This window comes from Podarcis melisellensis, assembly GCF_964234715.1.
Source record: "Podarcis melisellensis genome assembly, chromosome: 11".
Lineage (NCBI taxonomy): Eukaryota > Metazoa > Chordata > Lepidosauria > Squamata > Lacertidae > Podarcis > Podarcis melisellensis.
In genome coordinates, this window is record NC_138543.1 from 38974886 (window position 1) to 39096781 (window position 121896).

Genomic DNA, 121896 nt, shown 5'->3' on the forward strand with positions numbered 1-121896 from the left:
TCCTCTCTGCCCAGAACATTGGAGGCTATACACCACACCCCCTCAACAGTATTTATAGGAACTCAAACACTGAGATCCTGCTCTGTTCCAGTAACAAGAAGCCGAAAGCACCAGCCTGAAGATGACGAGTGAGACCTCGTCGAAACGTCGCCTAGACACCCCAACTTTTACACGGGAAGACACCCGAGGACACCAAAACCTGCATTCCTGTACCCGTGAAAATCTACGAAAGCAAATAACTATATATATAACTATATATATATATATATATATATATGCAGGTTTTGGTGTCCTCGGGTGTCTTCCCGTGTAAAAGTTGGGGTGTCTAGGCGACGTTTCGACGAGGTCTCACTCGTCATCTTCAGGCTGGTGCTTTCGGCTTCTTGTTACTTGTAACAAGCCTGAAGATGACGAGTGAGACCTCGTCGAAACGTCGCCTAGACACCCCAACTTTTACACGGGAAGACACCCGAGGACACCAAAACCTGCATTCCTGTACCCGTGAAAATCTACGAAAGCATATATATATATATATATATATATATATATATAAAAAACTATATATATATATATATATACTGTATACTGTACTGTATACTGCCTGTGCAGCTTTTCTGAATGCTATATGGAAAAGCACATGAATCTGACCTTTGGAGAGTTTGTAAGTAAACCATTTTAAACTTACCAAACATGTGGTCTTTTTGTATGCTAGGGAAGAGGGAAACTTTGGACGGAACTTGGAAGGGCATATTTTAAAGTTCTAGCAGCCTATATTTCCACACTTTACTCTGCTTCATATTTGGTGACTCTGTATCTCTGTTGGGGTTATTTCACCAAAGAGTACTTGGATCTTGGCATCCAGGAATTCTCCTTTTATACCTATTTTTTTTCTTCAAACCAACAAATGCTAGCTAGCTTATGGGACACAGGGCACCCACATAGCACCCACAGCCTTACATAAGAACAGCCCTGCTAGGTCAAACATCCTGATCTCCCAGTGGCCAGCCAGATGTTTGCAGAAAACACGCAAGCAGGACCCAAGTATCTGAAATAACACCTGCTTCCCTACAGGTGTTAAGATCAGCATGAGAGGTCCTCACAGTTGTTCCATTGCCCTCAGAAGCTTGAGGGCATAGCCTGGGAGAGGGCTTTTTTGGTGGTAGCCCCTAAGTTGCAGAACTCCCCACAGAGGTGCAGCTGGCAACTTCACTTTACAGCTTTCAGCAAATGCTGAAGATGCCCCTCTATACCCTGGCATATTTTAAGAGCCACCATGTTGTTGTTGTAAGTTGTTTTAAACTGTTTTTAGTGTTATATGTTACATTGTGGTAACCTGCTCTGAAGCCTTAGGGTGACGAGCAGGTAAAATTATTGTTAATAATAATAATAAGAGGAGGAGGAGGAGGAGGAGGAGGAGGAGGAGGAGTGGTTTGTAGTGGTTTGATTGTTGGACTAGGACCCGGGGAGCCAGAGTTCAAATCCCCACTAAGCCATGAATCTCACCTTGGGCTAGAAGCTTTCAATCCCATCCTAACCTACCTCACAGGATTGTGGGGGTTAAATGAAGAAGGAAAATTGTGTCTGCCACTTTGAGCTCCTTGGAGGAAGGGTGGTATATAAATGTTGATTGATGATGATGATATATCAAAGATTACCACCAATTAAAATAAGGTATTCACATCTTACCACCTTTTCCATAAGGAATTTATTAATTTATTTAACCATTTCCTACATTTCTATCCTACCTTTTGGCTCACTAGGAGCCCCTAAGGCAGCTAATAACAATATACATAAAGACAATTAAATCTGATCATTAAAATCCAATAAAAAGAATCATAAAACCGAAAGCGTAATAGATACAAGCCCAACAATAATATAACTTAGCAGGCTCCCAAATCAGTCAGCTAATCACCCCCCGCTGTTCTTGTAAACCAAAAGGTCTGACAGAATAGCAATCTTCTCGCCTGTTTCAAACCTCAGAGAGGCGGCTGCATCCTCTTTGTTTCCTAGCAGATTTCCACGAGAAACCTCTAGTGTCCTTCATCTGTGAATCCATGACAAACGTTTTGCTAAAATGCTACGAAGGAGAAAATGAAGATGGCGGCACCAGCAAGGGGGAAAAAAGTTGTTGAAATGCTTTTCCATCTGTATGTAGATACTGAGAAACAAGCATGAATCTTTTGTTACCATTAGCTAGCTTTTGCACGTGTTAGTAAGTTTGACAGTGCAAACTTATAAATTTCTACTCAGAGGTAAGTCCTATTGCATTCAGAGGCGCTTACTGCCAGGCAGGTTGGTACAGGATTGCTAAAATATTAGCCAGCAAAGAACTCTTTGCCATTTTCTTAAGGACAGTTCACATGATTACTTTTTATAAACTATGTACGTATGTAGTCTTATGTAGTCACCACTGGTACAAGTCAATATACAACATAAATCCTTGTACACATGATGTCCCAGTTTTATTTTGTTTTTCATCCTTCCAGATGCTTAATGGGTTTGAAAGGCAAGAGGAGCTTTGTAACATTCTACTCTTGGTAAGCAAATTCATGTATTTATTCATTTTTGTTTATTTAGAAAATATCTACACTGCTTAACTTTTTTTAAAAAATTGAGTTGTAGGCAATATAAATGAAAACATAATGTAAGAGCATGGCAAAAAATATATATCATTAAACGCATCATAAAAACAAACAGTAAAAAATACAGGAGGATTTTGAGAAGAGGTAATATTTGAAACAATAGGTGTACTGGTGCCTTTAAACCCCAAACCGTGTCTTTATCAATTTTTGATGAGTCAAATAAGGACTTAATATGTAAACCACATCATTTTTCTATTAGCAGCTGCTCGTTTGACCGTATCATGGTCAAAGAGTCCTCGGGTTTTTCTTTAAATATTTAGTTCTATGAGGAATGTTTATTCTTATTTCTGAGGAAGTGACATAAATTGAGGAGAACTCAGAGTGCCACTTAACCTATGAATTTTTCCCTATGAATGTGGTGCCCATTTGTTACATATATCCTGTACCAATGAGGGGCATGGCAATCCCAACGAAAAATGACTTTATTTGGTATTCATAACATTTGCTGTGTATTCTCTCTGCATCATGTGTGTTTTAGTCTCTTGAGAACGTACCGTTGCATGCCACCACAATCTCTGAACAGTGAGGGGCTCCAGGGATTGTTCAGTTTCCTTGGAATAAGGTCCTTTATGATATATCATGGGTAGGAAAACTAAGGCCTGGGGGCCAGATCCGGCCAAATCGCCTTCTAAATCCGTGTTGCGAACGGTCCGGGAATCAGCATGTTTTTACATGAGTAGAATGTGTGCTTTTATTTAAAATGCATCTTTGGGTTATTTGTGGGGCATAGGAATTTGTTCATTTCCCCCCAAAAAAATACAATCCGTGCCCTCACAAGGTCTGAGAGACAGTGGACTGGCCCCCTGCTGAAAAAGTTTGCTGACCCCTGTGATATATGACTTATTGGCACATATATACAACCTGAGCTTATGATAGCATTAACACCCCAGAATGTCTTGTTTCTCCTGTAGCCTCAGAAATCAAGCATGGCTCTCACTCTCTGGCTTCTGCCTCCTTCTGGCTTGTAGCCCACTCTCACACAACTCTGGCTATTGTCCTTCTCACCCACTTGCCCTCTGGCACAGAGCAGCTTCCTTTCTTATACTAATGACCCATACTTAGGGGCCATTATGGACCTTGCCTGGCTACTTCAGCAATGGAGTCCCCCAAGCTCACAGCAGTACAGTGGTACCTCGGGTTACAAACACTTTGGGTTACAGACTCCGCTAACCCAGAAGTAGTACCTTGGGTTAAGAACTTTACCTCAGGATGAGAACAGAAATTGCGCAGCAGTGGCACAAGGCCCCCATTAGCTAAAGTGGTACCTCAGGTTAAGAATGGTTTCAGGTTAAGAATGGACCTCTAGAACAAATTAAGTTCGTAACCAGTTCGTAACCACTGTACTCTATTTTATGAGGTAATGGCTGTAAACCCTGGTTTGGGGTGTGGGGTATTACTGGGGTTTTTATTTATTTTTTGTTTCCTATTGGACTGCTATTTTAACTTCACAATAAAGTCTTGAAATATTTTGAAAAAATACAGGAGAATCAGTCTTGTGTCTTATTTTCTGCCTTTCCAAAAAGTAAATTAAGCTAAAACGATATACCACACTCCAGCAATGTAATGTACATTGCTTTCAGTGGAACTGGTCTTATAAAATACCACAAATATGATGATAAATTATAATTAAATAGCAGATCTCATACAATGTCTGCCTTTAGACTATAGCATAGCATAGGAAAATAATATATATGTGAATCATAGGTCAGCATAATGGGGAGGGTCTTTATTATCATCCCTGCTGCCAAACTCTTTGGCTCCGTTTTTTAAGCTTCCGTGAACTTTGGCATTTATCATTTAAAACTGGAGGCAGTATTTCTGCATTTGAGGACTGAACATGACTGTAGTCTCTTGGCATCAAACAACAAAGAATGCCATTTTTCAAAAAAACAACAACCCCAGGTTCAACATTTGCCTCTGTGTGTATTTTATCTAAGTCCGAGTGTTTGCAGAGAGAGCAAAGTAAACCTTCCTTGGGGGATTATGTTGTTATTTGGCTTTATATTTCTCTCAGTGCTTCCAATAAATCATGAACTTCTTTGGAGATGTCAGAGAGCATCCCTTTTCCTCAACCTTATCAATAACATACACTGCTAAACTCCTTCCCACCCCCCACTTTTCACATACAATCTCACTCCAAAGAAACATCACGAATCACGTCTATGGTTAACACCTCATGCTGTATTTTTAGAGAGATGCATTAGGAATGTGTCATGTTGTTTTTCTTCCATCATCTTCCAGGACAAGAGGTTTCAGGGTTGAGAGTGATCACCCACTCAGGAGAGGTTATTCTTTGCTTCTCACCTTTGGCCCACACCACCTGGGATGTAAGAAAGGGTTCTGTTTGTTTTTTCATTTCACCCTTCATTCATCGCATGCAGCCATGTTTCTATTCACCTGCAGTTCCTCTTCTGCCAAAAACTTTGTTACTTGTCCACTGTGGTGAAACTACATATTTTATGCTATTCTACTCTGAAAGGAGATGCAATGCAAATGGGGAGTGGTATAATTTGCAGACTGAAAGCAACAACAGTGAATACCAATCATATTTGCTGGTTTGATTTCTGTTCCGGACATGGGACAGATAAGCTGACACCAGCAATTTCTGCTTCCATTTCTGTTTTCTTCAGAATTGTCTAGCATCCCTACTCAGCACTAGCCCAGACGCCTGACGTGTGAGAACAGATGCCCAAAGAGAAGAAGTAAGCAAGTCAGGAGATGACCATGGCATGAGCCAGAGTTGTAGTTAATAAAACGGGAAGGGCAGACTAGGATCACACTCTTGCCATACGTTTAAATCACAAGGCTCCCTCTGAAGAACCTTGGGCACTATAGTTCCTAAATTTGGGATATTGTCGATTTCTCCTGGTCTGGCGCATGTAATGTCTTTTGTTTTGTAGCTGTATAACACCCATCCTGAAAGACCTACATTGGCTCCCAGTATGTTTCCGAGCACAATTCAAAGTGTTGGTGCTGACCTTTAAAGCCCTAAACAGCCTCAGTACTGTATACCTGAAGGAGCGTCTCCACCCCCATTGTTCTGCCCAGACACTGGATCCAGCGCCGAGGGCCTTCTGGTGGTTCCCTCGCTGAGAAAAGCCAAGTTACAGGGAACCAGGCAGAGGGCCTTCTTGGTAGTGGCGCTCGCCCTGTGGAACGCCCTCCCATCAGATGTCAAGGAAATAAACAACTATCTGACTTTTAGAAGACATCTGAAGGCAGCCCTCTTTAGGGAAGTTTTTAAGGTTTGATCTTTTATTGTGTTTTAATATCATGTTGGAAGACACTGGGCTGGGTATAAGTAATCTATTATTATTATTATTATTATTATTATTATTATTATTGGCTATAAACATTATTTTAAATTTAAATATTATTTTTACAAAAATATAGTGTAAGGTGCTGGGTACTGTAGCTTCATCATAAGGAATAAACTAAAGTTCCCAGGATTTGTTGGCCATGTGCTTCAAATGTAGGGTTTGTACAGATTTGGTGATAGGCTGGATATGGGAAGCAAAGCAGGTTCACTAACAGGACAATGTGCTGGGGTAGGGAAGAGGGATGGAATTCCACTTAGGAAGCATTTTGCCAGAAGGGGCAATGCTTAGCAATTAGGGATGGACCATAGTTCTGTGGTGGAAGATGTTTTGCATGTTGAAAGTCCCTGGTTTTTCCACCCTGCCTCCCCACTTAAAAGGCTCATGTAGCAGGAGAGAGGAAAGACCTCTGTCTGAGACCCTGAGAAGCTTCTATCAGACAAAGCAGACAAATCTAGATGGTAAGGTAAAAGGTAAAGGACATCTGGATAGTTAAGTAAAGTCAAAGGGTTGCAGCACTCATCTCGCTTCAGGCCAAGGGAGCCAGTGTTTGTCCACAGACAGCTTTCTGAGTCATGTGGCCACCATGACTATACCACTTCTGGCACAACAGAACACCATGATGGAAACCAGAGCGCACGGAAATGCCATTTACCTTCCCACTGCAGTGGCACCTGTTTATCTACTGGCACTGGTATGCTTTCAAATTGCTAGGTTGGCAGGAGCTGGGACAGAGCAACGGAGCTCACTCTGTCAAGTGGATTCGAACCACCGACCTTCTGATCGGCAAGCCCAAGAGGCTCAGTGGTTTAGACCACAGCGCCACCCCTGATATAAGGCAGATTCCTGTAGGCTGGGCTTTTTTTCCCCAGCCAGAACTCACTGGAACTGAGTTCTAGCACCTCTCAAGGGGGCCCCATTACCATTACAAGAGAACAAGGGAGGTGTTCATTGTGAGTTCCAGCACCTCTTTTTCTAGAAAAATAGCACTGCCTGTAGGTATCCTCAGTATACTTCAGAGAAATCTGCGTGTTTGCAGAAGGAATCACATTTCCATGAACTGAATTCTCTACCATGTGAGATTTGCACCCAAACTGACAAGATAAAGTAGATACAATTGCCCTCACCTCATCAGGAGCCGATACCATTTGGCTAACATGGTGTGTGCTGCATTTTGCCTTTGCATATCTTAGTATGCGCTCCAGGAAAACAGTGCAGGTTGGAAGATGCTGAATAGATGCCTCAAATTGGCCCTGACCCACAATAAACCACTAGCGCAGTCATGCAATAAAAGACAGATTCTGGGCAGCGGCATCTGGAAAAGGAAGATGGACGTGCTTATTTAGGCTATAATTCTCCTGTGTTTTCATGCTACAGAAAAAGGGAAATGGCTTCTTGAGGCTTTGCCAAGGAGTTTCCACAAAAGATACTGCAGTATGTGCATGTCTGTGTGCGTGCACATGTATATATGCCTTCCAAGAGCCTTTTCTGCAGAAACACAATGGAAGTGACAGGCATTTTGAAATCTTGGAAGAAATATTTTGACAGAAGTTCAATACAGAAAACCTCAAGAGATTCATGATGTTGCCCTGGCCTAAATGACTGTATGTTCATTCAGTCTGCAAAAAGTACACAACTTAGTTGACCAATGATGCTTTAAAGAAATTAAACAAACCATCAACAAAAGTTATAACCTTCCAAAGTGGCAGGATTCCACCCCCACTCCCACCCCGTCTACTCCAATGATAGCCCCGACGTGTGACTCCTTTTTATTGTTATGGTTTTTAGGATGCAAATAGGAAGTGTGTGTTTAAGGCAACATGCAGTTTGGTTCTTAGTCTGCCATGGTCTAGGTTGCGTTGCCCTTGGAATAAAGTTTGATGTTTTGTTAAGGCTTTGGCATATCTGCCCAATTCCCAACTCTGAGAGCAGACTTTCTATGGGCGTCCCATTCCATAATGATAATTTGAGCATTTATACCCCACACATCTTACTGTGTTGCCCCAGCCACTCTGGGCAGCTTCCAAAATATATAAAAACATAACAAAACATTAAACATTAAAAAAAACCACCTTCCCTATACAGGATTCAGATGGCTCAGGGATCAAATAACTCCCTACCCTCCAACATTTTCCCAGTGAAAATAGGGACATCCTAAGGGAAAGTGGGACATTCCAGGATCAAATCAGAACCCGGGACAGCTTCGAAGAAGAAGAAGAAGAAGAAGAAGAAGAAGAAGAAGAAGAAGAAGAAGAAGAAGAAGAAGAACTCCCCCACAACAAACACTCTGTGAGGTGAGTGGGGCTGAGAGACTTCAAAGAAGTGTGACTGGCCCAAGGTCACCCAGCAGCTGCATGGGGAGGAGTGGAGATGTGAACCCGGTTCCCCAGATTACGAGACTACCGCTCTTAACCACTACACCACACTGGCTCTCAATCAGGGGTGTCCCTGGAAAATAGGGACACTTGGAGGGTCTGTCAGTATTGTCTACACAGAATTGCAGAGGCTCTGTAAGGTTCCAAGTAGGGGACATTCGCAGCCCTACCTGGAGACCCCAAGGATTGAACCTGGAACCTTCTGTATGCAAAGCAGATGTTTCCCCCACTGAATAATGTTCTCTCTTTGCAAGTACGTATGCCCCAATTTTCCATATGTGAACACTCAAAGCAGTTCAGAACGGAGTAAAAACAATGTCAACAGCCAAAATTACAGCAGCTCTTAAGACATTCTGTGTGCACAGTCCAGCAAAGAAAAGTCTCAACGGAGGTTATCATCCAACGTTAGACAAAGGAGCAGGAGAAAGGCAAGGTGGTGCAAGGGTTAAAAATACAAGCATCCTGAACAAATCCAGCAGCAAGATTGCAGTATTGGAGAGTAGAAGAGCGAGAAGGAAGAGGCTTTGTGACAAAGTGGAGTTTTTTAAAAGAGCAATTGGAAAGATGGGAGGGAAGTGAAACAACATAAGTGTTCTGGGAGAAAGTTGCAATTATAAAAAGGCACCAGGGGAGAAGAGGTGAAGTTGCTGAAGGCAGTAAGAGAGCTGGAAGTGAATTAAAGTTGATTGAGTTAAGAGTGGAGGCCAAGGTAGCAAAGAGGAGAGCGGACAGGGGGTTATTTACATGTCCAGTCTTCCCCATCCTAGAAGCTCAAGGCCTATAGCTGCCATTTTGGGAAAAAAGTTACACAGATCAGGTGAGGCAAGGCCATCCTGATATTTGAATGAAGGCGGTGGGAAGAATTTGGGAGAAACTTGACAAACATGAATGGCAGGGCAGAAATGGGATAATTTGTCCTCTCAGGGTCTAGGTTATGGCTGTGGTGGCAAAAGCAGCTCAGAGAGCTCATTGGGGCCACCACCCCTGTGTGCTCTCCACTAATCCAGTACTCCCCATTCTTGCTGCTGCCCTGCTCCAACCAATCCGCAGGGCTGATGCAGTCACATGCTACAGCTGAGGACCAGCAGTGCATCTCAAAGAATATGGGAGAAAGGCAGCATCTGTACTGCAGGACTAGTTAAATGTGGTCTAATCAGCTGACCCAAAGGCCCGCCAGGTGCCATCATGCCCTAACCTTAGAGTTTGCTTCCCACTCTGAACAATGTGTCTCTGGTGTGAGGACGTGGCTAGCTGCCTTTCCTCAGGGTCAGCTCCAGGTTTGAGAGGGCTCTTTGCAACATGCTCTTTGCAACATGCGGGGACCCGCATCTATGTCAGCAGGCTGCCTCCTATATGGGTGAGCCTTGGAGGGCTTACCTGGCAGTGAGCAGCAGCAGTCACCAGACTTTCAGTGGAAATAAATGATGCAGGACTTCATTGCTGGGAGACCCAGTTTAGGACCTCCCTCTTGCGCCTTAGAAGAGGCCTGCTAAATCAGACCAAGGAGTGCCTGAAGACAGGAGTGCCTGGTGTGCTCTGGTCCATGTGGTCACGAAGAGTCGGACACGACTAAACGACTAAACAACAACAGATCAGACCAAAGGTCTGTCCAGTCCATTTTCCCCATAGTGGCTAGCCATGGGGAGCATACAAGCATGAAATGGGTGAAATGGCATTCTCCTGCTTGCATTCCCCCACCCCCAAGCTGGTATTTAGAGGCTTCTGACAGTGGAGATATTTTACAGCGTTCATGGCTACAGCCATTCCTAATTGGAAGTGGATGTCCAGACTAGTCCTCTTTCCCTTTCTCTCTTTTCTCAGCCCTTTATATAGCATTCTTTAGGCAATTTTTATTTGTTTCCATTATTTATATTCCACCTTTGTATTGGTATGCTCAAGGTGGATAACAAAATAAAAATTTCATAAAGCAATTACAACAAATCAAGCAGAAATCTTCGCGTCTGGAAATCGGCAACAGCTTCCATCTACATTACGTGCAGCACTGTTTTATTATTTAAATTTTAATAGAGTTTTAACAATTTATAACATCAAACAGTTCCCCACCACCACCATCTTGACATCTCCCTTTCCGCCCCACCTTAAGTATAAACTATTTAACAAGGAAGAAAATTACTATCATTTACATATGTCAACGCAAATCAAGGGGGGAAACCCTTGAAAAGGTCTAGAGAAAGTCTTGGCAAACCCTATGAAACCAACAAATTAGGCATGCTCTTTTTCCGCCTGATCCAATAGGCTCCTACTCCAGAATTGCTGAGTTGGAAGGGATCCCCGACAGTCATCTAGTCCAACCCCTGCAATGCAGGAATCTCAACTAAAGCATCCCTGACCGAAAGCAATCCAACCTCTGCTTAAAAACCTCCACCACCTTCCAAGGGATTCTGTTCCACTGTCAAATGGCTCTTATTGCATGACCAGGCGGCAACAGCCCCAGCCCCCAGGGATCATAAGGAAGGAATAAAGACTCTGACAACGTTATATGGAATTAAAACTAGGCCACAACTTTATTAAACTTCCGAATGTAGGAAGACCTTGGCTTAGACCTTGGGCATGTATCCCTCCCAGCCCCCCAGCCGGGGGGAACTGGGGATCATCAGGGTAAATGGGATATGGGGGTGCTCTGCGAGACGTAAGCGTAGCAGGCAGCCTAGCCCATATCCCCACAGGCAGGGTAGTTTACTGACGACCTTTCAGTGTATGGCCAGTGACACCCACTGGCCATACAGTGGGGGACCCTGGAATCGCCGCCGCAGGAGGGTGTCACCACTTCACACACACACACACACACACCCCATTATAAGGAAGAAAACACTAAAGGATTCCACCCAAGGCCATAACCGCCAAAGTTGTGATGAATTGCTACGGGGAAGACAAAACCTGCCAATGCAGGGAAATTTCTTCCCAGTCCTTCAACAGCAACCAGTAATAGACCATAGCAGCACCTGCTAAACAGGAAGAAAAAAGTTAACCTGCAAACTAAGGGAGGGTAGGGAGGGTAAATCTCCAGAGCCAACTGCCTGGCTATTGTCAGCTCCACCCCCTATTTATAAATGGGGCTGGTCCCACGTCCCACCTCCTAGCAATGAAACTTGACTACTGAGGCTGGGCGTGAACCTCCAAAAATTAACACTGAGAGGCAGGCCAGTCCCTGTTTGCCAGTAAGTCCCTGGGAACTGTAGCACCGCGTGCAATCCCGCAAAGGGCACCCACAATGTAAAGTGTGAGTGCTCACTATCAGAAAGTTCTTCCTAATGTGCAGGATAGGCAACAAATTTTCTTTCAGATGTTGTGGACTACAACTCCCCAGAGCCTCAGGCAGCATGGCCAAAGGTCGGGAATGGTGGGAGTTGTAAGCCACAACATGCAGAGTGTATCATGTTAGCTACCCCTGTGTCATGAGCCAGGAGTCGGCTTCACCTGCTGAGCAGCAGCCTGAAGGAGCAGAAGGCAAAATGACTCCACCTGCTGCTGATCAGCCTTCTTGCTCCTGATGAGAACCAGATGGCTCCAGCTTTCAGAAGCAGGGTTGCTAGCCTCAGTCAGATGCTGGAAACAACATTTGTCATTTCTGGCCAGACCTTGTTGCTTTTTTGCTTCTTGGGACCCTGGACCTTCGGCTTTCTTGACCCCCCGGATCATCTGACTACATGAACTGAGATACTCCTGGCCTTTAGGACTGGACTGAACCTTGTATAAGGACTTTGCCTCCAGGCAAGTATCCCCCTGAGACTAGGCTGGTTGGCTGGCTTCTCTCTCCACTGAGCTCTGCCATGGTTGGCAGCACAGTACTATGACACCCTGCTCTATATTATTATTATTATTATTATTATTATTATTATTATTATTATTAATAATAATAATAATTAATTATTATTAATTTATACCCCAGCCATCTGGCTGGGTTTCCCCATCCAATCTGGGCAGCTTCCAACAAAATATTAAAAATACATTAATACCCAGTGAAGAGAATGTTCTGTCACATGTGTTGGACTCAAGATGGTGGCTATGAAGTCCTCAGCTGCTCGCACCAGCTGGGATGTGTATGCAACTTAGTGTTGATGTTAAAGTCCCCTGGGATCAACAGGGTTCAACACCAAGACCCCTTTCATCAGGTAGGAAGACTAGATGAAACGCCTACGGTATATTTCCTGAGACCCCCAACACCAGGTTCAACAAAATAGTACAATAAATCGGGACTGAAAGAGGAGCTTTGTGGCCACAATGTCTTCTTCTGGAGCCCGTGCATGTGTGCTAAGGTATAGCTTGGCTTAGTGTTGTGTGCAGATTTGGTTAATGTGCAACTGTGGTTGCAAGGCCTTAAGCAGGGTTTCTAGCCTGCATGGAACAATGCCTGCTGACCACTATGTGGCTACTCAGTGAAATAAGCACATAAAGTCTGAAGAGTTGGGTGCAATAATCTGTTCCAGGCCACTTTGGTTGTACATTGTAGCTACTACCAGACAGCAGAGGGTGGGGTTGCGGTGGGAAGTGCTGTTCAATCCAGCCTGGAGATCTTTAATGATTCTGATGAGTCATTGTTGTGTATTAGCTGAGTCAGTGAAAATATTCCCTTGGTTGCTCACAATTTCTGAATAATTGGTCAAAGGGCAATAATAATATGAGGATTAGTCAAAGGGTAAGCTCTAATGTGCAAACAGATCAAACTGAAGCTAGAGTTGTACTGTGGATAAAGGTTTCAGGTTTGCCTAGAAGAATCCTGAGTTCGATTAATTATACTCTGAGCCGCAAAGCTCATTGGATGACTTTGGGGTAGGCACAATCTCTCAGACTACCTCAGAGTTGTTTTAAGGATAAAAGGGGGAATACAGTACCATGTATGTCACCCTGAGTACCTTGGAGGAAGCACGTGGTAATAATGTGGATAATAATTTTTACAGCTAATCTGGTAGCTGTTATGGTGAGTAACTACTTCTCAGGGTAATTTAAGATACGTAGATCCTCTGATAGGTGGAGAATGACACTGCCCAAAACATAAAAACAGTTTTGCTAATTTTAATTACTCCTTTGTTCAATTTCCCATCCTTTTCTTGTTAGATTGTAAACCAAAACGGGGATTTCCCCCCCATTTTTTGTATTGCACAAAAGATGCACACGACACTTTACAAACAAACAACTATTATTCTTGGTGCAGCAGCTGTAAGAGGGCCACACTGTGTGTCCTGAAATTGCTACCAAGCCTTCAGTATTGATGAAAATACCTTTTGGCCTCTTTGCCACATATTTTAAGTTCATAATCTTCACTTCTCCCAAGAATAAGGCACCAACTCTCTCTGTGCTTATTAATTTTACATGGCACTTTGAGACAAGTTAATAATAAGATCTAAGTCAGTTGGGGAACTGTTTGCATAGATGAGAAACCAAGTGTTAATAGCTCAACCTTGCAGGAAAAGGCAACGTTTACCCATCTATGACCAAAAAAAAAAAAAATTGCAACCAAATATTCCCCTGCTTTCTCTGAAATGCAATTCTAATACAAGGGAACTCAATAATGTATGATAGAGTTAATAATTACAGAGCAAGAAACACATGAACAGCAAACAACAACAGTAATATATAACTGAGCATTAAATGGCAGCAGCACCGTAGCATGGGTTGTCAGCACCCGGGGCAAGGCAAGTAATTTGCACCCCCTAACCCGTGGATTTGCGCCCCCTAACCCTAACCCCCAGATGTTGCGCCCGGTGCGGCCAGCCCCCCCTGCACCCCCCACGCTACGCCACTGAATGGCAGTCAAGGCAATATCACTAACAAAATGTAGGAGAGGGAGGGGCATTTGTGGCTCAACCAATAGCATGGGCAATAGCCTAAGGACCCTTTCAGATGTTGTTTTAATTGTGCATACAATGTGATTTGTGCTCATGATGATATTGGGGTGTTCATATGTGATCCCACTTTCAATACTGTTTGTGCCTGGAAGATTGTGAATAAGATTCAGTTGCCAGTGGGGTCCGCTTCTATACATGGAATGAAAGGGGGGAGGAGAGTATTACCTTGTCCTTTACCTCAGGCAACACAATGTCTTGGGCTGGCCCTGCAACAGGGAGGTTGGACCATTGGATCAGCCTGTCTCAATGGCAACTGTCTCACTCAAGAACACCTTACAACTCCAAGGCTCACATTCGCTCGCAGTGCTTAATTTGTACCTAGGAACAGAAAACAACATTGCCAAAAACTGCTGAGGGAATCGGAGTGTAGAATTGTTCGCAATGAATAATTTATCCAAAAAAATCTAACCTCTTTTAATGAATTAGCCAGTTGATTCCCATTTCTCAATAACTCACCTGGGGGCATCATTATACCTATAGCCGCTTCGAGACAAGATTCTCGAAGGTAGAGTTTGGGCTGGAAAGATTGCATCCCATCTACAGAGGCAATGCACCTTCAGCAAGAGCCTACAGGAATGGGGCTGGGAGGCCACAGGGATTCCCGTCCCCCCCAGGCCAGAGTAATCAAAGGCTGTATCCTGATTTATTTTCAGTGCAATATTTCCTGACATGTTGGCTTATTTGTGATAGCGCACCCTCTCTTATGCCTACTGCTGATTAGTCTTCACATCAGTTTTTGCCAGATGCTGATGGAACAATCTCCTTAGCACTACCTTGAATTCCACCTTTAGTTTCCCCTTCCTTTCCCGTTTCCCCTTCCTTTCCCCTTAGATACCTGTTTATTTACTTTGTAAACCTGGGTAGGTGGGATTATGGTAAACAAAGGCTGTATGGAGTACAGAACCTTACTTTCAGGTGCTTGAGAAATGTTGTTGTTATTCTGCTTCATCTTCAGATGTCTCAGGTTCCATAATTTAGCAACGCACTATGTTTACTGTGGAACTGGGCTTAGCAACAGCCCTGTCAGACTGCTCTCCCTAAAGTGCCATTAACGTTCATCGACGTTATTAAGCATCTTGGGTGTGGAGCCCCAGAAACTTACACAACATGAGCTAAGGCTATTTCCTTTTAAATAGAAACCCTCCCAAGTCCTTACCACACCCGATGCCATGACATCAAAACGGAAGTATCTGACCCTAGTACCCGACCCCAGCCAGAGCTCAAGTGATCTTAATGCCAATGACCTTTCCTATCCTGGATTGCAGCCATGGGATCTCATTCATTCCCCATCTTTCTTCCAAGGAGCTCAAGGGAGCATATATTGTTCCCCAATTTTCTCCTCACAATAATCCTGTGGGGTAAGCCGGGTTAGAGATAGTGACCAGCTCCCAGTTCCCCATCCAACTCCATGACTGAACTGGCATATGAACTGGGATAAGTCTCCCCTAGCCCTCCTCTGCCACTATACCATTCTGATTGAAATTGTTCACCAGATATCCCTCCTGGTCAAGGTCAGTGGAATCTGAAAAATACCCAACCTGGTTTGCTTTCAATCTATAGGACCTTGAGAACAAGGTTTCAGTTTTTATTTCCAAGACCAAACCTAGTTTAGAGGCAAAAATAAAATAAAAATGTATTACATTAAATAAAAATAGACACAGCATTCTGGGATGGGCAGGGCCCAGCAGCATAATGGGGACGCAAAGAGCAGTGAAGAATATGTCCGCACTGCCCAGGATGGGCATGCTCCCAAGGGGGATGGGGCACGGACGGTGCCCTCCCAGGCACGGGATAGCCACTCGGGTGCACAGAGTGGGGGCAGAGCGAACAGCCCATGGGGGTGGAGCAAGCCACTGATGGCGGACATTCAGCGCACCACCCGCAACTGCCAAATGTCACCCCCTTCAGCAAAGACACCTGGGGCGGTCCGCCCCCACCGTGCCCCCATTCCTCTGCCCCTTGATGCAAATTAGCCATTCCCTAGTAATTCAGGTTGCTCACTGGATGAGCAGGGAGCAAAATAAAATCCCTCTTCCTCAACCAGATCTGTATGAGAGTGGACTTGTGTGCCTTGTAGGTGTGCATGCAAAAATGTTCACGAGTGAACATGGGGTGGACACACCCACTTTTGGACACACCCACTACTAGCATATACACACACAAACACACCAGGTGTTGACAGAAGATGATTGTGCCAGCCTTTGGGCCAGAAAAGCTTAGCAACTCCATTTTTGAATAACGTTCCACAATGCGGAAACCTTTAAGCATTGTAGAAAGCATTTGCAGAATGCAGAAAATCTCTTTGTCATGTGTGATCCTTCTCTCTTGCATTAACTATGGCTGGCCATCAGAATGAGGGACAGTGGGAGAACTTGTATTGAATGATAACGCTATCTTTTTTCCTAGGTTTTCATTCACCCAGGAACTAAAGAGGCTTCTGTAGTGTGTATGGATGGCCAAGACAATGTGCACTTAAATGAGCATCAATTTTTTATTCTTATTTTATGGATGGTGGTTTCACATACCCTAGACTGCTGCGGGGGAGTCTGGAAAGAAACAGTTTGACAATTCAAATGTAGACAGCAAATGGGACTGAGATCTGAGTTTTCGCAGCTAGCTAGCAGTGAGGTGCCTGGGGTGCAAGACATCTTGTGGCATCCTGCTCCCTCCTGCTCACATAGTAGGAACACTGGGAAAACTCAATATTTGCAAATTTCAGGAGAAGCTGACCAGAACTTGTACCTCCTAAAATAATATGCAGATTGGAACTTGGTTACCTGTCATTTCCCAAATGTTCGAGCCCAGTTCTTGGCTCAAAAATGCATGTTTTGAGAGAATGTACATTTAAAAATACATATTTAAATGCCAATCTTCTGTTGGTTTTTATTTTATTTTTTAATTGCAGATTGAAGCAGAAACAGGACAGGATAGACATATGGGTAAGCACGTGTGGAAATGACACACACCAGAAATAAATTGCTTCACCCTTCCCTACTCGTGAGCTCATAAATAAACAGTTACGACACTCAGACACCACCACTCTTTTCTTCCATTGAAACTGACCCTGCAAAAAGGCTTACTCATTGAACCTTGTGCTGCTCTAGGAAATGAGAAGCATCACATGCTATTTTCTCTCCTCAACCATTACTCTGCTTATATATGGGCACTTTCTGCAGTGTTAATACTAATAGGGGGACACTTACAGGCCACTGAAGACTAGAATGGCATGACGAAGTGAAGTGACACACTTCACTAGAGGCACCAACAGCACATAGATCTTTTTAAAGCCTCGGTGGGATTCATTATTGTAGCGCCTTGTTCACATCAGCATATTTTAAAGACGTGTCATCTTTTACATTATAGGCCTCTGTCTTTCAGTGTTTGCTAATTTGAGTGGCAAAAGATATTGTGCCAACATTCACAGATTCAAGTCATTAAAAAGAAAAGTGTTTCTGAAACGAGACAAAAGAACAATGTGATGTTATTGTCTTCGTGACAGACAAACCTTTCAAAACAAAGAAACAGTGGATATGTCCATATTTTCTGTGTGTGTGTGTGTGTGTGTGTGTGTGTGTGTGTGTGTGTGATGTGTAAACTTCCAGGTCCAATTCCTAACATCTTCAGCTGACTTGAACGGCTTTCCAATATGGATGCTGCCAGTCCATTAATTTATTTGGAGCATTTCTTCCCCGCCCTTGAGCGAAAGAGGCTCCCAGAGCAGCAAACACCAAGAGCAGATGTGAGTCAAAGTACCATCCCACCCATCCGCCCTGGAGGTTTCCTAGCCATGGATCTGGAGCTTGGTGTAGGTAGTATGTTGATGACATTCAGCAATATTCCTCTTTTGCATCTGAGATGGGGAGGCTGTTCAGGTCCCCTTGGCCCAATGCCTGGATGCAGTGGGAGGAAGGAGGGGCAGGGGACCAATAAACTGAAGCTAAATCCTGACAAGATGGAGGTCCAGTGGGATCTGGAAATCAAGTGAGTTGTTTTTCTGGACAGCGTGGTACTCTCCCTGAGGGGTGGGTTGTTTTTTTGGGGGGGGGGTAGGATGCTCATTGGAGGGCTAAATGCCTGCAGTTGCTAGGAACACAGATCCTCCAAGTCTCCCTATTTTCCAGGGACAGTCCCAGATTTACAGAAGCCGTCCTGGTATTTTATTTGATCCCAGAATGTCCCGCTTTTCCTTAGGATGCCCCTATTTTTGTCAGAGAAATGTTGGAAGGTAGGGAAGAAGAAGAAGAGAAGTTTGGATTTATCACTACCCTAAGGAGTCTCAAAGCGGCTAACATACTCCTTTCCCTTCCTCCCCCACAACAAACACTCTGTGAGGTGAGTGAGGCTGAGAGACTTCAGAGAAGTGTGACTAGCCCAAGGTCACCCAGCAGCTGCATGTGGAGGAGCGGAGAATCGAACCCGGTTCACCAGATTACGAGTCCACCACTCTGAACCACTACACCACACTAGCTGAAACCCCCCAAACTGTGGAGAAACGTAACTATACAACCATTAGAAGACATCTGAAGGCAGCCCTGTATAGGGAAGGGTTTTTTTAATGTTTTATCATGTTTTATATATGTCACAAGCTGCCCAGAGTGGCTGGGGCAACTCAGTCATATGAGTGAGATATAAATGAATAACGTTGCTGGTTTTCTTGTTGTTAAATAGGATGTCCCTATTTTCATCAGAGAAATGTTGGAGGGTATGGGGCTGCCTTTTATGAGTTTCATTTGGCACAGGAACTATGATGGGGTTGGAGTTACCACCAAAAAAGGGCCCCTTCCCTTTTGAGCACCCTCCGGATTGAAAGGGCACACCATACTGCAGATATCAACACTGCACAGATATCAATATTGGGTGCATAAAAGCTGACTCCTTTGGGGATAGAAATGGTCCAATGTGACTTATTTTTAGGTTGAGATGGAAAAGGGCAGGGAATTTGTTCGGTTTGCCTTTAATGCAAACCTACCTAATTCGCACTTCTTGATACAACATGCAAAAACAGTTATCCTTCAAGATTTCCACTTCTCCAAATTATGCAGTTCCCCTAACCGAATAAAAATGGCTCCAGTAGGGGAAAGTGTGCATTAAAATGCATATATTGGGGAAAATAGCATGGAAATAAGTTTAATAGTGTGAAATGCTTGGAGAAATGTCAACATTCGGCAAAATTCCATACGAAACAGTGGTGTGTGTTGAAATTTTTCAGAGGGGAACACATAGCTAGCTTGAGAGGGTAATTGGAGCGGGGTGTGTGGGTGTGTGATGTCGTACACATGAACATCTCACATCCCTCCCTAAGCTGGGTAGAAGCTTCTTGGGCCTTGAGAAGGAGGTGCCAGGCCTCTGACAGAATGCTGGAGCCCTGCTGCCTACTTCCCTAAGCCAGGCAGGCCTTGGGAAGGCTGTGGAAAGGCTCTTGGACCCTTCAGGGGACTAGCCTAGACCCCTGGTCTACTGACTGCACCCCACTGGTACAAAAATGTTTATCTTATGAGATTCGCAAACCTGTGGAAATGTGCCATGCTGAACTTGATATTAGAAAAATGAGAGATTGGAAGAATTGGCGGGGGGGGGGGGAGTTTGCAGCAGGCATTCAAAAGTTGTCATAGAAGCAAACAAACCTCACTACAGCCAACTATAGACAACCAAACACACCCTGAGCCCCCCCCCCATTCCTTCTCACTACCAAGGAAATGTAATAAGCAAATAGAAAGTGAACCCTATCCAGTTGACACTAACACAAATCCCCTCATCTACACTATATAAAAGAATATGTTTCACCACACCACCCCTCCTCTCCTCACAGGGGAGCCAACTTGGGCCCTAGGTTATGGGTGCCCAGCATGTGTGACATCATGATGTCATGACGTCATGCGCGGCCCCTGGCCTTGGAATGCATGTCTGAGGTCTCACAAGGCCTCAGTTGCTTTCTGAGGCCTTCCAAGACCTCAGAACCATGACTTCTTCTTGGTAGCTCTGGAAGTCAGGTTCCAAGGTCTCAGAAGGCCTCAGAAAGCATCTCTGAGGCATCTTTGAGATGCTCTCTGAGGCCTTGCGAGACCTCGGAAGTTGCGTGAGGCCCCTGCGGTGTGGGTGCTGAGCACCCACAACAAAAATTTTGTGAGTGCTCAGGCACTGAGCCCCCCATACTTGGCGCCCCTGTCTCCCCTCTCTTCTTCCCCGACCTTACTGTATACAACACTAATGTCTCATATCAAATGTAACTGATCTGTAGAAAAGACTTTACAACCTGAAAGAAGGGACAATGCACATACTTTCGTAAACCAAGAAAATCTTTAATATTTTTATTATTAAGAAAGTTGTTATAGAAGGTTACAGGTTAACCACCTAGAGTGAGAGAAGCCGCTGTCCAGGAAGCATTGCCATGACTTTGAATCAGCTTTGTGCACCTTCAGTGACATCACCATGTAAGCAATGACAATATGACACTTCTACTGGAATGAGAAAACGCAATTTAGAGAAACAGCCAACCTGCCGCCACAGCCCCCCCCCCACTTTTGCTGAAATTTAGACAAGAGGCCTTCCTGTTTATTTCCTTTTCCCCCAGAAGTTGCTTTTCATATTCCATGTTCTATAGTTGTTATGCAAAACACAATATGTAAAGCAACTTCTGGGGGCAGGGGGGCGGGGAGGAAATAAAAAGCAAGTGTGCTTGTCTAAATTCCAGAAAATGCTTTACATGTTGTTGCTTTCAGACATTTATTAGAATGCATGGCTGCAACATAAATATTTCATCTCCCTCTGACTAGATATCAGTCGCATTGCTATAGAATAGAACGAAACACTAAAAGCACAAATATTGCAAACACCTTTAAAAGGTTTCTGTTTTCTAGGTGAGGTTTCTGTTTGACAGCCAAACAATTCATACAACCAAAGCTTGGGATTCTTGCAATGTGTTCTGCAAGAGCAGACTGCCTTTGTAAGCAGCTTTGATTGTTATATAGAAAAGTAGGGTGGAAATTCCACCAAACAGAGAGAGAGGGAGAGCAAGGAAAACAGCCTTACCACTCTGTGGCTCCTTCTGCATTAAGTGGGAGATAGCACTCAAACATAATTATGCATGAGTGCTGGTTATCGCATGAAGGGGTTAAGACCACAGAGCTGTGTTCCTAGACTCAGTTAGGTCACACCCCTTCACCTCCAGTGAGGAAGGAAGTGAAGCGGCTTCTCTTCCTTTCCTCACTTTCTCTTTGCTTCAGGTAATCAACCAGGAAGGACATGTCTGAGCTTGCTCCAGCTTGAAGCTAACTTTCTGTATTTTGTACCCAAAAGTATTCTACATGTATTCTACCTGTTGCGTGGAACAACGCATGAATCAGACCTTCGGATTTTGTAAGTAAATCATTTTAAAGTTACTTAACAGTGTTCATTATAAGCACAATAAGCTGACTAAACAGGATGTGAAAAGGGGTCTCAAAACCTATATTCCCATGCTATACTGCTGCTTAACTTTGTGACTGTTTAAAACTTTGATGGGGGCTCTCTCCCACACTGTTGACTCATGTTAAGCTTGTGGTCTACTAAGAACCATTGATCCTTTTTACATGTGTTACTGGCAAGCCAGGTGTTCTCCATCCTGTATTTGTGCAGCTGGTTCTTCCTTGCCTAAGTCTTCCTCACATTTGTCCCTATTCAAATTCATTTTGTTGGTTTGGGCCCAGTTCTCCAGTCTGTCAAGGTCATCTGTCTTCTGCGACATTAGATACCCCTCCCATTTTGGTGGCTCCTGCAAATCTCGTGAGCATCCCTTCAATTCCTTCGTCCAAGACATTGAACAACAACAGGCCCAAGACAGAACCCTGTGGCACCCCACGTGTCACTTTTCCCCCAGGATGACGAGGAACCATTTGGGTTTGGTGAGGCAGCAGTTTTGAGTGGAGGAGTGACATGGGGGAGGTGGGATTTAACATTTTTCCTATTGGTCATTTCACCAGTCAGTATCCCATTCCCAAGTTGCTTTCCCTCTCACCTGTGTAGGGGGGGATACGACCTGGGGGACATTTTGAGTGGAAAAATGGTTGGCTGGGGAAGGGTTAAGCACTATCATCCTGTGCCATCAGCAGGCCTCCCCCGAGGCTCCTTTTTATTAAAAACAAATTAACAATTGGGGATAATGTCTAGTTTGCCCCTTAGAAAGAAAAGCAAGGCTCATTTATGTAGGTAGGCTTTTAGCGTCTGTGCAGTAATTATAAATTGATGCCTGTAATTGTTCTTGCTGCTCGGTGGATTATGCTGCTTATTTCTTTGGTTTAAATAATTCAATATTTTAAATTATGCCTGTAATTTTCCAAGAACCACCGGACAGCGGGATATAAAGGTAACTTTACTTTGAGTGGAAACAGAGACATCTCTATCTGAGAATGTCCAAATGTCTGAAATACAGTATTATGAGCTGGGCTGTATGTGTGGAAGGAAGGAGGAAGAGAGGGAGAAGAGGAAATGCCTTGCAAAAGCTATATAAAATCTGCACACTGTATGAATTCTGCAAATCAAGTGAATTTTAATATTTTTCTTACTTTGCATACAGTAATTTATTCTGATTTTTCTGTCATTAGTGTAACAAAGTGATACATGCAGTACTGAAATCTCATTGTCAATTTTACTCAGTCCTCCTCAGGTTCAGGAGATTTCATCAGGTATTAGCCATACACTTTTCCTGAGAATAAATAGGACTAGAAATGGTTGGGGGTTTTTTTAAGTACCCCCCCCTCTTAAGATTCTCAAGGAGATGGATTCTGTGCCCAATATCACATTCAGTAGATTTCTGCACCCCTGAAGAAATATGCTGATAAGCGTAAATGTTGCTTACCAGCAACAAAGTTCCTGTTGATTTCTCTTACTGAGTGCTCTACAGTTACCAAGCATGTGCTGAGAAACATACCCAAATCTGCAATCCTCAAATCCACAATCTGCAGCCTGATCAGCTTCCCAAACTTCTCTTTTTACGATGGCTGCTTGCAAAGCGTAACGGATGTTGAGCAACTATTGCTGTGCCATTGCCAGTAACTAATAAGGGTTCTCACAGGATGGAGGTAGCTGACAGAAGAGCAAATGTGCTGACAAATTAAGAAATCCAAATTCTTAGCCGATGGCAACAAAATCAACGTTCTCTTGGCTCAGGCAGGAGATGCGCAAACGGTCGCCCTAATGCAGGAGCGTGGTTTAATATAATTCAAATATGCAATGGGAGAGGGCAGAAGCTGATGGAATTCAGGGATGTCTGACAGCATCTTAACACTATCAGATCAGCTGTGATGGGAAGGCATGTGAGCGGACTGTGCAGATCAGGAGCGCATATGCAAAAATCCAACCTTTTGAGTGTGCTTGGCACAAAACTGCATTATACAAATTGGAGAACATGGCCAACCTGTGGCCAGCCAGATGCATGTGGGAAACTGACAAGGAGGACCCAAGCGCTCTCCCTACCTGTGGCTTCCACAAACATTACTGCCTCTAGCCATGGAGGTCTAGCATAGTCATAAAGGCCATTGACAGCTTGAGTGATTTATTTTGTTACCCTTGTCTCTCTTGTTCCTCTTCTCTCCCTTCTTCCTTCCCTTCGTCATCACCTTCCTTTTGCCAAAATGTACATTTAAGCTCCCCAGATCAGGAAACTTCTCACTTTTGCAACCCTACAAAAAACTGGTGATGGCACACACACAAAAACAACAACCCATAATGCTCAAAATACACAGTCCTAACACAGAGAAAACACAAGCAGGCAGGCAGTGATCAAAGAGAAAGGAACAGAGGAAACCTGATGGAATTATTATATATACTATTTGCAAACATAATGCTTCCTGGGGGGAAATAATAAATATCAAACTTGTATCTGCACACTTGCAAACATTTCTCCTTTCCTATGTAGGAAAATAGAGAATGAAGGAAGGAGGGGAGGGCGTTCAAAAATAGAATTGGTATTAAAGACCACCCATTACAAAAACAACTTTTCAAACTACATCTGTCTGACTCTAGAAAACAGAGGTGCCCCCTCTGAAATAATAGTCAAGGAAATTGCCTGAGGATGCTGTGAGTTATAGCCTTCTGGCGAAGGCTGGTTTACATATTGTGGCCTCTCCCAAAGACTTATGAGAATTGTGCTTCTACAAAAGGGGTAAGAATCCTTTGTCAGAAAACAGTAGCGCCAAGTAACGATTGTATGAAGAGGTTGCCTTTTCTTATAGCTATATCTCACCTTTTTCCAACATGGAAACCAAGGTGTTGCACATAGCCTGCATCCAACTAAATTATGCTCAGATTATGCCCACTAAAACTCATGAACCGAAGTCAGTCTTGGGTCTGCTCTGAGTAGGACTTACCGTACATTGCATACATGTGCTTTCCAGGGGGTCACCTGGCTTTACTTCATCAAGGCAGAAGTCTCATGTGCCTTCAGACCCAAAATAGCTGGCCTTAGAGGTACAGGGTTACCTCAGTATCTAATGCTATGTGAAAGTAGTTGGAAGTTTTCCGCACATCTTCAGTATTGGCAAACTAAAAACTAGAGATCAGCCTTCTCCAACTTGGTGCCCTTCAAATGCTATCAAATGACTCCTGTTACAGATAGGTAGCCGTGTTGGTCTGCCATAGTCAAAACAAAACAAAATTCTTTCCAGTAGCACCTTAAAGACCAACTAAGTTAGTTCTTGGTATGAGCTTTCGTGTGCATGCACACGTCTTCATGCAAATGACTCCTATTATCCCTAACCTTGCTGGCTGGGACTGATGGGAATTGTACAACAGTTTCTAGAGGGCCCAGGTTGGAGAAGACTACCATAGATCATAGAATTGTAGAGTTGGAAGGGAAGCCAAGGGAACAAGCGTTTATGTAACTAAAGACTACACACAAACCACCCATCTAAAGCACATTTCAACAGCCTCCTGCCCTGAATCCTGAGAGCTGTAGTTGACTTTTGACAGAGCTAAAATTCCCAGCACCCTTAACAAACTGCAGTTTCCAGGATTCTTTTTTTGGAAAAGGAGGAAACACGCTTTAAATGGATGGTACATACACAGCCTAAGCCAGACAACAGGATCCTGGCAAGGAGGAAAAGGTGGGACATCATGAAAATATTTCGCCAGATGATGAGCAAAGCTGCAAAGTCCCATTTACCAGTTTAATTGGAACCAAGAGGAAGAGCCTTCCCTGGGCTGGTGACAAAGTGGCAATACTTTGGACCGGGGGCCAAGTTACACATTTCTGAACACAGGGCAGCCTGTGGTGGCATTACAGCTGCATGAGCTAGGCCTGACAGGCCAGCTCTGAAGTCAGAGATATTTATGGATCAGAGTCTCTTTGGTGATGCAAAGTATAAAATGTTGTCATATCAACAAGGGTGGGGATGACAGAGCATCAGTGTGGAACAGAAGGGCTCTGGCAGCCATTCCACAGAAACAAGTTCCTGTCTAGCAGAGTTCCTTTTTTCTTGCTGCAGCTGTTGAAATACCAAGCAGAGAAATCTCCTGGGCTATCGAAGCACTCCCCTGTCCCAGCTTCTAAAGACGACTCGTGCTTTCCTCCAAGCTGCTTTCCTCCAGTCAAGACGCGTTGTCATCAGGAGATCAGTGGGAGACATTTGGCATTGCAACCTGCTCAAAACATTGGCTGGCAAGAAAGAAATCTATGGATTTTTATTACGATGAGCCGCTCCTTCCTCTCCATGGACAAAGGTATTCAGATCATAGAATCATAGAATTGGAAGGCAACACAAGTAATCTAGTCTAACCCCTTGCAATGCAAGAATCTTTTGCCCAGCGTGGGGCTTGAACCCACAATCCAGAGATTAAGCGTCTCATGCTCTACCAGCTGAGCTATCCCACATCAATAAACTTTGCTGAATCGTTTATGTCCTTTGAGCTATGAGGAGATTCCTCTTGACAGCTGTGGTAGGCAAGCCCTGGTAGGATTTGCTGCCTGCAAAACCTCGGGAAAATTAAATTCCAAACGATGACTGAGGTTCGGAATGGGCTGAAGTATTCTCTCCTGTGTAAATGAAACCCATTCCGTCTCATGCATGCAGACAGGAGAGACAGACAGATGCACATACATGCACTGGATAGACAGACCCTATTAAGGAAAGGCAATTGTTTCACATAATGTTTCCCTAAGATGTCATCAAAATATGAATGAGGCTTGTGCATTGTCACACTTACTTTAAGCTTCTAGCGCTTTTAGAGGAGACATTCCATTGTTCAAAAACCTCTCTGGTTTAGTGCAATCCACAGGACACTCAATAGGAAGAAAGCCCCTTGATGCAGTAGACCTCACTGCCTAGAATTGCTTCGTTAGCATTCTTCTGCCATGTTTACCTTTATTAATTCTGCAGTTTAGCATGAAAACATATGCATAAAGAAGGGAGGAAAAGCACTAGCATAGCAGCGATGAGGAATCCCTAGCCCTCCAGTTGTTGCAGGACTACAACTGCGATCTTAGTAGCCCTGCTGGCTGGGGCTGCTGGGAGTAGAAATCCCTCATCGGACTTTCCAGAATATGAATCTTGAGTTTGCTATGTGGTTTTCACAAGGGAGACGGTAAAACCCCAAACATAAACAACTTGTCACCTGGAACAGCTTCTCTGTGGGCTGATTTACACTGCAGTCTTCACCTTCAGAAGCACCCAGGGAACGTAACTAGGCTGCATTAATGCAGAGGCCTTTTTTGTAATAATAATAATAATAATAAATTTATTATTTATACCCCACCCATGTGGCTTGGTTTCCCCAGCCACTCTGGGCAGCTCTCAACAGAATAATAATAATAATAATAATAATAATAATAATAATAATAATAATAAAGTGACAAAACATCGAGCATTAAAAACTTCCCTATACAGGGCTGCCTTAAGGTGCTTATTTCCTTGACATCTGATGGGAGGGCATTATACAGGACAGGCGCCACCACAGAGAAGGCCCTCTGCCTGGTTCCCTGTAACCTCACTTCTCGCAGTGAGGGAACTGCCAGAAGGCCCTCGGAGCTGAACCTCAGTGTCTGGGCTGAAGAAGCCAAAAGCCAACACCTCGGAAGTAGGGGCTGCTGCTGAGTTAATGGATGGGCAGGTCTCACATGGAGATGACACTTATGAGAGCTTTTGTCTCCACGCTGGGTTTCTATACATGCCCACCATGAACTGAGCACTTCTAATATTGTTAGCATCTCTCTTGCCTCTTGGTCCAGGGGCAGCCATTGGTATTTAAACTCAGTGCAAAAATGACTAGAGGAACTTGGGTTGTTTCCCAGTAACCAATGAAGGCTTCGTCCCAGTCATAAGCAAGTTTCAGCACCAACTTCCCTCTCATGCAACAGATATCAAAAAGGAGTCCAAAATCAACTTTCAAAAAACTAATTTTAATCAAAACAAAAAAAAATTGTTGATCATTAACAAGTTTATAAAACAGTGATTTAGTTACATAAATAAATTGATATCAGTGTATCAAATCTTAATTACTTTCAACTTCATGAGCATGTTTACATGGGGTGATGAAATACAACCTTTTCCCCCTAGTATAATAAATAAAATGGAGAGCATGAAACAAGTCCCCCCCCCCCTCTAAACAAACAAACAAAATCTACAAACATACTTCTAGCATGTTCTCTAACAAAGGGAACAAGAGACACGGGACAACTTTTGCACCAAAATGTTAAAAAAAACAATGCTTTAAAAAGCACAAGGGTACAGAACCATCAGCTAAAATAAAGGACACTATACTGTAACCAAAGTTGGTAATAACAGTAATAATAATATAATGAACAGTTTGGTAGTTAGATCTCCAGTTTGGTTATTTTAAAGCATTAAGACAAGGCAAGATAGAAGGCTGCTTTCTTTTGAAGTAATTCTAGAAGAAATAAAAAATATTTTTTGAAAAAACAAACAAACTGAAAAGTAGAACAGTCATACCTACACAACTTTCTGTCCTGCACAAAGTCAAATACCTATGCAGAATATATTTATATATATATATAATATATATGTTATTTGTGCACAAAGGTTAGCTTATTATTAGCTCACTGCAAAGGTGTAATGTATGATGTCAATTGTTTTGGAAAACATTGTAGGTAGCCACAGGCAAACTTCTACCTCACAGTTGCCACTTGTGAACTAACCACAGTGGGTATGAACCACATGGGAAACTGGCCATTTGCAGCGTCCAGCCGTGTGGCAAGGCAATTTTTAGGGCACAACTCTTTTTCCCCTGTTGCCAGCAGTTTTTAAAGAAATGTCACCTTACCAATGGCCAGGTGCTACACGTGGCCAGGTTTCGTGCACACCTTGATAAGTTTACAAGTAGCGGCAATGTAGGGGCGACGTTATCTGTAGCCATCCTCTGTGTGAAAAAGGGATATTTAAGTTTTCTAGGCTAGGAGGCACAAACCCCAAATCTGGCATACTGTATGTATTCTTAATGCTAAGGCTTGCTGCTCTGGCTGTGTTGTCCCCTCTTGACTAGAGTACCTGTTACAAGCACGCAAGTGTGGATACATACATATGTATATATGCATACACTCGCCTGTATAAATATATATATATGTATAAAATTCTCCCCAATTTCCATCCAACAATTCAATCCAAAAAGGTGGCTCTGCATAGATGCCCAGCATATTCAGTTCATCACCTGAGCCAGCCCTGAAGCTGGGCGCACTTTAGTCTTTTCCAATACGTTTCCTTGTTTGTTTAAAAACCAAGCTACTGCAGCTTCAAGTATTTTGCATTATAGGTTTTTTTTTCTTTTTTCTTTATAAATTAGTTAATGTTATATTTTATTCTCAATATTCCGACATATAGTATAATATATATATATATACAGTACAATAAATGCTCTCATTCTTTTTAATTTTATTTTCCAGATAAATCCCTGAGAATGTATGTTGACAGTCGCTAAGTTTCCACATGCACAAGCATCGTGTGCCATGCTTCTGGATGAACAAGCACTGCAAAGCCACGTGGGTCAGCCTTTGAAACTATTTAGTTATTTGTGTGGTTGGGTTGGTTGGTTCATTTAAATAAGCTGAAATGTCAGGATGAGTTACAAAGGAGTAAAGCTGGAGCCATTCGAGGTACTTATCACAGGATGGAGGTGTTTGTTTGGTTTTGTATTTTTTTTAAAGCCATTGCAATATATTTCTCTTTTTTTTGTTTTGAGGCTGTGAACATATACAGAAAGAACAGGAGAGCTCTGTGGGCTTTTGCCACTTAACAACATATACTCAGTGTAAACCAAACTTTTTATTTTTTTTTAAGCCTCTCAATCTCTCATACGAAAACAGAAAAGGAAAGGGGAAGAGAGAGGAAAAAAAACGACACACAAACTTTCACAACGTGACAATTTAGTTTTGCAAACTCAGTATATAACTATACACATATAATACCGGTGTGGCTCTGTTTTAAGTTAAAAAGGATACAAAGGCAGGCTCAAGTAAAAACATACCACCCTCCCAATGTTCCCCCCCCCACAACCCAACCCACCCCCCATTCACACACGTTTTTATTGTCAACCAAACCGTTCGCGAACCAACATCATCAGTTTCTTTTTGCCTTTGTAAATTTGTTTCAGGTTGTCAATGAACTGTGTAAACTGAATGTGTCCGTCGTGAGCCATTAAGAAGGTCTCTCGGGCCTTGCTCAGGAACTCTATGAACTCGCTGTAATGCCGAGGACTGATGTGCGTGAGCCGGGAATGCGTGGTGTTAATGTACGCTCCGATGGTGGCATCCAGGAGTTGCCTTAGTGGCGCTTTGTCCAATGACATCAGCTTGCCCGAGTTCCTCCTTCCGTGGAGCCCCACCATTCCGGGAGTGGTCAAAGTACACCGACGCAAGATGTCCGACAGTACCGTTGCACATTTGACACTTTTGACCACCAGAGGTATGATCGCCGCCAGCTCGTTCTTCCCGAGGGAGTGGCTAAGTGCACAGGCCCACAAAACGTCGTTAATGGCAGGGTGTGTGTCCTGATTGTAACTCAGGTTGAGATGCGTCATGGCCAACGTGGCCAGCTTGTAGGCCCGCATAGGGTAGCCGCGATGCTCCATGTACCGCGCTATAGTGAAGAGCTGCGTGTAGCTCATGCCGGTTGCAGCAGCGTCGAGGACAATTTGGTAAGCCGTCTCAAAAGCTATGTGATCCTTCTCGCACAAGGTCAGCGCAGAGAGGGCGCAGTTCTGAGGGTCCTTCATGGCACACTGAAGAGCAAGCGTCCTAGCACTGCTGGCAAGCTTCTCCTGCTGGTGGCAGTCCAGATGCAGGCGAACTATAGTGCTGTTGGACATCACCGTGGTTGCAACAATGCTAGTCGCTTCGGTCGGAGTGAAAAGTGTAAACCAGCTTTGCATGATGCTATCCAGTGCATAAACACCTGTGAGGCACAGAAGGAAATGTTTGTCACCAAATATGGCAGACCCGAATACGTATCTAGAAAGAACGAACCTGTGACCGGGGGGGGGGGGCCTTGTCTGTAACACTCGGTAGAAGAGCCCACCAATGTCCGTGTTGGTGGACTGAGCATTCCTAATAAAATGGAAGAAGAGACCCAACCTATCACAGCCTATGAGCAACTTCGGTTCTTATTACAGTGGTACCTCAAGGTTAAGAACTTAATTCGTTCTGGAGGTCCGTTCTTAACCTGAAACTGTTCTTAACCTGAAGCACCATTTTAGCTAAAGGAGCCTCCCGCTGCCGCCATGCCACTGGAGCACGATTTCTGTTCTCATCCTGAAGCAAAGTTCTTAACACGAGGTACTATTTCTGGGTTAGCGAAGTCTGTAACCTGTAGCGTATGTAACCTGAGATACCACTGTACTTTAGCCTGCACACCTCATTTGGAAGCAGGAGTGCCAACTTGAATAAAAAATGGGGGGGCAGGTATGCCCCACTCCACATAATTGATCACATGATGTGGTGCATACACACCATTTGAATGGCAATGCCCATCAACTTTGGAGGGCTGAAGACCCCTTGGTCCCTATCTTTGGAAGCGATGAAAACTAGATTGAGAATCCCAATGATACGGCTCCAATAAAGATTAGCATACCAAGACAACACATTGTGTGAACAAACTGCCCCCCCCAAGCTTGAGTGTGTGTGTGGCCCATTCCCAAAATGTCCCAACACTCAATGTATTTCCCTCTTAAAGAACTAACACCCCCTTCCATGGAAAAAAAAAGGAAGTCAAAACTGAACTGGATATAACCCCAGCAGGAAAATAGAAATCTCTGTCCTTAAAGGCAACATCTTCATCTAGAGTCACTACCAGCCTTCCGATCTGAAATGTGCAGGTTTCTTTAGTACCCTTTTGTTGCTCTTGCGAGGGCGAACAATGACTGATGGGCTTCATAAATTGAAGCTTATAGGCAGCTTGAGTGCCTCATTATTACACAAAGTAATTTGCACACATCTGTGCGCTCATCTAACCACACCCAGAGGTCCTTATTTTGCTCAGTTGGGCCCTGCTGTACTATAATGCATGCATACACATACCCCCTCCTTACCCAACGCTAGGCACTGAGGCCATCCACTCAATGCCAGGCCTTCATTTACATAAACAAACATGTCCCTCATTTACAAACTTCCTAGAGTCTCAGAGGTGATCTTTGCTTGACATTACAGCTTCCTTATGGAAGCTATACATATATATGCTAATGTAAAGCGGAATAAAAAAGCAATTTGCTTGCCAATAGTTAACTGAGCAAAACACACTTGCCCTCTAATATCTAGAACTCAATCTAGGTTTCAATTAACTTGGCCAAGACAAACATGCTATTAAAAAAGAGAAAGAGAGAGGATGCAAATTTGCTGATAGCATCGCTTGATAGGAGAGCAAAGAATAGTAAACTCAACAGACACAGGGAAAATGCAATCCTGACCACTAAGTGTTGCAGTGATGTAGAAAATCTGCTTGGGGAACAGCACCCATCTTCATAAAACCAGAAACAGAATACAGATTGGGTTTTCCTTTCCCGTTTCTCAGAAAGCAATGGCACTCTACACTCCTGCACAAGTCTGTTGGTGGCCAAATTCGAAAGCTGCAAACCATAAAGCAGCCGTGAGTAGCAGATAAAACTAGGAATACAGCCAAAGGTTTGGACAAATCAGTTTATGATTTTAGAAGACACACTGAAAGCAGAGAGAAAAAGAGAGGCAAGCATGATCAATGTGGCATTTAAGAGAACATGCAGCTCTCTAAAAATTTAATTTGAATAACTTTGTAGAGAACTTTATTGTTCTTGTGAATGCACAACCTTTGGAACACTACTGGCATTTCATAATTTGCTCCAAGTTTGGGAGATTGTGAGGGGAGTGCCTTTCTCCTGCCTCCTTGGCACAATTCATATAAGGGAACACTTTTCAGCTTCTATCCTTATATAAATTCCTGCAAAGGAGGTTCCCAATCTTTTATTTGGGGACATAGCAAGTAAGGTTAAGCTACTTCCTTCAGGTGGCTGCATTCCTCTGTCTGTTTGGGATCGCCTCCATGGATCTCAGGCTCTCTTGCTGAGGACAATTTAAGTTTTGTACTCTCAGTTCATGTCAGTGTGGCATTATGGCACAGAGACAGGTAAATAATAATAAAAAAAAGATACATATTTGATGTAGAAGTACCCAGGTTCTTCCTAGAAGAGCAGCATATAGAGACCATCTTGGCTGTGAGTCCTGGAAGACCTGCTCCCTGCCTTGCATGCCTTGTGCCATCTGGTCTAGGAGGGCAGGGCCTAGACTGACTCCAGCTACAAAAGGTAAGGGTGCTGAACAGGTTCCTGGGTTTGGGGTATTGTCGTGGTTGTTATTGATATTTTTTCTATCTTATGATTTATGTGGAAATAGTTCAATTTGGTTGTGCATTTCATAATGTTTTATATATTGTTTTGTTATGTCTGTAATTATGTGGGTTGTGGGTTTTTTTGCACGGTCTTAACTTTGGAAAGGCAACATACAAATAAAATGCTTGATTGGCTGATTACACCATTTCACAGTGCTAGTTAAATCAGAATTCACCAGAGACCAATGGCACCACTTACCTACTTCTGTTGCACATGTTACTAACCACCTCACCATCTCCCGCCGCCTCCAATTCAAGGTTGACAAAGTCATGCGCATCACCTGTTCACAAAAAAGATGGGCATTTTAGAGAGACTAAAACTGTAGCATAGAGTTGTCACAATGCAATAAAAATGAGAATACGCATTGCTTAGAAATTAGTCAAAGGGGGCACTTTGGAGTCTCTCCATCAGCTCTGCCACAAGAAAGAGAAGCATTTCTTACACATCTTAAGTGTTTGAGAGAGGAAAACATTACATCCAGAAAGCAGCTTCTCTGGGCTACAGGCTCCCTGACTTCCCCAGGCTAACCCACTTGTAATCTAATAACGTGGAAATTCTGGATTTCCCCCAGAAACTCCAACTGCTATGATGCCAAAGGTAAGTAAGGAACAGGGAGGATTCCCAGTCTTCCTCTCCATATCCCCAAGCTGAACTAGGGTGAGCAGATCCTTGGACATTTTGGAACCAATTCCCTGGTAATCTGCTTTTCTCCCAGTGTGCCGGGAGATCCAAACTATTTTGGAGATATGCAAGCAGTTACGCATCTAAAGATAAATATCATAACCTTAAATAGCAGTAGTTCTTACCTTTTTCAATATCGCAGACTGCTGCTCTACTTTGCCTATTCTTTGCAATCCACCATTTTATGGTTACTGTGTGGAAAGCTTCCAAAGAACTGAATACTCTCTGTGTTCCAATGCAGCTGGACTACATACTCTTAACATAATTGTTTCTTGGATTGTCAGCTGAGATAGTAGCATCCACACAAATTGAGCAAAATCTACCTACTACCTAGTAATATTTAATATACTCCCTCACTCTATGGCTTTGCATTCAGTGCAGCTGCACCATGAGCAGAGCATTAAGTGGTATTTTGCCACCATTTCTTCAGAAGAGTTAGGCAGCATTTTGGTCTATTTTATGTGTGCCTCACACAGTGTAGACTACAGTTCAAGAATCACTGCATTAGAGCACTGATGTAACAAAGGCAAGGTGTCCATTAGGGCCTAGACGATATATCTCCCAGGACCAGTATGTGGGGGCAGACTGCGATGACAGCGTCACTCAGCGGCATATTGCTGGTGAAACCGTCACCGCTCAAGTCCCTCTGCCTCCATCATCCTGCATGCAGAGGGAGAAATAAACTAACTGGGAGCTGGAGGCAGTGGAACTCACGTGGCGGCAGCTTCACCAGCTATATAAGGTAAAGGGATCCCTGACCATTAGGTCCAGTCGTGGCCGACTCTGGGGTTGCGGCGCTCATCTCGCTTTATTGGCCGAGGGAGGCGGCGTACAGCTTCCGGGTCATGTGGCCAGCATGACTAAGCCGCTTCTGGCAAACCAGAGGAGCGCACGGAAATGCCGTTTACCTTCCCGCCGGAGCAGTACCTATTTATCTACTTGCACTTTGACATGCTTTCAGACTGCTAGGTTGGCAGGAGCAGGGACCGAGCAACTGGAGCTCACCCCGTCCCGGGGATTTGAACTGCCGACCTTCTGATCGGTCCTAGGCTCTGTGGTTTAACCCACAGCGCCACCCGCGTCCCTTTTCACCAGCTATATACTACTGGTGAAACAGCCATTGCACTCTGCCTTGGCAGAGGGAGAATCAAGCTGAATCAGTGAGGTGCCTATACAGCTTGTTCCTTCCTCTGCTTCTTTAAACTGCTTGGCTGAGGAGCATGCAGCTGTCCTTGCCTCAGCCAAGCAGTTTTACGGAGCCAGCGGTGGGATGGGGGCTCTGTTTAAGTGAACGCAAGTAGGAGTGAGATTGGGGCCGCTCAGCTGGGGAGCATGAAGCTTCCACTTCCCGCCTGGCTGCCTTCTCTGGGAGGGTATGTGGAGCCCACCCTCCTGGTGGAAGGCAGCCAGGCGGTGTAGGGGCTCTTTGATGCTGCTGGCGGCCCCTCTCTGCAAGGCGTGGAAAGGGTGGGCTTTGCACCCTGCACCTGTTGGATTTCGTCTGGGAGGGTGAGCTGTGTCCTTCTTCCTGGGGTGAACAAGCCCCCCACCAGAGGAAAGAGACAGCGCACCTGCACAAGCGAAGGTGAAGGCAGTCCAATTCACAAAGCCTGACAGGTTCTGTGTGCTTGGCTACTGTTGCTTGGTCCATCTGCGGGAAGTGGGGGGCAAGCAGGCAAGGTTGCTCACCTCCCCCCCCCCACACCAGCAAAGGCAGAAGGAGCTTGGGCAAGGAGCCCCAAGTCCTTACAGCTCCAGCACAGGGGAATCAGGGCTGGCTCCACTAGGGGCAGCTCTCCCACCCCCAGCAGAGCCTGGTCAAGGGGCCTCGGGACTCACGCAACTGGGTGCAGGAGCCATTTCACACACACACCCCGTCTTAGCAGCAGGCTGGGGCCAGCTGTATTGGCCATAGCCCATGAGGCGCTGGGGTGAAACTGCCTCAACTCCCACAATGAGAGCTGCGGCAGCTTCACGCAGCATCTCGCTGGCTGGGGCCAACACAGTTTTTTTCTACAACGTGCTATATTGCCAAACCGCAGTGTGTGGCTGGCGATACACCATGATGCTGAAAACCAGCCTTAGTGTCATTACTTCTGAGGGTTGAGGGTTTCAGATGTCTAGTTCTAGGACTGGATCAGAGCACATTTCAAAAGCAGCCACACAATTTATACATGCTGTGTCTGTCAGCCTGTGTGCTTCTTTAATACCAAGAATACAAGGTAAATCATACAACTTGTAACAGCAGGGCACTTTTTTTTTAAGCCAGCTAAGTGAAAAAGTAATAAAGATTTTCTATTTAATTCCCTTTGCCATGCCATCTGGTATAGCAAAAGAACAAGAAGAGCTCACCGACCATGGATGAGTAGGAAAAGTTCGTTATAAACTGGTTGTGCCAAGAAGACATGTTCAAAATTGATCCAAGGTTTTATAGTATCTTACTGAAGCATTAAAACAGCATTAAGAAGAAAAATACCTGAAGACCCAGCTCCAGAGAGACTTTCAAAAGAGTGATATCTGGCAGACTGTCCATAAGCGTTGCTATTTTAAATGCATCCTGGGCAAGCTTGAAGATGTGCGATGAGGAGTGAATGTTTTTCTGGATAGATTCTAACACTGTTTCAAGCCTTCGGACATCACCTGGAAGGTCAGCCAAAAATATATATGCATGAACACAAGCAGTGACAGAAATATTGCAATGTTTCACACAGACAGTGTCATCAATATGCATCTGATGTGGTTATCTCCATACCATCTGAAGCAGATGCAAGTTGTGATGGTGCTGAACCAGTGCCTGGAGGTGGCAGTGGACTAGATGAGAGCTTACAAACTGGAGCTAAATCCTTAGGAAATGGAGCTGCGGTTGGTAGACACTACTCATGTCCAAGAAACTTCCATCTGGCCTGCTTTAGGTCAAGCCGCACTCCCCCTGAAGAAGCAGGTGCGTAGTTTGGAGCCGCTCTTCGTTTCATCTGTGTCACTGGAGGCCCACATGGTTTCAGTGACAAGGTGTGTCAATTTGCAGCTCCATCGAGTTCACCGGCATAGGTTGACCACACAGTTTTGCAGCCTCTGGCAACTGCTCGTCAATGTGTTCTGTGTAGGGTTATATTTGAAAATGGTCTGGAATTTGCAGGTGTGTGCAGAGTGCTGCTACTAGAGCATTGGTTGGTTCTTAGCTGTGCAGCAATATAACACCTGTCTTGCAGGATCGACATTAGCTGCTTATACATTACTGGGCTCAGTTGAAAGGTGCTGATGTTAACATGCAAAGCCCGGAATGACTTGGGACCTAGGTACGTTGATGCAAAGTTTCTATCCACAGCAGTCTTCCTATGTTTTGAGACAGTAGAGGGGGCCATTTTTTTAATCCCACCAGCAACTGTTGCTCACTGTGTATGGATAGGGGCAGTGCCTTCTCAGCAGTTATATCCCTGGTGTGGATCTCTCTTCCCTTAGACAGCTACATCACTGAACACACTTGTTTACAGAGGCTTAGAGAGGACTTGGTTAAGCCAGCTCTGCTTTTTACTGCGGTACTGTTGCTGTCGTTGTTTATTATATTTTATTTCTTTCAAATGCTGCATATTTTTACTGATCTATTATCTATCTACAAACAATGGAAATAAATATTTCAAAGACTTCCTTTGTGAACAGATACTAAACCCAACATTCTAGATCCATGTTTTCCATTTCTATAGGAATTCATCTATGTACCAAAATAAATCTGCTGCACACACATGAGCTGGACATGCCACATGGACAGCAAGTGATGTGCTTGTGTACATTTTATTTAGTACTGCTTCGGCTACTTAGCGTGGCTCACTGCGGATATATATGCTACACTTCCTCTTCCTCACTCTTCTGCTTCAGCAGAGCCAAGAGATCAAAAGCTTTTGCTTCCATACACAATTAACTGCATTTGAACCCTAAACTGTTGTTACTTGGTTAGTCTTAACTATATTTAAGGAAACACATCAATTTCGTGAGTCATGGTTTTGAGACTAGTTTGTTTCTCTAAACCTTAGTTAAGATTAACCACACTTTGTCAGAGTTTGAATACAATGATCAACCATGGGTTAGTTAAACAGGGAAGTGGGAGCTTCCAATCTCCCCGCTTCCAACTGCACCAGAGGACGAGAAGGGAAAGGGGAGCTCATTCATGTAATAAGGGACTGTCTAGCTTTTTGGAAAAAAACCATTGTGGGCACCACAGACACACTGCAATCAAGTACAACACAACTTATTCTATAGTCTGCCACAGAATGCTTCTTTCAAGTCTAATTTGAGGAGAGAGAAGAAACCCTGGGAGCACCAGGAAAGGTCCATGCAGACATTATGTATACCCATTAGCACCACATTGGTGAACAAGACCAATATAAACTCATGTATATAGTCAACTAAAAATAGATATCTGCTTAATTGCCAGCACTGTACCTTTGGCTGCAGTTAGCATAGTTGATGCCAACTCACACTGCTGAGATTCAATGTGACTTAGAGTGAACCACCGGGGGTACCGATTTGGAACAACTGATGCAATGTGATGTGGACGAGACATATCTCCTGATGGAGCTGTGGATTCCAATACTAGTAATCTGTAAACAGGAAACACACATACGTGGATAATTAAATTATAGTCATGAGAAAAGTTGTGCCTTCTACAGAAATGCTGCAATATGTAGACAAAGGTCTGGTTAGTTTCTCATTACAAGATTAAGGCTGCATTGAGCTTCAGGCTCATACACTGTGCCCCTCCTCCTCCATACACAACAGGGGGAGGTTGAAAGCTCTTGTCTTTGAAGGGAGTGCAGTTCCTTGTGGCAACCGTTGTTTGCAAAGTTTAAACAAAAACAGTTCCCTTCAGTTCAGCTATCACACAGATCTGTGGGCAGTTCAAAGGCAAAAGCTTTTGATCCCCTCCTCTTGCATGCGAAGGAGGAGAGCATGTGAGCTCAAAGCTTGTTATCGTAAGGACAAACTGTGGTTTGGTGTTATGTCTCAACAAGGTCATAGGCAAAATGGCCTCGCTTGTCGCACTAAACCATAGTTAATGGTTTGCTGTGAATGCAGAACTTGTTCCTGCTTTGCTCCTTCCCTAGTGCAAGCAACAAGCCACGATCCCTGGCTTAATCATTATATCCAAGCCAGGGATCATAGTTTGTTTCACTCAAACAAGAACAAACCCTAGCTATGGCTTATGGTGTGGTGCAAACTCAGCCTTTGAGGGCAGGGAGGAGACTGTTTCTCCTAATTAAGAAAACTAGAACTTAAATAAGAATTTCTCCATGCTTTGGACTTTTAGCATCTGTGTTTCAAAATTAAGTTTCAAAAATGGTGGGGGGGGGACATTTTTTTCTCCTGATATGACTTTCCTCACCTTTATGTTTTTAGTGGGAAAATGGGACATTCTAGTAATGGTTTGGTATCTGCCAATTTAGCAGACAGCCGTTTAACTATCTGCAAACTAGTGAACATCATTTTAGAAGCTATTCCGGTGACAGCAGTTTCTCTTGCAAAGAAAAAACCTCTGCCTAACATAATGCAAAGAAGTGAATATGAAGCAAACCTACACATAGTGGTTGGAAAAGGTTACAATAGCTTTAACAAGAAATAGTTGCCCTAAGCTGATAAGTTATTTCTCTTCCTACTACAGACCTATTATTAGAAGGGTCTACACTGTAATTTACTTGAATGAAAATAGCTGGCTTTTTTTTTTCATGAACTCCCTAGCATGATGATTCAGAGCAGCCTCAGCCTTTCAAAGGTCAAAGAAGTACTGAAGGACAGTTGGAAAAGGAATGTCAACAAGCAGAATTCTGTGTGAACATGTGCATCTGTGGGATTTTATCTTCAACATCATCATTTGGAATGGCCCTCTGAATCAGGACAGCCCTCTGAAGAATTAGTATCACCACTACTGCTTCACAGTTAAATGGTGCCCTCCGGCTTCTACAGATGCTGGCATCACTCAGTTTTATGTGGTTCCACGGATTCTACAGCCATTTTCCTGCTTCTACTTGTGCAAAAGGCTCCACCAGATTTTGCACAAGAAGAAGGCTGTCTTTAGATTTTTTTTCCCACCTTTTATTGCATAACTTTATAGCCTGAGGTGCAAAACAGCCCTCCCTTGAGCAGAAGACACCATTCATGTATGCAAGCACAGCTTTGCAGCCTGGTTTACAAAGCGTCTGGTGGTATTCCTCTCTCTTGATAACAATCATAAGCAGAATAATTTATGTGTAATAGTTTTTAAAACTACAAAACATATCATACAAAATGAAAGCAAAATTATGCAAGTCTTGATTAATTTGCACCATGCGTATACGTTTTCATAATGCTTGCTTCTCTTGGTGCAGAATCCAATTCATATGATTTTTAATTTTCAGTTTTTGAAAAAATTAAGTTCTTGAAATGCAGAGGATAGTCGTACCTTGGTTGTCAAACAGAATCCATTCCGGAAGTCCATTTGACTTCCAAAAACATTCAACAACAAGGCACAGCTTCCAATTGGCTGCAGGAGCTTCCTGCACTTAATCGGAAGCTGCGCAAGCCCCGCCGGACGTTCGGCTTCCAAAGAACGTTCGCAAACCGGAACATTCACTTCCGGGTTTGCGGTGTTTGGGAGCCAAAACATTCGAGTCGCAAGGCATTCGGGATCCAAGGTGCGACTGTACTCTCCCCCAAGCTTGCAATGGACATATTCCAGAGTTGTAGCATACTTTGTTCATATTACAGGCTGTGTTACTGTCTCATGTTGCCTTAGCTCTAATAGAAAATTTTGTGGGTCTAACAGAAGAGTCTCTCTTTGGTAGACCAGATGGGTCCCATTTCCACCCTGCTCTTAGTGTGTGTCACAGTTGTATTCCCAAAGGGCTTCCTTTGAGATATATAAACTCACAGCCACCCCAAGGAGTAAGTTCAACACTCCCTTGGGACAGGCCTAACGCCCTAGAACTGAAAGCAAAAAGGAGACTATCAGCTATTTTAATGCTGTGACACAGCTCATTTAATTCCAATTTTCTATCCAGGAGTGCCCAAGGATGGCTGGTAATGAAACAGACAAAAGAACTGGGCTGACCATGCAGCAGCATAGCTCTAACATGAACATTATCCTCTCCTTACCCCACCCTCACCAGCTCTGAGAGAACAGGAAGGGTTGCCCATTAAGCAGCCCTGAAAGACAGACTAAACAGATTAGAGCCCTGGGATTTACTACCAACAATGATAAACACAACTGAGTACTTCAGAATGCACAGAGCTGCAAGGAGGAAACTTTGCCATTGTTTTCCAAGTCAGTCTGTGTTTGCAAGACAGCTGCTCATACTCGAAAAGGTGAAGAGCTACCAAGGCAATTCGCCCCAGTGCTATTTATTACAACATCAAAAAGCCCAGGACTGGGGCTTTTGGTGTCAAGCACAGCAGATATCTTTTTTTAGAAAGATGAAAATCAGGGTTATCTCTTGAATTTTTACTGCTGGGAATTTCATTTTTGGAGCAGGGGAGAGGATTAAAGCAACTGAACTGCTTGTATCAGAAGGTTAAAAAACAGAAGTTAGAGAACATTTTCAAATAACTCATGCTATGCAATGTGTGAGTTAATTGGGTGCTAACCAGTGTTCAAACCCACCTGTTCCTTAAATCAGTCTTGCGGTTCTTGTTCATTCACTCACTCATTAGATTTCCCATCCTATAGCCAGGGTTACTCAAAAACTAGATCCAAGACAAGTGCAGAAACACTTGCATTGAAAGTATAGGCTTCAACAACCTACTACAAACACACAGATAAATCAAACACATTGTGTACATCCTCTATCAGGATTGCTATCCTTAAAGGAGGAAGTTGTTTGCCAGCCTTCTTAAAAGTCAAAGGAGCTTACCTGGTGAGCCCCTTTAGAGATGGGAGTTCCACAACACAGGGTGCCACTACAGAAAAGGCATTGCTCCTTGTCACCATCCTTTTTACCCCCGAAAAGAACAGGTGTGTGGAGCAAGGCCTTCCCTCATGACTTTATGGATGAAGGGAGCTCATACCGTTGACCGGGTTTATGCTTCTTTTCTAAATGAGGTTTAAAGACACGTACCGCATTGCTCTCAGTGCAGTTTTGTATGCTAGTTCAGCATCATGAGGTAGGAGAGAGGTGAAAAGATACTTGGCAAATGTGTGCATTGGAACACTCTCTCGATGGATGATTTCACCTAGACCGCTATAGGGTCCAGCTATGAGGGAAGGGATTTGGGAAAGGAAAAAACAACAACAGAAAGTCTTATAAATAGTGCTGTAGTTTGATTGTACATAAAATCGAAAGTGCTAAAAGTTATCTAGAAATATTGTAATAATCCTTGCCAAAAAAAAAAAGCACTCACAGTGAAGAGAAATAAGCTCTCTGGTGAGGGGTCCTCTAAGAAATGTGCAGTACTAAAAGAAAATGGTGGTGATAAATATATCTTATTGAAGCAAATAAGGTGGCCTGGCTATAGCTTTCCTTCTTGGATTCAAAGAGCCCAGAACACTTCATTTGTTCACTTTTCATTCATTGGTATAGAAGCTATTCCGTGTTTTCTTTAACGTTAAGCTGACTTGTTATGAAAATTGCTCCTGCAGTTTAAAGTGGCAAAAATGCAGGGAGTTAGCTGACTAAGAAGCATTTCTGCCATGCACGTCAAGCCAAGGTATCTGAATCACCACCCTCACTACCCTTGGGTGTAGTCAAATAATGAAACATATGTGTCTAAACAGGGAGAGGACAGGAGTGTGCGCATGTGCTCACACACTTGCATGTGGTGGGCGGGTGCATGTAACATTGCAAAAGGTTCCTGACCTTTCCTCAGACCCCGTGTTATTTGCGACTGAGGTATGTGGGCTGTAGCACTGGGGCAAGTGGCTGCACCTCTTGCTACAAGGGGGGAGGCAGCCATAGTTCAATGGCAAAGCACAAACTCTGCATGAAAAAGGTCCCAGGTTTAATTTGAGAAACTCTGGGAAACCTTGGGAGAGCAGCTGCCAAGTCAGTGTACTTAGCTGGACAGGCCATTTGCCTGATTCAGTAGAAGGCAGCTTCCTATACTTTAAAAGGGCAGCAGAGGTTGTCAGCTTAAGAACTACATTCTATGAAAACAGTGAAGTGTAGAGAATTGGAAGCACCCGCTCAAATCAAGCTGAAACTAGATGAATCCATCCTTTAAGGAAACACCCCCCAACCAAAAAAACCACACTGACAAAAGGCTCCAAAGTAATGCTGTAAAAAAGTGCTTTTAAAAAGGCACACACTTGTTCTTTAAAGATTCCCTAATGCTAATATATAACATCATTTTGACACTAACAGAAAACCCGTAATGTTTTCTCTCATTTTTCCAGAAGGGCCAGATTGAACACACTTCTAAAGAAAACAATGACATCTACAACTTTCACTACTTTTAAACAGACCCACCCACCCACAAATCCCACAGTGTCCATAGTGCCAGCTTCTTCTTCTTACATTCTTTAGCTGTTAATTACATTAAGATTACAACCACCAAATAGGAACTTCGCTTGTCACGAGCATGGGCCTTGGCTGAACTGCACTGCTAAGAAAGATGTTCTGGGCATCATGATTGGCAGGTAGCCTCTGCCAATCCAGCTTGAGACCAGCCCTATTCTCTTGCTCTGTCTAAGCAATGGAAAACTTGTGCTTTGGATTATCGTGTGCATGTCTTGTGCATCCTTTAGACTTCTTCTAAAGGATGATAAAAACACATCACTGTATTTCTTTCCCTTGTGTTTTAGTGATTTACAGTGTGACACTGGCAAGAAAACGTCTTTGTTGCAAAGTTTCAGGCACAAGTATCAGAGTGTGATTTCTGATGTAGGACAAAAATCATACTTTTACATGCGAAGCTACTTTCGGTTCCCACCAAGCTCACAGTATGAAATTCCTCATAAGCAATCTAAATTGGGCCAGTGGAATGAGTGTCTAGGGCAAGTTTAATTTCACACATTTATAATGTTTCGCTAGAAAGTGGTGGTGTCATTATGAACTTCAGTTTCCTTACATGCTAGCCCAAACTAACTGGGGGTGTGGGGAGATACTTTTAATTCAGATAATGCATAAACAAGACCCTTCCACTTCCACATCAATGCGATGTTTAAGTATAGTATGGGGGTTGTGTTGGGTGTCTGATGGAAGATCTATAAACAACCATTAGATTCCTAAGAACCTGATAATTACCAGATAAGCCAACTCCCAGAGGAGTACCTGGTCTTTTTATTAGAAACTGCTGAAAGAAGTGGTTAGCATCGATAGTCAACTACCTTCTAATAGGAAGACTGCTTGCTTCTGGAAAATCTTCACCAGCGTGTCATCCAGTTCGATTTCCTGTAGCTTGGAAATTAACTGTTCCTCATTCCGACAAACTTTCTCTTGTGCATACAAGCCATCAGGCATTATTCGCTGCTGCCCCAGTCCTATCAATGCCACTTCCACAGCCAGCGTCAAATAAGATTCTCCTTCTTCTAAGAATTTGTGGGCAGGCAAGTGATAGTACTCCAAAGATTTGTACTGGCCCATATTCTCTAGAGTGGGGGAAAAAAAACATCAAGTCACTCAATAGTTTACTTGTGGTTACACACCTTATTTGTGCCTGTCCTCCTGCATCGTTTGCAAGCCTCCCACAAATTTTCACAAAGGCAGCCACCCTCACAAGGTAACCTTGGGCATGCCACTCTCTTAGCCTGAGTACCCCCTATCTACAATATGGCCAATAGCACTGACTACCTCATAGGGTTGTGCACACATGTCAAGCACACTTGAAAACACTAAGCAAAAGTATTGTAAATAATGCCAATGCCAACACTACTAGCAGTAATAAGGCACTTACTTTGCAGGCAGAATGTCCAAAGTTCAAACTCTGGCATCTCCAATTTTAAAGGAAAAGACCTTTGTCCTGGGAGCTGATGCCAGTCAGGGTAAACAGTAGGCTAGATAGGCCAATAGTCTGCCCTGGTAGAAGGCAGCTTCATATATTCCGACAGTAGGGCAAGAATACTATTTTGTATGCACACATGCAAACTACGTCCCTCCCTCTTAAGCACTGTCAACACCCCTATTCAGCAAATGTTTAAGTTATGGTGTTTTGCAAGCATGGTTGCAAATAATAGGTCTAAAGCAAAGTTAAAATCACAGCATGCTTAAAAATACATCAAGTTGACCCATGATCAGATTTTACCTGTGAAGTCTGAGAACACATGGAAGCTCTCATCATCAACCCTGCAGGCCTCCATAAGGCTGCTGAAAAGGGTGCCAATTGGGTCCAATGGGTGCCCAACCCAGCCTTCCAGGTTAGTTATAGAGGTAACACCTTTGTGGAGAAGTTCTACATTAGAAAAATAAATACATGCAGCCTTAGCGGTCATACAGTACTTTTAGTAGGCAAAAAGCTTGCATTTCCCCCCTCATCCTTCTGATTTTTCAGACATGGAAACTGTAGCTAGCAACAGCATATGCACCATCAGTGACCGCAGATAAACTGGATTTTGAACCCAAATACTGTATCTTATAACAGAACACATTATCCAGAAGGCCCATGGCCGTTTTTCATTCAGGGAGATGCATCAATGCCAACTGCAGAAGAATACTGACCAAACACAGCTTTGCTTAACACAGAATACCACTTTGTTCTGCCCACCCCGCCCCTGCTTACCAATAAACAGAAATACAAAGCCAGTTCTACCGTGCATCAATTAGAACAAAGCAATTTCTCACTGCCTATCATAGCAAGCCCTAGATCACGACTGCCTACCATACTGTCTATGCAAGACTCCTTGATTATAAGCTATCCAAACTCTCTTTAGAGTCACTGCTGAAGGATTTATAAACAGGAAGCACACTTGTGGTATGCACAGAAGAGATATCTATTTTAGTTTCCTTGCTGGGGAAAACAAGGAGCACTATTTTAACTAAGCTAATCCTGTGGAACTGGGAAAAACAACAACCCAGGCATGTGTCACATGACAACTCTTAAAAGATCTACCTTTCAAGTCGGCTAGATTTGCCTTATTTGCAAAATGTAAAAGGTAAACAGATCCCCTGTTGACAGACAGGGTCCACTGTCAGGGGCAGCTATGCCGAGGCCCACGGGCTGGTTAGTAGAGGGCTTATTGCCAAGTAGAGATGCTGGGCAAAGAAGAAGCCCAAAACTACTGCTGTTCTCTGTAGAGCTGAAAGGTACATGCGTCATCAGGATGCAGGAGATTCTTCAGGTGCCCTTTCCATCAGACAGAGAGGCCTTCATACACTCATTTCGTCCATTCTAACACTATGCAGCTTCTGAAGAACCTGCAACCTCCCATTTCCCAATAAGGAAGGGTGATCAACTACAGTGCCTGTATTTGGCCTCAGAGAGATGAGTTATGAGTGGAAGCAAGAGGAGGGTGCCTAGAATAATGGAAGGAAGCCCTGCAAATAAGTTGTCCAGTGCAGGCAGCTCCTGTGTAATGCTTGTGCAAAACCCTATTTGTGTATACTTTGTCATGTTCTCCAGCTCCTACCAGGTAAACACAATTTACTACAGTCATGGAACTACAGATATATAAGCAGTTAAGACACACACCCAAATTCCTTTCCAATGACTTCACTACCCCAATAGAATAAAATCCGGATTGCAATTGTACGAATACTTTCCCCACCTATGTACACTTCCTTTGCAGTTTGGGGCAAATCAAATACTAACTTTTGTAAGTGAAATTGACTGAAAGGTTACTTGGACACATGCCAAATGCTACTGTCCGTGTCAGGAGTTCAAGGTAATTTCAATGTTTCAGGAAAAAACAAAGGGCAACTTCAGAGAAATGCCCCCCCCCCAAAAAAAACACATTTTCATTATTTCCTGGGCCTTCATAGTGTTAGGAGCTGGGGGGAGGTGCTGTATGCCTGAACCCCCTTCTAATTCCTGAATCCAGCAACCAAGCAACAGTTTGCGGTTTGACAGCAACCCTTATTTCTAGGAATACAGCGGAACCTCGGGTTGCGAACGTGATCTGTGTGGGAGGCACGTTCGCAGCCCGCAGCGTTTGCAACCCACAGCGCCGCTTCTGCGCACATGCAGGTCATGATTTGGTGTCTCTGCGCTTCCGCGAGCGCCGAAACCCAGAAGTAACCTGTTCCGGTACTTCTGGGTTCGGAAATCACATAACCTGAAGCGTCTCTAACCCGAGGTACCACTGTAATGACTAGACCCATCCAACACTGCACTAGTTAACTGAACACATCTTTTTCAGACATTTACAAAGCAGTCGCCCCAGATTTATCTCCAGGCTTACATGTAAACTGATGCTCTTCCCATTCTAGAGCCAGTGCAGAGAGAGTCCAAGGTTGGGAGAGTAGAAAATAGTACGGTCCAAATTATTCTGCCGCTTTAGAGGCCATATTGGTTGCTTGCTTTACGAATATATTTCTACAACATTCCTTGCTTTGAATTTAGGTATTCAAAAGATGTGGCGTCGGTGGGAGTAGGAAGAACCTAAAAGCTCTAAGCCAGCATTATGGCTCTTTTACAGAGAGGCACAAACACTGCCATAGCCCTATAGAGCCCTTGGCAACAGTGGCGTAGCATGGGGGGGTGCAGGGGGGGCCGGCCGCAACATCTGGGGGTTAGGATTAGGGGGCGCAAATCCACGGGTTAGGGGGCGCAAATCCACGGGTTAGGGGGTGCAAATTACTTGCCTTGCCCCGGGTGCTGACAACCCACGCTACGCCACTGCTTGGCAATGAACCACCTCCCATTGCCCGCTACAGTCAACCACTGCACAGCCGCAGTCTTTTACTTCTAAGCAGAAATTCCTTGCACTTGGCCCCATTCCAACCTTCCTCTCCCCAGGCTGCAACCTTTTGACATCATCTTGCCCACATTTACCTTTCTTCTGGAACCGGAACATTTCCTGCTGTTTCTGCTGCTGCCTCCTTAGAGTATTGACAATAGCTATTGCTAGCCGCAGTGCTTCCCTTGGATAGCCATGAGATCTTAGTGCATCCACCCTCGCGCAGGCTGTAGGCACATGTTCTGAACAGAGAGAAAGGGGGAAGCATTTATTAAAGAGCACATCCGTGTCTGCAGCAACCCCCATCCCGGGGGAGCATTCAGAAGGGTTTTTTTTTTTGTTTTGTTAAAGAATCTAAGAAAACAGTACTTTAAAAAGGGAAGGGAAGAAAAGACCGTTTGAAGGGAAGCTCTGTTGCTATTGCCAGACCTTTCATCCCTCTCCCCGTCCCCCAAAAACAGTGCCATAGAAATGGAACAAAGCATCAACTCATGGAAGCCTCTTTCCGGCTGAGCCACTTACCATGCCAGAGGGGCCACCCGTGAGAGTCAAAGAGTGAGTTTTCAGCATCATCATGGTAACAGTAGTTGGTGTACAGGTCACTTCTGATAATGTGCTGCAAGTGGCTGTCCTGCCAATGGAGATCGCACGCCTCAATGGCTCGGGTGAACACCGTCCGGTGAGACCTGTTTGATGAATCTGTCAGGCCCACGAGTTCAAACAGAATCAGTTTCATGCCTCCATATGGGTGACACCCAACTCACACCCCACTCTCTCCTCCTCCAATACAATCAATACATGCTTCCTAACAAGCAGAGTTTCAGGTTTACCCTACACAAGCTATTTCTTTTTCAAAACAAGCACACAGGATTCTATTAAAGTTAATACGCACCGGACGGGGCCAAAACTCATCCTGTCCTAAAGCTGTATATGTACACAAAGTATATTGAACATTTGTGCGTGTGCAGAAACAATTACAGAAATGCCTAAGAAATTCCTGGGTGGTTTGTCAATATGTACACCATGGAAATACAGCTTTGAATTGACAGAAATGAGGCTTAGATACACTGCTTTCTATTGTATGTTGCAAAATTAAACAGTGGATTCAACAGAACCACTTTGAGCCATAAAAATTGGAGAAAAAACTGCACTATGCTTCCAAGCAGAAGAAGAGACACTTGAACCCTTGGCTGCATAGTGTGTGTGTATTGCAACCAATATAATAAAAATTGCTCTCATACTTTTACATATATCTGTTCACTAAGAAAAAAATATTACATTGGTTGTGTGTATAGAACATATGCAGGGTTCTACAATAATTCTAATGAGACACGGGCACAGAAAAAAGGGTGTGTGCATGTGTCCCATTTTATTAATGCATTTAATTTCCATACAAACACACAAACAGATTAGCAAAAAGCAAACAATGGTATCAACTGTAATTCCACATGGGATCAGCTGATTAGAAACAGAGTTCCATACAGTTGTGTAACATGGTACGGCCCCTGCCAATGTTTTAGAAAAGACATCCTTGTGTAATGCCTGCTGGGGGGTGTCACACAAGAGGTAGAGTCAGCAAGGTAGATGAAACTCTGTATGAAAGACCTGAGAAGCAACATGTTATAGCAAGTTACTTCTTGTTATAGCAAGAGCACTGAATGCTCTCATGTAATATGGCCCTTGGAGGTATTGGGCTGTCAGGAGACACACACTGCTGTGCTACTACAACCCCACCGCAAGTGCAATCTTACCCAATGCATCTCCAAGCATTGTGTTCATGCTGAATGGGAAGCTAATTTATTTTAAATAAAAATAAATTATGCCAGCAGCAAAGATTGCCACAGAGCAAATCTCTCCCAGAAGCACTCACAAAACTAGGAAGATGCTCTCACATGTGGTAATGGAGAGCAACAGACGCAAGCAGTCAACAAGCTATGTGTCAACACATAGCTCTAGTGGAAGACACTGAAATGAGAACTTGCACTTAAAGAGTATAGGTCCATACAGAAGAAACAGAAGAGATTTGGATTGGAACCTATGACAGGAACCAAGTCCGCTCTCCTTCCCCGGGGGGCAGTGTTGTGGGAGGGCATCCGGGACCTCCCAGTGACCCAGTGGGAGGGCAGAGGGATGCCGCTTGGGTCATGGGGACTCCCAGCCGCGTCTCGGCACATCCGGGGGCATGGCCACTTGCTGTTTAAACTCCAGCACGGCCATGGGGTGTCCTCCTTTCGCCTCCTCGTTGGATCAGCTATTTCTGCGCTTTTGGTGTTTCAGAGACTTCCTGAGCTGGAGTGTTCCAGTTGGTGAGATCGTTGCATTTGGGGAGTCGGACAGTTAAGTTTTGGGATGATTTGGCGAGGTGTGTGTGCTTGAGCGCTGCCCTTTCCTGCAACATGTCAGCATCGTGAGTCTACAAATGTGGGTGACGCAAAGGAAATATTCAAATTTAGGCTATCTAAGCCCTTCACATTATCTAGGAAAAAGCTGTACTTTGCTCCTAGATCCCTCTCACCACCTTCAAGAACCTTTTTGACAGCAGCTACAGCGCAGCTTGAGAAGGCTAGAATATTTACGGGAGGTGAAAGATGCCACAAACCTTTTGCTGGGAGACTGTTTGGCTGAATGAATATTCCATGATTCACCTCTCCCTAGGTGATGTCACCTACCCTAGTGGAGACAAATGAGTGTGGTAGGGTCAGCTACCTGGGAGGTGAGAGCTGGGAGGACACACCCTTTTCTGTATGTGACAGAAGTTTAAAATATATCTGTGAGAGAGGATTCTGTACTTATCTCTTCTATCTTTTCTCTGTACTTTTATTCCTTTTCTTTTTTCTTATTTTGTGTGATTAGTTTGTCTTTTATTGTGAAAACTGTTAATAAAGCTTTATCAAAATAAAAATAAACATGCAGCCCGTAATTGCCCAACTCTAGCACAGAGCCTGTAGACTCGTTTTTCCCACCAGCAGTGGCACCACAATCCTCAGCCACAAATATGAACAAAACGATGGACTAAGGTTGCTGCATGATGGTCCAGGCAGAGAGTCTAAATTGCATTTCATGTGTCTCAGAGAGTAAATTAAGTCAGGGCTCACCTTGGATTGCATTTGCACCCTGAGGCAAAGCATTGGTTAGACTGGGCAGGTCATTTCCATGGTTCCCATCTTCCCAGGGACAAACATCAACACTGTTCCATTTCTTCAGCTGTTTCAGCCAACTGGCCTTTTGTTCCACCTTGCAATGAGGATTTAAGACTATGCACATCCAAAGAGCACCTATTAAATGACACAGAAAATGCAGTGGGGCCAGTTACCTTAAATTTTAGGGAAAGCATAGCAAGCTTTATATGGATGCCAAAGGTACGCGGCAAAACCACATTAGCCAATCTGCCACCTCAGTGTCACAAGCACATGCACGATGCTGTTCCAGTCTCTTAAAGGCAACATGACAAAAATAATTGTATGAAAACTAACAACAAACTCACATTGAAATGCCAATTTTTTGGGGGGGAGGGAGACACAAAACAGCAATCTCTCTCTCAAGACTTGCTGAAAAGCAAGTCAACTTCCCACATAAAATTTTAAATGTATATATTCGGGAAGTGTGACAATACTAAGTTTCCAACCTACACAAATATCAACTTAAACCTGTTCATTTATATTCATTAACAAAAATTAAACACTGCTTACTCAACAGAAGACCTCTAAGTAATTCATCAAGAACAATCTGAAATATTATTTATTTATTTACCCACACACACACACCAGCTAATAAATAAATAAAAACAAGTTAACACAAAACTTTAAATACAAATAAAATCTGCAATTTTCAAACAATTATTCAAAATAAAAGTACATGCAAAAACTGAGTGCCTGGGTAGACTCGCTGAAACAATTTAATCTATATGCTAATGCAAATCCAAATCTTCTGCTGCCCGCACTTGCATAGCCAAAACTACACCACCCAGAAAGAAGTTATTAGCAGACATGAGGTAACCCTAAGGTTCACATAAGTACAAAATAAATCTTTAGAAAAAATTCTAAAGGAGATAAACCTTGAAACCAGCCTAATAAAATAAAATAAAATAAAATAAATGTTATTATTTCTGCCCCATACACTCTGGGCAACTTCCAACAAATATAAAAGCATAATAAAACATCAAACATGAAAGATTTCCCTATACTGGGCTGCCTTTAGGTGTCTTCTAAAAGTTGTGTATTTCTTTATCTCCTTGACATCTGAATGGAGGGCATTCCATGGGGTGGGAGCCACTACCGAAAAGGCCCTCTTCTTGGTTCCCTGTAACTTCACTTCTTGCACTGAGGGAACTGCCATAATAACTCAATGACACAGGAAGGAGGTTGTGAGACAAAGTGTTCAGGTGCTTGCCTGAACACAGGAAGCTGAATTTGTTGGGTGGGATGGGGAGGAAGTACACCTGCAAGCCCTGCCCCACCCGCTCAATCCCCTTCTTTACGTTCAGCATCCGATTTCTACTTGTGTCCCCTTCAATGCAAGCAGAACCCTCTTCAGCGTGACTGGAGGTCATGATGAACCAGGATCTCCAATCAGAAAAGGCTTTCTACTCGCATTCAAGCAGAAAATCCCCCCTGAAATGATGTTCAGCACAGGGATGGTTGGGCAGGGTGACACCGGCAAGGACATTGAAGACCTGCCCATGGATTCAGCAAATGCCCAACACATCTTGAGTGGGGAACAGCTTTCAACCACTTGGGAGGGGCAATGGAATCACATGATTTGAAAGGGAGGAGGAAGGAAACACAGACCGTGTACACACACACACACACACAGGTACCTCGGGTTAAGTACTTAATTCGTTCCGGAGGTCTGTACTTAACCTGAAACTGTTCTTAACCTGAAGCACCACTTTAGCTAATGGGGCCTCCTGCTGCTGCCACGCTGCCGGAGCATGATTTCTGTTCTTATCCTGAAGCAAAGTTCTTAACCTGAAGCACTATTTCTGGGTTAGCGGAGTCTGTAACCTGAAGCGTATGTAATCCGAGGTACCACTGTATGTATGTGTGTGTGTGTGTGTGTGTGTGTGTGTATATATATATATATATATATATATATATATATATATATATGCTGAATAAATCATCTCATTGTTTGGGTAGGTCATTCCATGGATCACACTAAGAATTGCCAGTAGACAAGGATGAAATCCCAGACTGCAATGTACCTGGGACTGAGCAGCACGATTTCTATTTTCTTGCGCCAAAGGGGGAAAAGGCCCCAAATGGAGGGGGAAAACCCATCAGACGTCCAAGAGGACTAAGCATACTGGCAGGGACAGGAGAGCAGAATGGAGGGGGCAGAAGGGGAACAGAAGCACTGCACACTAACATTTTGTTGTGGAATCTTTCCCATCCTTATCTTTATTCTGCTTTAGCACCACAAGCTGGGCTACTCTTCTTTATGACATGAGGGGAGAATTCCCAGTTCCATTTTTACTTTTAGCAGTAGTGGTTGCCCTTTCTTTCCAAGAATAGAAAGAGGCTTCGTAATTATTCCTGCAATTATGCACGAGAAACTCTCCTTCGTAAGAATTTACAGATCTAATTTTCTGCTGACATTTAACTCTGAACCAATGAAGAAGCTACGTCCCTGACACTGCATGCCAGGAGAGGCATGAATAAATCACGAACTGCCAGAACATTTTTAAATATAAAGATACTGCTTTTAAAATCAGCTGTCTTATTGCTGTTGCAGACTCCTGACAAGCAGAGTGAAGACATCTACAAGTACTATTTAGCAACACTTCATTTGTTCATCAAGGAAGAGTTTTTACACACTTCGAAGACCTGCAGAATTTGCTAAAAATGAATGACAGCCTTTCAGAGAGGGAGATGCAGCAGCCAAATGTGACTAACAAAGAATGCAAATGTGTGTCTGCAACAAAGGTTGCTATATTATGCTGATCCTCAAAAGCAATTCAGGTCCAAAGGGAGGTGGTACAGTATATTCTCAACATTGTGAAGGGATGCTAGCAGCTTGTAACATCCTTCTTTATATGCTTTAGGTTACAAAATGTACACCTTGTGCTTCCCACAATATGTGTTAAGCTTAGATCAAGCATAGGCAAATTCTGGCCCTGTTTGGGACTACAATTCCCATCATCCCTAGCTAACAGGACCAGTGGTCATGGATGATGGGAACTGTAGTTCCAAACATCTGGAGGGCCGGAGTTTGCCTATGCCTGGCTTAGATGTTTGCCAAGCAGGGAGATTCCCTGCCTCTTAGTAGACTTGAACCTCTGAGCACCATTTGTCCAAGACATGGTGTATTAAATCATTTTTAAACACCCTCCATGATTCTAAGAGGCCTTGCCAGAGTCACTAGGATGCCAAGTCAGGAAGTACCCAGGAGTAAGGCAGGGGATTAACATACACACAACACAGAGGAATTCAGAAACATCAAAATCTACTTTGTTCACAGTAGCCAGTCCCAAGAGACATATTAAGTTTGAAGTAGTTCTTTTGAAATCTGGCTATAGTAGTGCATTCTACCAATTTAAAGATCATTCGGTTCTTGGGAGCTGGTGGGCATCTGATAACAGCATTGCAATAGTGGAGAGAAAGCACAATCAGCTCATAGGTTCCATGTACTCTCACTCAACTAATGATAATTAGCAATCAACCCCAATGCCGCAGTCATTTCCAGTGAGGGGGTCTCTCCCCCTCTCCAATTGACTAATTTCTGATTTTGCTGGGAATTTGACAGGATCTGAGTCCAGTCTCCAAGCACTCCTTTTGGGTTTTCTTTTTAAAAGTTTATTGTTTTCATATAATCATGAACCACAAAACATGCAACTTGGTGAACAGTTTTTTACATAAAACCTCGTCCTCCCCACTCACACACAACCACAAATTTGAAGGAAAAACATCAGCCTTAGGTAACATACGTATTAGTTGAGCGTATTCCTCCAAAATCCCCTCTTTTCAAAGCTGTTCTCAATTTCAAAACTGCCAGATCCATTACAGTAAAATCAGAAGCCCAGAATTTTGTCCCCAGTTTGAATTTGGGGATACAAGGTCTTTGAAGGTAGATGTCTAGATTTTGCCCCTTACCAGCAATGCAACTCAACCTACTATGAAATTTTCCCAGCAGAGAGGCGAACACACATAAACCAATATGTAAATTTCATATTTCCCTGAAGATAATTGGAAGACGCATCATGCTGCGACTGCAATTTGGTATTAATTCCACACAAGGCAAAGGGTATTAAAACTGTCACATCTTAGTGAGGTATTGTCAGTTCTAGTTCCACAATCATCCTCTTGACCTGAATAAGAGGTGGCTCCGCCGTATCAGACCTCTAGCTCCAACACAGACATTACAAAGACCTTTCAGACAGTGTTTTATCATCCATCAGGTAAAAGAAGAAGAACGAGATGAGAGACTGAAGTTTCTCCTTGCATCAGTATTTAACCTAATAAATACAAGGTGGCATTATTAAAGTGCTAAGTTATACTAATGGTAGGCGCTACTAACTGCTTCTCAGCATGCAGCAGCCTCATAAGGAACCAAGGAAGCACACAGACAATTGCTCATTTGAGATTAATACTTGCTTCCTACAAATCTGGTGAAACTTCAATTGTTAAAAAAAGGGGGGAGAGAGTGCACGAGTGAGATGACATTTTTGTAAATGGATGCCCTGTCTTTCCATCCAAGGGCAGCCAAGGATATGAACTACGTAGAATCAAAACGACATTCATATCAAGAGTCCTAGACAAAAACACATGCTTAATAACAAACAAACCAATGCCAGACAGCAGATAAAATACCATATAAAATTAAGTATTTATTTTTTTTAAAAAAAACAACCCTGCTGTAACCTTGAAAAAGGTAGTGAAGGGACATTAAAGAGGGCACAGCATGGTTAAATCACTGGGAAGTAATGATATAACCTTGGCACAGCTCAGTGTTTGAAACTCCGATTGTTCTAGGCACATTTTGCAACAGGGAATTTCATTAGTGTGAGCAGTTTCTGAGCTCTGGGCACAGTACTGCACCTAAGATTTCAGATTAAAACTACAGAGTGGAAGGAAAGGAGGAGTCCTTTCTTCCTCCCCACTTCCAGCTACTCTCTGAAGACTGGAGAAGAGACCCTCTTAAGAATATTGGGAGGGGGCAGGGGAAGGACTAGACCATGTGAAAAATGAACCTAATATTTCAGCTGTAGTTAATTCATTTTCAACTTTGTATTCTTGTTATTAAAAAAGTAAGCCTAGACACACACGTTGTTGCACCCATAACCTAGGTGTAAGGCGCCATTTAGCTTCTCGCTTTCATATCTCAGTTTCTAACACTGGCACAGCTACTCCAATCCATAAGTACCAAGAAGGCTGGTTTATAAATCGGTGGGCAGGGAGAAGCGTTATTGCTGTGCAACATGGAACATGAGCTAGTCAACGTGCATCCTGTGATTTCAGCACAAAAGTAGAAAAAGCACAGAAAACATGGGGTGGAAAAATCGGCTTGCTGTTTATTTTTAAATGCCTAGCCCTTATGGCTGCAAAAGTATGTTTGACAACCCTAGTGGACAATGGCTGGTGAAATCTCAGAATCCCAACAGGAAGCTAAATAAAGTTTCCAGTGGTCTGAGTGGCAGTGCTTAAATTACTCACACACACTGCATAATTCAGTCAAGTCAGACTTTAGTTTTTCTTGAAGCAGAAAAGTTTGTTTTTGTAGGAATACAGGAAGCTGCCTTATACTGAACCAGACCCACAGGAGAACCTGGGAGGGGGAGTGCAAATCTTCTCAAGATTCATAACAATAATAATTTCCTTATTTACACTCCGCCCACCAGGCTCAGTTTCCCCAGCCACTCTGGGAGGCTTCCAGCACAATGAAAACATAATAGAAGGTCAAACATTAAAAACTTCCAGATACAGAATGAGAATCTACTAGGCCTGTGGATCTTTGTGATCCACCATGCCAAATCCAGCCCATCAGTTGCATGGTGGCTCAACAGAGACTCAATAAGTCCCCTGGATTTGCTGCCTGCATAAGGGAGAGCGGCTGTCAGGCACCTTGAAGGTCACTGTAAGTGGCTGTGTTAGTTAGGCTTCACATTTGTGGAGGCCTGAAATATACACTCAGCTATTTGCAACAGGAGTTCAGCCAACCAGATTACCAGACCCGTAAACTTAGACCTTGTTTAACTACCCGTTATAAGCCCTATTCAGACTTCCTTCACACGGAGGCAAGACACATGGAAGTGGGCAGCAGCTATAATGCTGGCTCTGCTTCCTCCCACAAGGGGGGAAAAAATCTGAAAGCAGGAGCAGAAAACCAACCATAAAACTGCAAAAAAAAAAAAAAAGCATTAACAGCAGGCAAAGAAGTGGAAAAGATACCAGGTGCTTGAAGTGATATTTGTTTCTGGCCCAACATGTTTTGGAACAAATCCTTCATCGGGGGCATATTTCCAGCAGCAATTCTCACCAAATGCACATAGTTTGCTGCTGCTGCTTCTTTTTTGCCTGCCCTCTTTGCATATGCACTTTTAACGTGATGTTTACAAAGGAAGACAGGAACTACTGGCTTACATAAGTGGAGATCCCATGCAATGAGAGGTCCCAACTGCATGAAATGCCTACATGTGTGGAGTTGTAGGCAAGCATGCAGCCCTTTGCAGATGTCTCTACGCTCAGGATGTCAAATAGCCAGTGGTATGGTCTCACTTCACCTTCCCGACATATTCCGTCTCTTCCTGGGGAAGCCCCCAATAGGGTTAGAGAGGTTATCTTCTCTAAACCATAAAAGGAGGGCCCACACAGAAGCCTCAGTTTCTCACCTATAACACGGGGCGAAAACAAAGTGTTGAAGCGCTTGGAAGATTAACAGATTATTCAGTTTTAAGGATTTGTAGGGTACAGAACATCCCAGATGCTTCCCTTATAAAATAAGTACAAGGATCAAGAGTCCATATATGCAATACTTGTGTTGTGCATTAAACAATACACTGCCACACATCAGAAGCTTTTGATGATAAGTATATCCAGTGAATACATGTGAGCCCACATGTTACTGGGATATGCAAATACGGTAGGTTTTATGCTAATATTTCACTATGCAATACTAACTTTCCTCTCTTGACAGTGTTATGTCTTCAATGAAACTCACCAGGATTAACTATAACAAAAGCTTACAAGACAGTGTCAACCCTTGATTTCAAACTGGTTCGGAGAGTCATGTCTTCACTGACACCCAAACAGTAATACTGCACCATAGCTCTGACAAAAAACTGGGGTGGGGTGGGGTGAAGAAGTATGCAAGTTTGTGACCCTGGTTTCTTAATGGCTTACTAGCAATGTTGCAGCTGAAACAGATCAGATTTATATATTTCAGACTAAGAAAGTATTACCAAACAAACAAGATGCATGCTAAAAAAAAATTCCTTCCAGTAGCACCTTAGAGACCAACTAAGTTACTGGTATGAGCTTTCGTGTGCATGCACACTTCTTCAGATACTTGGACTTCCATTTCATGCAGCTCAACGTGGTGCCTTCCATAGTTCTAGTTACAGGTAGGTAGCCGTGTCGAAACAAAATAAAAAAAATTCCTTCCAGTAGCACCTTAGAGACCAACTAAGTTTGTTACTGGTATGAGCTTTCATGTGCATGCACACCTCTTCATATACATGCTGTTATCACAGTTTCACTAGAAGACAAGGCAGGCTGTTGAATCACCATGCAAGGTATCTTTCGATCTAACCTAACCACCAAACCCTCCCTCCCATAAAAAGCAAGTGCCCCCAACTGCTATCAAAATAAGCTCTGTCCATTCAATCTAATGTCTACCAGAAGTCACAGGCCCCACTGGAGAACAATCTAATTAAACCAGTGCCATCATGAACAAAGAATACACACTCAGCATGTCTCTGCTGCACTTTCCATGGTAAATCTTGTGAATTTGAGCATGCGCTATTGAGGCGGTGGCTATTTTTATTCATAAACATACACCCTCAGTGGAATCTGGTTTTCCGACAGAGCACTCAGTGAAGAACTTGCAATGGCTGCTTTGGTTCTTGGAGTACAGGATGCTTCCTTTTGCTCTAATTCATTCTATTACTGAATTAAACTTTGATGTATTGGTCTTGACAAGTGCTTCATGCTGATTGTATTGTGTATGATAGTATAATCACTCCCCATGCATTTCACACTAGCTGGCTGATTAATGCAATAGATTACCTGCAGCACTGATGGCAAGGGGGAATTATGGCCCTTCTGCAAGCTACATTCTGTACATGGTGGTGTAGGGTGGGTGTAACAAAGGAACACAGCACAGAGGCTTCCTTAAAGCTCTGCTTCCATTCAAAGAAGGATTTACATCTCAAGGTTGGTTTCGATGTCAACAGAGAAAGGGGGCTAGTCGCAGTATTTTAGGCACAGCTCTGCCAATAACCCCACATCTCTATATAACATAGATTGAATACAAATTCCTGTCTCCATGTTCACTTCCACCAAACGCAACATGCCACACTTATACTTCTAGTGCAAGGAATACTTCTTGTAGAACTGCTCTGATCACTTGGCAACTGATGTGGCAAACCTAGGGATGTGATGCTCCAGGTGAAGCTGTTTTCCAAATCAAGTCAATATTATTGCCATCTAAGTCTTGCCAGGGACACAGGTGGCGCTGTGGGTTAAACCACAGAGCCTAGGACTTGCCAATCAGAAGGTCAGCGGTTCGAATCCCCACGGCGGGGTGAGCTCCCGTTGCTCGGTCCCTGCTCCTGCCAACCTAGCAGTTCGAAAGCACGTCAAAGTGCAAGTAGATAAATAGGTACCGCTGTGGTGGGAAGGTAAACGGTGTTTCTGTGCGCTGCTCTGGTTCGCCAGAAGCAGCTTCGTCATGCTGGCCACATGACCCGGAAGCTGTACGCTGGCTCCCTCGGCCAATAAAGCAAGATGAGCGCCACAACCCCAGAGTCGGTCACGACTGGACCTAATGGTCAGGGGTCCCTTTACCTTTAAGTCTTGCCCAGAAGGTCACACTCATAAAATTACTAGTGCTAGGTGAAGACTACAAGCAAACTCACGCATAGCAATCCAAATCCCCAATCTGTGGTGCTAAGGAGACAGAGGTGCATCTCCACCTGGGCCCACTGGCAGGAGAGCTCTGATTTTGTGGAGCTCCTTAAAGTACCTGTCCAAATTGCAGGAAGGTGGAAGCTACTGCTGTTGGCATCACGGGTGGCAACCAGCAAAACACCCCTCTGAATGGAAATGTGGAGCAAGGAAGGTCTCTGGCTAAGCTAAGGAACTTAAAGGGGTAGAAAAGAATTTCCAGTATGTTTCCACTCTAGGTCCTGACCAGACCTACCTAGCTTCAGCAAGGCTCCTTCCAGGACCTCTACAATGAAAAGAGCCAAAATACATATCACACACACAACCACCCGCCCTGTAACAACTTCCTAAAATATTTAAATTAGGTGTGGAAAGTCTTCAGGTGTTTCTGGTGAAGAGTAAGTAGATGCTACCAAGTTTCAGTTTCTATTGCTCTGCATCAGTATAACCAGCGAAAAGTACTGTATGTTTATTTCCATGTCTTGTAAACTGGTTAGGTTAAAAAAAGAAAATCATTCTGAATAATTTCTCCCACTTGCCAAGATTAAATGGGGACTATTTTGGAAGTGCAATTAAATGCCATTTAAGTACACAAATACACATGAGAGGTGCTCCAAAAGTTTGATTGTGCAGTACAGTTTGATGCTCTCAGTCCTTTGGACTATTTTAATCTCATCTTTAAGTTTTCATAATATGCATTTAGTACCGGTAACACCACCACTTATGACGTGCTCTGGTTTGGAATACCAAGCTATACAGCATGCTTAAAATATGAACCTGCATTATAACAAAATACCATCTGGTAAGGAATCAGCTGAAGTCTTGCTAGACAAGACACATGTGCTGGAGGCCCCTTTCACATGCTATGTGTGCAAGTACGTACAACAATATTCCCACCACTCATTTAGGTTTTATCAATTGCAACATGTTACTTTCCCAAGGCAGACATGGGGTACTGACAAGTTGCTCCAAGGTTTTCAGTAATATTTGTGTCTTCCTCTGAAGCAGGTGTTGGCTTGCTTCAGACTATACTGGAAACCCCTGTTTCCCCTCATGTGAATGTAACGTGGCCAGCCTTAGGCTTGTGCACTCATCTCCTCTCCTGCTCCCTCATGTGTGAGAGGAACAGACTGAAGGCCTTTGCTTTTGAATGGCAGTTCTTCATCAGAACACACCACAGTTTTGAATCTGAGCATAACCAGGAAGAGTAAAACCAGGATCACAATATACCATAATTCCAAGTTTGGATGCAAACTGTGGTCACTAGTTTAGAAGTCAAAGCTTTTGGACTGCTCCCATGTGAAGTGAGAGGGGTGACTGCATGAGGCTTGACAAAATACATCCAACAATATTAACTTTTCCCAATATAATAATAATAATAAACAATAATTTTATTATTATTTGTACCCCGCCGATCTGACTCGGTTGCCCCAGTCACTCTGGGCAGCTTCCAGCATAAGATTTTAGGAAAGTGTTTCTTTCTGCAGGAACTCCAAGAGAACTGAAGAACTGAGGCAGCAACTCCCACAGGATATCAGCAATGTCTCCTATATTTAACGGGGAAAATCAATGAGCAATTGCTGCAAGGAGAATGCCAATCTGATGGAACACTGATTTGAGAACACTGCTGAGCAGTAAAAATAAAATAAACTACTTGTGAAACTTGGGGAAACTGTGGTTATTTTGTAGCATAAAAGGCCAAAACTCAACCAAGTGAATAACGGCAAAGGAAAGCTAAGAATCTTTCACAAACTAGTTTATAATTCATTTCTGCCTCAGATAAGCATAGGCATGCTCTGAACATCTCTCAGTCATTCATTACAACAGCCATTTGATTCTGGATCCATACTTTTATTTTTTAAAAGCTTTTCTTGTTGATACACATGTCCAAGAGGAGGGGGAGAATAAAATGTTTGTTTTGAAATACAATACTTGTGTGATGCTTCCTCACTCTTAAAATAAGAGGAAGGCTAGAAGAGATAATGAAAATCAGAGATCACACACACACATAAATATCTGATCCTGTAATCTAAGTGTTGACAAGTTGTTGGGCTCCATCACTCCACCAAGCATAGATATTCCTCTTACAGATTCTTCTGCTTGACTGCTCTCAACAGATAAAGCATCAGAGATTTAATTTAACAGTTTCAGCTTTATTAAGCTGTCACAAGAGCAGCCCCACTTTGATAACAGTAGCTCCACCAATTATGGCTTGGTTTAGGGTTGACAAGTATAATGATTTATCCGTGGCACATGAGAAGCAATAAAAGATTGTTCTGCATTACAACTTTTTTCAAAAAAAAAATGTGGACACTTTTTTTCATTTAATTTGTCACTTAGCTTTTGCTAAGAGGACATTTAAATTGCCATTAAAAGGCAAATGGGGCTTTTAGTTTAAAAACGTAACACCCCCCCCCCCCAATATTTAAATGATCGGTAATAGTGCAGCGTTCAAGTGGGGAGCGCTTTTGTCTCTCGGCGGATCTCGATGGCAACTTGTGACATTTGTATTCAGGCCCTGTATTATCCATGTGGCTAAAGGGCTTCCAATTTCATATCACAGCCAGGAGCCTGCAGAAAACATCAATTAACTTGCAGATCCCATTTGCTGACAAAACTCAGCCTCTTCTCTGTGTCTAGCATCTGACAGTCCTCAGCATTTAATTCCAAAGCACAGCCCTGCAGCAATGTGATCCATACGCAGGGGTGCAAAGTCAAATCTCTCCCAACCCCCAAATAAACAAAATGTTTTTCATTTGGTCAGCCCAAAAACTACTCAGCCCTAATTTTCTGACAAATGACTATTAGAGTTGTTGCAAATTTCAAGCTCCAGAGATGCAGTGAAAGGTCCCATACTCCACCCCCACCCCGGGAAGGGGAGAGACTGACCAGCTAACAGCCAGAAACAGGCACTAGAAAATAAGTAACATGCACACCACCCCTAATTCCCCCACTTTCGGGAAAAGAGTGATTCAGAATAGACCAAGTATAAAAAGAGGGACGCAGGTGGCGCTGTGGGTTAAACCACTGAGCCTAGGGCTTACCGATCGGAAGGTCAGCGGTTCGAATCCCCGTGACAGGGTGAGCTCCCGTTGCTCAGTCCCTGCTCCTGCCAACCTAGCAGTTCGGAAGCACGTCAAAGTGCAAGTAGATAAATAGGTACCGCTCCGGCGGCCACATGACCCGGAAGCTGTACGCCGGCTCTCTCGGCCAATAAAGCGAGATGAGTGCCGCAACCCCAGAGTCGGTCACGACTGGACCCAATGGTCAGGGGTCCCTTTACCTTTAAAAAGAGTTATCACTTCTTGATATTTTGGCTTCTTGCCAACTGACAGGTTGGCAATATGAGCTCAGTCTGCTTGCTCCAGTACAGTGGTACCTCGGGTTACATACGCTTCAGGTTACATACGCTTCAGGTTACAGACTCCGCTAACCCAGAAATAGTGCTTCAGGTTAAGAACTTTGCTTCAGGATGAGAACAGAAATCGGGCTCCGGCAGCGCGGCGGCAGCAGGAGGCCTCATTAGCTAAAGTAGTGCTTCAAGTTAAGAACAGTTTCAGGTTAAGAACGGACCTCCGGAATGAATTAAGTACTTAACCCGAGGTACCACTGTATAAGGATAGTTGTATAAACTGCTTTCCAAAACCATGTTCAGTCACAGCGTGGTCTTAAAAATATTTAGTTGGCACAGTGACTACATACACCAGGCAAAATCCTGCAAACAGTAAACTTACTGTTAAAACTCTGAATCAATCCTAATTGAATCTTAGGTGTGAACAACTACGGTATTTGTAATTACAGATGTGGTCAAATGTTTGCTTTGTAAGGGAGAGCTGACCCATATCACAGTCTATTGTGTAAATGTGTGATGTCAATTCTGGAAAATGTGGATTTCAAAATAATCACCACCACTTCCCCTTGGTTAGTTTTCGCTTGTTTGATGCATCTTTCAAATGTAAATGAACATCTCTTGCAAAACAAGGACACTTTCCCTTATCTTAATGGGCCATCCTGTCAGCTAGACCTTTTTGGCCTTAGAAAGGATCCTAACTGGGGAAGTCCTTTGTAGTCACTATTAGCATATTAAGTGAAGTGTAGTAGTCAAAGGAAGTACTGTCTGCTTCCCCACCTGAATTTGGGATTCTTGCTAGTGTTGGGTAGATCTCAATTAGCATCTAAAGTTAGCTCAGCCTTCCAGAAAAGTTCTAGAAAGGAAATCCCTCTTTTTAAAAAGCATCCTCATTAAAAGGTAGCTTGCTCCAGATTAGGGGGGAAAAACATTAGCCGAGGAATTTCTTTCCATCTGTCAGCTGAAGATATACTTCTCAAAGCCAAAGTTAAGACTCTAGTTTTGGCCTGTGAACCATACAGGTATGAGCCTGGTTATAGATGTAAACTTTCCTTTTTGCTGTCTGGAAGACACCAAAGAGCATTGACAATTTTAGCAATCTGTACTTATCACAACGAAAACTTTTGTTTTAAAAAGCTGGAGGGTGATATATGTAGTGGGTTCAGGGAGAAGGGTGGGAAGGCTTTAGAAGTGCCTAGAGTAATCAGATCTTTTCCAAGGAGAAGCCCTCCTCAGGAACTCTTCTGAGGGCAGCTGTCACTTTGAAGCCGGATAGTCTAACATCTAGGAACTGGTGGCAGCTAAATTGAACTGAGGCACAGCCTGGAAGAGTAACTTTTAATGGAATGCACATGTCCTTGTGCAAGAGGGGTTAAGTAAACCTTCTCAGATGAGCCTTTCCATTGCACTGGCTCACAAACAGGATAACTAAAATATAATCGATGCACTCTCTCTCTCTATATATATAGATATATATAATCAGCAAAACAAACAAACTTCTGCAAACTTCCTACTGAATTTAAGGAAAGTTTGTGCTAGCTTTTCCAAATCTGATTGGAAAATCACTTGTAGCTTAATGGTGAACTTTGGACACAATGGAGATGTAAAAGATTTGGATTAACATAAAAGATGCAAGAGGAAATTATTAACCAGGGTAAGGGGAGAAGTCCAAGAGATTCCTTGGAATCTTGTTTTTATGTTGTATGTTTGATATATGGCTAAAATTTTAATCTGAAAAACCAAAGTATTATTATTATTATTATTATTATTATTATTATTAAGCTTTTTCCAAATCTGACTTGCTTCCAAACTGGGCTAAAGAAGAATTAGTTAACATTGGATGAATACTTCATTTGCCACCTGGTCTTCTCCTTACCTCTGGGTTGCTATTGGCAATGTTTAGTGGGATTTCAAGCTGCGGGTTCACTTCAGCCCTTGAGGTATGTGTGATCAGTGCACTCTGCCACCCTAGTAACTGAAACAGGCTCCCCCCTTCCCCGCCCCGCATGCACTTACTGCATGGACTTGAATTGACAATTTCAAATTCAGGGGTAACAGGCAATTTTATGGGAGGACTAGCCCTATACTAAATTATTAAAACTGTGTTTGCTTAGGCTTTGATTAAGTGTGCATTACTCAGCTGAGCATCTAGGACTGCTGTGGGAAAACTGTAGCTGGCCAGTGGGCTGGATCCTGACATCCCCCAAGCCCCTGTGGCCACTCTGATAGAAGTCATGGACTGGTTGAATGCAGAGGAATGGTGGGAGGAACCAGCTGGGGAACCTGCAAGGGAAGAAGGCTCAGAGTCCAACACTGTGTTTCTTCAGTTTTTGGAAAATGAGAAACACACTGACCAAACAACCTTTATCGCTTAAGGACAGACACTTCAACTGACCCTGGCACAACCTTTCTTTTCAGATGGGAATGTAAACCACATAATAAGGGAACAGCTATATTGAGGGCTGTGTATCTGGACAACTATTTTGAGGATTGCATTTACAGATTTGAGAGATGATTTTGGGCATGATTACATTAAATTAATATACAGATTGTCCAACTGAGCTTTGTCGCACTCATACCCAGGCCCTTACCAGCTTCAGGCAATTCTGCCACATAGGACACAGAAGGAAGGAGAAACATAGCTGGCTATCATCTGCTACTGGCCAGAGCTTCAGACCCCAAGTGACCTCATGTAGTTATAAACTAACACTAGAGATAAGATGGAAGTCCACAACACAACTGGAGCAGTACTCCCAGCACAAACTGAAACAGCCCTATTTGGTAGAAGTGGAGCCAGCGCAGAATGGTATGTTCTACTCCTAACCTACACAAGCAGTCCAGAAGGCCACCGTGGTTGATGGCACTGAAAACCATCAAGAGAATCCAATAGGATTCCCTACTATTCTACAAGTGTGGCCTGTTCAGGGCGATCAGAGTAATTTCTATCCTGAAACTAGGTTTGAAATGGATTTAGATTATCAGTTTCATCCAAATATGCCTGCTTATAGCCATATTTACCAAAAATAAGTTTGCGAGAAGACATTTCTTTGATAGATTGCTCTGCCGCCTCCTTCAAAGCGGTAGTGAAGGGCTCATATTAACCAGCACAGAATCCAATAGCCTCTCCTGCCAAACTTACATTAGGCAGGATGGGCATGGGTCAAATGAGCAAGCAGTAATGTCAACAGCTCCAAACACTTGATCCACATCATGAGGCGTCAACAACTGAAATTCATCCAATAAATCTGAAGAGGAGGCGCTGGACATTTCTGCTCTAATTCCTGCTACTAAAGTGGAATGCAAGAAAGAATGATTTGAGTTATTTGATCTACAAAGCACTCTGCAAAACTGTTCCCAGCCCACCACTGAAGGTTCTAAAGCCCCATAAAAACACACATTATACTGGAGCAATGCCTTCACCACTCTCCAGCAGACATTTTTGGAACGCGCTCTCAGTGAGGGCAGAGAAAGATCACTGTCATAGCACAAGCCTTCAAACTGGCCCCAATCCATGTTCAGTCAAGACTGGCCATTTATCCAGTACTTACTGATTTTATTTCATAAAATGTATACACCGCTTGATTGTAAAACCAAACAAACAAACCCTCAAAGCAGTTTGCACATTTGTACTCTAAGAGATGACTCTTTGCCCTCACTTCCCTGTATACATGTGGGCTCCGGAAAGAAGAGCCATTGTGTAAACTCCCCAAGTTCACTATTCAAAGAGCTTCAAAACAACAGTTTGCAGGGTTTGCTGAATTATCTCCTGGGGCTAGCGTAAAACCATCCAGATCAATTTGCCTTTGAAAGTCTACTAACACTGAGGAGGTTACAGGGATATATGCTCTAACCTTAGCAAGGTAAGTAATCTGTTCTAAGCAAAGTCGTTAGAGGCTTCCTCATACATGGATTCTCCTATTTTGTCTATTGCAGAACACAACATCCACATGGGGGACACAGCCATGGTTGCTATGAAATCCTGAGCAAGGCTTGCAAAGGTGACCCCAGAGTGACGCTGAAGCCCCCAAAGTCCTCAGTACCACACTTTCAGCTTCAAGTGTGACCATGCAAAATGGATTGCAGAAAGGAGATTGAACCCTTATAGACCACAGCAACCCTCTCCCCTCCACTAACTACCCTACAACTGAAAATATCCAGCTGTCAGCTAGCTACCGGGTCCAAACAGCTCTCCCTTCTCATCCAGCCAGATCCCTATAACATGCACAGGGTCATTATTAAATATAGTTCGTCCAGAAGAATGCTGATGGAATGCGTCGCAAGGATTCCCTTACTGATTGCTTGTCTACGCGGAAGATAAACTGAAATAGCTGCAGCTTGCAATTCACACCTCTGGACCTTTCAGTGTTATATTCATTTCATACCGAGCAATGTAAAAATATAGCACCCCTATTCCAAAATACATGACGCACCAAAATAACACTAGGTGTGAATTACAACAGTGGCAGTTATTTTAGTTCCAGTTTCCATTAAGGTAGATTAAGATACTCACAGCATATGGGCCCTTCTTTTTTAAAAAAATAAAAATAAAATAAATACAGGCAGATTCCCAGCTTTGCATTCTTTTGATTTTCCAGCAGACGATCATACTTGTCCTGGGACAAACTTCAGTATGAAGTTCAGCTGCTATTACCAGCTGAAGCCAACAAGTACTACTATACTCTTCATTCCAAAGATCATTTGTGCAAACTCAGCAGCTCTTAAATACACAAGGCCAGAGAGAGTTTGATTAAGGCGCTGAGCAAGTGGTCCAATTTGGAAAATGAACCACCACCACCCAGATCACTTAACGGCGTTTTCATCTTCCTGCCTTCCAACTACCCCTCAAACCTAAGCATGGCACAAAAATGAGCCACATTATATTAAACAGCCCATGTAAACATACCCGCTTGACTAAACTGTGAACTCAGGGACCTGGGTGTACACTATACCATCTGTCAAGCTTAAACAGAGGGCCACACAATTTTCCGCACCAAACGAAAACTGATTACTGAAGCAGTATGTCCTTTCATAGACATTTCAGAATTGAGAGATAGGCAGACCTAAGCACAAAGGTAAACATTTACTATTAATAGCCCGCAAACCTAGCTTTTGTTAATACAATGGATTACTTATTACCTAGGAAGTGTTTATATTCCAGCTCTTACTATTAAACATGTCATGTAGTAGTTATTTTTGGCTGAATGTCCTTGGGTTTAGCAAAAACGCACCACTTTTGCCCATGAAAACAAAGTGCCCAGGCTGCCATATTTCCCAAAGGTTGGCAGTTATTCCAGGCTCCTTTAACAAGAGCCAACACCTCTTAACACACAGTGTTTCCTTCACTTCAAAATCTGCTAGAGAGTTGCTTTTACCTAGTTCATCCCAGAGCTGCCTATACTTGTCTGTCATTGCAGTTCCCTGTTGCCTCCAGAGTGACAGGCGAGGGTCAGCCATGAACTGTTCCGTTATCAATGTCAACATCCGAGCACCGTTCGAATCTCTCATCTTTAACATCTCTCGAACCTAGGATAGAAAATATCAAAGCAACAGAAACAAAATAATAGGTTAGGTGCCCAAAATAAAACATGCTATCCTCTGAAAATGGAAAAAAGAGGGGAGGGAGAAATTGGAAGCAAATCACAAAGAGTAAAATGGAGAACTAATGAAGATAAATGTCACTGGAAGTATGAGTTTAGTTATGGAACAGCAGATACTGTTGATTTGTAGCAACTGAGAGGAAAAGTTGTAATCCAACTTAGAAGTATGCAATGTACTGGAAAGTAGGCAAATATAAAAGGCAACTTCGAGTGTTGAAAATATAAGGAGCTACTTTCTTATATCTCATACTGAGATAGGGGGAATTGTGTTCTCTTACGGAGTTTTCAATGTGATCATCCTCTAGATTCAAAGTTTTGACTCTCAAATTACACAAAAAGAAGGCCAATGACAGGGAAATGAATTTGTTTTTAACATGATAGCAGCATACCTAACATTACTGGAAATGAACAAAATATGCCAAATGTGGAAGGAATACAATATTCATATACAGTGTCACATCAAATACAGAATTAATACACATGGAAGGGGAATAGATAGATGGTACTAATAAGCTGCACTGATGAATGTGCAGAATACAAAAAACTCCTCACATTAAAGTATGAACATTCATGCTTAAATTCACATACAAACTAATTTTTCTTTGTGCAATTATGCTACCTAGATAGTAATGCATGAGCAAATGTACACAGAATCATAGAATGAGCAAATGTACATAGAATAATAGAATAGCAGAGTTGGAAGGGATCCCAAGAGTCATCTAATCAAACCCCCTGCAATGAAGGAATCTGAATTGAAGCATCAATAACAGATGGCCAGCCAACCTCTGCTTAAAAACCTCCAAGGAAAGAGAGTCTACCACCTCTCATGGGAGTCTATTCCACTGTCAAACAGCTCTTCCTGTCAGAAAGTTCTTCCTGATGTTTAGTCAGAATCTTCTTTCTTGTAACTTGAAGCCATTGGTTTGGGTCCTGGCCTCCAGAGAAGAAGGGGGAAAAAGCTTGCTCCTTCTTACATGTGACAGCCCTTTAGATATTTGAAGATGACTATCATTTCTCCTCTCAGTCTCCTCTTTTCCAGGCTAAACATACCTCAACTGCTCCTAGTTTGGACTGCAATATGTATTTTAATATGAAAAAGTACAGGAAATTAATCCTCATAATACTGGGAGGAAATTTGTGCTTTTTCATGCCATCTCAAAGGTACTATGCATTGGAAGAATCATTCTTTGAGACACATAATCGACACATCTTGTCCTCTTACAGCTTAAGTGCATCAGTGTCCCAAGTTTCCTTATGACATACTGGGAAAAGAACACACTTGTGTGTTGTGTTGTGTTGTGTTGTGTTGTGTTGTGTTGTGTTGTGTTTTATACTCCCTACCCTCTCCTCCCACATTTGTCCTTTGGGTTCTGTATATTTTAACATCCATTTCAAATACTGGGTTGAAGGAGAAATAGGTGTCTTTGCAGGCTTCTGTCAGTCTGTTCAGTGTGAGGCAAGGCACACACTGATCTGGGACAGGTCTGCTGCCTCCACTCTGTCTTGACATTACATTATTCTAACACCAGCAACCTGCAGCTTTAACTGCCTCTGCCCCAGTTCCATGCAAAGAATTGAGCTTAATTTCAGGCTCCTACTTGGCTCTTGACTCCTGACTTCAACATCCCAGTCTGGACTGAGTCAACTATGCCAGCCTTTCAAGCAGATAACAAGTGTTCTAATTTTCTACTGTTAGTTTCTACTTGTGCCACATTTCTAAACCTTAGTGCAGAAAAAAATACGATGTTCCTGTATAAACCTGTTAATAAAAGCATGGAACAGCATGCAAATGTCTGTTAAGATGGCCACCAAAGACTTGTCCCTCCAGCTGTCACACTTAGGCTGTTGGCAACACAGTGACCTGGGGGGGGAGAACTCCCATCTTACTTAGCCCAGCTCAAAACCTTCCCATTACCTGGAGAGTGAGAGCTAGCATGGGTTGGCCTGGACTATCATCTTCAACACCAACTACCTCAAACATCCAGAACAAAAAAAAAAAAAAAAAGCCAGTCTCGTAAATGATTCTGCTTTCATACTAAAACTTCTCACTTGAATGTACTAATTCTTCAGTGCAAGCTCAAAACATGTGGAAAGTCATGAGTCAGGCTTCAAAGCTGCAAGCTTCTAAAAAAATATTTGTGGGGTGCACTGCATGTCTTTCTTTGAGTCCTAAAAACACATCACAGCGACATTTTCCTAGCAACAAAGAGCGTTGGATTTATTTTTGAAAGCCCTTATATTCCCCCTTTAGCAGTTGGGGGCTTTACATATACTGACACCAAAACCACTGGTAGCCTGAAAAACAACTGATTTTAAGTCACATTGACTTGCACTCCTCCACAGGAGACCACTTAGTAGTAATACCAAACAGTGTTCCAATAAGCAAACAGGGACATCATTAAGGAAGAAGCAAGCCAATTGAAAGGGCTTACTTGAAAACAGGCGGTGTGTGGATGGAGCATTCATGACAGCCACAAATATTCCTTCCTACCTACCTTTGCAAAAAGCAAATTGAGTTGCTTCCCTGATCCATGGTATCCACCCTGGGAGAGGAAGAGTTTAACCTGTTCCTGGACTTGCTCTTCATCTAGATGCCAGCAGTTTTCATCATCTATGCTAGCACCAGCTGTTGGATCAGGAGCACCTACAATCACAACAGAAAAATTTTACATATATATACACAGAGAGAGAGAGAGACAGAGACAGAGAGGGAAAGAAAGGAGTGGTATTATTCTTGGTGCATGGGGATCAAGCTGTTCCCATTCAAAATATAGTGAAGTTATGAATGATTTCTTATTATAATCTCTGTTGTGGTTGCAGTCCTGGGTGCTGAATTCTAGCTACTGCCCCTATACAATCAGGCCACTGTACACAGACATAGTGACTTTTAACACACCAAGTGACTGGAGAGGCGTGTTTAAAAGAAAAAGAAAATCAGCCTGCCTGCATACAACCTCAGAACACAGAGCCAATGTTTTAAAAAGGTGAACACATCCAACAGCCTGAAATAGAACAACTGTACAGGGTCACTGCTTGAGTACATGCTTTGCAGGTTCAGCCTCCAGAATCTCAGCTCAAAAGTCTTTCAAGTCTAAGAAAGGGCTATGCCCGAGATCTTAGAGAGCCAGTGGTATGACTCTGTATAAGATCACCACCTTATATTTGTTATGCTTGATATGGATTAACAGCTGGGATACTGGCAAACACTGAATAGCCAGAGAAAACATGCATAGTCTCTTTTCTTAGTTAAAATGGATTTGCAAGTTAAAGGGTCTTTTCACAGCCAGTAATCACCCTCATTAAGCACACACTTGGACAAAGAGCCTTTCATAGTATTGATCTGACATTGGACACACCATTTATATGGATACACCTCTCACCAACATTTTATGTAGCCATATTTATAGTCCCCTTTTCCCCAAGGACCTTCCCCCTTTTCAATCTCAATTTTTTTAGTGCTTTAAAAAACCTTTTGTACTGTTCTTGTTCTTTTCTGGTTTTAAACCTGGATTTATCCTGCTGCTAATTTTATTCTGTTTTTGATTTTACGCTTACATTTTATTGCCTTTTTTAGCATAAATCTATAATACTGTAATCAAAACACTATGCGTTATTCTTCCCCATGTATCCTCACAACCAACCTACAAGAGGCTGAGAATTGCCCAAGGCCACCCAATGAGTGGTATGGCCAAGTGGGGATTTCAACATGGATCCCTCTGGCCTTAGTCCAAACAACACTCTCTACCTCACAGGCCAAAAGCCACATTCAAGTGTAAGCTACTAGTACCAACTTTTTAAAAACAAACAAACAAAAACCTGGATATTTTAAGCACAGTGTTCCAACCATTTGCACAACATATCTGTCGTAATTTGGCAGACAACTGTTGCACTCGCTTCGAAACTCACAGAAGAGCTTCAAAGGCCAGATGTCACCAGAAACACTAAGAGGACCAAACTAGGCTTTCTCCAAATGACGTAGTTAGCACCCATTTCAAACACGGTAACAATTCCTGCTTAAGGTTTTATAGAAAGTGTTCCCAATTAACTGCCTTCAGAATCAAACAAGCACATCTAAAGGCATAAACAAACTTGTTTAAAAATTTTCTCCCCTTTTGTGGCATTGGAAGGGACGCGGGTGGCGCTGTGGGTTAAACCACAGAGCCTAGGACTTGCTGATCAGAAGGTCAGCGGTTCGAATCCCTGCGACGGGGTGAGCTCCCGTTGCTCGGTCCCTGCTCCTGCCAGCCTAGCAGTTCGAAAGCATGTGAAAGTGCAAGTAGATAAATAGGTACCACTCCAGCAGGAAGGTAAACGGTGTTTCCGTGCGCTGCTCTGGTTCTCCAGAAGCGGCTTAGTCATGCTGGCCACATGACCCGGAAGCTGTATGCCAGCTCCCTTGGCCAATAAAGCGAGATGAGCGCCACTACTTCAGACCTGGACCTAATGGTCAGGGGTCCCTTTTCCTTTAATTAACCACCTTCAGAATCAAACAAGCACATCTAAAGGCATAAACAAACTTGTTTAAAAGTTCTCTCCCCTTTTGTGGCATTTTGAGACATTTTTAATGCATGCCATCAGTATATACTTGATGCAACTTGAAAGTTGTCCAAAAAAAAATTCTTTAAGGGAAGCCATGGTAACAAGGCACTATAACACCAGAGACTGATACTACTTTGCAAATAGTTGAAAACAAGTAATTGCTCCAGTACAAGTGTGGATAAACAGCAGCAAAATATGTATGTGACAGCAAGCTGTGCTCTTGCACAGTTGTCATAAAATACTTAGAACTATAGGACTAGATACGGCAATCATCATGTTGGCACAATACCAAAGATATTAAATTGTTGTGCTGGTTTCCTGTACCACATTCTAAGAGGCTCATATTGGCACATGTGGATTCCATACATCTCCCATTGAACACACTCACCTGGCCAGGAACCAAGAAATGCTTAGCTTTGGGCAGGAACCGCATCATGTATCTTCATAATGTTGCCTGAGATTATGCTGCAGTAACTTGCAAGTGTATGGAACCAGTGTGTGGAAGATAGGCAATTTATAAAGATGCCATTGGATTGTTAAGAAATCTTTGTACTGGAAACTGGTTTTTCTAGAAAAAAACATTGTATGTTCACAAGTATTTTGCAAGATGACCTCAGAGGTTCCTCCCAAGTCTATTACTCTATACTGTATTGAAAACGCTAGGCTGAAGGCTCATTCACAAAACTTGTTCTTGGTAAACAAACAAACACTAAGTCTTCAGAGAAATAACACATTTGAAGCGATTTGCACCATATTATAGCTGGGGGGTTAAGGGGAAAATATGATACAATGTCTACTATTTTACATCAAGGATCCAGCTAGGCTAGCATTCTGAGTCAAACCATGGCCAGCCCACATGCCTCCAAGAAGCCAGAGATAGCTGAGATGCTGTCAACATCCTTAAAGGTTTCATCTACATACTTCTCTGATTTTCTCAGCTTTGCCATCTTAGCCTCAAAGGAACAAACAAATATTCCCCAAGAGCTAACAGCTCAGTGCACCAAGCACACACCCATGACTTCTGCCCTGGAGACAGTCAGTCATAATATGTGACATATTATGGAAAACACCAATTATTCCTTCCACACCCTTGCTGATTTTCTAGCTTCTAGACTCGTGTCTTCAAAATGTCATGTGTGTGTTTTTATAAAGCTGAGCACTGTGTTGAGGAGTTGGTTTTCAAGCTCACTGTGGCGACTTGCCTAAAGCCACCTAGTGAGTTAATGAGATTTAACTTCCTAATTCACAATGCATATCATGTATTTAATTTGTTTTTTATTAAATTATTTTTAAACCCAACTCTCAATGTACATTGCCTTCACAAGGCAGTGTACAGAAATAATAGTTAATCAAAGTGTAGCAATGAATCAAAACCAGTTTTATAAAATTTAGTCTTGGGTGCTGTAATACACTGGCTCTAAGATGCCTTCCAGTGAAGTTGTGGTGATTCAACTAGTCCAATTAGGATGCACCATAAGATATATATATGAGATTCAGCCATTAAAACAACAACAACACCTATTTTTTCTTATTATTTTTGCCTACCTTTTGCTAGTCATTTTTTCACAACCATATTCCACAGTTTCAAAGACTATTTCAACTACTGCAACTTACCTATTAAGTATCTTGAACAACACACATTCTCTCAGGCTAAGGCCATCCGAAATGTCTCATTCTGAACTCAAGTTGGTGCTTGAAACTGTTAACTCCTAAGCACCAGCTCAGGCCTCCACCATCACATGCCCTCCAGATGTTTTGCACTACAGTTCCATCAGCTCCATTCAAGACAGGTTGGGAAAGGCTGCACTAATTAATTTGAGGCTGAGGGGTCCAAAACTGTGGTGGTATGACTCTGTGGACATTTCCAGCGCCTAACATTACATGGTTGATACCGGTATCATGAACATGGGCAGCTGGTAACTGCATAACTGAATGGGCATGGTATCCCCTATGGAGTTGTACCTTTCTGGTAACTACAGGGCAGGGGAGGGGAAGAATTGGGTAATCAGAGTTGCAAATACCACACAACATTTTCAGCAAGAAAATAAAGATGTGCTGAGTTTTTCTAGTCAGTATTCTATAAATGTCCCAGGACAAAGTTTATGATAGAACAATTAAAACTGTTGAAAGCATCCTGGTGGCATTCTAAAGATAAACTGTAAGAAAAAAACCTAATGAAAAACATGTGACATTTAAGTCTTCCCAGGGCCAGTTTGACCAGTGTTGTTTTTGTTTTTAAAATACCACAACAAGAGAATTATTTGCCTGATCTACCAATTTGAATGTGGCCAAGCTGTGCTTTAAAATCCAGGTTCACAGGTAGGACTTCATTGTTTCAACCCTTTTCTGCAAAGGAGCTAAGGCGCAGAATCGGAACAGCTCTGGTCAGTGTAGCCATCTTATCAGCTGCATGACTGACATTCATGACTGATGTTCAAATAATTCCAACAGCTGCAACCAAACAAGTTCTGTATACCTCTTTGGGGACAAAGTTCACTAAGAAAATCTACTGCCACAAGTCAACTATTATGTAGTTTTCAGATGAGGGATGGGTATCACAATCAAGACAGTACAGCTCACTGTATTAAAGGCTGAAACAGACTTTTCCTCATACTTTTTACTTCAGTACTGACTAGTTTTTGTCAAGCTTAGTTATAAAAACTAAAAGAATGACACATATGGAAACGGAAGAGGCCCAACGTATCTAGACACAGCACTACAACACATTCAAAACTTGTTTCTTCCATAAAATCTTCAGTACCTCTCTGTAAACACCTCCATAAAGAGACTGAAAGCCATCTCAGGAGTGTATGGCAGTGGGACACGACTTGAAACTGCCTTTCTATGGTAGCAGCTCAGTGCTCCATGGGGCAGGCTATTTGTGTGCACCATGTAAACAACACCGTTTTCTACACGCCCTTTATAGGACATATTCATATATACAAAATAATTAAAATAATTAAAATGAGGGGGATGAGTTGCTGGGTGAGAGGAGTCAGAACTCAAGATGGCTGAAAAGCCAACTTCCCCACCTCGCAGATGCCTGGAACAACATAAACATTTTTCAGAATAAACCCCTTGCCTTGGTAAGTAACACCCAGTTAGCTTCTACAAAATACGCCTCACTTTTCAACCCCAATATGACTCCTTTCCATATATTGCCACTCCAAATTCCTTTGGCACCACTGCTACTGCACCCCAAAGGATCCTTCCTTCCCACAGATGACAATTCTCCACCATATAAACCCTACTGTAACATAACCCTTAAAAATATGCCAAAACAGCTGTCTCATTCATTCCTGGTACCTTAAACAAGTGTTGTCATTCAACATCCATTGCACACCACCAACCACTCTACACCCTTCCCTCTTGGGTGTAAAAAGCAAGTGATACACAAGGCTCATGTTCAAATCCCTACGCTGCCTTATGCATCACATACTCCTTGACACACGAGCTGCTAATTTATAGGGAACAATGGGAGATACTGGTGCTGAACAACCCTGTGCTATCCATTGCTGAGTTATATTTTCTTCTATGTATATTAGCTCTAGCTCCAAGTAAAACTGAGTGACGCAAAAGGTCCTGTGATCCCCACACTGAGGACTCCAGGCGCCTATATTTTGGACAGTCCTGGTACAAAAAAACTTCTAAGGTGTGTTTACACAGTCATCATTGTGAACTTATTTCATTGTTATGTTGCTTATTAATAAGACATTCCTAAGATGAAGATGCAGATTTAGGCAAAAACCCTGTGTCTTCTCAGCCTCACGTGTGTCATGTTGTGGATCCTGGTATCCCTGAAAATTGTTCAACGTCTAACATTTAGCTGCCAAACATTCTGTTTCTTTACCCAGGTATTTGAACAGATTTTACTGATTTAATTGTGAAAGTTTTCACCTGCTTTAAAGTTTCATTTACTGTCTTAATTGAGGAGGGTGGGGTTTTTTTGTATTTGTTCCATGCTATACACTGCCTGAAATCTGGTATATCAATGTTTCCAAATAAAATCCTTCCTGTGTTATTTATGTGACTAACTACCATTGTTAGTTTTTGACACTATAGTTGCTCAAGAACTATCATAGGATGCCTATAAAACCATATGAAGTTGCAATCACCTGCAACCTTTGGAACATGGTTGGGTCAAGTATTGCTCTCCATCCAGGCATGTCACAGTATGGCATTAGACACTACTGAAGTTTTCAGAGTACTGCTTCCCCACACAATATGTACTTAAGCAGCTACAGAAGCCACCCTTTGTTTTGTCCTGTTCCTGACAATTCCATATCTGCTTGGACCTCAAGCAACTGAACGTATTGTATTCTCTCCCAGTATTAGCTGGGCCTATTATGATCATCCTTCCGCAAAGTATGTGTCACGTTTCTTACTAGCTGTTTTCAGTCAAGTCTTTCACTGCATTGCCTAAAGTAGTCCAAGGTGAAATGTGTATTTTATTGCTGTAACTGCACTTGCAGGTGAATCCATAAAGTCCAGTATATCACCACAGATAGAAGAATATCAGTAAGCCTGTACGCTGTACAGGAAGCTAACTCACCATGAACTTGATTGATCTCTGAATTCTGAGAAAGGATTTCATCTGCTAATTTCTGAGCAGTTGGCAAAACTTCTGTATGGTGCACTGTGATCAAATACTGTACAAACTTTTGTAGTTGGTCTCTGTTCATTTGAAAGAGAGTCTCTGAAATGGGAAGATGCAGTTTGACCTGATCTGGCTTGCGAATCCGGTACAAAGAAAGTGCCACGACGTGGGCACAGTAAAATATGTCTTTGTTTCCACAGCTACAGGTCACTGAGGTAATCTTGCAACGATCAAAGCTGATAGCTACATTGCAAACAGTTTCTGGCTCCGATTGCATTGCAGGCTCCGTCACTGTGCCACTCAGGTGGAAACCTGTTCATTGAAGAAACAAAAGAATAAAAAAGGACAATTCAGTCAAGTGTCTATGATTGCTATTTTAAGTGAGAAAAGTACTGTAGTTCATCAACAAGTATAGAGACAGTCTTAGACAGCAACTGTGGTCTTCGGCAGCAGCCACTAAAAGTCACCCAAAGGAACAGTGTGCATATAAATAGCTTCGTACACACAAAGTGGTCATTGTGGTAGAAAATGACTACAGAAAAAAACAGGAAACAGACTGAACAGGCCAGTGCGCTAAGCCTCCATTACTTTAGAACTCTCATGGCAGTACATTTTCCAGCTCCACAGACAGCAAACACTAGTTAGAACCTTCCATCAGTGGAATCTGGCAAGACTTAACTGGTTTAAGTAAGAAGAAGAAAAAGAGTTCACATGAATGTCAAAACAATATTCAGTGGTTCTGTAGGGGTTACTCAGTTAATTCTATACTGTTCATCTGTATTTGTTTCACAGCCTGATAATGAGAATACACCTTCACAGGAAGAAATAACCATTTCTAGATCACTGATGAGTTTACCCATGTGTGCAGACCTAGAAATACCACGAACACTTAATCTTAGTTATGCAGTGCTCTTAAGTGAAGAATGCACATGAGTGAAATGGCCATTATGCATATACATATTTTTCCCTTGTGTAAATGTGTATGCAGCCAAAAGAGGTAGGGTGCAGTTAGCAGAACATTCTTTTGCCGTAACATTTACTCCTAATAGGCCTACACAAACTTTAACATGGGCCTTCAAGTACCACATACGCCTACTGCAACTTCAGCACAGACTTTGGAGGAGGAGAAGAAAAGCCAAGCTACACCATCATAACCATGGCAAAACACTTTTGTGAGCATGTATATGTCACTGAGGAAAGTTGCATGACATAATGCTCCCCTATGCAGAAGAGGATCCCTTGCACTCAGAAAACTTGCATGCGAGGTAGGAAAGCGTATCCTACCGTTCTGTGCTGTGCTAAATTTATCATATAGACTTAGTTGTGGGGGAAGCATTTAAATATGTGATACCTTGCCTGCAATGCAAAGTAATACAATCCAGGAAAGGATCTACAGTGCACTTTTACTGCACATTTAATCCACTTTTGAAATGTCCTCTGTCCACAAAGGTCGACTGTAGATTTGTCCTAGCCTGTAGTTATGTATTAAAAACTATTTCAAATAAAACCAGTCACAGTACCAACACGACTCTTGTACCAACGATTAGATAAGTAGTATCAAAGATTAAATAAAGGGTATCAATTTTGCATGTCCAAAGCATTGTGAAACAAAAGATTGATGTGAGTAACTTCAGGTGTGTCTTGTTAGCAAATGAATGTTAATGAAGTGAAAGGCAAGACAAACCAAAACGGAAAGGGAAGAGAAATAAAGCACTGAGCTATGATTCATGAATTCCTTTTGGAGTGACACAGGTTCTCTACCTGCCCATAGGAATCCAATCCATTTCCCACATAATTTTCAATTAGTAATCTCTTCCTGACCATAAAAGACATTCAATTAATTTTATTTATTCATAAAATGTATATACTGCTTGAATGTATTTTTTAAAAAAACCCTCAAATTGATTTACAAATAAGATAAAACAGTCTCACTTAAAAAGATGTTATGAAAAAGTAGAGCTGAGTGTCATCAGCATACTGATGGCACCTCATCGCAAAACACCTGATGACCACTCCCAGCGGCTTCATGGAGGTATTAAATGTGGCACCTCATAACGTAGCCACCAGGGGGGCAAAAACACTCCCCCAATGCTACTGCCTCTGAAGGGAGAATCAGAACCACTGTAATACAGTGCCCCCAATTCCTACTCCCCAGAAATGGTCCAGGAGGATACCATGGTCAATGGTATGAAAAGTCAATGAGAGACTGTCTTCATAGGGAAAAAACTAGAAGCCTTACCCAGCAATAATGTTTAGGCAATAAACTCCCCCCCCCCATTGGAATGTACTCACTATTTTTAAAAAAGCTTCTACAGCAATGCAAAGTTTTGATATCAACTCAGTGGCTTGGTAGAACATGAGACTCTTAATCTCAGGGTTGTGGATTCAAGCCCCATGTTGGGCAAAAGATTCCTGCATTGCAGGCATTTGGACTAGATGACCCTAGTGGTCCCTTCCAGTTCTGATTCTATGATCTTGAGTTTCCCCTCCACAAAAGGAGGGGCTCCGTCTGTTCACAGAAGGGTCTTTGATCCAGCAGAGACTCTTAATGGTGGAGGTGATTTGTGCTGATTAACTCTTTCCCCTGCAGCATTCCACAGCCCTCCCATCTGGAGATTTTCAGGGAGGGAAGAGGAGGGGCAAGGAGAAATCAGTGGCCTTTTCTATAAGTGGAAGCATCCCACAACTCCTCCTCTCTAACTATGAGGATGTTGCATTGCTCTATTTGAATTATGGTGCTGGAGGGGACTCTTGTGAGTCCCACGGACTGCAAGAAGATCAAACCTCTCCATTCTGAAGGAAATCAGCCCTGAGTGCTCACTGGAAGGACAGATCCTGAAGCTGAGGCTCCAATACTTTGGCCACCTCATGAGAAGAGAAGACTCCCTGGAAAAGACCCTGATGTTGGGAAAGATGGAGGGCACAAGGAAAAGGGGATGACAGAGGACAAGATGGTTGGACAGTGTTCTCAAAGCTACCAGCAGGAGTTTGACCAAACTGCGGGAGGCAGTGGAAGACAGGAGTGCCTGGTGTGCTCTGGTCCATGGGGTCACAAAGAGTCAGGCACGACTAAATGATTAAACAACAACAATACAGTACTGAAACACAGGTACAGGGTTCATACAAACCCAAAGAACACCTGTGGCCTCTCTTGATTAGAGTATGGCTTGTAGCAACTACGAAGCAGCTCTAGTACTGAAATGATTAAGCAAGAGAAGAAGGAACACAAACACATTTAGCCAACTTGAGACTTGCTATACATGCTGTTAGCAATTTTCATATGGAGGTTTTTCTCTCTTCTGGATGTTATCCTTCTTTCTTCGGTATAATTTTACTTTTTACTGTAACCTCGTATAGTTTCCAGTCAAGACAGCAATAAAAGGCCACAGAAAACCGCAGCAGCGAACACTTCCAAGATGAGGAGCAGGGATGGTCACACGACACCAACCTCAAAATTCCAGCTGTCTGGAAAGACCAAGGCTCCCAGTCAAGTGCCTAACATTGTGGTCAGGCAACCCTGAACTAGGCTCTCTCTGAAGGGGCACAAGGGCTGACTGACACCCCACAAACTAGGAACAAGCATGACAATGGCTAGACATCCAGTCACAGAGGAAACAAGTGATAATGTCCAAGGTTAAAGTAAGATTTGTTTGAGACAGAACTTCCTGTTCTCATTATCACCAGCTGCATCTTTAACCAAGTTCAGAATACAAAGCCAAGTGATAAAGTTTTTGACAGAACTCCATAACATTTTGCTAGTCCCCTGTTATTCTCAACTTCCACCTAATCAGTTTTCATGTCAAGTAGCTGCTATATTCCACAAACCTAGCCATCAGCTGAAAAAGCCAGTACAGTAGTACCTCTGGTTATGAACTTAATTCGTTCCGGAGGTCCGTTCTTAACCTGAAACCATTCTTAACCTGAGGTACCACTTTAGCTAATGGGGCTTCCCACTGCCTCCACGCCACCAGCACACGATTTCTGTTCTCATCCTGAGGTAAAATTCTTAACCCGAGATACTACTTCCAGGTTAGCTGAGTGTGTAACCCGAAGTGTTTGTAACCCGAGGTGTTTGTAACCTGAGGTACCACTGTAGTATGCACAGCAAGAATTCAGCTCATCTCCCTTCAATGTTAAACCTGTGCTGGATGACTAAACATTGGTCAGAACATTGGGTCCTTCCAGCTCAGTATTGTCTACACCGCCTGACAGGGGAAATACCGTACTCAGTCCCACCAGGAGATGCAGAGGATTCAACAAGGGACCTTCTGCATGCAAAGCAGATGCTCTACCACTGAGCTACAGCCCTTCCCCATAAGGATCTGTAGATCTCAAGACACAAATATGCACAGCTCAGTGCAATTCCATGATGCTTTAACTGAGATTTCTGCATTGCAGGGTGTTGGACTAGATGATCCTCAGGGTCCCTTCCATCTCTACAATTCTATGATTCTATAAATGAGGACATCACACTAAATCCAATGTTCTCTAACTGCCTTGCCACATCACTACGCACACTGAGCTCCTCAGAGGGGTGTGTTGTTTCCAATAGGCAAAACTAAAAACTTTACTGGCAGGAACTTGCCAAACCAAGTCACCGAGTTCTCAGCTGCCACACATAAACCACCCATAATATCAGTTTAGAGACAAAAAGACAGACAAGTATGATGTAGAGAGAAATGTTCAGCCACCTCACTAAGTCAATACATGTTAAAACAAACCTAAAATAACCCATTCTTTTTACCCTTCCATTCACTTTTAAAACTTATATCTTTTGTTTCTATTCTCAAAGATTGCTTCCTGTTCAATATTTTTCAGCTACGGTAAAGCAATGTTAAATATTTGTCTCCATGCAGAGGAATTAATGTTTGTTCCAAAATAATATTACTCTCCCTACAGCACCTTGGCCTTTACTTTACTCCAATCAAAGCCTACACACAGAAAGTGAAGGGCAACACTAGTGACTTCTGAAGAACTATATTCATGTAACGAATTTCATAAGGAGCATTATGTCATGTGAGCTTCTACCTGCAGCCTTGCATCATAGAGCCCAGACATAGGTTTGCCACCTCAGTGAGAATGAGGCCACAGTCCAACAAAGATTTGTAGGTTTAGGTTACTACAATACTTTATCTTGTCTTTCCTGTTTATGTAGTAGAAAGCTGTCTTTTCTGATAAGACAAGAGCCTCAAAACACTTCCTCTGTTTTCTTCTTCCAGAATCACCATTTGGTTGCAAAATCACAACAGATGCTGTAACAACTACTTTACCCTCTAAGAAGGGGAGTGGGGAGAGTGTTGAAATGCTTATATTTGAGTCTACAAATTTCATGCTATTATTACATAATTTAGGTTTTAAGCATGGTTAGCGGGTCAGGTATCTAGTTATTCACAAACTATTTTCACAAAAAGAAGGGGAGAGGTATCTCTGCTCATATACCTCTTGGAAATTTGAGGTCTCCTCAACAGATGGGCATTCATGTGACAGTGATTGGACAGCAGCCTGCAGTTGTCACTGGAGGAGGAGAGAGAAAACTGGTCCATTCTCCAATGCAAATTCCTCAGCAGATCTCCTCACAACCCCCCTCCCTCCATTATTCAGAAACCAATGCCTGCCTGTTCCTCTTATTGCAACATGAACAAATGTCTGCCTGTCCATTTGTAGCAATAAATGAAATTTAACACAAAGTAACAGATGAGCAATCCTCTTTATAAATTAACCCTCCCTTACCCACCCACCCCCAAAGTATCCTTGGATTTGCTTCCATTAAAAGCACATCTAAGCACATCCTGCTGACTTTGGTTGCCAGAACACTCCCCCAACTCCTCTTCTCCCTCCAGTCTCTTGTGGACTATAGAGCATAAATTAGCTATTCATTACATGTGAAGGAGTCACAGATAGAGCTGCACCCTGCTGAGGAAGACTGCTATTTTACATGTCAATTTCCCAACGAAAGCATCTGCTTCTTTCCTAATATGTATATTTAAAGCTGCCGCACAACGTGCAGATTATATGCTGTTCGTTGCCTACTTGTTTGGATATCATGAACTCCTAAGTAACATTACTCAAAATTATTCCCTTTGAGGCCTCCATTTCTAAGCCTTGTTTGTAACATACCCTTTATGTCCCCAAACTTGTGTCCTTTAAAGGTTGTAGTCAAAATAATTTGGATGCGGGACAATTTTTGGCTCACAACTGCTTATGCACTAATACAGTGGTACCTTGGTTTATGACCATAATCCGTTCCAGAGGTCCGTTCGTAAACCAAAACAGGTCGTAACCCAAGGCCAATAGGGCCTCCAATTCGCCAATAGGGCCTCCAAAAAAAAAGGGGGGGGTTGTAATCCAAAAAATTTGTTCATAATCCAAAAAACAAAACAAAAAACCCCCGGGTCATAATCCAAAAAAAAGTTCGCAAACCAGGACGCGCACTTCCGTGTTTGAATTGCTTGTAATCCAAAATGGTCGTAAACTAGGCTATTCGCAAATCAAGGTACCACTGTATTAGTATCTTGTGCATTTTTTTTTTAAAAAAAATCACCTTATAGAACCAGCCATTACTCATTTCAAATGCATGACAAACACAGAACTTTTCCACAACGACCATATGAAAATCCTGGTACAAAAGCATAAGGCGATGTAACAAACCAATCGCCCAACCGCAAGGCAAAAGAACTCTGTAACCACCAAGTGAACCGAAGCACCAATGCTTTTACAGAGAGAGAGAGAGAGAGAGAGAGAGGAGGAGACTAAAACCTGGAGAACAAATTTTTGTATTATTGGTTTCATTCCCGCCTGCATCATGCCGGTAGGAAACTGAAGCAGGATTAAACCCCAGAAATGATTGGTAAATTACCCCATGCAAAGCAGCTGAGGGAGTGGGGAAAGAGTGATGCGTAGAACTGCCAGGGGGAAATGTGCTCAGTCTATTACAAACACATCTTTACAGCTCGGAAAGGCTGAAGCGCAGATACCCGCCCACTTCTCTACTTCATCAGCCTCTCCCAATGCACCTTTCTCTGGAGATGGGGAGGGCATGTAATGACCAATTCAGCCCTCAGCTATATACCACAACTGTTTTGAGTAGGCAAAGAGCTGGCAAGGAATTTCCAGATAAGGCATGTTCAGGTGTTATTAAATGACAGATACAATTCTCAGCCCACAAACTGGAATAACTAGTTCACCAGTTGTACCAGTGCTTTATGCTGGTGAAACTAGTAAGGCTGCCTGCCTCCTTCAAAAGGACAACATGAAAGTCTGTTCATTAAGCCAGAACGATTTAAAATACAGCCCTAACAGTTGCTTACTCTATACATGCGCGCGCACGCACACACACACAACTACGCCTGGAGTAATTATCTTGATTTTGAGCAAAATCACATCTGTTTGTGTGCAAGTAAATACAGCCCGACAGCAATTTGGTTCATCTATCAGAAAGAATCAACTGCAAGCTTAATAAGCATTATTTGCATTCTGTACAATGGTGTATTTGTTCTTTCAAGCTATTACAGTGATAATTTGAACGCATGTACTGTGTACTAAATTTAAGGTGCTCAAAGCCATAAAGCACAATGTATTCCAATTGGATCATTCTAAGCCCAGATCATTTAATGTCAAACATTACTGCATCTAGTTACGGAGCTGTTTACCAAAGCAGCAGCTACGCTGACTTTTCTGCAGCAGCTATACCCAACATTTTAAATGGCTTCATTTCATTCAGCTAATGCTCCTCAAGAGGGGGAAAAACAGTGTTTAAGTAGTCTGAAGAGTTTTCAGTTTATATTGAATTGGGGGGGGCATAAAATGTTACACTTGTGCTCAGCAGAATTACACTTACATGAGAAAGGAGAGGTGATTTTTCACTGATTTTGCTGGAGGGCCCATACCCCTCAAAAAGTTGCTGCAGAGGACTACAGGGGATGGGGGAGGGAATCACTAAAAATAAATCTCTCCTATTCCTCCAACAGAAACTTCTGATAGTTCACTGTTGTCCGTACATGGAATCCCAACTCTAGATCCAACAAAATACATTGCAACTCCTGCACTGCAGGAAATTAGAGTAGATGACGCTATGGGTCCCTCCCTCCTAGCTCTAAAATTCTACTATTCTATGTTTGTGATTTTGCAAATACTGTTTAAATCTTTGAGAATAGGTATTATGAGGCTGCATGTTTGGTATGGATCAGAGACTGTATAAAACTGGAAAAGGAAGAAGCATTGGACTTAGAAGGCCACGATAACATACAACAGCGGCAAGAGTCTTGATAGCACAAGGATGGAAGAATGAGGAAAGAACAGTGGCAAGAGAATAACATGTGTTGAGAAATCAGAGAGAAGAGCTGAGGGAAGTCTCAGGGGGAGGGGGGATTCAATGGAGAGGTGGGGGGAAATGGGGGAAATAATGAATATGATATGTTTTGATATTTTGTTATGCTGAAATTGTTAATTATTTTTTTTAAAGAAATTTTTGAGAATAGAAATAGGTATCAAGGCATACAACATCCACACAGTTTTAACGAAAACTAATTACCAAGGGATAGATCAAACATAATGGTTGGTGCAAGAAGTAGGAGAGCTGGCGTGCTTGCACAGGCGATTTTCATTGTGCAAGTGATAGTGCAAGCAGAAGTATACAAAAGGTTAACACTGTGTACACTTCCACTGGCCCAAGCCATCCACTGGATTTGGGATTCCTGCAAGCAGATTGGCTCTTGTGTCAGTGGGCTGCCACAATTGGAACTAACTCCTAAATTCTACTTTATTCCCAAGCTTCCTAATATGCTATCCTGGTACTGGATCAAAATAAGATAAAAGGGAATCTGTTACCATTCCTAGTAAACCATGCACCTTAAGAGTAAGCAAAACAAATATTAAAAATTGCATTGCTAAAGGGCTTTTTCCATTTTGACTGCAATCATAGTCAATCCCCTGTGGTATCTTTGACAATTTTAATAAGGTTCAATTTAGTCAATTTGAATATTGAGTTCATAGAAACTACAGTATCAAAATAGTTAAGGGGCATCCCGTTTTACTCTTTTCCTCCAACTAATGTAGATGATTACTATCTATGCAGATATCTAAAACATATGCAATTGATAGAATTGCATCAATTCTAGAAAGGTGCACTAGATGCAATAAATAAAATTGTGAGTGCTTGAATTTATAATTGTGGGTAATTGAGTCCTTACAGGAGCTTGTATTTGGACTCCCTGTCAAAGATAAAGCAACTATACCAATTCTACACAAAATCAGGAAAACCAGTTTCATGGTGAATTCTAGAAAACTGTACATGAAAAAATTAGCTTCATCTTGTGTGATCCTTATTGTTCCTTCATTTTTTAATTTTTTTTAAAAAACCTTGCAATTAAAAGAAACCAAGAGGTCACACAGCAGCTATCTATACATTCTTTGAAATGGCACACTGATCTCCATGTGCTAGCTGGCATACAGAGGAAATTACACCGAAGAAATATGCTATTATTTTGAAGAACACTTGCTTATATTATCTAAAGCCCATTCTATAGGGTCACATCCAACATCACTTTTTCATTCACACTGCCCGTAAGTGCAAGCCTTTAATGTGGAAATAGCTTGACGCAAAATAGCTTGACGCAAAATGATTCAAACAAGGCTAGAAAGTTGGGTTAAAAATAAAACGTCAGTTTTAAATGCATGGGCAACCAAGCATCCTGGCTTGTTCCAGCCCTCCTTCCAGGAACTAAGAGGCTGGCTACACAGACAGTATGTCAAATGGTAAAACTATTCCTGGACTGTATCAGCTCAGATTGTTGATAGTTATGTGACTGAATGCTCTCCTCCCTCCTCTCCAAACCCCCAAAGATTTATGAACACAGTACACTTGTATTAAGAAAAAGTGTTCTGTTGCAGCATCTACCCTCCAAGGAACAGGAATTTTTTTTTTTTCTGCGCATAGCATGGGATACCGCCACCATTATCTCCAGGTCAACTTAGTAAAAACATAAATAAATCCTAGCCAGTTTTAACCCTGTGTTCTCCTGTCTGGCTGTGCATATTCTATTTGAGTAATCATTCCTTCATTGTCTCATTTCATATACAGCAGTACCTCAGGTTACAGACGCCTCAGGTTACAGACACTTCAGGTTACAGACTCCAGTAACCCAGAAACAGTACCTCAGGTTAAGAACTTTACCTCAGGATGAGAACAGAAATTGAGTGGTGGTGGCGCAGCGGCGGCGGGAGGCCCCATTAGCTAAAGTGGTACCTCAGGTTAAGAACAGTTTCAGGTTAATAACAGACCTCCAGAACGAATTAAGTTCTTAACCCGAGGTACCACTGTACTTAAAAAAGACTAAATGATATTAAAGAAAGAAGCTACCCTATATCAAATCAGACCATTGGTTCACTTAGCTCAGTACTGTCTACACTGACCGACAGCAGTTTTCCAACATTTCAGAAGAAAGTCATTTGAAGCCTACCTGAAGATGCCTAGGATTGAGCCAAAGACCTTCCTCAGGCAAAGTAATTGCTCTACTAGTTTATATGGCCCTCCTACTATTGCGCTGGTATGGTCCTTCCAGCATAGCCCTTTGGGTTCTGTCCAATACACCACCACCAGAAATAAAAGATTTTTTTAAAAAAAAAAACCTTTCTCTTGAGGCACCTAAAAATTATAATTTTATTTTGATGCTCAGCATTAATCAGATGCTCGTGTTAACAAGAATGAACACGTTTCCCACCCCATGCAAGCCCTTCTTGCTTCCTTGATCAATTCTTTGGTCACGTATAAGTATTTTGCTACTGGGTTTTGGTACTTGGCTGTGCTCTTGAAGATGTTGCTATCCTTTAAGTGTTTTACAGGGAAGGGGGGGAAATCAATATTGCCTTGAGGCAGCACATCAACACATCCTTTTAAGAGATGCTTGTGCTATGATAAAAGAAAGGAAGTTGTTCAGGTTCTACGTAGACCTCAGACATATACCTTATTTTACCACCAACCTGGCAAAACTGATCCCGCAGATTCTTTTATCAGGAGAAACTCACTTATCACTTGCCCCTGTGTGTCAGTATGAGCACCCTGAGCGTTCTGTGGCAAAGCTTACTTCCTGGACACAATGGCCATAAACAAAGTGAGTTGTTGGTGTAACTCAAGTCCTGAAAATAAATCATTTTGCCCTGCCTTAAACGCAGTTTTGAAAAGGCTTGTTTTGTTATCCATTTAAAAGATAACTGCACATAAAAACGCCAGCTTGGGTGGACATGGACTGATGCACTATTCAAGTCTTTAGTACTTCTAAAGTTGGACTCTATGGCTCAATTTGTTCAGTTTGTCCAGATTTCATCACCATCCAACCAATGATGCATATACAGTCAACATTTCTTTTCCCAAACTCCAAGCACTGCACCAGCCAAAGTTTCATTTAATGTTGTTGAGAAGGGGGAGGCAACATTGCCTTGAAAATCTCCCAGAGAAGCAGGCTGTTGTATTAGAACAAACAGCAGCTTGTTTCTATCGCTCCTTTGTTTGACAAGTTTGAGCTGGCTAGAAAGGTCATTTATGCCTCAAAGCATCAAATTAACATTTGGAGGACATGAATTTTAAAAATGGCTATTTGGTTCTGCTTTCTGAATTCCTAATCTTTTTTAAAAAAAAATTAAATAAATAAATCTGACTTAGCCAAGAACCAAAAGGAAAATAGTCTTTCCTCAAGCAAACTAAGCATTGATTTTATGTCCATGTCAGCAGAAGCCAACTATATCTTAATTAAACCTCATTTTTAAACAGGTTTTAAGCCAGTTGGCTGAAGTGATGTCAACCCCATGGAACAGTGTAGAAGGAAAATCACTGTTTCATCGCCACTGAAGAACTCTTCAATAGTTCATACACAACATTAATAAAGGTTTCCTGACCCTTTGAAGCAAGTCCCACACCAGATTCTGTGTGGAATCCCTGCAAAGCCTAAACTTTTAAGCAATTTAGTTGAAGAGCTACCCAATACTGCCCCTACCACCTGCAGAATTTCTGCAAAGCCTTCTAAAGACAACTTTCACAGACCCAGGATCCACCCGACCTACAACAGAACCGACTCAATTCACACAACAGATTTCCATTCTCCTGTGTTTGCTCTGGCTTCCGGTCTTTTCTTAAAAACACAAATTAACAAGGATGGCAGCCACTGACACAACCAATTTTAGATCAGGATGTGACCCTTTGGTTCAGGGTCAAAATTTGCCAGCTGAAGACCAGGGCTTCAGGTAAAGGGATTGTAATTATACTAGTAAGGTCCTCAAATTCAGAGCTGGCAAACTTAACATTACTTTAAAAATACCAACTTTTTCTACTACAGGATTCCCCCCATAATCACTTATTTAAACTTTCCATCCAAGCTAAATGTCCCCTCCCCAATTTAAGTACAGTGGTACCTCGGGTTAAGTACATAATTCGTTCCAGAGGTCCGTTCTTAACCTGAAATTGTTCTTAACCTGAAGCACCACTTTAGCTAATGGGACCTCCTGCTGCTGCCACGCTGCCGGAGCACAATTTCTGTTCTCATCCTGAAGCAAAGTTCTTAACCTGAAGCACTATTTCTGGGTTAGCAGAGTCTGTAACCTGAAGCGTATGTAACCCAAGGTACCACTGTACTTCACACCAAACATACAGCACTGCTTGATACCTGCCAGACACACACAGCACCTTTTGCAACAAACTAGTGTGGCAACACCCAAGTTCACAATTCCTCTTAAAAAGCTCCAGGATGAGCATACCACAGTGATATAGACAATGAACATGTACCAATTCTCATTTGAGAAGCTTCTGGCTTAATTAGTAATGTGTACAGAACTGTCTGTGCAGGCAAAGAACACCCTGCACAGGCATTTGCAATTCAGTACATTTCTTTCGATTTCCAAAACCAACAAGTATTTGCATTTGCTAGAAAAGAAAATGGTGCCTTCAGTATACCCATCTCCACTTGCTACTGGGAAAGACACAGCAAGCCCAACTATTTAATCTGGTGTATAAATCTGTTGGGGTGTGGGTGATGCTGTGGGTCAAGCCTAGGACTTGCCGATCAGAAGGTCAGAGGTTCGAATCCCTGCAACGGGGTGAGCTCCCATTGCTCAGTCCCTGCTCCTGCCAACCTAGCAGTTCCCAGGTCCTAGTCCAACTCTCTAAACGGTATACCACACTACATAGACTCTAAGCTTTATAAATTTACTTTATAAATATGTTGCCAAATTTGTTCTTCTGTGCAAAGGTAAAGGTAAAGGGACCCCTGACCATTAGGTCCAGTCGTGGCCGACTCTGGGGTTGCGGCGCTCATCTCACTTTATTGGCCGAGGGAGCCTGTGTATAGCTTCCGGGTCACGTGGCCAGCATGACTAAGCCGCTTCTGGCGAACCAGAGCAGTGAATGGAAATGCCATTTACCTTGCCACCGGAGCGGAACCTATTTATCTACTTGCACTTTGATGTGCTTTTGAACTGCTAGGTTGGCAGGAGCAGAGACTGAGCAACGGGAGCTCACCCTGTCACAGACCTTCTGATTGTCAAGTCCTAGGCTCTGTGGTTTAACCCACAGCACCACCCGTGTCCTCATCAGAAATAGCTACATCTCACTTGCAAAACCACTGGGGGGGGGAAACGTGGGAGACAGGGTTGTTTTATAGCAAAGGTTGCTCAAAGGGGAATCAGGTAACAACTGTAAGCTCCTCCATGTCACCTCTAATTTAATGGTGTGGCTCTTTTACATCAGAGATGCAGTCTATTTCCTGCTGAGATGTACTGTCAGTCAAGGATGTGATATTGTTACCATATTTCCCAGTAACGCTAAGGATCATCAATATGGTATTTGCATGGATTTCCATTTACGCTCAGAGGTATTTCAAAGCAGATTGCTCTTTCACTTCCTGCCCCAATACAAGGAGATGAAAGCTGACAAATGCTCCTTGTGGAAAATTTGTTTTTCAACACCATCTACTCAGCTAAGACCCTTGGACAGAAAGTGCCATGTGGGTTTCAACGTTTTAAGAATAAAGGTTCTTCAAGGGTCCACCATGGCAATCTGCCAACGTGAAACCACTGGCTGGGCAAGGTGCCGGCTTGTAGTTATGCAGAAGCCCGTCTGGCAACATGACTAAGCCAGAGACTAACAGGCAGGCGTGCCAGGCTTCATTTCACCCGGGTCAAAGACCCACACCCCCATACACATTTGCATACACACAGGCTGGGAGCCTCAATGGCGCCGCTCTGGAGGCTTCATCCAGGAAAAAGAACCTGGCTATCCCACCACCACCGTAGCTATGGCTCTGCTAACAGGTTATAAGGTTTCAAACAAAATGTGTTTGTGTATGCACAACAATTGTGGAAGGCTTTTGGAGGAAACTCCCACCATTTCCCTTTTCTTAATCATCCCTTGTTCTGGATTATGAGTGGATTATTTAAAAAAATAAATCTGAAATGCACAGATGATTTAGAAAACACTATGTCAAAGGCCACCCCATCACTATTACTCCACTGCCAGAACAGCTTCAAAGGATTCGATCTTCCTGGCTTCAGTTACACCAAATTCACCACATTGCAACCAACCCTCATGTCACTCAGCAAGCCACGCAAGCTTTGACTAATTTCAAGTGGCTATGTGTTAATGCGACACCTGAAACCATAGGGTGAACTTCTTCTATTTATAACATGCTGGTATCTCTGACGACAGGGATGCTTTGCGGTTTGAAAACTTCTTCTGGGGGTCCAAATCTGTCCCTGTTTACAAATGGTCACTAATTTGAAATAACAACTTCTTCTCAAATCTGTCCTGGCTGCAGCGTGGGGATCTTTCTTGAAATTGTTAAGACAAAGGTACCTTAGCCACTCTGACGCTACCACATCTGTGCTCTGGTCTCACATGCTGGTGGGGATACAGGGAAAAGACTCTTACCCTCATATGTGGTGGAGATGATGAGATGTGGCTGTCTTTCTCTAAGATGGTTCATTATTCCCAACATCAAGAGATTAAGAGGATTCTCTAGTCTTAACTTTGTACTAGGAACAGCATGCAGTGGTTGCACAGGAAGATCTCATTACTTTGTGAGCTACAGCATACACAGAAATCGAATACTGGATATCTCCGGATCCTTAATATCTACAAAACTGGTTCAACAAGGTTTGCCATCTGACCCTCTTAGAGAAATGAAAGCATTACATCAGGCTACCAAGACGTGTGGTTATATCAAACATTTCAGCATGTTTCCATCTATTTCCTGTGTTGACAAGAACCCATCATTCCCATGCCTACTCTTGGCACGTTTATTGCTTTGGTAACATGGCCTTAAGGTTTAATTGTTTATTTGTGTGTATCGCCTTGACCTTCTCTCTCTCTCTTACAATTTCCACCCAGACACTTTCTCCAGCTCTATCTCTAACATAGTGGTTCTCAAGGCAAGAGGTGGATCTCCTGAAAAATGCATGGCTTCTCCAGGGAGCAATGAGTGTTAAACTGCGGCTAATAGGCACCTAGATTGAGCCTGAAGGCAGGGTTCCAAGTATCAGTACAACATAGGAAACTATGTTCCCTCCTCCTCATACCTATGAGTTCTACACCTTCGTTTCTTTTCCCCACAGGCTAAATAGTGCTTCCCCACAGGCTAAATAGTGCTGACAGTACAGGGTGAACAATGTCATCTTGCCTTACTTTCATAAGCTTGCCTTGGGCAAACTGACTATGCAAAAGGGTTTGTGCTCCCCTATACTAGCAGAAAGACCTCAATATTACCAAGTCTGGCTCAAAATGTTCTGCTAGCTTGAGTTTCTGAAGACAGCTGTGCTCCTCTCATTTACCAACACATGAACATTTGTTAAGACCAGTATTCTTTTCTCATCCACACACTTTAATGGGCTTAACAGAGATGTTCTGTTCTTCAGGATTCCTGCACATGTTTTCTTTCCTTGGTGCAATGTGTTTTCCCCTGCTTAAAGAAAAAAGAGGCACCTGTTTCCTCAACAGCCTGAAAGATCATTGAGCTTCACTCACTATGACAAAGAAACTTTGTGTTGTAGGCAAGATACTTGATACCACACGAAGCAACTCCCCTAGACATACAAGGCCCTTTAAAAAATGAAGAAAAGAATTTGAAGTCTGTCATCTTGTTAGCAGCTGGAGCAATATGCATTCCAGAAGGACCCAATACTGCTAGAGAGACACAGGAAATGGGAGAGCAGTCAAGACCACTGTTATAGGCAAAATTAAAATTGTGTTTCATAAAACAAGTCCATTTAGTTAAAGGTCTTAGAAAAGGTGGTCCTATTTTTACAGCTTTCCTGATTTGTGGACATAACCATAAGTTGGCTCCTCATTTATTTGAGAAATGTTGTATTCTAAGCTTTAATTCTGGAAAAGGTTTTGGTTGTCCAACTTCTTTAAGGTGCTGCTGAGCAGCTTACTGGAATGAACTTCACCAGAGTAGGATAGTTCCTCTTTTATGAAACATCATTTTTGGAAGAACCACATAATAAAAATGGAAGTGGATTCCTTGGGACAGTCTCTTTGATGAGGTAAAAAGTTGAGACCTTCAACTTCTTTCCCAACTGCTTTACACATTTATGTTTTAAACATTTACATGGATCAAAAAAGGACACTGCTTCTCATGAGCAAGAATTTTACTATCAATTAAATTTATATCCCCACTTCCTCCCAAAGAAGCCCAGGGCAGCAAACAAGTGACATCTTAAAGACAACTAAAATGACATCTGAAAAACATCTTAAAGGCAAGTCCAACACAGATGCAGACCCAGAAAGACTTTTAATTTCCAAAATTTGCATCTAGAATTTTGACGGCCAGTTGGTATTCCCAGAACAATTTATACAAGAATTCAGGGACTGGAATCTTTCCTCCCTGACTTCCCCTCCTGCCTACAAAATAGATTTTTCTTTCCTGGCAATGTAGTTCCCAGGTATTTTCATATACAAAATATATACCATATGGGTTGGTCTGCTTCACAGCCCCCAGAAGATGTTTCTAAAGCCCGAAGATTTTGAGCTCAATCTGGTAAACAAAGCAAAATCAGTCAAGTATCTTTTTTTCAAGTACAATTTCCTCTAAAAGGTATCACATTGCCCCCCCCCACACACATGTAGTTCAATTTTTGAGCACATAGCAAATTTTGGGACACCTTACCCATTCCAAACCACTTCTAGCATAACTGGGCATGAGTGCTTCTCCCACTTCACCAGAGCCCCCAAAGCCCTCCTCTCACTGCCTTCTTCCCTTTCCCCAAACCCCATCTGGAGGCGGCAATGGAAGGCTCTTGCTTCCATCATGCCCTAAAATATTGCTCCAGTAACGCTGTGTAGCCAGGAACTTTGGAATGGTTAGCTGGGTTCAGAGACATACTGGAGACACCAGTTCATGTTATCACCAAGTTACTTTAATGGGAAACAGCAGAGAGCAGTAACAGCAGCAAGCAGATGAACCTATGCTAAGCCAGGCTGAACTTTGAAGAGGTTTGGGCACAATTTAGAACGTGTTTGGGGTTCCCAGCTTGGAGAGGACACAACAATTTCCAGTCTGCCAGTTGCCAACTTTAGCACGTAACTAACTGGGAATACCTGGAACTCAGGTGGCGATGTGGGTTAAACCACAGAGCCTAGGACTTGCTGATCAGAAGGTCGGCGGTTCGAATCCCTGCGATGGGGTGAGCTCCCGCTGCACGGTCCCTGCTCCTGCCAACCTAGCTGTTCTAAAGCAGGTCAAAGTGCAAGTAGATAAATAGGTACCGCTCCGGCGGGAAGATAAACGACGTTTCCGTGCGCTGCTCTGGTTCGCCAGAAGCGGCTTAGTCATGCTGGCCACATGACCCGGGAGCTGTACGCCGGCTCCCTCGGCCGATAAAGCAAGATAAGCGCCGCAACCCCAGAGTCGGTCACGACTGGACCAAATGGTCAGGGGTCCCTTTACCTTTTTAACTGGGCGTACAAAACAACATTTGGCTCAGTGGGTTTTGAGTTGTGCTGGCCAGGCACAGGGCATTTCATTCTAAATGCGGCTGATTTTTCCATTTTTTTAATGCTGCAGTGAAACACATGGAGCAGCCAGGCTACCTTTTAGACGGCAGAAGCCACTGAAGCCTCACAAAATTCCTCTAAACCTGTGAATGCGACTGCTGAATGATTAAACCATATCTTTTATAACCAACTTCTGCAATTCATGTTACCATCGTATGGACATAAAGTGTACTTGCACATCCTTATTTTCCCATCAGCTGTCCTTTCCTTCTCAAACGTTGTGCAATGGAGCATGCACACAAATCTGGGTCATGAAGATGAAAGGAGCTTGATTAACTATTCATGTTTGAAAATCGGCAAGCAAAGCAAACTTTGTTTCAGCAGTGAAATGGATTCCGATTTTGAAGTAGATTCTATATAAATGTCTCATTTGTACCATAGATTTCAGCTACATAACATTCTACTAATCAAATTAGAAGCGACAAAGGAGATTAACTCTCGATAGCAAGGAGGTTTCTGTTTCTGTGGCCAAAACACATTTTATAAAGAGACACTTTTGGAAGGCTGCTTTAGCAAAAAGCTCAGCCAAAGCCCTAGCGTAGGCTGCTGTCTGTCTTTAACATTTGCAAGAGTCACGTTGTGGGTGGGAGAGAATACAAAAATGGCATAGTACGTTCCAACCAAAAAGGCGAATACCCAAAAACTCAAGCAGAACAAACAGTTCCTATCTGCCCTGCACACGCACAAACACCTCTGCAATAACCTTCTTGTCACCACAGCTCCTAGTTGTGAAGGAATCTCATCTTCGCCCCCTGCTTTCTCCACCCTCGCCGAGCCCCTGAAGAGCCGCACTTGAAGTCAATGCTCTAATGGCCTCATTTTCCAGAGTTATGTCAAGAAAAATAAGGCAGCACGCAGATAGATCAAGGCAAGCCAATAAACAGTGTTTCGGAGAGAGGAGGAGACTGGGAGTGCTAGATTAATATGAAGTTTCCATAGAAAAGTCGTAAAGAAAGCAAGACGCCAATGTTCCGAGTTCAGCTACAGAAGAGGAAACTGCAGCCTCACTCTTCCTGCCATGCTCTATGTGTGTGTGTGCGTGCGTGCGTTCGCACACACCACACACACACACACACACACACACACAGAGAGAGAGAGAGAGAGAGAGAGAGAGAGAGAGAGAGAGAGAGAGAGAGCGCCAGCCAGCCAGCCAGCCTACACAGGGCCCCTCCCATCCACACTGTCAGTCTGGCCTGGCCCTCAGCTGAACTGCCTGTGCTGACGTCAGCTGGCGGCTGAGGCAGCATTCCTAAACAGTTCAGATAAACCCACTGGTGGGAAGCTTAGAAAGCCCTCAGCTGTAGTGAAGAAAGCAAGGTTTGGCTGGAAGCCAGACTACTGAGCTCAGCATTTTGTAATGCACTTCCTTTTGCTTAACAGCTTGCATAATGCCTCAGCCATTCCACCTTTAACCCTCTCCTCACCTAACCTAAATAAAGTGTCAAGGGCTTTATTCACAGGAGAGAACAATAGAGGGGGGACTCCCCTGGGGCTTTGAAAAAGGGACGATTAAAGCACATGCTTAACTCTTTGCTCATTTGAAGAGACAGTGTGCTATTGAAGGCTCCCGGGGCATAATCCCGCCAAAGTTAAAGCACTTCTGTGTGGCACAACTTTTAAAAAAACAACAACAGTGAATATGTGAATATGAAATAATTTACTGCAAAGCACCTGCAAAACCAAGGAAATAATTATAAAGCAACACTGTCAAGAAAACAACTTTACATTAAGGCAAGGCTGTTCAGTGAAGAGCTTTCAGACAGTCACATTCAATCATTTGCACAATATTCCAGAAAACAGTGAAACTAATTTCATACTACAATGGAGAAAACTGGCAAGGGGTGGAGGGGCAGTGTCACAGTCCAAACAAGTACAATCAAGCAGTGCATAAATTTTGTTAAACAAAATTAATAAAAGCTGCCATCTTTTTATTCAAATTATTAGACATCCAAGATGGGGCAGTCCAGGTGACTAACAATCAAGTTTAAAGATTAATATGGACAGGAAAACTTCCGCAACTGTCTTTCAGGGAAGTGGAATATCCATTAAATTTCCAGCTCCTCTTCACGTCGCCTTTCCATCCCAAGTGAGATGACGAATGCTCACCTTCCCAGGCAGTTTGTTGGTGACAGTGATAAATGTGTGACTCAGCTAATTTAGGTTAGAAACTATTCCCCATAGGAAATGGCCTCTTCCTGGACAACATAAAGGGCCAATGGTAGCTGCATGCATGTTGGCCCACTGTTAATGTGGTTTATTGGGGGTGATAATGATTTCCCTTGCTCAGTTGTTTGAATGTACTCCAAACTTTAAAAAATGACATCCCAACATTGCTGTTGTTATTATCATCACCACCACCAGATTTTATTCTTTTATACTTTTACTCCCTGTTGCTGATGAATTAACCTTCTCTGGGGGAATTTGGGGGGAGGGCAGTGACCATGTACTTCTCAACAAGCTCCCAAATTTACATGTCATGTGCATTCCTGCTACAGTTTTAAAAGTAAGGGAAAGGGAAAGGAAATCAGACTCGGGTGACCTCACTGTAAGGGGAGACAGATAGCTGGAAGCCAGCTCAAGCCTTTTGGGGTGCCCTTTTGGGGTACAGGAAATTGAAGAGGCAGTATAACCTGTTTGGGGGCTGAGGGAATCCACCACCACCCCATTTCACATCCAGGATTCCCAATACTACTCAGACTCTTATTCACATACATTCAATGGGCATGGGAGTTGTAGCACCTCATCGCCAGAACTTTCTCCCACTACCCATTCGCATGGTCCCTTCTCAGCGTTCAAGTGCCAGTCGACCTTGCTGCTGCTTACCTGGTTTAATTCAGTTTTCCATCTCAGCATTATTTTAAACAGAGAAAGAGCTCAATTTAACACCACTTAAATTGTTTGTGATTGCAATGTTGTTTTCGCTGCGATCCATCTCGGCAGCGCAAGTGACACATAATGGCCAAGAATTGGGGAGGGGGCCTCAATATTATGACAACTCATTACATGGACAGTTCTATATGTATGTGGTTGGAACGGTCTTAATTCACACAAGGTTTATTACAAATATTTACTGCAGAAGCAAAGTATAAAAATAGTCTTGTACCCCCTCCACCACCAATAGGTCTAAATATGACACTTGAATTTGCTGTGTTGGAGTAAGCAGATTTGCTGGGAAACTATTTCTATTTCCCACTCCCTCTTAAATGTAAAAGAACAGCCCTAATTCTGTTTAAATCGGAGAACACAAGTCAAGATCTGAAAGTTATGTTTGCTGTGGGGACTGTAACTCTGCCTGGTACATATTATGTGTTGAATATACTGAATCTTGGGGAATAATAGATGTATGTTATGGTTATGCTATCTGTTGGGAAAACACATTCAGATAAATGGCTCTGAACAGTCTAAAGCATTAAACAGACCCATTTCCCTGCAAATACTACAAGAATTCAATTCTTCAAGCACTTTCTGGTAAGCAAAATAAACCTTCTACACTACAGGATGATAGAGATGACTTGACTGACTTTGCTTTTTAACTAACCGTTTGCATAATTATGGAGAGAATTCAACCTCTTGCTCTCCATCAGCAGAAGCATTTCTGCAGGCCAGATGGAATGATCCTGCCTCTCCTCCCTCCTGAGAGTCATCCTGACCCTCCAGAGTGGATTTGGGGGAGAGGCACATGGGGAGAGGGTGGAAAGACCCACTGTGCTACTGAGAGCTCTTGCACTGGCTTCCCCGTATCATGCTAGGTTACTTGAATCTGGGCCAGTGACTTGGATGAATGACTTCCAAATATTTAGAGTCCTTGCCATTCTGTTGTGCAAAAAAAAATTAGCTAATCAAGTGCATTCTCCAAACGAACATATCTATTTTTTTCCCCAAATCTCAACATCCTTGTCCAAATCCAGGCCATGCAGCACTTGAGCTAATGGCCTGTTAGAAATCTGTGATATATTAATTCCCCCCCCCCAGCTGATTTTTCACTGTGAATTGTTTCCGGGTTTGTCTTGAGCCTTGGAAAGGCAGAATAAAAATATTTTAAAATAAAAAGCTTTCCGCAGGTAGTACTTGAAGCAAAAAATGCCTTCTGCAGCACAAATGCAAGCAAACGCCCCAAACAACCTCGACCTGCAGACCCATCAACAAATTCCTTGCTGCAAAGTGCGGGGGGGGGGGGCAGAAAGGAGGGAATACAAAGACTCATTTTGAAAACAATGTGGGTTGCCTGAAAGATCCTGCTTGCATACAGAATAATTCTACTTTGCAATCAAAAACCAACCAGTAATGTCATGTATACACCTAAAAAAAAAAAAAAAATCAATAAGACACCATTAGATTGCTATTTGATATGACTGCCTTCCATGCTGCTCCCCAGGTGTAGCCTATAAAGGTTACACAGGGTAAAATATTTTAGCTAACCTGATTCCTAGATCTATTTGTTTTGGAGGGGGGAGAAACCTCAAGTCTTCTGGAGATTTTCAAAATAGTTTTAGGATGTGAAGATTTTATATTTTCATATAAAAGTATTTAAAGGCATTTATTCAAATTATTCAATTGGACAGGCCTCAAGGAAATATTTTATTTATTCACATTTCTATCCAAACTTTCCTGTCCAGACATGAGATTACCCATTTTATTTACAAGCATCCGGAATGTTAGACTAGGACAGAGAAACTTGCCCAGCCCAAGATATTGAACGACTTGCATTTGCTTAATCACTATTACTTAGAACTTAAATGCAGAAATCCACAGTAAGCTTAAGTTGGGTCATATAGGTTTTAAGATTAAGCTGGGATTTATCTTGTCCAGTCAGTTCTATATGACTGTGTATGAGCTGTTTATGTAGCACAGCATAAATATGGAAACAGACTGCTGATGCATGTATAGGGGGAAAAGCAGTTTCTCCCAATTCATCATGTCACAAAGATTAATAATATTGTAACTGGGTTGGGGGGAAAAGAATAGAAGAAATTCATCTTTGTAGCTGGTGGCATAATGTCAGAAAACAGGTTGGGAGTGGGGGTTGGAGAATACAGTGGTACCTTGGGTTAAGTACTTAATTCATTCCGGAGGTCCGTACTTAAACTGAAACTATTCTTAACCTGAAGCACCACTTTAGCTAATGGGGCCTCCTGCTGCCGCCGCGCCCGGGGCACGATTTCTGTTCTCATCCTGAAGCAAAGTTCTTAACCTGAAGTACTAATTCTGGGTTAGCGGAGTCTGTAACATGAAGCATATGTAACCTGAAGCGTATGTAACCCGAGGTACCACTGTACATAACTGTTGGCCTATCCTTAGCTATATTGAACAGCCTCAGTTTGTTCTAAGCACTATACACCTACTAAAAAGTATCTGGTTTGTGAGGCATTTGGGACGGTGACCGTGTTCACATGCAACTCTGCCCTGGCAAATTAGGTTCTTAGTGTAACCTGAACATTCCTCCATTGCTCCTCCCTTCCCAGTGGGAAAACCAACCATGCCCTGCCTTTGTTTCACCCAAGACAGCATTTGCTTTGGCCAAACAAAGCGCAATCAGGAAGCCAAGAACGAATTGTGTCTTCCTGATCACAATTTGCTTGGGAGAAAGAAGCCACAAGTACTGGTTCAGACATAAGGCTTGGTGAATTTCCCCAGTGGGGGAAAGGAAGAGCAAGGGAGTGGTGCTCAACATGCACAGGCAACCTAATTTGCCCAACTGTAGTTATTGGACTGCTTTACATCCCGATGCAGCCACACACTGCATTAGTGGGCTATAGACCTGATCCAGGAACTTGAGAACAACAGCAATTATTCTTACTGATAGTATTTATCGGACATGTTTTTGAACTCAAGTGCCTCAAAACAATTTCCTCTGTAAAAATAAATCAACAACATTAGAATCAAATAAACAGCAACAGACAGAAACTGAAATACTAATCCAACAATGTATTTAAGCAGAGCAAATCCTACTCACCCAACTAAATGAATGAGTGCAACACAGTCCACTGATAACTTGGCTGGTTAAAGCATTACATATCTACTTAAAAGGTAAAGGGACCACCTGACCATCAGGTCCAGTTGTGGCCGACTCTGGGGTTGTGGCGATCATCTCGCTTTATTGGCCGAGGGAGCCGGCGTACAGCTTCTGGGTCATGTGGCCAGCATGACTAAGCCGCTTCTGGCGAACCAGAGCAGCGCATGGAAACGCCGTTTATCTTCCCGCCAGAGCGGTACCTATTTATCTACTTCCAATTTGACGTGCTTTCGAACTGCTAGGTTGGCAGGAGCAGGGACTGAGCAACGGGAGCTCACCCCATCGCAGGGATTCGAACTGCCAACCTTCTGATCAGCAAGTCCTAGGCTCTGTGGTTTAACCCACAGTGCCACCCGCGTCCCACAACATATCTACTTACTTCCCAGTTAAAAACCATTTTTGTTGTTATTGTTTAGTCATTAAATTGAAGGTCTTATGCCCCAATGAGTTGTGTCACTTGAAGTATGTATGGTGTGTTCTGTGTCACAACTTTCCTTCTTTCTGACCTATGTCTGGCCAAGAGAGCTGGAAGGCACCAGGTAGACTAAGTCTGCGAAAGAGCAATACAATACTTTTCATGTGGTGCAATCAGAAACTCCCAGTCAGACTTCATTTGCAACCTTACATAAAAGACAAACACTGCCATTAAATGTACCAAATACATTAAGGAAATGCAACAGAATTGCTAAAGGGTATGCTTAAGCAATATTAGGGATTGAAAGCCACCTTATTAAGTGCTACATAGATGCCAAACAGCTTATAGGAAAAATAATAATACTATAACTTATGAAACCAACTTCAAAGTTCCCTGCTTGCCTGAATCCTTCAGTGGCCTCACCACAGCCTGCTAAGCACATTTCTTCATTTACTTTTTAATTTCTAAGGGAATTAAAGTGTTCTACATGTATCTAGACACAAATTTAGTGATGTTTATCAACAAAAATGTGAAGAAATTTAATCAGCACACCTGTTTATTTTGCCTGTGAAATGACTTTCCAGGTCAGAGATCCGTTCCAAAGTAATGGCAGCTCCTGATTAGCTACAAATAGTCCTACAGATGATCCAGCAAACCATAGCTTCAACTGATTGTTTTGTTTTCCTAATGCTTCTGTTTCAGATTGGGGTGGTCAAACAAACCACCGTTGCAGAATGGCAGTGGTTCACACACATCACTAAGTCATAATTAAAACCAAGGTTTGGAAGCCAGCAACAAACCATGATTTCAGTAAACAATTTCTGCTGGCAGTAAACAAAATATAGTTGAGTCACTGGGTAGGGTTCACCCATAATAGTAAGCCATAGTTTAATAAATCAACCTTTTAGCATTCTGAGCAAATCAGTGTGATCATCTACTCTTCAGGATTTAGTTGATCTTATGAGGTTAAAGTTTACTAGTACAACAAAGCTTGGCCCTTAAACTTGCCTGATACAGCAGCCTAAACTAGGCTGAATAGTTGCAGTTCATACTTGGTCAGACCTTATCAGCTCAGCTAATGCAACAAGCTCTCTCCGAACAAGATCTCTGGACTCCTGACTCTGCCCCATTCTCTGTAACAGCGCCAATGTGAGCCATCATTCCATTCTCCCCAAACAAAAGCAGCACCAACTAATTTTAGGACTCCCAAAAATTTTAGGCAACACCCTTCCGGTAGCACTACAAATTTAGTAAGGAATTGAGTTTTTAAAAAAATGTTTAAACAAGCTATCTGGTACGGTTTTATTTCTCACACACAGAATTAGAAGTTACACCTTTGCGAATGTATCTGCTTACATACATTCAAGCAAGGGTTTAGTTCAGGCATAGGCAAACCTGGCCCTCCAGATGTTTTGGGACTACAACTCCCATCATCCCTAGCTAAAAGGACCAGTCCCATCAGGGATGATGGGAGTTGTAGTCCCCAAACATCTGGAGGGCCGAGTTTGCCTACGCCTGGTTTAGTTCTAAGCCATGATTAACAGAACTTCTATTCAGGAAATTAAATTGTTGAGCATCAACCTATACCGGTACTTGTGAAAAGCAGAAGTTCTACTTCCCACAGGAAATATTGCATTTCTTGCTGTTCAAGTTTTCCTATCGTGTGCATCAGGAAGCAGATTTTGAGTGCTATTAAAGGCAGAAGAAGCGGGATAGAGGTTTCCCCCATGAAGTACAACCCACCAAAAAAATCTCCTATGCCCGGCCCATTAAAATTAATAGAAGCAGCAACTGTGTTCTTGTTAATGCTCCTGCTTATTTCAACAAGGCATCTGTGGGGAAGCTTCCTGATGTATTGTGCTCCAAATGCGTAGGGAAGAGAAGTCACTTTGCTATTATACACAAAATGCGGATCCTAAAGAAGTACAGCTCCTCTTTGGGGCAATAAGATTCCTTCCTACCCTTGAAAGCTCAAATATTTACTGGCTGCTCAGTGTTCACAAAGGAGCTTTGCCGATTACCAAGATTTATATCCTGCCTTTCCACCATACAGCATCAAAGGCATTCTTAAAAATAAAATAAAAAAAATACGGTAAGCAGAACGTACTATCTTGCCTGGTTTTCTAACACTGAAACCTAACACAATAAAATATTCGCATACTAATCCCATGCCAGCCATCACCTATACACAGATTTAAATAGAACGGCAAGCAAATCAGCCCACAATATCAACAAGAACAGGTTTATTAGTCTGCTTGCGCACAGAAAAATCCCAGCTGCCACCCAGGAATCTGAAACTCTAGTCTTGCCATTTGATTCAATGCAGTTGCTTCAGGTGCATTTTCCCTTCTACAACTGATATCTGTTCCTGTCCTTGCAAATCTCATGCTTTCCAATTGGCAAGTCTGACTTGCTGCCTGCAGGTCAAACTTTCTTCATGAGTTTTAAAAGCCAGCAGCGCCCGTGCACAGACAAACACACTCAGTTTTAAATAAAAATAAAAATTCCTTTGTAATTTCAGAAAGTTTCCCAGCTCCTACTCTTTAGAATCTGTACACTGCAGAACTGGCTTGCGCTATAGAGAGCAACAATATTTTTTCCCTGAAACTGGTACTAAAGTCAATAAATTTAAATGATTGTCCTTCACAAGGCTGGAGCTTACACATTTAAGGATCATGGAGCATCTTAGGGGATTCTAAATACCTTTTCAGCACATCATATAACAGGGAAGAGAGACTACCTCCTTTTGGAATGCCTTGAGGCCACAGAGGATAACAGCTATGGCAACTTGCCAACACCTAACTATTCCCTAAAAAGGGATTACATCTTTTTTTAAAAAAACAAAAACAAAATGCCTGACCAGTTTCAGAGCTTGTTTTCTGGGGGATGCTGTGGGAGAGAGCCATGGCTGTTTATCTATTACAGTGGCACCTTGGGTTACAGACGCTTCAGGTTACAGACTCCGCTAACCCAGAAATAGTACCTCAGGTTAAGTACTTTGCTTCAGGATGAGAACAGAAATCGTGCAGCAGTGGCAGGCCCCATTAGCTAAAGTGGTACCTCAGGTTAAGAACAGTTTCAGGTTAAGAACGGACCTCCAGAACAAATTAAGTTCTTAACCCGAGGTACCACTGTATAGTATTTTTCAACAAGGACAGCAATTTAAGTAGGAATCCTCAATCAAGGGCCTTCACGAATCTTTCACATATTCCAGCTCCAACCACACTGGGTCATCATCTGGTCAGTCTGATGACAACTCTAAGCATTAAGCTTAAAGCTAAACTAGGAAGTTTTGTGGTCATTCTATATGGGAGAAGTAGAACAATTTGAATTTTAACATAAGTATATGCATACTGTTTGAAATCATTATTTCAGTTGCCTGGATGGCAGAGCAATGCCAGAGTCAATAATCTTTTCACCTCATCTATAAGATACAACCTTTGATCAAGTTTTATTGTTGATTCCACACAGTATGTTCAGAGCTGGAATCAGTATTCCATACTTAACTATTTCTATCAGCTCAAAGTGTGCTATATCCAAGATCATCAATGCTCTGCTTGCAAATACCAAACCTTTAAAAAACGCAATATCCAGTATGATTGAAGTCTTAGTTCCTACTCTCAACAATTTAGTGCAAAATATAAATGGTAAGTCATCTAGAAAGCCTTTTATAACTCCTCCAGAAGAAACTCTGGCTTTGCCAAGCTTGAGTAATGTATTCAGCTACAGTAGAGTTTCATCACTGCTACTCATTATTTCAAACAAAAAGGTTTATGCTTGTTTTGGATGCCTACAATGTTCCCATCATGTTCTTCTGCATTCTTCTGAGCTTTAGCCTTATTCAGGAAATTAAGTTGTCAAGAGTATTGCCTATCTTATTTAAAACAACCTACCTTAAATAGTACATTCCTTTAAAATTTGATATTGTTAACAGCGTAAAGTATTTGACAACCAGGAACAAATTACATAGGATTTGAAACTAGACATTTCTTTATTATGTTTGGATTCTCCTTTTCTAAAACATAAAGATCATTGCTTCCAATGCCTCATTTCCTACTAAGGAGACCATTTACCAATATTATCTCTCCTAAAGAAAACAGTAACAGAATTTGACAGATGTGATCCAAGAGAAGAAAATAAGGCATTTGTTTGTCAAGTAGGACATCAGAACTCACCACTCATTACTGATGAGCTGGAATCCTGTAAACAGTCTGAACTCTGCCACTACCATCGTCACATCATCACCGGGACACATCATTCACAAGGTAGAAAGAAAATATTGCCTACCAAGACCACTTACTGAAGGTCATGGGCCATAAATGAACAACAAATAATTAGTGAAACAAAAAACGCTCTTATTGTCTAATGCTTTGGGTATACAAAAACAGAAATTACATAGTCGTATGCAAGAGCAATGCAAATAAGTCAGCTCCAAGATATCCACAAACACCTCTGCTGTATAGTAAGCACTAAGAAATGTCAACACTGAAAGACAGCACATATTGTATTGTATTGAAAATGTAGCAGGCAATATTTGGTATTCTATGGACTTCATGTCACTTCAAAAGACAAGTGCTCATGCCCCAATTGCGAGGGGACAGTATTAAAGAGTCTGAGAACCAGCTTGAGCAAAGTGCTGAGGTGAACCCACAAGATATGCTTCAGTGTTTCTGTTCAGCATAGTAAGTGCTGTTTTTTACTTGGTGACATTTCAACACAATCCATCTGCCCACCTTCCTTCTTCTCAGTTCCACCACAAAATACCTAATAGCAAAGGTGGTCCCCTCCTACCCACCCAAGCAGTCACCATGTGTTGTGTGTTGGGGAAGGTAAGGGGTGAGCAGCAGGGTCATGAGGAACTGATGGTGTTAAGCAACTGGCCACTATTTAAACTCAGATGCAAAATTACCAGAAGGGGAATGGCTTGGCCATTTTGCTGCTGCTGGCAGTGTGAGACCAAAAAGAAACAAAAATGTCAGATGAAGCTCAGTCAGTGTCACAACCAGCAGAGAATGAGGAAGAGACTGTCACACAGGACCTCAAATGGTTTAGAGGCATGTGGAATTTGCACAACATCTGCAAAGAAGTAACAGCACATTGAAGTACCCAACACGGTGCCTTGCAGACATTGTTGAGCTACAGTCCCCATCAACCCTAACCACTTGCCATGCCGGCTGAGGTAGATGGGAGTTGAAGCCAAACAGTTTCTAGCAGTGTTTGAAATTCCCAATGACAGGTGCATTTTGCTGCTGGCGAAGGTCCAACTGCGACGACATGGAGATTTCTAGGTGCCAGGTTCGCGAATGACGTCTCCATTGAGCCAGCTAACTCATGTGAAGCACAAGATGCACATCTTGTGCTTCTGAACTGCTGCATGAATTATGGACCCCTGGCTGGGCATCATCATATCAAGGAAAGTAAGTGCAGGGCTGTGTACAGATAGATTTGACTGTGCCACAGCCTTTCCACAAGCCACCCACGGGGAACCCAGACCAGTTTAAAAACCTCTGTTGTAGCCCATAGTTAATCCCATTTCCACTGTGTGTGTTTCTCCTTCTTGCACACTGAGACAAGTGAATTGTTGCGAGAGCAAGCTACAGTCAAACAATGTAGTTGAGAACATAGAATCATAGAATTGTAGCGCTGAAAGGAATCCTGAGTGGCATCTAGACCTGATGAATAGACATTCCATTGTGGCAACCGTAACCTAGGTTTAAGGTGCCACCTGGCACCTAGTTTATATCTCTGAGTTTCTAACACTGGTTTCCAGAGGGCAATACATTGGTTATCCCATATCTAAGCTGTAAGAGTCCCTTGTTCAGCCAGTCATGAATACATTAATTACCACCGTTGTAATTGAAACTGACCTGCCAGCCTCTTTAGTCAGCCAGCTCTAAGTTAAAGTTCATTTGTGCCGTTCTTAACACTTTAGCATCACTATACTGAAATAGCTTTCTATTTTCCAGTATTACTCTGCTATAATTATTCAGCAGACCACCAGTTCTCTTTACAGACCAGACCTTTGGTCTACAGAGAAAGCAAAGCTTTGAGGGTAGGGGGAGAGAAGAAGAGGAAAGAAACATGTTTCCAATCCCCAGACACTAGGCTCAAGTTTCTAGAAGCCTGGAATTTATCCAGACCTGCCTAAAGGACCAGCTCATTTTACCCTTTGAGCCTAAAACTAGGAAATTTTGTCAGCTGCTCTCAAGTAAACAGCTGACTGGTTTAATAGAAAATCCTTTCATGCTGACTCAAGTGAGAAACACATTTTGTTCAAGAAACTCCACTGTTATCATGGGGGAAGAGCAACAATTTAAAGTGTTCAATAAAATGAGTCAGACCTGAAATTATCCACAGCGCAGCAGCCAGCAAAAATTCCAAACAGGAGTCTGAGACAGATTTGGGGGGGGGGGGAGCTTGAGTACAGACATCAGGAAGAAGAGTTTGGATTTGGATTTGATATCCTGCTTTATCACTACCCGAAGGAGTCTCAAAGCGGCTAACATTCTCCTTTCCCTTCCTCCCCCACAACAAACACTCTGTGAGGTGAGTGGGGCTGAGAGACTTCAGAGAAGTGTGACTGGCCCAAGGTCACCCAGCAGCTGCATGTGGAGGAGCAGAGACATGAACCCAGCTCCCCAGATTACAAGACTACCACTCTTAACCACTACACCACACTGGCTAATAGCTTTGTGAGAACACTGAGGGCTCTTTAAGTCTGTGTTCGTGAACTTGCATTATGAACATTACCTCCTCCTGTCAGCCAGGCCTTGGCATATGAGCAATGTGTGGTAAGTTGCAATGAGCCTAGCCCAGGCATGGCCAAAGGCCTTTCGGGGGCCTAATCTGGCCCGCCTGTCAGTTTAATCTGGCCCCTGTGGTAGTTGATTTCCTGGGGTAAAATTCTAAAAAACCTCAACAACTTCAATCCTAAAAAAACTCAAGAACTTTGGAATAAAATCACAAAAAAGCTCAAGAACTCCATCCTAAAAAAAGGTTAACAACTTTGGCCAGCCCTCTGGTCGGCCCTCACGGCCCTTCATTTCATCAAATCTGGCCCTCTTTGAAAACAGTTTGGACACCATTGGCTAGCCTAATCCTACAACCCTTTGGGTCAGTGTTAGAATTTCAGATACATATAAATGGCTCCTTAGACCAAAATGGAATGTCTAGTTGCCATTTGGGGGCAAAACGGCTCTAAATTCTTATTTTTCAAACGGTGGACTGTAACTTATTCTCAGTTAATCATCTGGCTAGTTCAGAAAATAACTCACTTGATCCAGGGAAAGTCCACATATATATTGGCGTATTCCGGCCTCTTTTTCTTAATGGTGACTGTTCCTGCTCAGGCTACACAGAAAAAGCATTTTGCTTCCAGAAATTCATTCTGCTTGTGGAGACAAAATACAACTGATAGTATTCTACTGGACAGGGCATTAACGTGTGAATACAGTCCAGATCCAATGATCTCTAGGCATGCACTTCCAGATAGTGATGCCAGGTGCCATTCTGGCGCCCAGGCATCTTCACTTGGTCACAAATGGTCAAAAGCAAACTAACATGCTCAGTTAGTAGAACATGAGACTTTTAATCTCAGGGTTGTGGATTTGGGTCCCATGTTGGGCAAAAGATTCCTGCCCCGAAGGGTTGGGCTAGATGACCCTGGTGGTACCTTCCAACTCTACAGTTCTAGGATTCTGTGAACCTGGGTTTGGATGTAATGCAGCAGGACACAGAGAGGAGGGCAGCAACCATAATTTTTGCTCTGGCAACCAATGTACTCTCTCACTTGCAGATATGGTTTGGCTTAGCGGTACATGCAAACTGGACCAGTGTCCCTTTCAGGATTTACAACACATTGCCTAGCTATGCATTAATACAGGATAAATCATTTCATAGCATCTTTGGTTTGTTAGCAGAAGGTAACCATTTTTCTTGGTAAAACTGAAGCTTAAAAACAAAACCAACATTTCATAGGCAATATAGGTTGGAACAATTTTTCTACAAGAAACTGAATAACGGAGAGTTTTTAGCCTAAGACACAACAAGAAGCTGTTGTGGGATCGGTCGGTTTGTTTGCTTCCAGATAAACAACACCTGCACAGCAAAGATGCCAACTGCTGAAAGTCTAATAACTTGCATTTTTGCACAGCCTTTTCTATCTGCATTCTTCTAGTCACCATGAACCGGCAGCAGAAAACCGTTAACAATGTACTGATACCAATTCAGAAAGGTGTTGTTTCATGGTTAAAAACCACCTACTGCAATAGCTAAAAGCAAGTGACAGGAACATCCACATGGCAGATCTGAGTACAGTTATACACCCACACACCATATGGACAGTGTTCTCTCTGGGCACCGTCCAGCCAAAGTTAAGTATTTAACTCTTGCTAATAATAAATGGGCAGATTTAAGCATGTGCTTGACCCTCACATTGAGAGCAATGGGACTTTAAAGTGCCCAATTTGATTGGATTGTGTCATGTGTAATATCAAGGGTTAAATTGTTAAAATATCCTATTCAGAAATCAATTCCAGAAGACTGAATCATTCAACTTTGGATAGTTTGAGCTTGGACACTTCTTTCAGAACGCTGACATTTCCAACGTCAGAGCATACCAAGATATGTTTGCCACACTCCTAAGCCACTCTAACCAAATCAGGGCACAATCTACTGCCAACGGAAGGGGGGAAAGCAATCAGATAGTGCTTAACCTCAGTGCAACATCCAAATAGTTAAGAATTCACAGAACAAGAAGACATGCTGAGGTACCCAAATCTCTAACATTTACAAAAGCATAAACCAAGAAGTCACCAAATACTGAATATGAAAGATTGCAAAACTCCTTCTGCAACACTTTATCAAGTGAATAAACTGAAAATACTGTAGGTGAAATATAAACCCCATGCCACATGGTTTTTATTTCTTTTCAAGATAAAAAAATTGTGTTTATCTAGGTTATGAAAGGGGAAAAAACACCTAACCAGTCACAGTCAATGTAGTAATCTATGAGTTCTTATTGTTTGCAATTAAAAGTAAAAACATCTTTTTAAAGTAAAAATGTTGTGAAAATATAAACTGTCTCAGAAAAATGTCTTACAACTGAAAACTAATGTTAATGGTATTTGAGGGATTTTTCTAGTCCAGTTTTTTTAAAAACCCTGCAAGAAAGCTGTCCTCTGTTAAAGGAATGCCCCCAAACAACATTATATGGTTTGTGCCAACATACTGACATTTTCTTGAACTTTCCCTGGCCATCTGCCTATGAAAAAAAGTGATGGGGTGTTTTACTAGCCCAGTACACAAAAATTGGATCGATGGTGTGTACATGCTGAGCACAACTGCAAAGCCCTTAAGAAGTCCCTGCTTCCCATTTTGAGCACCAAGCTACAGAGAGCAGGTGGAGAGAATTGGGGCCTGCCTTGATCCTGCAAGTATCCAGCAGGGCAAAGGAAGAATGGACATCTGCCCAGACCCTACTTCTGTTGTTTTCTGATGCCTGCATTCCAAGCTTAGAGCAGGAGAGAAGAGCAAGAGGTTTCCCTTTGAACTCGTGCTTCATTCCAGAGACTTGGCCAGGAACAAGACCTTGCCTCTTGGGGGAAGGGCTTCTGCTGACAACAAATGGTGAAACACTTACATAGCTACATTTCGTAAGTAATCATTCACCTAAGCCATGCTGCAGCATCAATGGCATTTCCGGGTGGCAGGGGTGTTTCCCAGGAAGAAATATTTATAGACAATACAGATATGTTGCCTAGTATGTTTATAATGTAGCACACTGACACCATTGCTGCCTTTCCCTAAAGTGCAAGCAGTGGAAAAGCTATGACCGAGCATTTGAAACTCTTGAGTCAGACTGGAATAGATACTGTTTGCATCTCCAGCTCCAGCATGGAATTCCTAGATCCCTGGTGAACCTGATATTGTCAGGGCCTTCTGAGAAAGCCACAACAATTTGTAGTCCTTCAGAAAATTGCCCTCAAGGACAGATAACCATCTTTCAAAACAAAGGCTACATTAAGGGGGGGGAAAGTTTCAAGCAATTATCTTAGATCAAGGAACGGGCTACTGTTGTTAACAAGTTCTCTGGCCTGAATCGTAAAGGAAAGGCCCGCAGAGATTGTAGGCAATGCAACCAGTATACTTACAGTAAAAAGCGCTACAGAATAAGAAAAGAGGGAGAGGGACAGTTTAGCTCAGCATGAAGTTGGGTTAAGGGACTAACAGAAGCTGTGTTCTTTTTTAACTAATTAAAGGTTTGTTAACCTATAAGGACCTATTCTGCCAGAGCCTGAGGCCCCAAAGCCACCAATCCATAGGGAAGGGAGTAAATGCCACTGATCAAATCTCCATCCCAGGGGAAGATGCTGTGGTTGGAACCTGTTTCAACAAATAGCAAGACAAGCTACATGTATAACCAGTCCAACGACTCGTAACCCAACATCATTTGGGTTGTATAAACTGAACCATGTAGCAGTTAAGTATTTAAGAATCTAATAATCCTACTGGGCAGGACACTACAGAAAATGGCAATAAGCTACCCTTACAGCACACCAGCAAGCATTGCATAAGTGCAAGAAACTAGATAATGTTTAAAGCCCAGCTGTTCTAACATGGATCCAAGAAAAGCTGACATTATCCATCTCTAGGATCACTGAAACAAAAGGAGATTGTGGCCAAAGGAAAAGGGAATGTACAACAGGATGTGTGTGGCTCTGGGTCTGTGTGCTATCTCCCCCCACCCCCACCATGTCTTCCATAAAATCCGTTATTAATCTGACACCAATTAACAGAAGATGACTTATAAAAACAGACAGGCTGTTAAAGCAAGACAAGAGGTAGATCACCTGGCTCTTCAACACATTAATTCAGTAAATGAACTTCCAATGTATCCAATCATTGCTAACTCCAGTAGCAGGAATTTAAACTTACTGACAGGTTCTACAGCATCTTTCCAATTAATGTCAGACCTTCTCAGCCATTGCCCATACACAACTTCCAGCAATTTCAAAGCTGTCAAATGTGCTTGCTTCCAACAAGCAGCAATACTCTAAAAAACCCCCACAAAAAAACCTTAAGCCATCCTTTTCCAGGTGTGGTGATGCGTATCATTCCAAGGTTCTCTAATATACTTTATAGATTTAAATAACTAATGTTCATTCATACTGCACTTGAGGCTTCTTCAAAAGTGAATTCATCTTGCTTTTAGGGAAAAACATCAGTTTAGCTTGCAGCCCTAACACCAGGAGGCAAGAAGTACAGTCTTAGTAAACAGGCTTTTATAAATCAATTACACACTACAGGGACCCATTTCACAAGAGCAAGGGGAGGTAAGGGAAATTATTTCCATACAAAAGCAAATCCCCACCAAGGGTTAAAGGTCTGATCCTTGATATATTCAAGATTAAGTGCCAAAAAAAGGAGGAGCAATGTGTGATATCAAATAGCCTGCCCACATGCCCACCAAATCAGCTGTGTAGGAATGATTGACAATAAGTGTGATCACAAAACATTAGATTTCACACAGTGTATGGACATTTTAAAGTTTTTGTAAACGAGCAAAGTGAGCATGGGTGGTAGTCCTTAGTCTGTTATGTCTACATAGCTGGGCTTAGCTACTTCTAAAGCTATAATTACGGTACTGAGATTGGAGGCTGTGCCTAGGGCTTCAGAGAAGGGGAGAACTGGGGAAGGGGATTTAAAGGAAGTGGAAGATTACATCACCAGATCTGGAAGATAACTCTTGGTACAAAGGGAATTGCTTGAAGGAACAGGATAGCATCATTGGAAGTGCTCACTGAGAAACTTGCACTGGATTTCAGGGCAAGCAGGAAGCCAGAGCAGGGATTTGAGGAGTGTAAATGGTCCAAGTAATGAGAAAAGTGAATAATTTTGGGAGCAAAGTGCTAAACAGAAATTAGAGGACCAAGATAGCAGAAAGCCAGAGAGAAGATTGTAGAATGCCAAGATCTTTTTTTAAAAAAACTGATTGGACAGAGAAGGACTCTTGCTTCTGCCACCACCAGCAAAACCTGGGTGAGAAAGCCCTGCCCTGTGAGAAACTAATCATTTGCTCAATTTGGCATACTTTCCCAGGCTGGCCCCATTTCCCTACAAGGCCCAGAGTATCAGGGGAGCAGCTGTAACATCTGATGCCTGGTGTGGAACTGTAGATACCTTTGCCACTCCCTAGTGTCAAAGGTATCTACAGTTCCTAGAAGTCAACACAGCCTGCTCCATCTGGACTGCCTTTCACCCACAGGACCAACCACCATCAGCTGTCTTATGGGAATGATCCCAGGAAAGCAAAGGAGGCAGACGAAGAAGACATTCAGAGCCGCACTGATTCATCCTGCCACAGGGGCACCTACTAGGCAGCTCCACTGTGGGATAGATCCTGAAGACTTGTTGTATATTGAGACTACTGATTGTGAACATTCTTTAGTAGGCATTGATCACAATAGTTGCAATCTGGCTAGAATGATTTCTAACCTGAAAGGCAGGATATAAACAACTGTAGTAGTAACAACAATAAGAGGAGGGAACTTTGTTATTTGCATGCTAATTGCATTTAATCAAAAACTACTGTCACACATAAGTATTCTAAATCAGTTACTGTGCTAAAGATGGATTGGGTTAGCATTGCTATCCATTTGATATGCATCTCAAGTTGCTAAGTTTCCCCCTTCCAGATCAGATCCAGAAAAGTGGAGGGTCAAGTACACCCACTTCCCTCGGCTATTGCCAGCACGACACAAGTGTTGCATCGCTCCAACACCCAAGTTGTTCTTGGCATGAAAACTGGATTAACTGGCAGGTGAAATTCTAACCAGCCCACCCCCTAGAAGCATTTTAAGTTGTGCAATGTAAAGTGGGTTACCCATCATCAGCAGTCTGCTGATTTCATCGATGTTCAGGGTGGGGTTTTTATGCAGGTGCTACTTAGTGCCAAAAATATGCACCATGTGCGCACAGTCACCAGGCAGACAGCTGAAATTGCACGGAACATTGTTATTTCCTCACTTTTATGCAAAGTTAATTTGTTCTTGTTTCAACTACCTTTTGACTCCGAGTACCAGCCCACCATATACCCATCTTAGTTTCATTAGTTTCTTTATGGACTTTAAACAGATAGGAATATATCAGCATCATCAGCCAATGCCACAACTGGGCCAGAGTTCAGGAACAGTTACATGCTACAAAACTTAATCAGCAACCTGATTAACAAGCCAGTTAAGACTAGGTGTTGGGGTTTAAGAAAATTTAGGGCGGGTTCACACAGGAACCTTGAGAACTAGCCTCAGGTGTAAATGAACCTTCTGTTAGTCTGACAGCTGGTAGAGTCAGAAAGCTCTGTTTCAGCCCTCACCGTAGCACTGCTACAGCACTGCTTGCATCTACAGGCAACAACAGAGAGGCAATAAAATCACTGCCACATCACCTTGGTGTGAGAAGGCAAGCAGTGGCACTGCTGAACCCTGCCCTCCATATGACTGTAGCAACCACAGCTGTTAATGCCAACCAGAACATGCAGTTCTCAGTTCATAGGCTTATGTGAAAACTGAGCCTCGGTTTCACTGACTCGAACTCAGGCTGGTTTAGAAATTATAAACTTCAGGAACATGTATAGCAATGGGCGGAGTGGAAGCGTTGGCTTATAAAACCTAAAGCATGGAAAGTAATTTACTATGATGACAACATAACAAATGTGTGTGGGGGGGAGTTATATAAGGTCTTATTGGAAGTGGAATTATTCCTCACCCCTGAGATCAGAACACAGGCAGAAAGAATAATTATGCCAATCCCTGAGAAAAACAAATGGAGTTGTTTTCTTGGCTTTAAAGTAGGGACTGGCATTTGGAGCACAGGCAGGAGACACATGGAGAACGGCAAGGCTCAGGGAGGGAGTGGAAATGTGCCTGGGAAATGCTGCAGCAGAACCTGCCCTGCTGTAAGCTCTAGCTACACTTCATTCTGACAGTTTCAGAAACATGCAGGGCTCCAGCAAACCATGATGCAACTGTGGCATGGCTCCAATAGCAGAGCTGCAGCTGGGGCTGACAGGACATAGCCTACACTCCTGTAGAAGCAAGAAATCCAGCACAGAAATAAATAAATACTGAGGAGCAAAGGTAGATAGTCATTAACTGAAATAGCCAAGATAGAAATGTAAGCCACAATGTACTTGTAGTGAGAGTCTGAAAACAATTACTGATAGCGGAGCTTAAACACTGAAAATGCAATTTTATTATTTATTATTATGATTATTAAAATACCAAAATACAAATACCAAACATGCATGCGTCAGAAATATTAAGACCTGCTATCCCACACCTACGTAAAGCTGCTCAAAGGTCCACAAATGCAGATAACTGCTTGGTGTTCTAAATAAATCCTGATGGATTTCAAAGTATTCATATTCATGGGAAACAGATCAGAAAGGAAAAACAACTATTTGTTCCATTTGTAAATTAATGGATGTTCCACATGGTCTGGCTCTTTACTAGGGAATGGCAAATTCCCTATTATTCGATGCGACTAGCAGAAACATCACACCCCTCTCCTGTAATTGCTGCAAAGCTGCACAATTCTGCTGATACTAGACCTGCACTTTAATGTATGACCACTAAAAGTTAATATGAATGTTAGCTCACTTAAAATTGCTGTTGTAATTCTTTTGCAGAAACTAACCAAATTTTTTCCCACTGAAGGATGCTTATTTACCAAACCCATGTTTCTGATAAATGAGTATTTGTGTTTTCCTTCCTGAAAATTAATGCTAAGGGATTAAAAAAAACCCCAACAACCCCAGTTGCTGCTTTCAGATAATACAATATGCAACCATGGTTACAAAAGATGTGTGTCTGTATTAATAATAGTAAGTAATAGCGTATTCCCATATGGAATTCATTTCCCTATATTCATGAAGAATTGAGGCAGAATTTTATAGTATTTGTGTATTTCCTTTATATGGTGGCATACTGTCTAAAGCACTGGTCTTTATAGCTTTGAGAAATTCTGAGGTAGTAGGTTTGCCAACAATTTATTGTTTTAGAAAGAGTTTACAAGAGATTTATGAGTTCAGAGTGTGAAATCTGATGTAATAATCAACAAATGTAATAGGTTCTCTGTGTTATATATAATTCTAACTTCTTAAGAAACTGGGTGAAGTGGCAAACACATGTAAAACTATTTCATCATGACCAATGGTTTCGGCATGAGGCTTTCCCAAAAGAAGAGGTTGTACAGACATTTAGAATAACATAAATGTTATTCTACACAAGAAATAGGGCTCACAGGTCAGCAATACCTGGCTTTGCATATGAAACATTCAGGTTCAATCCCTAGCATCTGCAGGTACACAGCCGGGTAAAGACATATTCCTGAAACGCTGTACATCATCTGTGTAGACAGTATACAGTTAAACGGATCAATGCTCCAAAATGGTATTAAGGCGGTTTCCTATATTCACCGCGGTGCATTCACAGATTTCAGAAGATGTATCATGGAAAAGGTTGAATGACTTACACAAGCATAGCCAGCAAATCCAAGCTCTTCATTATCAATAGGATGCAAGTCGGCATTCATAGATACCTTGCCCAGACCATACCATTTTGCAACATTTCAGAATGCTTTCACTGAATTTGAAATGTGTGGATAAAATGCACACTATAGACATGAAGTCTGGAGATTACAAAAAGATGATTGCTGAAATCCGAAAAGCCACTCATTGCACAGTGCTATACTTACCCCACCTTTCAACCAATCAGCCCCCAGGGGAACTTGCAACAAAAGCAAAGGAGGCTCGGACATAAAATGCTAACAGGGCATTATAAAGTCAGTTCACAAAGCCAATTATCTCAAATCCATTCACAAAAATCTAGTGCAACATGGGGGGAGGACGATTCACAATGTCCTACCTATCTCAGAAGCTTATTCACTGGCTGTTTCTGCGCTGTGTAAAAACCTTTTTACACAAATTTTAATGAGCCCGACATTTGCTGTAGGAAAATATTTGAGATTTGGAAAACTTCAGCATCTGTTAGGCTCGTCGCTCACCACACCCCGTATAGAGTCACATTTTAACACTGCTGTGAAATGCAAATTTTCCATACATTAATAGCCTGGATGGTTTCCAAAAGGATCATGTCAGGAAGAAATGAAAGTGTGTGTCCAGTGTGTAAAGCGTTTACTGCATTTTTATTTAAGTGTTCCAGAAGGAGCAGAGGACACCAGTTCTATTTATGCATATTTTCCTCTGTTCACATTGACCTTTGCCAACATCACTCAAGGGCCCTCCCCTTTTTGAAGCAGCACAAGTTATTTTTCCCCTCCCTTCAGGAGTTCTCAATGAGGCCTCTTCTAAGTGCTGAAAGCAAGCAAAAGCTAAGCCCATGCTGGGTGTCTGTCTCCTGGAGAAGATTGCATCTTTTATTTATCACCCCTTGGCTTTATTTTCACAGTGAATTCCTAGCTTAAATGTAATCAGCCAAAAAAACCCTCCCTATGTGCACTCCTGTCATTCCTCATCCCTTGCAAGTGGAGTCAAGCAGAGGCAAAAACAAGCTCTTGGCAATGCCAGCCAAACCAGAAGAGACGCAGCTCTGGTGGTACCACCAGGAAAAAGAGAGGTGCCTCAAACCCCTACTAAAAAGACAGATCCAGAAGTCTGAGGAATGTTAATTAGAACTTAGAGGAGTGCCCAAAGCTAAATCATTTGCAGGGAAAAGAGAATGGCACCACACACTCGTCCACAGGCATGACTACATTAAAATTTGAATTGCTAGACATGTCCACATCTTTAAACATCACCAGTAAAAGGTGATCTTGTGGTGGAGGAATTATGATGTTGAGCTTTGTGGGTTTCAGCACACTTTAAAAAAGAAAGAATAAAAGACACTCCATGCATGTTCAAAAGCCAGCAGGCAAAGGGTGAAGAAACACACACACCCCAAACACGCAGCTGGAATTTAAATTTCTTGAGAGAGGAAGCTGAGCAAAACTGAGCAGATGAAAAACTGAGCTGTGCAGCTTTAAAATCTCCAGATCTCCTTCCCCTTTGTCAGATCCTTGCTGTTTTGCAGGCAGTGAAAAGCAATGAAAGAGACTCTTTTGTTTGGTTCCCCCTTTTCATTGAGCAACACACCAACACAGAGAGAGAGCGCTGAAAAGGACACAAACATGAAAATGAGCGAGGTGCCAGGTCCTCCCTCCAAGGGGAATTTCCTGAAGGCATTGGTGATGTGCAGCCAAAACATAACCCTCTTTAAAAACGCAACAAAAAGATTCAGCTCCACTGAGAACCTCACCCAGAGCAGGAAGTTTTAGAAGGGAAATAAACCGCACATCTGCCTGTTTCTCCAAGCAGAGACTTTGGAGCCAGAAAGGAGAAATGGGTAAAGCCAGACATGGAAACCCAGCACCCCCCCCCTTTCATGACAGAAGTAAACCCTTGCCACCCTCCCACTCGAGATGGATGGAATGGTGAAGCAGAACCACCTCCAGTGCCCTTTGAGTCAAAGAAGGGAGGAGTTAAATGCAATGAATGGAAACTCTCCACCACAGAGAATCAGGATCAGTATAAACAGGGGAGAAGAGGATTATTTCATAGAAAAATCAGCATTTCCTCCCATCAAGAAAAGGAGACGGAAAAACCCTGCTATATCCTGAAGCTATTTGGCAGCATTTGAAGATGGTTCTGCCTTCCTGCACAGCATTCCCCCTAGGCAGGCAGCCAGCTCTCTTCTCTCCTCCCCCCCCCCCCACTTTCATCGCAGACAGACCTCCTTTCAGTCCCAGTTTCATCAGCAATCTGACAGCTTTACGACCCAATGACCTACCCCCAGTGCCACCAATAACAAAATCTAGGAGGATGGGGACATGCAGACTGGCCACATGAGCATCCAAGAAGTCTGTGCAAAGCCAGTGGGAGATTGCATCTCCTTCTCAATTGCCACTGTCCTAGAAATGTCTTTGTTTAGCGATAAGGAGGTATTCCTGTTCCCTTTCCCCCGCACTTTCCCTGGGGGCTCCCTCTGCTGATTCACTTCCATTCGCACTCCCTGATGCTTCGGGTCGAGGTTGGGCGGGGGGAGAGAGAGAGGACAAGGGAAAAGAGAAATAAAACGGACAGGAGCATCTCTCTTACTGTATTTCAGGGTATTTTGATCACACAGACAGCAGAAGCTGGAAGGAGGGGGCAGCGAGGGAGGGGACGAGTTACTAGTGCTGGATTAGACTGTTCTGGGATAATCCTGGGTATGTTTTTTCCTAGGGGGGAGGGAGCCCAAGGAAATCCTGCGGGGGTGAGGAGACTGCCTAGAGGCAAAAGCGGAATAACGATTAAACAGGACAGCTTAACAGTAGGAGACTTAAAAGGAGAGAAAGAGAAAAGGCTAGCTAAGGTTAGCGACGTGTGTGCCAGGGAGAGGAAGCTGCGGGGATGGACTTAGACTCTTAGGGTGCTAGGTTAGAGAGGCGAGCAGGGAGGAGGAGTTTAACGTCTAGAAAAAGAAAAATGTGTCTTTAACTAGGGGAGGCAGGTGCGGTGGGAGAAAGAGCTTGGGAGTATCAGACGGGGAGGGAGCAAGGACGGCATGACTGCACAGGTGGATAAGCAGGGGGGGGGTCATGTTTGGAGAATGTGGGAGGAGAAGAGACCGTGACCCAAAACCCAGTGACTGGAAAGGAAGGGGGTGGAAAAGAGAGGAAACAAGCCCTCGCCCTCCCCGTCGGTCCCACCCCACCCTGCCCCCCAACGACCGAGTGACTCACCGACTTGCAGGACGTTGTCGACGCAGCCGCCGTCGAGCAGAGCAATGCCCCTGCGGAAGGGCAGCCGGTTCTCGTCGCCAGCGGCGTCCGCTGCTCCTCCGCCGCCGGGCGCGGTGCTGCCGCCTCCGCCACCGCCGCCGCCTCCTCCTCCGGCGCCTCCTCCCCCGCTGTTGTTGTTGGATGCGGCGGTGGCGGCCGAGGCGGTGCCCCCAGCGGTGCCCGTGGACCCGACGGCGTTAGATCCCCCGCCGGGCGCGGCGGCTGCGGGGTTGCTGGCGGCGGCGTCCTCGGCAGCGGCGCCGGTGTTGAAGGAGGAGTACATGCAGATCTCCCTCTCGCTGCGGGGGAAGGACCAGTAGACGATGCGGCGCTGCACGGGCTCCGGGATGCGCTCGAAGCGCTCCTCCACCCGCTGGAACGGCCACTTCTCCGCCACCCGCCGCGCCGCGATGTCCAGCAGCGACTCCGGGCTCTGCGTCTTGCCCAACGGCAGCACCCCCAGCGCGGCATAGGCGGCGGCCAGGGCAGGGGGGAAAGCGGCGGCGGCCGACGAGGCGGCGGCCACCGCGGCCGACGAAGGCCCCGCCATGCAGAGCGACCCGCCGCTGCCCACGCCGCCCAGGCCGCCTTCGACGCCGCCGCCCGCTCGCTGGCCCGGCCTGCACCCGACGCCGTAGCCGGGTCTGCAACAGAGGCGCTTGGCGGGGGGAGGGAGCTGACCGCGCTCCGCCATGATCGCGCCGCTTCTAAACAGACAGCGGAAGTGGCTGTACTCTATAAACGGCACCAGGAGCGCTGCGAGAGGCTGCCGGAGCGCGGGGACCCGCCCCTCAGGTCCATATATGGGCAAAGGTGGGCGGCGCCCATCCGCCCGGCCCTCGGAGAAAGGGGCGGGGAGGGGTGGGGCTATGCAAAAGCCAGAGGCCACAAACATAAATAGAACGGGCCCGGCGGCCGTGTGCTCGA

General features: G+C 43.0%; 1 protein-coding gene across 2 annotated transcripts; it reads right to left on the reverse strand.

The window, feature by feature from the left end:
* Positions 1-27549: 27549 nt before the first annotated feature.
* Positions 27550-121678, reverse strand: ZSWIM6 (zinc finger SWIM-type containing 6). 2 transcript variants are annotated; one of them, XM_081929572.1, is made up of 14 exons: positions 120931-121678; positions 77647-78003; positions 71051-71199; positions 68331-68481; positions 50604-50783; positions 48031-48207; positions 47604-47750; positions 44919-45050; positions 44005-44265; positions 41798-41933; positions 38154-38311; positions 36193-36356; positions 33234-33315; positions 27550-30574 (listed from the first exon to the last, which is right to left on the reverse strand). In XM_081929572.1, exons 1-14 carry the CDS (start codon positions 121661-121663, stop codon positions 29712-29714), a joined length of 3690 nt encoding a protein of 1229 aa, XP_081785698.1. In that variant the 5' UTR covers positions 121664-121678; the 3' UTR covers positions 27550-29711. The 2 variants fall into 2 exon arrangements, with proteins under 2 accessions (XP_081785698.1, XP_081785697.1); XM_081929571.1 differs by having other exon boundaries at positions 44919-45065.
* Between the last annotated feature and the right edge of the window lie 218 nt (positions 121679-121896).

Coding starts and splice junctions, on each gene's coding strand:
- ZSWIM6 (XM_081929571.1), bottom strand. CDS start 121,663: ATGGCGGAGCGCGGTCAGCTCCCTCCCCCCGCCAAGCGCCTCTGTTGC. Junction 41,934..44,004: donor AGCAGTCTTCCTATTAGAAG/GTAGTTGACTAT, acceptor CTTCCCTCATAG/CTGGACCCTATAGCGGTCTA. Junction 38,312..41,797: donor ACTGCACTGAGAGCAATGCG/GTACGTGTCTTT, acceptor TCCTGTTTACAG/ATTACTAGTATTGGAATCCA.